This window comes from Miniopterus natalensis, chromosome 13 (genome assembly GCF_054644295.1).
Source record: "Miniopterus natalensis isolate mMinNat1 chromosome 13, mMinNat1.hap1, whole genome shotgun sequence".
Lineage (NCBI taxonomy): Eukaryota > Metazoa > Chordata > Mammalia > Chiroptera > Miniopteridae > Miniopterus > Miniopterus natalensis.
The window spans coordinates 10,265,306-10,403,721 of record NC_142093.1 but is presented as its reverse complement, the minus strand read 5'-3'; the positions used below and the strand labels follow the sequence as shown (position 1 = coordinate 10,403,721).

Here is a 138,416-nt window from a genome sequence, read left to right as displayed (position 1 = left end):
GCGTGGATGTAGGGCTTGCAGACATCACTGGGTCATGAGAACCAAGTGGGCTTCTTCAGGACAGCTTTGCTCGGAAGGGGGGGGGGCAACGAGCATATATTAAGTACCTACTGTGTGCCAGGTGTGTTTACATATGTGATCTCATTGTCATCTGATCAACAAAGCTGGGATGAGGGCATTACCGATTCACAGGGGAGCAAGGCTCTGAGAAATCGAGCACTTGCCCGAGATCACACACTTGGGGAGTGAGGTGCCATCTCATCTCCGTGTCACCGTGATGCAACCCTTCCCTGTGTGACACGGCTGACTTGCAGAGCTTCAGCAAAACTTCACGGGAAAGGAAGAGCAGTCCAAGTTTGCGGGGGTGGAGCAGGGAGACAGCTCATGGAGGGAAGTGGAGTGTTGGGCCCATTGATTTGAAACCTACTTCAGAAACCACCATGGAGAATGATCGCCCAGATTTACTGATTTTTTAAAAAATCTTGAAACAACCAAGAGAGCGTCTAATTCCTAATGCCACCTCCACCCCAGACATACCTTTCTCCTATGTCCCCTAGTCAGTGCAGAACCAACCTGTTCCTGTCACAGACACTTGTTTGTTTTCCCCCAAACATAGGCTCCGTTGAAGCAAACCCAGCACGGAGAGAAGGTAGGAGCAATAGTGTGAGGCAACACACATGTGGTGCACACACGTGCGGGCACCATCCTAAGCACATTGACTTCATCCCACAGTTTTTCCTAAAAGGAACTGCTAGAACCTTCATCCCTGTTGGCAGATGAGGCGTCTGGGACAACCAGAGTATTTTGCTCAGGGTCACAGGCAGCCGGTTGCAGTGATTTGATCCCAGGTAAACCATCTCCGAAGGCACCTCCTGACCACTCACCTATTCTGCCTCTGCAGCCAGCAGACACTGAGCAAGATCTCTGGGCCTGGTGCTGTGGTGTTCCTCCTACGTATCATCTGATGCTTGGAGGAAAGGAATGGCAGAGGCTCGGCCTTTGGTTAGGGTGGGTGGTCTCTCACTAGGCTCACTCTGCATTTTGGACGCCTTACTCACATGGACCAGTATTAATACCTGGGGCTCCTCAGCCTCCACCCTGAGTTTCCCATCCCACCTGTTGTATTCAGTCCTGACCAGGCCTCACACTAAAGAGCTTTGTAGGGGGCTCCACCCACAGCCCTGCGTGGCAGAGACCCCCCAGGAGATCAGGTAGAGGAGGGGCACCAACAGGAACTCAATCATGAGCCCCACTGCTGTTCCAGGCTTAGGATAAGTCAGAGAGCTTTAGTGGGTGAAACTGATGCCGAGGAAGTCAGATGGTCGGTGCATATAGGGAGGTGGTGGAGCAGCCCCTGGAGGGATGTGCTTGGTCCTCCAGGCTTCCTTCTGTTCATGTGTACCCAGGGAACTTGTCCTGCTGCGTAAGATCATCCTGAACCTTAAGCAGGGTATTTCAGGACACTCCTCCGTGAGAACGTATGAGATCACACGATGCTTCACTCGATATCTTGGTATTAGGCTAAATGAGCATCCAACCCGCTCTTGCTGCCTGAGCCACGTGACAGAGCATCTTCATCAACTGACAGTGATGCTGTCTAATCACCAGGCTTCCCCAGCCACGGGATGGAAGGCCCCCTCCGCACACAATATCCACCCTGCCAGAGAAGGTCGGCCTGGAGCTCTGCCATCCAGTGACTGACCTGAGCTAATCTGGCCAAACAGAGGGGACTGCCTCCTCTCTGCTTTAAGTCCCCTGTAAAATTAGATGAAACAGAGTGCTTCATTTGCCATCCACACTTGGTCCTGTGTGTAAAATGTCATTGCCCTCAAGAGGCTGCAGCCCAAGGCAGGAGGGCGTATATGTAGAAAGGCAATAATGCAAAGCAATGAGTGTTAATTATCAGACACAACATTCGGAAAAGCACTAGGGAATCGGAAGGAGGAAGAGTTCAACCACACGTAGCTGAAGTGATACAAATACGAAATAACTGGAAATATACCGTCGCTCATGCCATGGAGTTGCTCACATAGCCTGCCCAGGGCTGCTCTTATAGAGAGTTCCAGAGAGTTCTGTTACTGTTACACTTGTAAGGTCTTAAAAATGCCTGGTCAGCTCCTTGGGCATCTTCATTTTTTAAAAACACATACTAAAAACTATTTCTGAAGCAAAGCCTTCCTCCTCGAATAAAACTTCCCTTTGCTGGCTCTTGCTTTTGAAGCCACACATCCCCTTCTCCGAGCCAGCGCCGCCTCTGAGGTCTTTCTGTCTGGAGGCTGTTGGGGTGTCCATGTGCCTGGGCTGTTTTTAATTAAACCCCTCAAGTTCAGGCTGAGCAAACAGCTCTAACAAGTTGATTTCCCAAAGGTCAACCTCATTTTGAAACAACATGTCAAAACAAAATCAAGTCAACTAACTCATACAAAGCAAATAAGTGCATCGGTCCTTAGATTTACCTTCAAAATTGCAAGGGCAAAGCAAGATGCAGAGGGCCCATGGAGCTGGGGCGGGCTTCCCCACAACGGGGTGAAGAGTTTGAGGAGAGACCCCTCAGCGTCAAAGTCATGAAGTGAGCACCCACCCAGCCCAGACGCTCCCCTTCCTTACACGTCTGTTTAGTTTCTTTGTTCAGTTAACAGGACCCCGAGCCTTGGAGCTTTCTAGCACGGGCTCTTCGCACCTTCCTGACTGGACTGTGAGCTCGAGGGCAGGGATGGGAACACATTTCTCTAGGTCTCCTTACAACATGTCGTGAGTACTATGTTCTCCAACATTCCTGGTGACTAAAATGAGTGCTTATGGACAAACACCGAAAGTACAAGGATTTATTAAGTATAGACAGATATGCCACAGAAAAGAACATTTCTGCCCATCAGTTGACACCCCTGAAATGTGTCTGAACAAAGTTTACAAATAATATTGCCATTTTATTGCTTTTAAAAAACAAAACAAAAAACACCTACCTTTCAAGCCTCTGAAACATCAGGGTCTCACCCCCACCTTTTCTTGGGATAAAGAGGCTTGTTTGCTGCAGACTAGAGGGCGCTGCGCACACTCTGCCTTTAGACTGAGGGAGGTTTCTCTACAGGCCAAGAAGAATCTGCTGCATTCATTCATCTGACAAATATTTAGAGAGCACCTACAACGGGTCAGACATGTTCTAGGCCCCGGGGATATGGCAAAGCAGGACCAGGTGCCTGCCTTCAGGAAGTTGACATTGGAGACACAGGATTGTGTAACGTCAGGGGGTGGTAAATGCTCACGGGAGGGAGGGGGAGGCCTGGTAAAGGTTTAGAGAGTGAGTCACGGGGGTGAGGGTGCTGTGTGAGCTCTTCAGTATCTGCAGTCACTGGAAACTTTTTAGGTGAACAAAGAAAAATCACAATGATCCGCAGCAGGAAATCCCTCTGGTAGGTCTCCAGTTGAGTCTAAACTGTTTTGCCCTGGCAGTTTATGACCCTCTGGGCCATGTCACTGCCAGCCGCCTGGGCCAGACTTCCCCAGCAGCTAATCCAGCCTCAGGCTCACCCCCTCCTTTTCTCCTTCCCTCTCGAGTCCCCGCCGTGTTCGGGACTCCAGGCCTTTGGTTCACAGACTGGTGTGTTTTGGCTTATTTGTCTTGCCAGGCCGCCTTTGGCCATTTTCTCCAGTAGCAAAGTTTACAGTCCCTCTATCACATCCGATCCCAAAAGATGGTTTTCTGTCTGGAGCAAGAAAAGAATATTCTGGAAGTTACACCCTTTTTAGTGCTTTCCTCCACGCCAACCAGACAGGAGGCGGGGAGCCCAGGCTGGTTGCCCCAGGGTGTTCCCCTAATGTCTCGAATCTCCTGTGACGCAGCTTCCCCACCTTCACAAGGGAGCCCACCAGGTCCTGTGAGACCAATTTCACTTCAGTACTGTGATCCTTGGGAAAGTGGCGGTGCTGCCCCGCACTTACTCAAAACTCCCCGCTCCTCTCCCAAGCCAGCAGCCACTTCTCTTCCTCGCAGGGGCTTCTAAATTTGACAGGTGCGTGTTTGCTGATCCAAGCCTGGGAGCTCCTTGCGGGTAGGGCCAGGTCTGTTTTTGCTCACCACTGACTCCACCGAACCCTGCCCAACGCCTGGCAGAAATTGGAAGCTTAACAAACAGCTGTCAAATGTGCAAATAACATACACCCGCAGATTCAATTATATTGGTAATATACATATAACACTCAAGCAAAGGTCTGGCTGAGTGGTAGGCCCTAAACCTTAGCTCTAAACGATGTATCTGACCAAGGGTTTTTCCCCCTGGTGTGCAAATTTATGAGGTGTCTTATAAAGTTATAAAGAAATGGAAACTCAGTTTTTTAATTGCAAAGAAAATACACGCACACACACCCGGAGTGACTCGGCACGTTGACTGGGGACCTTAACACCTGCTCTGGATGCGGAAAGAAAGCGAGACAGAGCCCCACCAATCAGAAGACAGCATTTCTAAGGCCCCGCCCCTTCACATGGGTGACGGACAGCACTTTCCGGCCCCAACCCGGCGCCACCTAGAGGCGAGAAGTGCAGGCCCCGCGCCTGCTGGGAGCGTCCCCTGCCGGCGGAGTCGCTCGCCCGGGAGTGTCTGTGGCCGGTGGCCGTGCGTGCGGCCTCCTCACCCCGCACCAGTCAGACCTTATGGGGGCCGCCGTGGGGTCGTACAGGGCGGAGCCGCTGAGGAGCTGCCAACGACGATTTTTAACTTCTTTACTCAAGTGAGTTTTCCCACAACTTTCCCCTCATTTCTGTCGTAAATTATCCCTGTTTAACCAGAAGAATGGGTTTGACTAGGAAAAGTGGCTCTAAAAAGAGACCCAGTAGTGGCTATAAATGCTTCAGTAACATCCTCCATTAAGCAGATGGATGTAGAGAGGGCGTGGCTCCTTTCCCTGGTCCCCAGTCACTGGGACGGGGTGCAGGGGCTGCCCCCCACCTCCAACTGTGGCCCAGAGGTCCCAGGAGGGCCCTGCTGCTGCCACTGCGCCGACCTCCAGGTCTCACGGCCAAGGCGGCCTCGGCTCCCCCTCTCTTCGGACCCGACTGGGCGACCATCGGCCCTGTTCTTCCTCACCTGCGGGACACAGAACCGAAATAATCATTTCATGGTCCTTGTTCCTGATTTGCAAGGAAACCTGAGGAGAATCCCCGCTGAAGACCTGCTTGGCTCAAGGCGGATCTTTCCCTTGTGTCGCTGGCTCAGTGGCCCTCGGAGCCGGCCCGGGACACTGCCCGCCGGCCTCTGCAGTAGGGGTCCTTCAGGAGGAGGGGTCAGGGCTTTCGGTCAGGCTGGGTGCAGGGGTCAGGGCTTTCAGGCTGGGTGCAGGGGTCAGGGTTTTCAGTCAGGTGGGGGTGGAGGGGTCGGGGTTTTCAGTCAGGTGGGGGCGGGGGGGCGGGGTTTTCAGTCAGGTGGGGGTGGAGGGGTCGGGGTTTTCAGTCAGGTGGGGGGCGGGGTGGTGGGGTTTTCAGTCAGGTGGGGGTGGAGGGGTCGGGGTTTTCAGTCAGGTGGGGGTGGAGGGGTCGGGGTTTTCAGTCAGGTGGGGGTGGAGGGGTCGGGGTTTTCAGTCAGGTGGGGGCGGGGGGGCGGGGTTTTCAGTCAGGTGGGGGCGGGGGGGCGGGGTTTTCTGTCAGGTGGGGTGGCTGAGAGCAGCCGGGCATCCGGGAGTCCAGACGCCTTCTGCCCCCCACAGCGGGCGGGGGAGGGGCGCATTCCAGGAGGAGGAGTCTTCGTTTTATTGAGCACCTACCATGTGCCAACTACCAAGTTACATTTCTCACCAGGAAGTACCTTCCTCACAGAGGCCCAAGAAATATGGTTTTAAGAATATAGTTATGTATCATTTGGATGCCACGTCAATTTTATACAGAGGAGAATATCCCTTTAGGTTCTTTTCCTACCCCTTGGCCCTGCTTCTCTCCTCTGTGTCCAAAAAAAATGGAAGGGAGAAGAGATCCTGGTCTGATTAGCACCAGAGGAATTGTGAGAACTGGAAATACAGGTCCAGGCCTCTCCCTGGTGGGTGAGGAAAAAGCTCGAGATTTCTAAAAAACTGGCTCTGGAAATCCCGAGATAAGAGGAGGGGAATGGACAGGGCAACTCCATGGGCCCTGTTCCCAGCTGGTTGCTGGGAAGGGAAGGTCTAGGTCACCCACCAATTCAGGAAATCTGCTGAGTTATGGCTCAAGGGGGCTGGGGGGAGCCACGTTGTCCAAGACCATCATGGCGGTGAGAGAAGGCTGGCTTCTCAGTCACCCACATCCGCCCTGGTAAAGCCAGCAGCCACCCTAAGACCTAAGGCATGCTGCATACTCTTCCTGCCACTCCCCGAGCGAAAGCCCCCAAACCTTGGGGTCCCTGAGTGTCGAAGTAAAGTAGCCTGTTCTGGAGGTGAGCCGAGGAGTATCCTTTCCCTCTCTGGAATAGCCGAACACCTGGCCTCTATTTCCCCTCTTAGTTCCATTTACTCCTAGTTCCCTTGTCCCCAGGAACATGCAAACCCCAGTTTTGGTAAGGAAAATTGGCTCCCATGTCCCAGGCGCTCCCCGCCCCACCCCGACCTGTCCCTGTCCCAAGCCTGTCTTTCCCTCTCCACTGCTCTCCTGCCCTGTTCATGGCTCCCAGTATCCCCAGGGCTACAGGTCACATTCAGCTCCTGGGAATTCATTAATTGTGGAATAAAAGGCATGGTCTCTAAGTAAAGAAATTGCAAGATGTCTGTCTGGGGCAGGAGGGTTTCTAAATGTTCCTTGGATCCTGGGAACCTGCGATGCTGTGGAGGGAGGACATGGCAAAGGCAGGGCTAGGGTTAGACCTGCCCAGGGACAGAGCTGTGAGTCAAAGTCTCACACACTGCATGGCAACAGGTGAGCAGACAAGCCCGGGTCCACTGCCTCAGCCATTCTCAGCTCTGGCCCCTGGTCTGGGAAACTCCTTGTGGGCACAGAGTGGAGCTGGGAGTCCAGGTCAGGTCCTGCATGGCCTCGGAATTGCTAAGAGACCTTAAAAGTGACACAGTTGTCACTGGCCTTTGTGCCTTCAGGTTGGTGATTAGGACCTAATGAGAGCTCAGTCTGAAAGTCCACTGGAAGCATCATGCCCTACTGAGGGGGTTTTCCTCCCTCTTCTTTCCCTCTGTGAGACAAGGGATAGAGGGAAGTGAGGAGGTAATTCATAAAAGCACCAGTAGCTGACATTTGTGCAGTACGTGCTGCATGCCAGGCTCTCTACTAGGCACCAGCATTATCTCATTTAATTCTCCCAGCAACTGCATGGATCAGACGGGAACATCACTCCTGGAATCATTCCTCCCAAGCTCACGCCATCTGGTGAGTGGCCAGGCCGGCACTCAAATCCATATCTGTCTGAAGCAAGGATCCTGCCCTGCACCCCAACACCGTCCTGGGGCTAAAGTTTCCAAGGGAGACCCCCCTGGCCTGGGGAAATGCCTTGCCTGGAAGTCTGACCTGGGATTAGTGCTTTACCCCAGCTCACTGTGTAGACTTGAGCAACTTACTTAACTTCTCTGGTCCTCTGCCTCCTCTTTTGTTTAACAAGGGGTTTTGCCCTCTGAGTCCCCTGACAGGTCCTTGAGGGTCATTTCTATCATCCCTGGCCCTGATCCTATGTTGGGTTAGAAAAGAAAGAAAAGTGCAAAAAGGAGTCAGACCTGGAGGGGAGGCCTAAAGTGGGCCTTGGGATTTTCTCAGCCTTTGAGCATCCCTACATGTGGTTGAGAGTCAGCCACCCCAGGAGGGTGGCAGGGAGCCTGTTACCAAGCCTATGTTTCAGAAAGCTAAGTTCAAATGAGGTAAAATGACTCCTCAGGGTCAAAGAGGAAGTTAGAATTCAGATCTTCCAGCCCTTAGACCAGGCTGCTCGCAGGTCCCTGGGCTCAGGCTTCAGTGTGGAGCAGTGGGGGGAATAATGAGAAAAGGGGAGTATCCGCAGGACTGTGGTCCTTTCTGAAAGCCCTAAGGGAGAATCCATTTTCTTGCCTTTGCTGGCATCCAGAGGCTGCCCACATTCCTTGGCTCATGGCCCCTTCCTCTGTCTTCAAAGCCCATAAAGGCTGATCGAGTCCTTCTCATTGCATCACTCTGACGGCTATTCTGCCTCCCTCTTCTAGTTCTGAGGACCCTTGTGATTACATTGGACCCACCCCGATATTCCAAGGTACCTCTCCATCTCTAGGTCGGCTGATTAGCAACCTTAATTCCATCTGCAACCTCTATTCCCCTTGCCATGTGGCCTGGGTTCAAGGATTAGGATGTGGACATCATTGGGGGCCATTGTTCTGCCTACTACATGCCCCTTGTCCCAAAGGGGACTTTTAAAAATAGTTATATTTCCTGCACATCCAACATGTGGGTTGAGATGTATACCTGCTACTCTCTCCTATGCATCTCCCAAAAAGTCTGTGTTCAACCCCACCCTTATCCCTTGAGAATTTCCCTTTCATTCCATTTCCTGCCTCCCTGGTGCCTACCTTCTCAGCACCTCTCTGTCTCTTACACAAGTGGACCCATTACCTCTGAGCCAGACAGCCCCAAGCTGGAGTAGGGACAGGGAAACGGCTCAGGTTGCTGGCCAAGCTCAGCAGGGGAATGGGGATTGCTCTCCAGATGGGACAGGGAGCTGGTTGCTGCTGGCTGCGGCAGTTTGGACGGTGCCAGTCTTGGAGTGTGGGAAGGGCTATTGGCTCCCATCCTTCCAAGCCCTGGAAAGTTTCCTGTGCCTCGATGACAAGTGCTAGTTGGTGAAATGGAGACGGTGAGCCAGGCACTGCCTTCTGTGTGGCTCTGCTCTGCTAAGGGGGCGAGGGGTGGGTGGAGGAAGCAGGCCGAGGCACATGACTAAACTGGGATCTTCGGGAAACTGGTGGGGGCTCTGTCTACCTGAAGAGGGGTGCAGGCCCCGAGTTTGTCCTTGTCTCCCTGAAGTGCTGGGCAGCTAAGATTTGGGCATCGCCAATGTCTCCCTCTTTTCTGTCTTCTGCCTCTTGTACCCTCTTGACACTGTCCTTTCAGGGGCCATCTGGGGGAGACTTAGGTCAAATCTAGCCATCTTATCTTTGCACCCTGTAGCAGCAGCTTCTGAATGGCTTCCTGGTGTTCAGACCCTTATGAATAATTCTCTCCACTTGAGTTGCAGGCTGGTCCTAGCGACTTGCTGTTTACACAGAGAATAGGGCAAAAGCTTTTCAGATTTGGTTATACCCGTCTGCATCTCCCACCTTTCCCTAACACTCTCTCACTGTCTCCTGCTTGCTCCCTCTGATGAAGCCAGCTGCCATCTTGTGAGGTGCGGTATGGAGAGACCCACATGCCTAGGAGCTGAGAGCAGCCTCTGGCCAACAGTCATCATTGAATTGAAGCCCTAGTCCCATAAGGGACTGAAGCCTATAAACAACCACCACGTGAGTAAGCTTGGAAATGATCCTTTCCCCATGAAACCTTGAGATGACTGTAGCCAGACCCCCGGATTGCAGCCTGTGAAAGACCCTGAGAGAGAGAACCATACTAAGCAACCCACAGATTCCTGACACAGGTTCCTGAACCCCCTTCTCTCTGCATTGCCATCATCTCTTCCCTCCCCCAAACTGTGGCCTACCCCAGCATCTCTGGTCCCCATGCTCCTCAGAGAGAGAGCCCATCCGTTTGTGGCTTTAACAATTTGTCAGTACTGTGTTTATGGCGATATTCTTCCAGTAGTTTTCCCCATTCCACCAGCTCATCTGTGTGCAGCTCCACTTCTCTTCCGGCCCCTGAATATATATTTTATCTGGATGTTACTATAACAACCCAAATCAGTGAATGTGTTTCTCCTCGTCATCTCTGTTTTCAGTCAGCAATAGATGTTCCCTTTGGAAGGTGGCTTGTTGCTTCCCCAAACCCTATGCTGGAGCTGAACACAAACCTGCTCACCACTGAGCTGTCCCCCGTCTGCTTCAGACTTACCTTCTTTAAGCATGACTCTCAAGATGTCAGATTATCAGTGACTCTCAAGTCTCCATATTTGCCAATGAACCTGCCTGATGTTTCCCACCAATAGCCCCATGTGACTGTAGCAGACGGACCAGGGTTTGAATGCCAGGTTTATCATATGCTGCCTGAGTACCCTGGTGCAAGTTGGTTCAACCCCCTGACCTCAGGTTCCTGACAGAGGTTAAAGACTGGAAACACTCCAGATGTCCTTCAACAGATGAAGGTTAGTTCCATTGTTGTGGCTTTGATCACAAGCCCACCCCAAACCAGGTTCTACAGCTGGTGGGACAGCGTGGATCACATTGGATCACATGCTCAACCCCACACCTGGGTGCAGGAGGTGTCATCGGGACTGACAGATCCAGGGGCAGGGTTGTTCCCCAAAGCAAGGGGTGCTGGGCAAATGCATTACCTAGCTCCGATGGCCACTGGTACCCATGTGTGCCCTTTCCTATGTAGGCACTTTCCAAGTGCTTTTGCCACCTGATAGAGGTGGTGTTTGCACAACATTGCAAATGTACTAAAGGCCACTCAACTGTATATTTCTAAATGGTTAATATAATGTTATGTGAATTTCACCTCAATAAAAAAGATATTTTAAAAATGTTCCTACTAGAATAAAGAATACACTTTATCTATAACTAAAAATGCACTTACTCTTCCTCCCAAAGGAACATAATCCATGTCATAAGCAGTTCTAAGATCAGGGCCTCTGAGTAATGTGCATTCCTCTCAATGAGACCTAGATGCTCCTTCTTACTTTCTGTAACGGTGGCTGAATTATAAACGTAATCACCCCCAAACACCAAATCTATGATGGTGAAGAGAAAATAGATTATCCACAATGAAGACCGACCTTGGAAGCGGGGAGAAGGGAAGGAGCACACAGGGATTGTCAGTCCACAGCCTACATAATACCCTGCTGGCTGGCATGGTGGCCAGGGCTCACTTCTCCACAGTGGAGCCAGATCTTGGTCCAGCTTCCGGGAGAATCTCCCTGATTCATTGTCTCCATGGCTGTGCCTGAGGGCCTGCAGGGAAGAAGTCCCCTTTGGGGAGGGCCAACTTCCTGTTGGGATGGTCATGGCTCCTGGGGATTCCTTCAGAGTTTGAGCAATCCCTGGGTCTGGGGTAGGCAATTCCCAGACCCTGGAGTCCTTAAAGCCTCAGCCAGCTGCCAGTCAGCTCATTTCCCAGGAACTCCATGGGCTAATAACTAACTAGCCCTGCAAAGACACAGAGCTGCTAGTGGACGACTCTGTGTACCCACCACAGAAGTTGTGAGCATTAAAACAGAGTGGGTATGAGAGTGCTTTGTAACCCATGAAATGTAATTATCCTCATTCACAGAGAAAATCATAAAGACACAAATTCATTCTGCATAGTTTTATGTGTTCCAGAGCACAGCTCTTTTATTCAGTTCCTTTTTTTTACCCTCTTACTGGATTTCCCACAGCAACTCCTGTAAACTTCCCCCCATTCCTAGATACTGATTCAGCCCCTTCCCCTAGCAGATAACTCAGCCTCTGCCTCTCACTCTAGCATGAGCCTCATGTAATATTGACAGATGTGGAAGTAAATATAGATGTAAAAGGTATGTGTGTATATACACACATATAGTCCCTTTTTCTGTCCACTGAGAGCACCTGCCAGGAATGAAATCTCAATAGCAAGGAGTACACCTTGGCCAAAATCTTGGTTTCTAAATACCATCCTTTACTAAAGGAACTGGATTTTTTGGGAAAATGGCAGATTTCAGAGTTGGGTCAAGCAAGGAACAAGATGAGTCTGGAATAGGTCACACTTTAAAGGAAGGAAGTGCACAAAGAATGGTGGGGTTCAGAAAAGACTTCCTTTGGCAAAATATGGGAAATTTTGAGCATTAAAATAAATGATGACACCAGCAGATTATAACCCACTGAATAAAATAGGAAGCTGAGTCCACACTGTTAGAAATAAATATGATGAATCAATTGCAAGTTTAATGAGGAGTGGGATATTTACATAGTGTCAAAGAAGTTCCCCACAAAATAGTTACTAAGTACAAAGGGGAAAAGGGGGACTTTACAATGGAAAAGCCTGGCACACACCCTTTTAATCAAGCCATCAAAGTTATCATCAGTAACGGGCCAAATGGCAATGGCTCCCACCTAACAGGATGCAGTGAAACAACACAGCATCGTTTCTGTGACATTCCAGCCAGAGATGCATCACCTGAAGCTAATCTTAGATGTCAGACAAATCCTGGCATGGTCCTTTTGGGCCACTATAACAGAGTACCAGACTGGGTGGTTTATAAGCAGCAAACATTTATTTTTCACAGTTTGCAGCTGGAAAATTCAAAATCATGTTTGGGAACGGCGTCCTGGTTCGGAGACAGCCATCTTTTCTCTGTGTCCTCACATGGTAGAAGGAACAAACTAGCTCTCTCCAGTCTTTTTACTATGGGCACTCATCCTAATCATGAAGGTTCTGCATTTTGAAAGTGGGTACACTGGGAAAGGAGGTACACATGGATGCCGGGTGGCCATTGGGGGAAACCTAATGTGTTTGCCTAGCACCCCCTGCTTTGGGGAACAACCCTGCCCCTACTCCATGGGGTGCTGTCTGAATCTGTCAGTCCCAGTGCCACCTTCCATACCCAGGTATGAGGTTGGGCATGTGACCCACACACTACCACTGGCTGTAGAACCTGGTTTAGGGTGGGCTTGTGATCAAAGCCAGAACAATGGAAATAACCCTTAGGGCTTTTCTGCTGGGGACAGCACCTTGAGTGAGGGTGACACTGAAAAACAAAACAAGACAATTATGTGTCTCAGGGTTGGAGAGGGGGAGTGTTGTTAAAGGACACAGAACCTCATGTACTGGAAGCATTACAGGGCTTCCTGAGGGAAGGAAAGTGTTTTTCCACTGGGATTCTAAACTGGGAGATTGTAAGCCTGAGATTGCTGGCTGCCATCTTGGAGTTTGTTCGAGTTAGGAGGGCAAGCAGATGAGAGTGATGGAGAGCAAGCCCTGGAGCTGGCATTTGAGTCTCTAGATCTATCCATTCCTGAATCCCCTGGGCTTCCCAATCATCTACACTCTAAACTACTGAATCCCTCTGTTTGTAGTTTAGGCTGGGATTCTGTCACTTGCTTCTGAGAGAATCTGGACTAACCTAACCACTCTACCTGAAAGGTAGGTATAAGTATCGCCATTTGGTATAAATGGAGAACCTACATGGTCACTGGTCCAGGAGATAGCTCTCCTAGTGGGTGTGACAAGCAGTGCATATTAAGATGACCTGAGTGGTGAGTCACTGTGGGGTTGAGGTCACTAAGCACAGTGGTAGGTGAGCCAGGTCTGGAAGTCAGGGAGGAGGTATAAAGGCAAGTGGTCTGGTTTCAGAAGTGGACCGATGGAGAGGGCATAAAGTCCAGCAGGGTGCTGAGGCCAAGGGACGGTACACCACTAGTTCTCTCATCTCAGTCAGGAGTGTGGGTACCGAGTCTTCTGCTGGAGTCCCTGTGTGGAGGATGTTAGAGGAACATGTTTTTGGTGAAGAAGTGGGAAGGGCCCCTGTGGTAGTCACTGGTGCCGGGTGCTAAATATATCTGGTTCTCCCCACTTTGAGGGCTATGGTAGCATTCACTTCCTGGATCCTTATAGTTGAATGATGCTGTATGACTGGTTCCAGCCAATGAGTGACAAATGGCTGCTGTCAATGTGATACCCTCCAGTGCTCTCCTTGAGGCGGTGGCTCTTCTGCCAGCCAAAGTCCCAGAATATTCAATGAGCTCGACCCCTCTGCAGACCTGCCACAGACATGTAGCAGGAGCAAGAAAAGAAACTTTATGTTTTTAATAATATATTTAATAAATTTAATTTACAATTGTGCTATGCTCTATTTTTATTATGGTATAATATACATAATATAAAATGTACCATTTTAACCATTGTAAGTGTATAGTTCAGAGGCATTAAATACATTCACATGTTGTGCAACCATCACCACTGTTCATCTCTAGAATTTTTCATCTTCCTGAACTAAAACTCTACCCATTGAACACTAACTCCTCCCTCCTCCCTCCCCCAGTCCCTGGGAGCCACTCTTCTACTTTCTCTCTATGAATTTGACTTCTCTAGGTAACTCATACAGTATTTGTCCTTTTGTGTTTGACTTATTTCACTCAGCATGTCCTCAAGGTTCATCCATTTTGTAGTATGTAGAATTTCCTTCCTGTTTAAGGCTGTATAATATTCCATTGTTATATATATGGCACATTTTATTTATCCACTTAGCAGTTGGTGAGCATCTGGGTTGTCTTTACCTTTTGGCTGTTGTGACTGTTAGGAACCGGTGTCCAAGTGTCTATTCGAGTGTCTGATTTCAATTCTCTCAGGTATAAACCTGGGAGTGGAGTTGCTGGGTCATATGGTAATCCTGTGTTTCATTTTTGTGAGGAACCACCATACTGTTTTCCACAGAACCTTTGTAGTTTTACCTCACTGAGACTCAGGGTCGTCTGTTACCACAGGATAACCTAACCTGTTCTTCCTGATACTGCCCCTTACCCCAGATGATCTAGTCAACCAGGATTCTGGTCAGGCCATAGTGGGGCAGCCACAAATGAGGGAGGTATAGGCGCCTAAAGGCTAAACCAATGTAGGCTGGACCCAGTGTAATGCGCAGTGAGGAAGGTTCAGCAGGGTTAGCCAGCACTGATATGCCTTTTCTTGGGACCGCCTGGAGGGACCTCCTCATGCCAAAGACATCAGGGCCAGGCTCTGGAACCAACCCTGTTGCCACATGGTTGCTTCTTACTGGACACAAACCCCCTAACGTGGTCACCTTGGACTGCTTGGCCCCAGTAACATAGACATTCAAGGTCAAAAATCATTGGGCACCCAATGATTTCATCATAAATAGTTCTCCTGAATAGAAACCTACATTGTGCATCTTGAATCCCGGCTGTAGCACTTGCAAGCTGTGTGGCTTTGACTAAGCCTCAGTTTCTTCATCTGTAGAGTGAGGGTAATATAAACTACCTCACAGGGTTGGTAAGGACTAAGGGGGAAACGCCAACTCTGGTGTCTGGCACACAGAGATACTCAGTAAACAGTCGCTGCTATTTGGAGGCAGTATTATATTAGCCCTTGAGGAAGGGAGAGGAATGGCAGCCATCTTTCTAAACATGGTCGTCGCCTTAGCCAAGCTTTAGTGTTTGTGGATGCCCATCTTGATGTCAAAAGCAAGATGGCAAGGGGCCTGCAATGCACATATTCCTTTAATCAAGGTTTATTGAGAGCCTACTATGTGCTGAGTGCTGGGCTATAGAGATGACAGATGAGGTCCCTGTCCTCATGGAAGGAACATCATGAATCTCTGGAACTAGCCAGATGGAGACCATAGATAGCAGGGCTTATCATCAGTGGCATAGGGTGACTACCTGAGTGAAGGTGACACTGAAAAAGGCCAGAAAATTGTGTGGAGAGTGGCCTCTGACCTTGAGGTTCGGGAAGTGGAGCAGAATAAAGGACCTGGGAGCATCAGAGGGCTTCCAGAAGGAAAACCTCTTGGATGAAAGGTCAGCTCTGTGTCCCAAAGAGTTCGGTAACTCTGTTCCTGTGACCCTCGAAGGGGTGAGGCTGGTGGGGGCAAAAGAAAAAGCACTCTTTTCAGTGGTGATGGCCTAGATACCCTCTTCAGTTTTCCCTGCCCACAAGTCTGGTGGTGGGTGCCTGGGGAAGGGACACACCATGTCCTGGGTTAGGGAGCTCAGGGCACTTCCACGTAGCTGAAGCGCTGGGTGGAATGGGGGTGCACAGGGGGAAATGGCTGGTGGAGGTGAAAGCAGAAGCAGGGAGCCAGGCTGGGGGTCAAGGGGGCCCAGCACCAAGCCCCAAAGGTGGCACTTGGGAGAGTGATGATCAGAGGGTGGCTGTGCCGTTGGAAGTGGACAGAGATGCCCCAAATCAGAAACCTGGAGTTTGAGAACTCTAAGAGAAATAAAAACAACCCCCATGACACAGGGGTAAGTGTGAGGTTGAGTGTAAGTGTGCAGAGAATCTTAGAGCTGGAAGGGATCTTCAATGTCATTTAGTTCAACCTCCAACTCCATGAACTCTTCCAGTCTTCCACTGCCCAACTGAGGGAACTACTTGGACACCTCAAGGTACAGGGAGCTCACTCCCTTCAAGGGGGCTCATCCTATAGAGGCCCTCAAGCCTCCAGGACGGCCTGGATGGGCCTGGTGCCCTGACCTTGGCCCTGTTGAGTGGGCGGCCTCCACTGGGCCGCCGCACCTGGAGGGGGTGGCGGGTGGGGTGGGGATTGTGGGGCCGATGGGCCGGCGCTGCTGTCCCCAGCCCCAGTGCTGAGGCAGGCAGAGTGCAGTGGGCTCTGGTGGAGGTCGGGAGAACTGCAGGGCGAAGGCCGCCGGGGGCTTCGCGGGCTGCCGGGGAGGGAGGCACTTGACACCGGCCGGGGAGAGGAGGGGCCGCTGTCCCTGCGGCCAGTGCTGGATGCGGGGACCCAGCGCAGAGGCAGCGCCAGGTAGCCGAGCACCCCGCGGGTGGTGGTGGTGAGGGAGCTGCAGCAAGGGCCCCCCGGTGGAGTGGCCGGAGCGCGGCCGAGGCGTGATGCCCAGGCCCAGCGCAGGGTCGGGGTGCTGCGGGGTCCAGCCCTCGGTCTATCAGAGTGCGGGGATCCCCAGCGCAGCGGCTGAGGCCGGGAAGTCGGACCGAGGGCGCTAGGACCGGCCGCGCGCCCAGGCCGCTCGCGCCGAGGCGCCCCGGGGCCCCCCAGTCGGCGCTGCCTCCCGGCCCGGCTCCGCAGCGCCGGGGCCCGGGCCAGCTCGGCCGCGGGGGGCGAGCAGCGGGCGGAGGCCTGGGCCCGCGGGCGGCCGGAGGGAGGGAAGGAGGAAGGCGGAGAGAAGGGGTGGGAGGGGGGGACCCGGCGGAGGAGGCGGAGAGAGGGAGCGCGACAGCGAGCGGAGGGAGGGAGGGAGGGCGCGCGGGCGGCGGCGTCGAGACCAGAGGCGAGCCGGGACTCGGCGCCGCGACACCAGGGCGCGCAGCCGGGCCGGCCCGACCCCACCGGCCACACGGTAATGAGCGCTGCTACTGGCGGTCCCGGCGGACGGCCCGGAGGCGGGCGAGGAGGAGGGGAGGCCGGGCGGGGGGCACGGTGGCGGGCAGTGCCCGGCTCGGAGCACGCTCCCAGACCCCTGCAACTCGGCGCCGTGCGCTCGCGGGGCCAGGGCTGCGGGCGGAGACGGCGGGCTGGGTTGGCCGGGGCGGCGCGGGGCATTTGAGGGTTTGTTTATGTCACTGTGGGCTCGGCAGGCGCCCCCTCCTGTCCCGCCTGCTCCCTGCGCGGAGCCCCCTCCCCGCCCCCGCCCCGCTCCGGGCTCAAGTTCAAGTCTATACAATGCCGCGGGGGGGCCCCCCTCCTACGTTGGCCGCTGCCGCGGTGCCGGGCTTTGCGCTGCCGCAGGGTCTCCGGACCGGCCACCCCCGCCTTCCGGCCCTGTCCCCGCCCTGGAGCCCCGCCTGGGGCCTGCGGCCGGAGCACTGGAGGGCGCGGACCCCGACCCGGAATAATCGGCTCCCGCCGCGGCCCGCAGGGAGCAGAGGAAGGTGGCGGGGGCCTGGCCCCGCGCAGGCAACGCCGCAAAAGAAAATGGCAGCCTCGACCCTCCCCTCCCCCCGGTTCCCGGTCCTCCACGGCCCGGCAGGGCGGGGGACACTCGAGGCCCCCGGGGGCGGTCCGAGGGGTAATCGGGGGGCCGGGCCGGGGAACATTGCGCAGCGATCCTCCTTCGGCCACCTGTGGCTGGGGGTGCGGGGTGCCAGTGGATCTGGGAGGGGCGACGGGGGTGGGGAGAGTGGCACTTGGGGGGCACACCTCCCCGCTGAAGGCAGGGCAGTGCGCGGGGCGGGGGGGGCACGTCGTGCCTGGCTCCTCCCTGCCCCCGCCGCGGGCCGTGGGAGCCGGGCGGCGGCGGCGGCGGCGGCGGCTGTGGCGGCGGCGCCGCAGTGTGGGGGCGGGGCGGGGGCGGGCGAATATCCCGAGCCCGGGCCGCGGGGGCCGGAAAACGGGCGGGTGGGGGCTGAGGGGCGGGCCGGGAGGCTCGCGGGTGGGGGCCTCCTGGGCCGCCCCCTGCAGCAGAAACACCCCCTCCGCACACACTTAACACTCACGCGGACACACGCACCCCCGCTGGGCCGGTGCAGACGTGTCCTTGAAATTTAGCATCTGCACAGTGAAGGACGAGGCCTCGCCGAGGCTGCAGATCGGGGTCTTCGGGCCCAAGTCCCTGCGCCCCGGGAGTCCCGGAGCTTCGGAGCCGCGGGCGCCCCGGTCCGTGTCCCGCCCTCACCCCGGCTCCCCTCCCCCAGGCCGCCCGGACCTCCCTCCCCCTCGGCGCGGACCGGGCTGGCGTGGGTCCAGGGCCCGCCCCCGGCCTCCCCCAGTCCCCCGTCGCTGGGGCCCGCCGCCCTCCGGCTGCCAAACTTCGCTTTGCTTTCCTGGAGCCTCCCTTCTTGGGGGAACCCACTCCCTTCCCACCCCACCTCTGCTTTCCCCCTTTTCTCTTCGTCCCCTCCGTCCTTCCGCCTCCTCTCTGCACTGCAAAGCCAGCTGAGTAGGTGTTGGCGCCTTGGGTGGGGTGCGGGGGCCCGCCGGTTCTCAGGGGCCCCCTCCCCCAGCCCCCGAGGGGAGCCCCCTGTGGCTGCACCTTGACCCAAGATGGCGTCCCGCACCCAGCTGGGCAGCCTGGGCTGCGTCGGGCCGGAGGGAGGGCCGGGCCCAGAACCACACAATTCGCCCCCTCCCAGGCCGGCGGGGACAGGAGCCTGCCTGAGAAGCGCCCTCTGCCCTGTGACCCAACTTGCCCCTCACTGCTGTGCCCAGAGACTGCCACCAGCATCCCTGGGGGACTGTTGAGTCTTCATGTTTCACCCCGGGCTGCCAGCGGCTGGACTGGCCTCCCGCGCTGGCCCCTGCGAAGGGATCCTGGGATCAGGTGCTGCGCCGCTGTGCCTCCTCCCTCCCCGGCAGATGTGACAGCTGCAGCCGGGGAAGCTTTTCTCCTTGAGCGTTGCTGGAGTGTGAGGACTGGCCTGTGGGATTCGGGGAACCCAGCTGTCAGGCGGACCCTCTTTGAGCTGTCCCCTCTGTTGGCAGAGGCAGTTCCTGGTGGTTTGCTGGAACTGCCTGGGCTTGGAAGCTTCGGTTGTCAGAGTTCCTGCTAGGTTTCTGGGGCAAGGTGGTCCCCCTCTACCTCCAGGTCACACGGAGACCCTGGCTGGGTTGATTGACAGGCAGCTCTGTGGAAGTGTGAGTCTGTGTGCATGTGTGTGCATGTGTGCACATGTGCTGCACCCAGGCAGGGGCCCCAGGCAAACTTGCACAGCGGGTCTGGCACCTGCCTGCTTCCCTTCCAGGCCTCACTTTTCTGAGCCCTGGCTCCCTCTCTAGCCTCTTGTCCAGTTCCTGGGTGCTTGTCTTCAGCTCATCAAAGGCAGAGCTCCAGGCTCAGGTGGACTGAGGCTCTCTTTGCTCTCCTTCCCAGGCACGTGGGCCTGTAAATAGGAGGCCGACCTTAGAAAAAGTGAATTCCTTCTAGATTCAAGGAGTGAGTGCACAGTGCAAGGACTGCTCCCCAAGCACTGGAGAAGCATAGGAGAGGATGACCGATTGACCATCTGTCAGGGTGTCTGTGGACAAGATTCCTCTGTGGGATGGGAGTTGGACTGGAGCTTGAAGGTCCATTCCAGCTTTTAAACTGTATGGTTCATGGTAGAATTTCCAGCCCAGGAATGGGGAAGGGGTGGTCTTTTTTTCCCCACCACACAGCAGTAATCAGGAAAGTCTCCCAAGGAGAGGAGGTCTGAGAGAGAGCTGCCCCCCTCCCTGGGGGATGGACCTTTGAAAGCAGAGGTGGTGTGAGGGGTGGGGACCCTGCAGGAGACAGGTTGCCACATCTGACTCTACAGAGGGTGTAAAAGTTCAGCTTCTGATTAAGCCTTCACATGTATGTGTCCTTGTGTAGGTTTACTTGTCATTCTGTGTATGCATAATTCCTGAGGTTTCTTCCCCAGGTTCTGTCATCCTGTGTATGCATAATTCCTGAGGTTTCTTCCCCAGGTTCAGTTTAGAGTAAGCACTTGAATCCCTTATGGATGTTTTACTATCATAGTCACACATCAGTGCCATTGTCTTCTGTAAAAGCCTGCAAGGAAGACAGGACAAGCTGGAAAATACTTGCCCAGGGTGATCTGACCGAGAAGAAGGGAGCGAGGCCTACCCTCTAGGGAACTTAGACTGTGCTCTGCACAGCTCTCCTGAGCTGCTGCTATGCATGTTTGTTTTCTCTCCTATCAGTTTGTGGTGTCCATGGGACCATGGACCTTGCCTCAGCTACCTCTGGGTTCCCCCACTGGACATTTCATGGGGCCACCATGGGTGTCTGCTGAATGGTGAGGAAGCTTGCTGCACACCTGTGTGCTTTGTCCCTGTCCTGTCTCTAGTGGCAGAGGATTTGGTGGCCATGCTCTTCTGCTTGCTGTTGCTCTGCTGTCCCCGAATGGCCATCACCTGCTTTTAGGTTAGTTCCTTAGGCTCAAGCTTCCCCATAACACCCAAGTTCTTCCCCAGCAAGAGCCCAGACTCCCTCAAAGCTCCTTTTTTGGGAAACCAAATAGAAAGAGAACTCTGAGAGCAGTCTAATGGGGGTGAAAGTAGACCACCCTCTGCCCCATCCTTGGGCCTGAAATGTTACCATTAAAATCCAAGCCTTTGAATTTAGGGTTGAAAGAGAACTTTGAGCCCTGAGAATACTTGGAGCTGGGTTGGGGGCTGTTTGCGCATGGGGCCGGGCCCCTTTTCTCCCAGAGTTGAAAGTGCTACCCTGAGCTTGAGGCCAGAAGGCCAGTTGTGTGCCTGTCACATGCTCCTCTCCCTCTGCACTTCCTGCTGCCTTCTCCTTGTGTGGGCTGGGGTCCCTGACTTGGTGCCCATGTCCCCATTACCCACTCCATGCCCCACTGATAGTGTGTCTCTGGTCTCTAGCTTGGGAACAGGCACGGCCTGTGGGAATCTATTCTGCTTACATTTGAGTATGTAATACACACTGGAGCCTGTCAGGAACCTGCTTGCCCTTTGAGGCCGGGTGTTTCCGTGGGCCTGTGTGCTTTGCTGCTCCTGCACAGGGCTTTCGTAGTAAACTAAGGGTGCCAGATTCCTCTCCACTCAAATCCTGAGGGTTCGTTTTCAGCATTTCTCTCCTTGACTATCCCCCCCCCCAAAAAAAAAGCTACAAAACCTGAGATCCATGCAGTATCAGGGATGTGAGTGTGTCCAGGCCTGCCTCCATTTGGCTAAGTGTGTGGGCAGGACAGGGTGTGGTGCATGTGGTCCTCTGTGCATATTTTTGTGTACACATCTTTCTGTATACACTGTGTGCAGCTATGTGGGGATAGATACAACTTGCTTAGACGTAAGTCTGTTTCAAGGCCATGGAGTCAAGTCTGTTTCAGTGAGGGCCACGGAGTCAGAAGGAGCTGCGTCCTGACACTTCCCAGCTGTGGGATCTGGGGCAGCTGACTTAATCTTTCTGAGCCTCAGCTTCCTCACCTGTACAGGGGAGTAAAACCAGGCTGTGCTCAGGTGGTTGTGAGGATTAAAAGAGATAATGTGCCCACTGTTAGCCAGCTGTGATTACTTTCGTCATATGGGCAGCTTACGTGGACCGGCACTGCAGGAAGTGCCCTGAGAAGTCTTGTCCACCTTCCTGCCTCTTTTGCAAAATCTTGGACGGATGACGAAAGTGCTGTTTCTGATTGAAAAATCTTCCGAGGTGGGCTGCTCTTCAGCGCCACTTAGCAGTCTGTTCCAGAATTTAACAAGTTGCATTGTCAACAGGTTGTCTTTGTATCCACCTTAAATCCCTCACAGTGCAGTTTCGGCTCTTTATTATGATTCTGTTCTGAGCGCAGTATATTTGCTTCCAGAGACTTACTGAGCATTTCCTGTGGGCAAGGCCATGTGCTAGGCTTTAAGGGCACAGAGTGAGTTTAAGGTGTGCCCAACTAATGACCGCAGACTAAGGTCACAGGACAGGAAGAAATAAAGTGCTCAAATGACAAGTCACAACCAACTGGGGGGACTTCTTTGAGGAGGTGGCATGTAAAATAGGCTTTAACATGCAGAGATAGGGCTTCCAGACTGAGAGGAGGAAGCCAAGTAGTCGGAGATGAGGTGACTGAAGTGTGGGGGAGCCACTAGAGAGACAGAACAGGGCCTCAGGTGTGCTAGGGGCCAGGCTGAGGCCCCGTGTTGATTGGGGGAGAGTGGGCCCCTGTGCTCTGCAACGCCTGTGTGGCCATCGGAGAATCACTCTGAATGGCTCTGCTTGTTACTTTGGGGGATAGGGTAGGGACAGGACAGAAGGAGGAAAGGGAGAGAGGGAAAGGGTCCAGTGAGCTCATTTGGTATAGGATCTTGATGATTCCTTTATATTCTGAATTTAAAAGCTCAGACTTGGAGAGAAACAGAGCAGGGTTTAAATTTCACCAACCCCAGGGGTTGTGGCCATTAAGGGGAGCACCAGCTAGGGTCAGGTCTGTGTGCCAGTGATGGCATTATGGTGGGAATAGGGGGTGGGGGGAGGGTCCCTTACCTGGCCTCCCAGAGGTCTCTGTGTCGTCCCACTTTACATCCCCTCCCCAGGCTGAGGTGCCCCAGCTTCCAGAACATTCTCGCAGGGGGCTGTGATGGGGGTGCAGAACCTGACTCTGCCCTGCTCTCCCTCTCCCTCTTTTACATGCAACAGAACTGAGCCCCCAACTCGGAGGGGATGTGCCCCCGCCTGGCAGCTGTGCCCCCAGGTGCCTGGCAGCCCGGAACAAGGACAGCCAGTGGTCAGGGCCCGCCAGGCCACATCTCCCTTGCTGGATACATCGCAGACCTGTCTGGAGGACAGCGACAGGGGGAGGAGGTGCAGAGCCTGGGGCTTTCCTAGCCAAATCCCAGTGGGGAGTGGAATTTTTTTCAGCTGTAACTGAGCATTGCCCACTCCCATCCTGCTGTGCTGCCCTCTGACCCTTACAGCTTCCCAGCCTTATTTGTATCTATAACCAGGTTCCTATTTTCTCTGTGCGGTCATGGCCCTGCTCCTTGTCATCCCTATTGATCTTCCCTCTGTGTTTCTGTTTCAAATGTCAAGGTCATTTTCAATTCTGAGCCCGTTGTTAGCTGTCCTGTCCGGGTGCTCAGAGGGGACAGAGGACTATCTGAAACAGCTAGTAACCAGAGGGCTGGGACTTGGGTGTCCTGACTCTGAGCCTGGTGCTCTTCCTGCTGTGTTACTATGTGGGTGAATCTGGGGGTCGGTGCAGAAGATGTTCTGACCTAATAGATCAGCTAGATCCCAGTGTTCCAGTGGTCCTTACTTGAAAAGGTTAACAGATGCTTAGAGGGGACATTATGGGATGGTGGGGTCAGATCTGTGGTTTACTGAACTGTGGGTTGCATGTGGGCTGAGTCATAGTGAATGTCTTGCAGTGGGAGGCTGGGGATCTGGGGGACCTGGGAACAAGCGTCCCCTTAGAGGTTCCCCGGAGGATCCAGGGAGGAGCAGGTGAGGATGCTCGGGGGGCGGGGGATCCTCCAACGCTCCAGCAAGTGGAGACTGTTGGGAGAGGGCCTCTTGAAGGAATGGTGCTGTGTGATTATTATTATAGATTCTGAAAGGAGAAATAAATTTATGGATAAAGGGGGATGTTTAGAGTCCCCAAAGCCTTTGAAATGGGGTAGTAAGCATGTCTATTCTGACATGTAGATGTCCATCATATGGGATTATAATTTTGTTTTTGTAAAATTTCTAAAAAATATATACAAATGTACACATTTATAGGCTGTACATGCATAGAAAAAGTCACAGCAAACCTGTCAGCAAAGACTGCCTTTTTACTTTATACACTTTATGTACTTTGTACCTTTGAAAAAATGCAAATGCACACATGCTACTTTGTTCATGACAACTAAAATAAATCCACACTTTTTAAAGCTTCTGGATAAGAACATGAAAAAAATTTGAGTCACCCTAGGCCTGGAAGGATGGGCTCTTTTTATGATGGATAAGAAACTGGCTTGGAGACTGACAGCAAAGGGTAGGGCTACTCAGGAACTCCTCTTCTCTGGGAAGGTTGCAGGGAAGAATATTGCAGACACTGAGGCCTCCAAGCAAAGGCCTGTGCTTGGAGGGGCTGGGGCAAGAGTGGCAAACAGGCAGCCGGCTATACCCAGGTATACCAGGGGCAGTGGACCAAGTTAGTTTTATAGGACTGTGATTTGAAACTCTCAGTTCTGACTCAGGATGGGAAACGGATCATCGAGGATCTTCCCAAAGGGCTTCAATCTATGTTTCCCTGGGAACTGGAGGTATGGCTAGGGCCCGAGCCAGGTATGGAGCATAGGGTGACGCATAGAAGGCCAAGTGGTGTTTCAGGGGGCCCCACCAGGGAGTGGAAGGGATGCCTGGGGAACTTGTCGGGCGTGTGGGCTCAAGCTGTACCCAGCTCTGTGATCTGAAGGCCATGAGCAGGTGGCAGTGACCCAGGTGACAGGGTGGAGAGGTGAGGAGGGACAGATAGGAATCCCTCTGCCTGTTGCTTGGCAACAGCACCCATCTCCCCCTTCCACAGTTCCCTCCCCCAACCCCAGCCTCCACCCTTGAGTACTCTCTTGGAGCTTGCTTTCCCCTCTGAGGCTGCCCCTGTTGAATAGGACATGAGGAAGGGTTTATAATTCTTTGACCCTGCCCTGTTCTGCCCTGGAATAAGGCAGGAAGATAAATAAAGAACAGTAGCATGGAGGCAAGCTAGAGCTGCCCTCTGTGTCCCTCTGTGGACCTCCCCTCCACCCCAGGCTGGTAGGGGACAACCCCAGGCTGGTAGGGGTCAGGCGTGCAGGGCAAAGAAGAGACCGCCAGGGCAGGCAGGCCTTGATTAGTGTCTCAGCCCCACTACTACTCAGTTACTTCGAGACATAAACATCTTTGAGCTGCAGGTTTTCCATCAGAGATAAGAGGATCCACATCTTACATGAATCAAATGGAGTATGTTAGGAAAGCAGCCAGCACTTTGCCGGCACGTAGTAGGTGCTAGGAGACTTGAGTTCCTTTTCTTTAAGTGGGGTCATGTCAGGGCTGCATGAGGGTGACTTTCAGGACTGTGTGTGATGACCCCCATGGAGGCCCCTGTGCACTATAAGACCCTACAAATGTTGCCTATGGTTTTTCTCACTCTTTAGGGGTCTTAGGGCCTCTGTTCCTGCCTCTGTAAAGCCAGGATTTGGCTGGTTGATCTCCGAGTCCCCCAGCCCTGGCCATTTGATCTCTGGAACTTTAATCTTGATGTACTTCATCAGTCTCTTAAAGTCTGTGCTCACTGGTGACCCAGCAGGTCCCCCAAGCCCTGAGCCCTCTCCCTCCTTGCCCTCTGGTCTCTTTGGGCCCAGAGCCAGCAGTGGCTTCTCTTCTGGGTTCTGGGCCTGCTGGCAGGGTTGGCTCTGCCCCCTGACCTAGAGGCATGGGAGGGTCCAGACCACAGCCGGGCCTGGCAGCTGGCACACAGCACCGGTTCCTAATAGTTTTATTACCAGCAACAATGTGGTGCTTGTTGCCATCCTCAAGCAGGCTGGTGGTTCCCAGCCCAACTGGTGGTGGCCTGCGGGCCTGCCTGGTACTGGAAGCTCAGCTGGGAGGCCCAGTGGGGCTGGGCAGTTGCCTCTGCATTTTCTTCTGTCAGCATCCTCCACGCAGCCTAGACACAGAGAGCTGGGGTTCAGGTGGTGAGATGTCAGGGCCCCAAGTTGGCAGGCCTGGCAGCTGTCAGGTTCTCTCTCTTTGGAGGTCCCTTGCTTCAGACCCACAAATAAAGTTTGTCTCTTTTTTTACTAAAGACTTACTATGTGCCAGGCACTGGCTACAAAGATGAAAGGGACTAGTTGGTTCTCAGGGAGCCCAAAGCAGAGGTGAGAGTCCGGAGAGGGCAACCGTTACATTATAGGTGGATGGAGAGAGCCCTGGCAGCATGTGCCTGGGGCATCACGAGGGCTGGGGGAAGGGACATCTCATTCAGGGGGAGGGAAGATCAGGAAAGGCTTTCTAAAGGAGGTGATGCTTGAGCTGAGTCTTGAAGGGTGGGGAGCAGTTAGCCAGGTGGTCAAGGGCATATTCTGACCTGATGTGGCCAGAGTGATGGCATATGAGGAATGATGAGATGTGAGGCTTGAGGGCTGGGCCAGAGCTAGACCATGGAAAGCTGGGATATTACCCATTGATAGGTGTTGGGCTTGGAGTAACATGCCCATATTTATATCTGAGGAAGATCATCCTGAGGCATCAAGGAAGAGAAATTGGACAGGTGAGGATGGGAGCAGGGAGCCCAGGCAGAAGGCTGGTGCAGAAATCAGGGAGCAGGAGTGTGGGCGAGGAGGAGGAGTGCTTTGCGAGGCATTTAGGAAGCAGAGCTGGTAGGAACAGCTGGGCAACGGAGGGGGTAAGGGAAGCCAGGGGGAACCCTTTGGTTTCTGGCTCAGCCAGCTGTGTGGGTGGAGAAGACATTCACTGTGAGGGTACAGGTTGGGGGGGGAGTCTCGATAAACCCCGGAATGCTTCACGTGGGAGGAGGGAGTGGAGTGGGGACTTGAGGGTGGTTAGAATTTGCCCAGGTGGAGCCTTGGTTGGGCCAGCTGGCAGAAGGAGAGAGCCTGTGTCACCAGGCCTGGAGGTGGGGGCCCAGGAGGGGCAGGGGCCAGTGTGATGGATTAGAAAGACAGGCACATTTTGTTCCATAACTGGTCATAATACGTGGATATTTTTGAGCAGGGAAGTGACTTAAGCAGGCATTCATTCCACATGTATCAGGGGTGCTGATGTTTGGGGCCCTAAGCTGGGGCCTGTGCTTCTCAGAAGCTCCCCACAATGATGAGCTGCAAGGCCCAGACCTCCAGCTGCACGACCTGGGGTATGTCCTGTCACCCTCTGAGATGGGTATGTGAATTACCAAATTGACATCCACCCTCCATTGAGAAGCAGGTCTGCTAAGTTAGGTGGGGATAAGCGGAGGGCAGCAGTTTGAGTAAGCAAACAGAAAAGAAGCAACCAAAACTGTTTCTCTAAAAGAGAAATGAGTCTTTTGAGTGTCAAAGGAAGGGCAGTTGAGAAAGAATTTCTAGAAAAATGTCATGAGCCATGTCAGCATCACTGGTGCAAGAGGCAGCATGGCCCCTCTACCCTGCCACCTCCTAACTGTAACCTTGGGCAGATCATGTAACTTTTCTTAACCTCCGTTTTGCCATCTGCAAAGTGGGGATAATCTCACAGGCTTGTGTTTTTGCTTGTTTGCTTGTTTCAAACACTGCTGCTTGCACTAAACCTGGATATTTTATGTCACTCGTTTAAAAAAATCCTATGCAGTTGGCCTCACAGGTGTTTGAGGATTACAGTTCAGCCATGCGTTTTCCTGCCTGGCACCCAGGAGGCGCATGCGCATATGCACACGCCCCTTTCTCACTGAGCTTCTGGCCCGCCTGGCCCCTCGGTCAGTAAGTTCCACTTTCCCTGGAAGGTCCATTTGTCATGTTCCATTGACTCTCTTATTCCCCAAATCTGGATAACCCCAGTGTATTTGAAGAATATCTGCTGAGCTAAATGGGAATTAGGGGGGTCAGAGCTGCCTATCCATGGCTGTGGAGAGCAGAGGGAGAGGCAGGAAGAGGCTCTGAACCCTGCAGGGCCTGGGCAGACCACAGCTGGGACCTTGCCTGCTAGCTGGCTCGGTTTGCTGGGGAAAGGGGAGCAGGGCCCTAGAGGTGTCTGGGAAATGAGCTTGGGGAGACGTTGGTCTGGTTGGTGAGGCCAGCTTCCTCTGTGAGCCCGCATACGTGGTGGCTATTGGGCTGTATGGTTGCCCCCGTGGCATGCAGCCACACCCATGGGGAGACCTTTGAAGTGTCACTGCCTTCCAGAGGAGGCCTAGGGGAAGGTGGCTTCTCAGCAGGGGCTCCTCTGGTGGTGATGTTGGCAAGAAGGCCTGGGACAGAGTCAGGCAGTCTGCCTGGGGGTGGGGTGGGAGGGACCACTGTCGACTTGAGTGTAGAAACCAACATTTCTCTGGTTTGCACATACCTGTCACAGGGCCAGCCCTCTGGAAGTTGGGCATATATGGACTGAGGGCGTGGGGGTGTAATCAAATGAAACATACAGTTTAATTAATCTGGCATACCCTTAATGGTATACATAATTGTGCTGCATGGTAATTAAGTATAAATGGTAAGCAGTTCACATAAATGTTTTTGTAATTGGTATTAATTTTGCAAAGGCAAACTGAGTTTATGCGGTTTCTCTCTTCTTGCTCTGTTAGTTTCCTAGCACAGGCGATTCCTAGCTCTTAGAGGAATTCTGTTGCAAATGTTTGTTTATAGGGCAATGTTTTGTATTTTCTCTCAGAACAATGTTATGAATGGTTATGAGGTTCCCAAGCTGGTTTCCAAATGCCTCTTTGGCCCGTGCTGTAGGTGAAATGTGCGACGCATGTGCGGGGAGGCCCTGCCTGGAATCCTCCTGAAGCCCGGAGCCCTGAGCAGGAGAGGAGTGTGTGTGTGTGTGTGTGTGTGTGTGTGTGTGTGTGTGTGTGTGTGTGTGTGTCGGGGTGTGTGTCTATGTGTCTGTGTGTGTCTGTATGTGCCTCTGTGTCTGTCTTTGTCTGTGTGTGTTTGTATGTGTGTGTTTGTCTGTGTATGTGGCTCTGAGAAGCCCCTAAGGCCATGATGGCAGGTTAAGGGCTCTGCGAAAGGGGTTACCCATTCTGGTGGCAAGGGGCCTTAGGCTGGGGTGTCAGGGGGAGACTTGGGGCATTAGCTAAGAGAGAGGACTCTGGGTGAGGCCACAGCAGCTGTTCCCAGGAGTGAGCAAGAGCCACTCCTGGGTGTGGTCTTAGCCGGAGTCTAGGTTTCCTAAGGACACTTGACTGGCCTTCTGCCCTGATTAATCACATAATACTTTTTTAAAAAACTAACATTTATGGAGTGTACCAGGCACTGTGCTTAACACTCCATTCAGATTCTCTCATAGCTTAACATAGACTTCTGAAGTAGGGACCCAGTACCCCATTGCACAGATTGGGAAAGTGAGGTCTGCATCTCTGAGTCACAGGGCCAGGGTTGGAGGTGGGTTCCAGCTGAACCTCCTTAGGCCTAAAGGAATAGATGAACTGTACCAGGGCCTCTGGGCCAGGGGCTCGTGATTCTAGGATGTGCTGCCCAGCACCCTGGGGCTCATCTTCCTTCCCTGACCCTCCACAAATGGTTTGGTTTTCATTGGGGCAGAAGGTGAGGAAAAGCCAACCAAAAACCAGTGGGTGATTCTGCTAGCAGCAGACTCTTTCCTTCTTTCATGGGTGGGGAGGGGCTATGCTCGAACAGCAGCTCCCAAGTCCTGAAGACTCTTTGGGGACCTCCTAGTTCTGGCCTGGGAGGGGTCAGCTGAGTAGTCACTTGGTCAGGCAAGAGGGTGAAAAGGTGCAGGTGGGGAAAGCATATGCATGGATGTGTGGACAAGAGCGGTCACAGGCTAGCCACGGACTCGGCCCCCAAGGGCCTGGAGGGGTGGGGGCCAGCCTCCTTGCTTCCTGTGGTCCACTGGCACCCTGACCTAGGACCCTCACGACCCCCTTCATGCTGGGGCATCTGGGCGTTAGTGGGGCCTGCACACCCCACAGCAGGTGTACGTCCTGGCCCAGGAAAGGTGAAGCTGGAGCCTAGGAGCTCCTGCAGAGCCCTTCCATTGGCACAGTGCCTTGGGGAACTCTGCCAAGCGACCCCTAGAATGGGGGTTGTGGGCAGTCACTCTAGGCACCGCAGCACTGTGCTGGGGATGTTGCAGCTGCCTGGGAGTGATTTCACACAGTCCTCTCTGCCTCCAGGGTCACCCGGAACAAGGTGGGGCAGGAGGGGGAGAAGCACTGAGCTCTGGGGGGCAGCAAGGTGCAAGACATGAACTCTGACCTCATCTCTTTGGGGAAACAGACACATCTATATATACAAACGAAAAGCTAAATGACCACAAGAGAAACTGATTAAAGACTCCTGGGTGGGTGGTTGAGGAGAAGTGATAGAGGAGGTTGGGAGGGTTACTAAGGGATTGGGGAGAAGTGGGGTGGATGAGTCCTCTGGAGGAGAGAATGGTGTGAGTGTAGACACAGTGTAGACATAGGGGATGTAAGCTGGGGGACAATGACTGGCCCTGGAATGATGGGGTCAGCTGGGAGAGCTGGGGGGCAAGATCTGAGCAATCCATAAATAGGGGTGTAGGACCAGACCAGAGTTTAGATTTTACTGTGTGTGAACATCATTGGCATCACAGGCTGTTTTTCTTTTTTTAAAAACAACAGCTTTATTGAAATACAGTTTACATACCATACAATTCATCCATTTAAAGTATGCAGTATGATGGTTCTAGTGCTTTCCCAGAGCTGTGGAACCATCACCACAGTCAATTTTAGAACATTTTCATCAGCATTACAGGTTTTGGTTGAGGAAGCCCTGCGTCGGAAATCTTTGCCGAGAGGCTTGGGTGCAGGTAGAGACACCAGGGTCAGGGAAACCAATGCGGAACAACAACCAAGGTCTAGACCTACGGTCCAAAGGGCCTGGGGAGCTGAGAGGATAGACGCCCGAGGATCAGGCATCCCATGGAGGGTGGGGACTGAGGGGAAGGCGAGACCTTCTCTCTGGGGTTTTGGGCTTTGGCAGCTGAGGGGAGGGTGGTGCCGCCTCCATGTAGAGAGAAGCCCAAGGAGACCTGAGGCTTCTGGCTCTAGAAGAGTAGAATTTTAGGGGACTGCAAGTTGTCCAGGTGGGGATGCCCAGAAACTAAAGATGGAGGTTGCAGAAGGAGGTCTGTGCTAATTTAGCCCAGATGTCTCAGCAGAGGAGAACTTAGAGTACAGCTGAAGGTAGAGTGCGACGCGTGACGGGCACCCGCTGTGTAGTCGTGGGAGCAAGATCGCAGCCAGTCCAGGAGACAGAGCAGAGAAGCCCCAGGGGTGGGAGAGAACCAAGAGCATGGAGCCAAGTGGAGTCCTGGATGGGGGAGAGAGCCAGAGACTCCACTTGCTTGTGAACTTCCAGAAGCAGGGGTCTCTTCACCCCAGTGCCCTGCTCTGCAATGGCACTCAGTGCATGATTGTGCAGTGAGTGCTTGAAGCAGGCAGTGATTAGCTGGCAAGGATGCTGAATTGAGCTCAAGGACCTTGAGAATGGAAAAAGGCCCTTTGAAGCTGTGGGTGACTATCAGTCAGGGTGCATTCAGGAGACGGAAACCACATAGTGATTTGAACAGGAAAAGTTTAGTGTAAAGGCCTATTAACTATAATAGGTGATTGGTGTAATAAGAGATTGGCTAGTAAGAAGTGAAAAGAACTGCAAAGAATGTAAAAATGGCATATATGAGAATAGCCACTACCCCCAGGGTTACCATGGAGTGCCCAAGGAAGAGGCCCCAAGGGCTGAGATCCTGATCTTAATGGAGAGGGCATGGCCATGGCTGCCTGGATGACAGGAAAGTGCCATGTTGGCAGAACTTGCTGGATACCTGTCCTCTGGAACTCACTGGAAATCCATCCTTTTGGGTCCCAAGGAAAGTTGTTCATGAGGAAGTGTGTCACTGGAGCACACTGCTACGAAACTACCCAAGGGGAGTGTTGGGTGAAGTGCTGCCTGCTGCTGACTGTCACACTGGGAGAGCCAGGCACTGGTGAAGCTGTGTGTGGCTCAGGAGCCTGGCACTGAAGAAGCTGGGACAGGACAGGACTGGGCACTGGGGAAGCCACCGAGGCAGCAGGAGCTGGCTCCTCAAGATGTATACAGCGAAGGACCCCTCCAAGAGAACACACTGGATCTGAAGAAAAGAGACGTCTTTCAGTGTCTCTCTAGTTCCCTCTACTGCCAGTCTCATGTGCCCACTGCAGAGGAGGAATCTGTGAAGGGCCCATCTGTTCTCACAGAGCAGGCTATGAAGGGTGAATAGGTATACTGGCACAGGTTCCTGCTTTGGCTACAAAGCTTTCATTGCACCCTTTACACACACCTGAACTCCCCTGTAACAACAAAGTAGCCCTATTTCTACCTATTGAGACAAGCTATCCTTACTGAAGGGTACTTTAACTACTTTTCCCCAAATGAGGCGTCTCACCAATAATTATGTCAATCTCTGTCTACATGGATAACCTCAAATTCAGTCACAGTCCCACCGAATATTCTGTTACCCAAAGACTCAATTATTGGCTTAAGTTCCAATAACTTGTATATAAAATAATGGGAAGAAAGAGGAAAAGGAGGACAGTTACCATGTACACATATATATCAAGTAAATAGAAAATACACAAAACTACTACAGTTCTCATTTCTATTTTTGTTCACAAGGCCACATTCGGTCGCCGCTTCCTTCTCCCATTACCCATCCTGTGTTTCCTCTGTGCTCAGCTAGGACTTCAGCAGGTCAGGCTGCTTTCACCTGGTGGTGACCCGGACCTTGATTCTTGAAGGATCTAAATCCTCAGTGGTACCCCCCCCACCTCCTTTTTTGGCTTCTGTAGTTTTCCATTAACCCTTACTTTTGGGCATGGAAGCTCTAAGAGGGACCTGAGAGAATCTCCTGGGTTCTAGACAGTCTTCCCAGCCACACAGTTTCTCCTTAGAAACTAGGATCAATTACTCCAGCCAGTGGAGTAAGTCTCTCTCTCTCTTTTTTTTTTTTTGGTCTGTTGGTTCAGTGGCGTAAGGGATCCTGAAAAGGCTGGCGGATGACTTATCTTCCAGAGGAACCATTGTGGTGCCCCCTTTGGGGATTACAGCATTCAGTGCCCCTAGAGGGTTCAGAGATATGGGATGGGGTGGGGACCAGGTGCAGGGGTCAAGGGGCCGGTAAGTAAAGAGGCTCCGCAGCTGGCAGGTGTGGGCCATTCTTTAGAAATGCTGGAAAGGCAGAGAAACACGCAGATGTAGACCATGAGCCACCTCTAGGGAAGGACGGAGTCAGACCCGTGCTCATGGCTGTCTGCCCCCGACAGCAGGCCCATCAGGGTCCACGTGGCTGGTTCTCACATGGGCTTCCAGCCTGGCCACCCTGTGCGCCTGACTCCCAGGGCGTGGGAAGTCCATCTGACAGCCGCAGCACACATGGCAGGGCTTCTGACTCGCCACCCTCAGAAGTGTGTGCTCCTTTGTGTAAGGCTGTATTGGCTCATTTTGGCTCCCAAGAACAACTTCAGCTCACAGTGTCTATTTTGGGTATAAACCTTTTTTCCCTTCTCTGCTTTTGGGGCTGTGTCATGGTAACCATTAGGATGAGCAGAAGCGTCTGATTCTACTCATCTCTGGTTTGGTGTGACCATAAATACTCATGCTGGTGGTGCCCTGGCCTCGAGGGTGGTGGAAGAGCCACACATCATCCTGCTATGACTCCAGAGTGAGACACATAGGCTTTAAAGTGGGGAATAGGATGGCAGGATCCTTGGCCTGTTACCGGTGACTTTTGGTGTTCTACGGGCAGCTGGTGGTTTGGGTGAAAGTCAGTAACCGTAGGGTGGTGAGCATCTCGCTCGTGTTGTGAGGGAATGAATAGTGGGAAGGTGGCACTGAGACCTCTCCCTCCTTATCCGGCCCCAGTCTTGTCACTGAGAGAGGCTGTGGCAGGTAGAAATCTCTCTCTAGGAGGCCCCGATGTCTCCCCTCTACTTTCTGCTGACCCCCAGCTCACCAGGCCTGGAGCTTATCACCACCCTGGCAGATGATTGGATAACGTGGGTACCAGATACTCTCCTACCTTCTGTCACCCACAGGACTCATTTGTACCTGCCCCCAAGCTCAAATAGGAAATTCAGCCATGAGGCTGTTATCTGTGGCTGGTGTTACATCAGGGGCACAGATACGATCTGGGGTCTGTGTTCAGCATGCTTACACATGACTGAGTGCTGCCAGGTGCATAAAAACTCCGGAGTTAGACAGACCTGGATTTGTCGTCCTGCCCTGGGACTTTCTACCGGGGCTATGTTGGAGAGGTAATAAACCTCTTTAAGCCTTAGTTTCTCCTATGAAATAAAAATAGAACCTAACTTCATAAACTTTATAGGATCGTTAGAGGGTGAAATAGGACAATGCATGTCCCTTAGCACAGTGCCTGGCACCTGGTAGGCGCTCAATAAACAGGTGAATGAATAATGAATGAATGGCTCCTGCCTTGGGCAGGGCACTGATCATAAGGTTGTGTGCCTATCACCACCCCTGCTCCTGCCCCACGGCAGACAGACCTAACCAGGAAAGGGAGACTAACTGGAAATTTTGTTTTCTGACCAATCTGTGCCCAAAGTTAATACAGCAGTTACATGCTAATTGTAAGAGATCATGATGGAGGAGAAAACTGGGCTGTGGGTGGGACAGATCTGGCTTTATATCTGGCTCTGCCACTTACTAACTGTCCTTCGGCAGCTTCGTTAACCTCTCTATACTTCATTTTTCTCACCTGGAAAATGGGGATAAAAATAGTACCCACTACAGAGGGTTGGCTGGAGGTGAGGATGAGGGAGATATTGACATTGTAAGACTCTTCACAGGACCCGGCTTGTCACAGGAGCGTGATATATGCGACTCCTGTTTGAGCAGCGTGCACTCACGGCACTCCCGGGATTTCAAAACGAAGGGAAAGCCGTGGGCTGAATTAGTCAGGAACAACTAATTGTTAAAATTTATGGAGTATGTTTTCTGTGTCAGGCTCTCTTGTAAGCATTTTTAATGCATTTCATTTTAATTCTCACAACAGCCCCGTGAAGTGGTTACTATTTTCCCCATTTTACAGCTGAGAAAACTGAGGCACAGTTTTGCCTCAGGTCACAAAGATGATAAGTAATCATCACACAACTGCCAGGACTTGAACCCACTTACCAGGCCTCCTAGGGAAGATTTACAGGCTGGAGATTAGCATATGAGTCAGGACTGTCATCTGCAAGGCACAGACCCACTCACATTATGAGAGGTTGGCAGATGCCCTGCCTCCAGGTACAGCTAGATCCAGGGGCCCAGACAATGACTTGAGTGTTCCAGCCCTTGGTCTTCAACCCTTTGTTCTCAGGTGAGCTCCCGCCCCCCCAACCAGCAGCTCCTGACTCACATCCTATGATATTAGCATCTTTCCACTGTGCCAAAGCCTTCCTGGGAGGCCTCTGATTGGCCCTGCCTTGTCACATGCTCCCTCTAACTGAAGTGTGTGTGTGGGGGGGGGTCAGCACAAACAAACAACACCCCCTGGGAAGGGGGGGAAGGTAACTAGATAGACTTAAGCAAAGTCCACTGCAAGAAAAGTAGACCTCAGGTAAGAAGAAGGACCCACTAAGAGATGGTAAGTATTTTTCAGCAGTTTGGATAGAGACTTGAGATGGGGCGGGAGGAGCTCTTATGGTGATAATACAAGGACTGTTTTTGATGGAGCAAGGATTCAGGTTGTGGGCAATTATGGTTTTGTTTCTGGAAGAAGATATTTCTCTGCAGGCCCTTGTTGAGGTGAGACTGTGAGGTGACAATCTAGTTGTTGCTGGTTGAAGTATGCTTGGAGTTGAGACTCGGGGTGATGAGCTTGGGGGATGCTGATGGTGTCGGTGTTGGTGAGGAAGGTGGGAATGGCGCTAGGGACAGTGTAATGGTGAGGGTGGGAGGGGACATGGCAGGGGGCCGTCTAGAGGCTACAGGAGATGGTTGAATTGTGGGCCTTTGGTCTGAGGTGGGCTAACGAGTGAGCCAGGGTCGTGGTTAGGGGTATAGGCAATGGCATGCACAGGTGCAGTTTGGGAGGGATGTGAGGGAGGTGCACCATGCTGCGCGTAGTCTGGACTGGGTGGAAATGACGTATTGCAAGAATTAAGTATTTTGCGAGGGGGGTGTGGAGGGGCGGGGAGAGAAGTACAACTTTTATAGCTTGCGAAGGAGCTCTGTGGGTGTAAGGAGCTGATATGATTACTCTGTAGGGTGCGATGGTTTCATAGAGCAGCAGAGGTGGTGGGGCCTGAGCTGTACTCTTACGGAGGAGGGTGGGGGCCACGCCCAAACAATGGTTGCAATTGGGCGGAGGCCTCAGTCTCATCCCCATCCTCTCTTTTAAAAAATCACTTTTATTTCCTCACAGTAGTACATGCATATAATTTGAGACATCAAATGGCACTAACGCCTCTTCACCAAATGCAGTTGTTCCTGGCCTGCTCCCACCCTTGTCCTCAGAGGCAACCGCTTTTAACTATTTCTTCTAGCAATTTTATACTTACATTTCTGAGTAATGTGCCTATCTTTTGACTCTTCCATTTTAGACATTTTTCATCAATTTCCTGTTTAGTAAATAAGAATTTAGTTCTCATAGATGGCCACCCTTTCCACTCTCCAACCATCCTCCTACATAGTTCTCACAGGCATACTATTAACAGTGACCTAGCAGCATTCCTTCAGAAATGTTTTATCCATATATTAATATATAGGTAAGCATGTTGTAGGCAGGAGAAGAGCCCCCCTAAAGACAGCCACATCCTAATCCTCTGAACCTGTGGATATACTGCCTTACATGGAAAAAGGGACTTTGCAAATGTGATTAAGTTAAGGATCTTGAGATGGGAGATTATCCTGGATTTTTTGGGTGGGCCCAACGTAATCAACAAGGGTCCTTAGAAGTGAAAGACAGGCAGGAGAGTCAGAGAAAGAGATGTGAGTCAAGGAAACAGGGTCAGAGTAATGCAGCAGAAGGAAGACTGGCCATTGCTGGCTTTGAGGATGTAAGGAGGCCATGAGCCAAGGAATGTGAGCAACCTCTAGAAAGTAGATTTTCCCCAGAGCCCCCAGAAAAGAATGCAGCCCTGCCAACACCTTGATTTTAGCCCAGTGATGAGAACCATTTTGGACTTCTGACTTCCAGAGCTGCAAGATAACAAATTTGTGTTGTTTTAAGCCATTAATTTTGTGCTAATTTGTAACAGCAGCAAATAAGAAATTAATATACTATGTAGTATCACCCACATACGTACATACATATGTGTGTGTGTATATACATGTACTTGTTAAATCAGCTAATGCAACAACTGAGCCTTATAGTGTACTACAAAAGTTAACTTTCTTTTTGTTTTGAAGTTAATAATTACCTTGTGTTTTCCTCTGCCTTATTTTCTTTGTCCCTTTTGCTAATTCCTGCTACACCTTCTAATAGCTGTCAGTATGGCTTTCACAAGGCCGGTCATGTCACGTATTACATGTTTCAGTGCCATTTTTTTGGTTACCCATTCTCTTGCTCTCTGCATGTGTGGCATGTTGTAGCTGCTGTCCTGTAACTTTCTTTGTGGTCATCCTTTGTGGTCATCCTTTGCATCCCTTTTGCCCTTCGTCTGGTTGGAGTTTCTCTTTTCTGGGTGTCGTGTCTTCCTCTTGCTCGGTTTACCCCTCAACTTGGAGCACATCATTCAGGACAGATGTCTGTCAGTATCCAAATCCATTCAGTTTCTGAATTCAGGTAGTAGAGTAGGAACAGTGAGTGACACCTGTGGTTCTGTCAGGTTGAAAAGAGGTTCAGTGGGAGAGGGGACTGACCATGCCTGAGTCTTGAGGGTACTGCTTAGACTGAACAGCGGCCTTCCATGGCTTCACCTGCCTCTTTCATCTTAGTGCCTTTTCTTTTCTCCTATGTCTAGAGGACATCTCTCCATGCTTCCTGAGAAAGGAGTGTTTGAATATACCTTTATTCTACTCTCACACTTAAACAATAATTAGGCTGGATAAAGAGTTTTAATTAGAGAATTATTTTCAGAATTTCAAGAGTATCGGTCCTTTGTCTTCTCGCTTTTCATATTAATGTTGAGCAATGTGAAGCCATTCTGATTCCCGAACCCTTATATGTCGCTGTTTCCTCCCTTTCTAGAAATGTGTGGGCTCTCTGTGTGGCCGTGTTCTGAAATTCACAGGGATGTGCCTTGGTGGGGATCTGCTTTCATCCATTGTGCGGGACATTCAGTGGGCTCTTTCAATCAGGCAACGCATGTCTTTCAGTTTGGGGAAATTCTCTCAAGTTATTTCATTGGTAATTTTCTCCTCTTTTTATTTTCTTTCATAACTCCTATTTTTCAGATCTGGAAACCTCTGTACCAGTTTTCAAATTCTCTTTTCCATCCTCTGCTATTTTCTATTTTTCTTTTTTATAATTAAATAAATAAATAAATATATTTATTTATTTATTTTTAGAGTCTCTTCACATTTTTTATTTATTTATTTTAAATATTACCAATGTCCCTTTATCTCCCCAATGACCTGTTCCACCCCATCCCACCCCCCTCTCCAGTCCCCCTCCCCACCATTGTCTGTGTCCTTGGGTTGTGCATATATGCATGTAAATTCTTTGGTTACTCTCCCCTCCTCTACCCACCCGACCTCCTCCATCCCTCTGACATTCGTCAGTCTGATCCATGCTTCCATGTCATTGAATCTGTTCTGTTCATCAGTTTATTGAGTTCTTTAGATTCCACATCTAAGTGAGGTCATATTATGTTTGTCTTTCTCTGCCTGGCTTATTTCACTTAGCATAATTTTCTCCATCCATACTGTCCCAAAGGATAAAAGAGCCTTTTCTTTATAGCTGCATAGTATTCCATGGTAAAATGTCCCACAGCTTTTTTATCCACTCATCTACTGATGGGCACTTGGGCTGTTTCCAGATCTTAGCTATTGTAAATTGTGCTGCTATGAACATAGGGGTGCATATATTCTTTCTGATTAGTGTTTCAGGATTCTTAGGATAAAATAAAATTATTTATTGATCTGAGAGAGGGGAGAGAGAGAGAGAGAGAGGAAGAGACAGAGACATCAGTTTATTATTCCATTTACTTACACATTCATTTGTTGCATCTTGTATGTGTCCTGAACGGGAATCGAACCTACAACCTTGGCGCTCTAACCAACTGAGCTACCTGTCCAGGCTTATTTTTCCTTTTAATATACTCCTTCTGTTGAGTTTTGTATTTCTGCTAACACGATTTTTATTTCTAGAGTTCTTTTATGTTCTCTGAATGTTCTTTTTTAGTAGCATCAGGTTCTTTTTTCATGAATGTAGTATCGCCTCTGTGCATAAAATGTGCTTCCTCCAAGTTGTGTTTGGTTTTGTGTTGGGTGTTTTTGGTTTTTTTTGGTTTATTTGTCCTGGTCTCTCTCTTCCAAGTTAGAGACTTTCCTTAGATGTTTAGTTGCCCTTGGTTGTCCTTTTAAGGTTATGAACAGGGGTCTAAAAAGCTGATTGGAATATACAAGCATGATGGTTGGGCTTGTTGACTTGCAGATCCACTGGTTGACCTACAGAAGTCAAGTGGACACCATTTGGGTTCTGGTGTCAGTGTCTGTATCCTTAGGCCTTTCCTCTTAGACTGAAAAGAAGATACGGGTTTGGCTGCCAGTGTTCTAGGACCCCAGTGGGGGAGTAGCTGGTAGCTCACAACATCACATTTATAATAACCTTCATGTTTTTGGTTTTGGTATAATACCTTTGCTCTCAATTGGCTAGTCAACTCTTTGTGCAAAGACCCTCTGTTTTGTGCTCTCCATGGAATGACCCTTCTGACTTCTGGGGGAGGTGGATCTAGGGGTTTTGCTTCTTTTATGCCATCCTCTTTGTTTTCACACATCCATCCTCTTCACCCCTGTTCCTGGAGGTACCTGGTGCTGTCATATCAAGTGTCTTTTAAGGACTCTGTTGTAAATCAGTTTCCACGTGCCGCCTGAAATTGGCCTGTCACAAGTCTGCATTCCAGACTCCGAAATGTCACTGGTGGTGTCTCCCCTCTGTTCAGCCCAATCTGTGACTTTACATCTTATTTAAAAACTCTTTCCACTAAGTTGGATTTAGAAGATCCTGAAATTTGGTGTGTATATTCAAAATCCCAATTCCTTTTCCACAACAGATTTGTCATTGAATAGTAATGACGGTGACCATGTCCATTGTGATACCAGGATGATGGGATTCCTTTAAAAAAGAGTTTTTAAGTTGTTGTTATAAACATTATTCATGGCCACTGTGGACATTAGAAATATAAGGAAGGAATAAAAGCTGCTTCTCCTGGTGGTAGGGTCTTGGCAAGGATTTTCCTCTGGTGGTGTGTTTGGGTGCAGTCTTTGGTGTGGGTGTGGAGGAGCAGCAGGGCCATGCCTTGCAAGAACTGTCATGGTGGACGCATGCCTCTGTGTTTGGACTGTGGGACCAGGAGCAGGTCACTTCCCTTGGCAGGGACACTTCAGGGAAAAAGGGAAGCTTCTAAAGGCCAAGTGGGAAGTACTGTGCCTAGGCCTGGACCTTGGCTACTGCAGTGGGTCCCTGGAGTGGTGCAGGGCATGGCCTGCCTGGCCACGTGCTAGATGGTTTTAGATGGTGCTGGATGATTATGCAGGACACTTACTGATAGGCAAGTTCCATTGAGTAACATAGAGGAACCTAAAGATTGACCCATGTCAGCTGTATTTGCTGTGAGGACAGTGTATGCAGCTCAGATGTTGGGGTGCATGTGGAGGGAGGGGAAGAGAAAAGCATTTCCTTCCCTTTCCTTTCCAGGGTGTCTGTTGTCAGGTTAGTGCCTTACTGTCTTCTGCCTTTTCCTCCTGCGTCCTTTCTCTTCTCACTGACAGCCAGAGTTTTGCTGAAAGTGTTGTTTTCTTACAGAAGCTCCCTGGATGTTTCTAGGCCTCAGGGCAACATTATTTGCCTTTTTACTTTGGGCCTGGGTCTCCTTGGATTCCATTCTGGGGCTCTTGGGCTCTCTTTTGCCCTTGGGGCCTCCAGCAGTTTGGCTGGGCTGAGGTAGAAGACAGTCTTGTAGATCATCTAGCGCAACTGTCCAATCTGCGGATGAGGAAACGGCCAGAGAAACCTGAGTCAGGACTAGGACACAGCCTGCTGACTCCGGGCTCTGTTTTCTCACCAGACTCTGCCTCTCTTAGCTTCCACATCCTTTTGAAGGTTTTGATGTGGGGGTGGTTGGGGGTGTTTGTGCTAACAGACGGAGTGGGTTTGAGGGGGACTTGCTGGTTTATAATGGATGGAAGCCTCGTGGAGTGGAGTTCTGGGTTGGACCAGTTCTCGAGTTGGCTTGCAGGAGTTGTTTCTGTAGGTGGTGTAAGTTGTGGGGACAGATGTCATGGAGACCCCTCAGAGCTTTGGAGAGAGAGAGCTCTGGATCTGAGCCTCTGCTTTGACACTGAATATGGACAAATCCTAACCTTTCCAAGCCCAGATTCACCTGTAAATGAGGGACAGTAATAATACTAGTAGCTGCCCAAGGGAGGAAGACCTGTCATGTGCTTAGCATAGTGTCTGACACATGGAGCTCTCATCATCGCCATCTCCCCCCTCCTGTGATTGGGGCAGTGGACATTCACTGAGCCAGCACTGTGCTAAACTTGGAAGCATGCATTGCACCTCAGGCTTCCTAGGGCTCACCTGTGGGGCGTGGAGCACCTGCAGCCTCTCTGGGTTTTAACTGTCCTGGTCCTAAGGAGGCCCCCCCAGCTTCAGCTTCCCCCTCCACATCCTGGGCAGAGCCAGGACTGGGGCACCCACCTCCCAGCCAAGTGCCTGTCCCTGGGGAAGGAGCTGTGCCCCAGGGAGACCCAAGCCTGTGCTTTCTCTGCTTCCTGGTTTTCCAGGGAGCCTGGCTGGAGGGGGATGGGAGGAGAAGCCCTGGAGGGAGGGGGAGCCCAGGGAAGCAGAACAGGAACTGGAAGGGGAAGGGTGTGGGTGGGCTCAGATCCAGCCTGCCTCCCACTTTCCTCCCCCTGCCAATCCCCTCCCCGGCCCTGGCTGGCGCTCTGGAGGCAGGGGTTTGGCCCACATCTCCTGTGTCTAAGTGCAGAGGGTTGAAGCCCGCAGCACTCCAACCCCCAGCTGAGGCCTGCGGCTTTGTTATTTCACTGGCATGAGGCCCACACCTGAGGCAGGGAGGGTGAAAATCCCCTAAAATTCAGCTGTGTGGGTTCGAGGGCCCCCCTCAAGCCTACCAGTTTCTGAAAGCAAATGGGGTGGCAGAGAGTGGGCCTCGCATCCTCTCTCTGCGTGGCCGTGGCTTCTCCAGCATACCGGGGTGTTCTCACCCCAAAGCACTACAGACCTAGGCCCTTAGCCTGGCCGCAGCCAGAGTTCACTCTTAGATTTCTCTGAGCCCAAGCGCTGGTCCTAAAGTAAGGTGACATTCATTTCGCTACATCCTGTATACTGCCGTGCTCATTCACTTCCTCCACATGGGGTGCGAGCGGTGTGGGGGTGGCGCTTGGAGATCAGGAGGAAAATGTAGCTGGGCTGGGGACCTCTGGGATTTCCCAGGGGGTGGTTGGGGTGGGAGGGTTATGGGAACCTTTCAAAGGAAAGAATAGAAGTGAATGAAGTGAAGGGAGGAGGCGGAAGGCAGCTGAAGTCCCAGAAGTGGCTCCCACTGAGCCACAGCAACGTGGACACCCGGGGAGACTGTTGCTGCTGCCTCAGAGGCAGGAGGTGGCCCTGAAGGAAGCCAGGCAGTGCCGTGCCTCTGTTTCCCCCGCTCCCTGGAGGGCTAGGCTGGCCTGCGCTGCTGGTGAGACTGGGAAGAGGCGTGAGGTCAGAGGAACAGTCCTTGCAGGCCAGCACGGCCCTGGGGCTGAGGGCCTAGCCTTGAGGAGGGGTGGGGTCAGGCGGGCCGGGTTGGGGGTGTCCTACCCTGCTGACCCCTCTTCTCTCCCCCAACAGGTGGAGCCATCAGAACCCCAAACCCAGGCAGCCTGAGGCAGAGTTTCACCTGCCTTTTCCACTCAGCACTCGGATCTATGTCTAAGTTTTAACTCTTGCTTACAAAGACTACGAGAATTCCTTCCGCAAAACCAAGCAGCCCTCCAGCCCCGCGCAGCCCCAGCCTGCCTCCCACCACCCAGCTGCCCGCAATGCCCTCCAGCGGCCCCGGGGACACCAGCAGCTCCACTCTGGAGCGGGAGGAGGACCGCAAGGTGAGCAGCTGGCTCTGCTGGGGACCTTCTAGCCAGAGCCCAGGTGGGGGAGGGCCTCTTCCCAAGTCACAACAGCTCAGGTGTGCTGAGCGCTGGACCGCGCCACTCAGTCTTCACACAGGGCACAGCCAGGACTGGTAGCCCTATTTTGGTGACGAGGAAACCGGCTTGGAGAGGTCAGTCAGATCCTGGTGGTAGAGTGGGGATTTGAGCCAGGTAGTCAGGCTTCAGGACCCAGACTCCCCCTCCCACCCCCATGCCCCGTGGTGTGTGAGCAGAGGTTCAAACCCTAGGTCTGTGCAGTTGTTGGGTCGGCCTTGCAGAGTCCCCAAACCTGGATTCCTTTTACTAGCTGTGTCCTCAGGTGAGTCACTTTACCTGTTTTAGCTGCCTCTGTTTCTCCAAGGGATCCACTAGCTTCTGGAAGGCCAAAGACAAGTTCAGAGGGGCTCGGTAGATGTGAAGTCATTGAGGGCACCCCCTCCTGCACAGACAGTCAGGCACAGGGCTGCGTTGTGCTGTGCTCGGTGATACCAGTCACCATGGAGATGGTGATTTCCTATCCCCCACCCCCACCCCAGGCTGCCCGTGGAGCTAGTGACTTCCTTGTTTTTAGAGCTCCACGAGGGGTGACCTCTTGGCCCTTCTGCTGAACTTCCGGGTGGGCCTAAGTCAGATAGACAGGCTCAAAACTGGTGGGAGGGAGTGCTGCTGGGTCTCTACAGGCTGCCTTAGGACCTCACGAAACTGTGCCACCTACAGGCAAAGCCCACTGCACCCCCCTCAGGCAGTGGAATAGTAAACCCCACCCCCAACCTTCTGGGGAAGCTGTGCCAGCCACTGGCCTTCCTGGGGTGTCTTATCTGCCATGCCCTTGTCCCCACAGTTCTCTCTGCCTGCTACTCTTTCCCTGAGCAGGGGTGAGGGGTGGTGGTTTTTGGTGGTACCAGGGAGTAGTAGGGCGTGTTCGTGGGGCACAGTTTGTCTTTCTGGAATCAGGGTGGATACCTAGTACCAGGTGCGGGGCCCTGAGCACTCTGAGGAGTGGCAGGTGAGACCTGCTCCCTGCTCACCTTCTTCCTGGGCTTGCTCCTTTTTTAGAGTGTGTTTCTGTTTTCTGGGTAGTTTCCATCAATTTGGTCCTTTAGGGACAACCCTTGTAACAAGTGGGGCAAGGACAGATGGCCCTAGTTTGCAGATGAGGAAGCTGAGCCCAGCTACTCAGTGGTGGGTCCAGATGGGAGCCTGGTCTCCCTCCTCCCGGATCAGAGCCTTTCCCACAGAGCCTGCCTGTGTGGGTCCTGGTATGGACACACACACACACGCACGCACACACACACACACACAAACACACACACATGGGTGCGTGGGAGCATGAAACCCAGACACCTGCCTTCCCAGCCTGGAAACCTACTGGGTGCCATGGAGGAGCGCATACCCAACAAGCTGGAAAGAAAGTGCCTGGTGCAGCCCTCTGGGCAGAGCTTCTAGGGGCTACAGGTCCTGCCGCCATAGAGTTGGGGCCATCTGTGGCCACCTGTGCTCTTGAATGGCAGCTGTGGCCGTGGATAACTCCATTCCTCCTTGAGCCTGGCTTCGCTCCTCTGTTGGATTAGGTGACCCTGACCCTCCTCCCCTGGTCCAATGTCCTGACTGGTGCTGACACAGCTTTGTGTCCATGCACCTGCAGTTGGTGATCAGCTGTCCCCCACAGGTGGGGAAGGTGGGAACAGCCGAACCAAATTCTTCCTGGTACTAGACTATGCTGCCCTGGGCAGCAGAGCCCCTGCCCTTCCAGGAGGAGCAATAGATGGGGCTCTCTATTATGACAGTTCAGAATAGAGAAAGAGCACTGGGTAAAGAGTCAGTAGTCCCAGGTCTCAGCCCTGCACATGCCACTTTCCGAAGATGTAACTTCAGGCCATCTGGGCTTGCGTTTGCTCAGCTGTGAAGTGGGGATAGTAACTCTAGCTGTGCCTGTTCTACAGGGTAGTTGTGGAAGTCAGATGAGGTCATGGGCATGGAAGTGCCCTGCAGACAGCAAAGTCTGGTCCAATTATGAGGGATTACGATTGCTATTATTATCTACCCATAGTAACTGCTCTGGCTCAAGTGGCAACAAACACATACCCAGCCCCAGATCCCGGTGCAGATAGAACGAGCTGGTAGACAGGGGCTGGGGCACGGCACGCCCACAGCACACATGCTGGCTCACCTGGAACACCTCCCTGGCACCTCTGGGCTGGCTCCCAAAGCTCCAGGGAGTCACCCAGGAAGGGTGGGCAGAGATACTGACAGCTGCCCACTGCTGCCTATGAAAGGCAGGCCTAGGGTGCCTTGTTGCTACAGAGGAGGAAGATGGGCTTGGAGCCCAAGGAGCCTGGCAGAGTTGCCAGGGGTACCTGGCACAAAGCAACTACTTGGGAGCCAGAGGGAAGGGGTGTGGCCACCCACTGGCCCCTTCACTGCCTGGCCCCACGTGCCCTTCCAGCCACCCTCCAGACCACGCCTCCATGCACCTTTCACTCCTGTACTTCCTGGAGCTGCCAGGCCTTTGTTTATGCTGTTTCCTCTGCTTGCAATGCCCTTTCCCTAATTTTCTCTCTCCTCTGGTCAAAGCCCTTGCTTCAGTCTGCCTTGAATTACAGTTAGTTGTAAACCAGTGGTTCTCAGGATGTGATTCCAATCCATTCTCCCATAGATGAATACTTAGGTTGTTTCTTAGCCATTGTACGTAATGTTGCAATGAACTAGGGGTGTATGAGGGCATAATGCTAAGGGAAGTAAGTCAGAAAGGGAAAGACAAAACCGTATGAATCCACTCATGTGGAATCTTAAAAAAAACTGAACAAACAAACCAAAACCAAAACAAACTCAGAGAACCAGAGGATAAAAAGCTTGAGGGGTAGGCAAAGGGGGAGGGGTTAATTATATGGTGATGTGTAGTAACTAGACTTTTGGGGGTGATCACTTTGTAATGTATACAGGTGTCAAATTACAATGTTGTACACTTGAAACTTACATAATAATTTTAAAAATGTAATTCCTAAACCAGCAGCACCTGGAAAGGTTAGAAATGCAAAAGCTCAGGCCCCACCCCAGACCTGCTGAATCAGAGGCTCTGGGGAAAAGGCCCAGGATTCTATGTTGTAACCAGCCCTCTAGGGAATTGGAGAAATACTGGTGTGGATAGTAACCAGCCCCGTGGAGGGCAGGGCCCCAGGCCTAACTAACACAGAGTAGGTGCTCAGGAAATATTTTGCAGATAAAATAGAAAAGAAAATGAGAGTGGGTAAGGCCCCTTCACAGGAGAGCAATCCTAGAGCCCAGGATCAGGCGGGCGGGGTGCAGAGCTGTGGGTGATGGGCTGAGGTGGCTACGCTGTGGCTGGGCATGCACAGAGAGGTCTGTATATGTGGTATCCGCCTGGCACCTGCCCACCATCCCTTTTCCCTGCAGCCCCGCCAGCCATATGGGGGGCTTCTTGGGGAAGCTGGGAGGAGGCAAGCTTTGGGGATATGAGCTCCTATGCTCTGGCCAGGGTGGGTCAGCTGAGTAAATGTGGGCCACAGCAGAGGGAACAGGAGCTGGCTTTATGGGAGATGGGTGGGAGGTGAGCAGCAGGGAAGCCAGGAGTCTTGGTGCTGGCTTAGAGGGGATTATTGAGGAGGGTTCTAGGTCCTGTGTGGAGGGGAAAGAGAGGGGCAGAGGGGACCAAGAGCATTCCAAGCCCTGGGGCTGGAAGGACCTCCTCAGATACCCAAATATGAATCGGTGACTGGCCAGGAATCCAAGCCTCTGGCTAGGTCCCTATCTTCTGCTTCCCAGTTTCTTTTGGCCAAGATACATTCAGTGCTGATTATCTGCCAGGTGCTCTTTTAAGCTCTGTACTTGCATTCTCTTGTTTTATTCCTAGAATTGCTTTATAAAGTAGGTGCTATTTTCATCACTTAATCTTATTAAAGACTAAACTGTTGCTCAGAGAGGTTATTTTGCTTGCCTAAGGCCACACAGCTAGTAAGTGGTGGTGCTGGGATTGGAACCCAGGCAGCCTGTGCTGTTGGCTTCTGTGCTCTTCAGACTCCCTTCTGCATTAAGGGAGATAAAGTAAATGGCGCCTCCTAGCTGTGATGCTTCATAGTCCCACCCACATTTCTTCTGCTGCAAGTTCAAGTGTGTTTGTTTGCGACTGAAAGGGTGGTCAGAGAATGCTTTGGTCTGTGTAACAGTATTCTTTCCCTGGGGTGGATGTCAGAGGCATTTTCATCTCCAGCAGGAACTCACATACACAGGCTAGCATGCATGATTGTGGGTTCATATGTATGTGTGTGTGCACGCACCCCCCCACACACATATACCTACTCTTCAATGAGTACACTGTTATGCACACATTGCTTCTCTTCTTCCCCCCCTCCCTCTTTGTCTTTCTTCAGTCTTAGGTACCTTTCCAGGTCCCTGGTAGGGCTTCACAAGTCTGTTGCAAAAACTGAGTTAACATTCCTGGAGGACCCAGTAAAGGGAAGAAGACAGGAAGATACTTGCCTGCTGGGTGATAGAAACTGCAGCAAGGGGAGCACACTGGCGCTGGGGGAGCACAGCAAGTGTGTGCGTCTGTGTATGCATGCATGTGTACTCTCATATAGGGCCATTGCTGTGGCCAGTGCTCCTCCCTCCTCACCTAAGTCCAACCCATAGGCCTGTTGAGTACTGATTTCTTTTGGACACCAACCACTTTCAGTGCTCTGGTACGAAAGCTTAGGGGCATCTTTGGGTGGGGTTTCCCCCAGCCCCACTCTCAGTTGTTCTTGCTGACCCACAGGTCTGTTGTCTGCCCCTGGGCAGCTCTGCCTTTATTATACTCAGATGCCCACACATTTCACTTGGGGCAGGCTCTTTGCTTTATAAGAGTCACTTTAGGGGTCGCTTAAATAGCATTCCTCTTAGTACATTTAAACAGTTATAGAAAAGGCAGCTTTACATTTACCTCTTCAGGAACACAGCTAATAATGGCACATCCATTTTTAGCTCAGGGGAGTCATTAGGTGCTTGGGCATGTAGAGCAGACATGTGATGTCAACTGTGTCCACCGCTAAGCTGACCAGGACCTACATTTTAGGCTGCAGGTTCTCTAAAATTCTCTAAGTTAGATATTATCACATGTCAAGTTTAGCTAACCTTGCAATCAATAGTCTTGAGTGAGGGTCAGTTGAGCCCTGGAGAGAGACCTGTGTTTGAACCTGGATTCTGCTGTGTGACTCAGTGATGTGACCTCCAAGCAGGGAAACAGGAGGTTTACATGAAATGATGTGTGAGTGCTTAACACAGGCCCTGGCACATATTAAACTAGTCTTATGATTTATTTTGGATATCTACCTATCTGCCTACTTCTCTGTCTGTCTGCACATTTGCAGTATAGGTCTACCAAAGCCTGAAGGATTGCCATGGGAGAATGCAGAAAACGCAGATAGGAGTGGGAATGGTGTGGGCTTAAAGTCTGCAGAGAACCCAGCATGTGGGCAGAAGGCTATTTCTTTCTGGATCTGCAGGCACAGGCAGGCCTGAGGTCCCTTCTCCCTTCACCCATTGAACAGAAGCAAAACTGAGGCAAGTGGCAGGAGACCTAACTTCTGATGGGCAGGGCTGTGGTTCAGAGGCCCAGGTGAGGAGCCACAGCTGGGACCAATGTCCCTTGGATCCCTCCTGCCCTAAGTGATCTGGCAGGAGATGGAATCCATCCCTGCCAAGAAGTGGGCCCCATGGGGCCAGGGCGGAGTTGGGCAGGGGAGCTGAGCTCAGCTCTGCAGAAGGGAAGAGGGCAGGCGGTGAAGTGAGCTGCAGTGGGGTGTCCTAGGACGATTGGGAAATGGGGGAATGCCCTTTCTGGCACCTAGACAGGGCACAGGGCCTGGTCATGCCCAGCAGCTGCCTCTCTGGAGAGCCACAGGGCAATTAGGGATATTGCTTGTAATCATCCCACTTAACATTTGCACAGGGTAGAAGGGCATGTAAAAGAATTTTCTTTGCCCAGCAATCAACTCACTTGATCCTCACAATAAGTCAGGAGGCACCTACTGTCATTATCCCATTTTACAGATGAGGTTAAGAAATTTGGCAAAGGTCACATGGCTGTGAAGTGGTTTTATCTGGATTCTTTACCTCCATAAAGCAAGGGTGCCTGGTGGGGTGGAGAGGAGGTGGTGGGCTGTGCAGAGCCTGGGTGGGCTGCTGAGGGAGTAAATGTGAGTGGTCTGGGGGTGCACAGGGCTGCTGGCAGGGAGTGGGCACGCTCCACATTGACCCTCAGCACAGTGTCAGGTACTTATCTGTTTACATGTTGTCTTTCCCTCTAAATTGAGCACCCTATTTGCTTATCTTTATATCCAGTACCCAGTAGGTACACAATAAATGTTTTTGAGCACACCTGTGGTCCTGGCCTCCCAGCTGCCCAGGGACCACAGAGGTGAGCACTGTGGGGCTGCAGTCTGCTGGGTATGTGCTTGGTGGGTTCTCATTCTGGAAGACAGTGAGGCCCCAGCATGGTACACAGGGTGCAGAGGAGGGCCTGGAAAACCCACAGGCATGGTCATCTTCAGCCATATAGCATTTACAGAGCACCAGCAGTATGCAGGGACTGAGAACCTGTAGGAGACTCAGAGGGGCCAACAGGACATGGCTGCTGCCCTCTAGGAGCCTGGTGTTTTGGGAGGGATGGGAGGCTTTCATCAATCATTATTATGAGGTCCGCTAGGCAGCCAATGAATATTTGTTGAATACTGTTGAATAATTGAAATAAAGGGGTGATAAGCTTTGGGAGGTGACTGAGATGGGGAAAAGCAGGGGCTTTGGAGGGCTGTGTGGAAGTGTGATCACCTACAGTGATTCTAGTGGCACTGTGTGGAATGTGGCCATTCACACCGTCAGCCTTTGTCCCTGCCCATCCTCCAGCAGCACACCCTGCCGCTTATCTGTCTGCAGGCCCAACCTGGGCCGGCCATGTATGTGAATGTGTGTGTACGTGAGTGCATGTGCACAGTGTGCCATGCGGGGTCCTGTGGCTGCAGCTCTGCAGACCTGGTACTCAGGCCGCCCAGAATGGGGTCTGCCGGCCGGAGGAGCCAGTTCGCTTCACTGAATTTCACAATCACAGACAGGCCCTGGGACACCAGCCAGCCAGCTGGCAAAGGCTGTACGTGCTTCTTGTCCCAGGGGGCCCGGGCAAGTGTCTGGCTAGATCCGGCAAGTTCATCCCCTCTACTCAAACACCAACTTGAGACATCTGCTCAGCGGATGCTGGGTCAGTAGCATCCGGTGTACATTCTGAAGGGAGCACCAGGGAGCACGTACATCTGGGTGGCTGTCTCTGGGGGAGGCCTCGTGGGATGTATCTCTCTTGGAGAGATTGGTACTGTGTCCAGGTGTGAGGCCCCTGGGACAGCTGTGTGTGATGTGTGCACGTGAATGCTGGTGTATGCCTTTACCTTGGTTTGCCTGCATGCTTGTAGTTTCACTGTGTGCACACACTCGTACTCAGGTGCGTCAGTAGCACACTGCATAGTAGGGTATAGTGGCATGTTGCAGTGGAAAGACCCAGGGGCTGGGAATAAAAAGATATAAATTTTGATTCTAAAGGCCTCACTTCCTGGCTCTCTGATCTCTGCTGGTTAGATAACCTCTCTGAGCTTCAGATTTCCCACCTGTCTAATGGGAAAAAAATAGTACCAGCTCTGCTCTCTGTAAAGTGTAAGAATAAAAATGAGGTAACATATGTGAAAATGCTTTGTTAATTACCACATACTGTACAAATGCAAGAGATTATTATCGTCGTAGCCCAGCTCATCAGAATGAGAAGTTGTGTGGCTTAAAATAATCTATCCAGTGAACTGAGTTAAAATGTAGGTCAAAGCATAGCCTCAGACATTGAGAGGGGCTGACGGTAGCTACATAATCTAACAGGCCACCAAATGTGGAGGTGCTTTGAAAGCTGTAAAGAGTTACATAAATGTAAAGTGACATGATTATGTTTAAGCCCAGAGAGTACATTTTAGTCACCCTGTTTCCTGATTTGGGGTCATAATGATCAGAGCGGCACGGGAACCTTGTGCATGGTTGTACTTGTACAGGTTTGTGGATTTGTGTGTGTGCCTCTGTGTGTGTGTGGACTCACTTATTGAGCACCTACTACGTGACAGTCACACATCAGGTAATTTTGAGTGCCTTCCCTGTGTCAGGTGCATCGGTCTAGACACATACCAGTGGAGGTATCAAGGTGAATAAGACAGGCCCCTACCTCAAGGAGTTGGTGGCCTGGCCAGGACAGTAGCTGGCAGTTGCAGTGCTAGGTAGTGGGAACTATAGGAGGACTAGGAACTCATTGTAGATGGGAGATGGGAGGAGAGCCCAGGGGAAGGGGATTGAGGAAGTAAGCTGGAAAATTGAGGATTTACTGATCAACCTGAGGGAAAGGTAGTTGGGATAGAAGGAAAGGTCTGTGCCAAGGTGCTGGGGAGGGACGCGGCCCTCTTTTGCACCTGGCGCCGTCTGTTTGCACACAGGTGAGAGGAAGGCAGTGGACATACGAGTCCAGGGCTGCAGACCAGACTCTGAGGGGCCTTCCTTCACACAGACTAAGGAGCTTGGCTTGGTCCTGCAGGCTCCTGGGAGCTCCTCAGCAAGGGCTTAAGCTCTGCAGAGTGACATAATCGGCTTTGCATTTTGGAAAGATCACGGAGCCCCAGTGTTCTGAGTATCTCTGCCACAGCACCAGCCAGATGTTGGGGTGTGTCTGTACAATGAGTGATGCCTGCATCTGCAGGGCAGTGAGCTGGGATCTGCACGGGCAGGAGGGAAGATGGGGTAGGAGGGAGGGATGCACTTTTGTGAATAGTTCTGGTCAGGATGTGCTGTGGGAGTGGAGGAGGTTAGCAATTCTTGAGTATCACATGTCAACTTCCCATATATTACCTCATTTAATTGTAGCATCGCTATGAGGTAGATATTATTATCCCCATTTTGAAGGCGAGAAAAGCAAGACCCGGAGAGGTTAAATATTCTTGAAGTTATTTGTGAATAAAGAGCAGACCACAAAGTCCAGCCCGCCTCTGCCCTCCCAAAGCCCACCTACATAGAAGTTCAGCCCCTCCTGCTACTTCCCACTGAAAGGATTGACTAATTAGTTCCCTTACTTGACAGATGAGGAAACCAATCTGGGCTCAGATCTGTTCTGCTAAACTTGTTACTAGTTTCCAGCTGCTCTGAGTCCCTGTGGGTCAGATTCTCCCCTTTCAGAGTATTAGCGACGCCCCCTGATTCAGTGCTACTTGCAGATTTGATAAGCGTATTTTAAATTCCTTTGCTCAATGCATCGGCAAAGATATTGAATGAAACAGGTCCCATGACAGATGCGAGAATGAACCCCTTGCTACGCCTCGCCTCCTAGAGGGATGGAGCCACCTGCTCACCCTTCTCAGTGTGTTAGCCCCCTAACTGGTCGTGTGAACTCAGGCCTGGAGCAGAAGATATTGCCTTCCTCTTTGCCCTGTGACTTGTGACTACATCGAGGAAGAATGATATGTTGACCAGGAGTAACATGCTTTTCCCAAAGCCATGCTTCAGGGCCTGATGGAAAGGGCATGGGGTCACTCAGGCCTGGGTGCGAGTCCTAACCCAGTCTCTTATGGACTTTTGGTTCCTCAAGCACAGCCCAGGGGTGCCTGAATGCTGGGCCAGGCATAAAGCACCTTGCCCCACATGGTCTGAGGCATAGGCTCAGTACAAGGCAGCCTCCCTGGAGATCCCACACTCTAAACAGATCAGGACCTGGACAGGTGGTGTGGCATCAGGGCATTCCACTCCTTCCTCCTGGGCTGTGTTGTACTGAATTGAATTCAACAGGGGGAAAAATGTGCTGAGCACGTGTGGTGTAAGGTGAGGAATAACAGTAAGGCTGCAGATGGCATGGGGATTGCCTATCAGAGGCCCCCAAAGGCTTTCTCCACATGCTAATGGAAGCTGGGGCTTGCAAGTCCTGAAATGTGAAGTGCCTTTGTTTTGGGGGCATTTCTGCGTGGTAATCGTGGTTCTTTTTTGCTGATCAGAGGCTCTGATTGGCTTTCACGTCTCTGATTCGTTCAGAATAAAAGTGATAAAAATCAAATGAACCCTCATAAGAAGTGCAGTTTGTTATAAAGAAATGGTTCAGAGCCAGGATTGCTGGGCAGAAGGAGTCTTTCTGGATCCCATGCTGCCCAGGCTGATCCTGGTCCACTTTGGCACTGCCTCTTGTCTTCTGTCCTGTGCATTCCAGTCCCATGGGCCTGGCCACTAGGAATGGCCAGAGGCTGTACTGGGTCTTGCCTAGTGCTCTCCAGGCAAGTACGGGGGCTGGGCAGGCCTTCGGCTGCCCAGGAATATGTAAGCCCTTTCATCTGGGGGCCATGTGGAACACCAGCTCAGTGCTAGGCCTGTTCTAGGCTCTGGGGATCCAGCAGTAAACAAAATAGACAAGAGACAAATCATTTGTTCATCTGTCCTTAAAAATCTGAGAAATAGGCAGAATGGACACCCATTTTATGGATGAGGAAACTAAGGCTCAGAGAGGATGGTCCTGTAACTAGCATATGGGCTCATGTGCACTGTGGTTTGCTGTAGGCCCTATCCCTTCCATGACTTCACATTGACTTTGATTGTTTAGTAAGTGCTGAGTTACCTGGTCAGAAGGATCAAGAGTGCGCCCATTCGGCAGTGGTGGAACCACACCAGAAACACCACCTCAGCTTGGCATTCATTATAGTTTTATAGATCCAATTGAAAACCTTACAAATATTAAGCTGCATTGGTAACATTTCCTCTCTTTGAGATCTAAGCGATCTTTTCTTAAGCAAGAGTGTCTGTGGGGTCTCAGAAGACAGCTCGGAACCAGCAGGCCTGGCCTACCTTGGGGCATATACCCTTGGACCCCATCAGCCTGGGCCTCCCAGAGTTCTCACAGACTCCCAGAGCTCACCATTTGGCCTGGTGCCCTCCCCTCTTACCCACAGACAGGCACCAAGCTCCCTGGCTTCTCTTTCAGACCTTTCTTAGCTGGGCTCCTTAAATTGTCTCTTTGGCCCCTGTCCAGCCCCTCAGTCCTCATTGCACAGCTTATGGACAGCATTCTCTGTAAGGTTGACCATGCCTACCCCTAGCCATATTGCTTTGTCCTTGAATTCTTTGCATCTGGTCACTTTGACCTCTTGGGCTGGCAGCTCTCTCCTTCCTTGCATTCATAATACCCCAGTGTCCTCTTTTTGCTCCTCTGAACACTCCATCTCCTTTATGTACTCTGCCCTCCCTCCAACTTGAATGCAGCCTCCACTAGGTGCTAAGGCCTGGCACCTCTATTCATTTTCCACATGAATCTCTTTGAAGGACTCCTGGGACCTCAGCTACGACATCCCCAGATCTTCCTCCGGGAGGGTCTGTCCCGCTACATGCCTTGAATGCATTGATGGTCCAGTAGGTTTCTGCATATCCCACCATCACCTGAAAATTAATATCGCAAACGACAAGCTGTTTTGAAATCACAGGAAATGGAAGTTGAGTAGGACATGGAGGGCCATCTCGATCAATTCCTCAGGGAACCTGTGTACCTGCCCTCTCTTCTCCCTGGCACCAGCACTGCTCCTGAGTTGGTGCCCTCTCCAGGGAGACCCTGAAGCCATCTTTGCCTCCTTGCATACAGAGGGCATCAGGGTCCCTTTCTCTGTCCTTCCTCAACATCGATTCCCTCCTGATTAGTCATGCTGGAGTGGCTGAGTCAGAACTGAGTGACTCGAGTGGGTGATTGTGGCCAGGCTGAGCAGTAAAGCAGGAGGACTTTCTATGTTTATGTCTCTGTACCCCAGACCTAGACCTGGCAGGTGCTGAGTGAGGTATGGGTAACCAAACCAAACTTCTGGTCCTGAACTTGGTGAATGAGGGGATCAAGGTGAACCAAGACACCCACCCTGAGATGCTCCTGTGAGGTGACAGGCACATGCAATGCCAGTGCCAAATGGCAGGCCCTTCAGGATATATTTTCTATTTACAGGGGCTGTAAAAGTCTCCATTGCCTATACTAGTCCTCATTCCAAGTGTTGCATGTAGTTCCAATATTCATTACTAAGTCCAATATTGCTTTTCTTGTGATGTCATTCTTTTCAATAAAGATTCATTAAATGCATATCTAATTTAATTTTTGTACTGTGTAAGATTCCCCCCCCCCCCCTATAAATAAATGCATACCCAGAAACAAATTCTTCGTCAGTGCCTGTCATGATTCCGCAGTTCAGAAATGTGGCCACCGGGAGGGAGAGCGGCATTTGCTGGGGCATCAGAGTCTGGTCCTGAGTCCCCCAAGGGTATATTTAAATGAGGCTGTAAGGTGGCTCAAGCTTCTCCAGGCCAAAGGGGGTAAAGTTCATCCCTGCCGTGGGGACCACATGGCACAGGCTAGGGAGTGTGGCTGTGGTGGGGGTGGGATGGGGAAGAGGCCTGTTGGATCCAGCCGTGGCTTCACAGGCTGTGTCTGTGCCCGCAGGAGGGAGAGGAGCAGGAGGAGGCACGTGGCAAGGAGGAGCGTCAGGAGCCCAGCACAACTGCCCGGAAGGTGGGGCGGCCTGGGAGGAAACGCAAGCACCCCCTGGTAAGTGTCTTGGCAACCCCGCAGCACACACGCATGCACACACGCAGTGATGTGTGTCTTGCAGAGCCCTGGGTATGTTGAGATGTGGCGTGGCCGCTTCCCCATTCTTTGAGCCCCTCAACCACTCTTACGATTTCCCTTTTCTACATCGAATTGTGGAGTTCGGGCAGAGCAAGCCCTTGAACCAGGCCCCTGACTCCCGCCTTCCTTCTGAAAGGGCAGCAAGAATCCTGACAGGGCAGAACTTGCTTCTGCCTAACCTGCCTGCACAGGCCCCTCCTCCTCTCCCCATCCACACACCCACCCTGGGCCTCAGCCCCATCTGGAGAACCTGGAGGAAGGGAACTGAGGTCTAGGAGTCCGATCAAAATGAGTAGGGAAGAGATGCAGGCTGAGGAGTCCCTTGGTAAAAGGAGAGCTGGGCTCTGTTTAAGTCCCTTAAAAGTGTGGGCCACAGGCGGCTCGCAAGACCCATGCAGCTGGGTGCCATTGCCTCTGAGTCTAGGGGGAGCTCTGGGGTTGCCCCAGATGAGGAGTGCTCTGCAGGGCAAGGCCTGCAGTCTGTAGGAGCCTGCCTTCCTATGCCTTAAATTCAGAAGCAGAGCAATAGCTATCTGCCAGCACCAAAGACAGCTGGCTCCTTTCTTTTAGCCCCTTCCAGCTGAGAATGGGAAACTTGAAGCATGAAGGTAAGGAGAGGAGCCAGGAGCTCTGGATTTGTAACTGTGCCCTTCAAGGAAATGTTCTCAGTGGGGCAGGGTTTTTCTCCCTTGGGCGGTCAGGGTGAATGGTGAAAAGGAGACAGCTGAGGGAGAGAGGGCTGCAACAGCTGGACCTGAGGGGGTGGCTCTCAGAGCCAGGGGCTTTGGGAGCCTCCGGGTACTAACGTGCACCACTCCCAATTCTGCTTGAAGATTTGGAGGGGAAGGGGAGGGGTGGGGCAGAAGGGAAGTCATTTAACTGGTAAGTAATTTTCGGTATTTTAATACTAAAGCAAACATGGATATTTTATGGCCTGGAATGAAAAATTCACATGAAGTGAAAGATAAAACAGGGGACTTCAAAGGAATGTCCAACTTGCAGCAGACTCCAGGCTGCACCCCAGGGTGCAGATTCCCAGGGTGCCCCTCCACTCTCCTCCCCCATAAGGCACCTAGTGTGAGAAGGTGGGGGTACAGTGCAGGCTGGAGTGGGTGGGGGAGCCAGGCTGAGTCAGGGACCACTATTAATTCCACATCTGCATGTGTGCCCATGACCCACCTTCCCTGATCTGGGTGCAGGGGACAAAAGCTCCCACCTTCAGCAAATAAAAATGTTGCAATCCTTTGACCCCTCCTTGTGAGTCCCTGGAAGGAGCAGGAAGGTATGTCACCAAAAGGCCGGGTGAAGCCCCAGGGCAGAGGGTGCTAGGAAATCAGAGCAGGTCTGTGGAAATGTGTCTGGAGATGTACAAAGGAGAGGTGAAAGGGGCACAGCTGAGTGGGGGAAGGAAGAGCTCTGTCTTTGGAGTCCAGCAGACCTGGGTTTAAATCCCGCCTCCACCACTGACCACCTGTGTAACCTGGAACCTTGGGTTCCCTTCTGAAAAATAGAGATGATAAGCATCTCTAGGGTTCTTCCTAGACTCCTGTGAGAATTAAACGGGCTCAGTCACCAAAGAGCTAGTGCTCAGCGAAGGTTGGCCCTGTCCTTGGCTGGCCAAACCTCTCCTCTTCAGGAGGCCACAGCAACCTCAGTTTGACAGAAGAAACAGCACTGGATTGACAGCTTCCCAGCTGTGTGATCTTGAGCAAGTTACCGAACCTCTCTGAACTTCTGCATATTGTAAAATATGGCCATCAGTAATACCTGCCCTGGCCACTCCAGTGATGCTTTGCAAACAGCAAAGTGGAGTCCAAATGCACAGGGCTGACAGTATACTATCCCTGTTCCCCTGCAGGGGCCGGTGAGGCCAGTGTCTGCAGGGCCTTTCAGGCGGGAGCCTAGCACGGGCTTCTCAACAGCCCTAGGAGGCTCTGCAGGTCAGTCTGCATGTGGTCCAGGATAGGAGAGAGAGCGTGGGTAAGGCAAGGCTGATTGGGGAGGAAGGGGCCTGAGGCAGCCGTCATGAAAGGACCCCTTGCAATTGGGGGGACAGGAAGACTGACCCAGAGAAAACTGCTAGCAGAGCCCTTCCTGGGCAGCAGGCCCGGGGGTGGGGGGTGGGGCAGTGTGTGTGCAGAGGAGGAAATTCGTGCTGCAGCTAGAGGTCAGTCAACCCATGGTCCCCTGGCCCACAGGCATCTGGCTCACTTGTGGAACAAGTACTTGCCCTGGCCTCCTGCCTTCCCTGGCAGAGGAGCACAGCAGGGAGGCTTTCTTGGGGACCTGGTGCAGCTGTGGCCCTGAGAAGGATTGGCCAGGGAGCTTTAGGCTGAGGAGTGTGTGTTATCCAGCTAAGCCTGGAAAGGAGAGGGAGCTTGGCTCAGTTCCCAACAGGTGGAATAGAGGGATAGAGGGAGAAGTGCTGGGAAGCAAGAGAGGAAAACCTGGCTGCAGGCTGGGCTCCTTATTTGTGCAAAGGTTGCATGAGATGCATCTACTAGTGTCCTCACCATCCCCCCTGGCCCCAAGGTTAGAAAATCTTTGCTCCCAAGGCCTCTCTGTCCTTAGGTGCCTTCCACTCATTCCTGCTCCTGCACCTGCCTCTGGCTGCACCCTCACCCAGACCAGACCCCACCTTCCCCAGGATGGTTTCCCAACCCCCAGCCCTTTCTCCCTCAAGGACAATACTTTATACCTACTGAGCACCTACCAGGGCGGGGGAGGCCACACAGATCAATAAGACTTACCTTTCAACCTAGTAAGCTAGAAAGGAGGCCACATGTAATTCTACTAAGTACAATCCGTGGCAAATCTCTGCTCAAGACTCTCTACGGACTCTCTTTCGTATGGAACAAGATCTGGAATACTCCATCCAGCTCCTCACCGTGGGGTCTTTCCTGCCCCTGTACTGGTGCTTGGTATCCACCTCTTGCCACAGAAACACGGAAACCCTTTCTTCTTGCTGCTCCCTGAACACATCAGGCATGTTTCACAGCCTTCTCTTTCCTCTGCCTGCCCCAGAGCCACAGCCCATCAATGCCTGTCTTACAGCCAACACGACCCACACTGACTCTCCCTTTTGAACTGTTTGTAAAAGTAAGCAAAATGAACACCAAGAAATAAAAGACAAACTATAAGCACCCCCCCCCCCCCATCATGTGCTTGGATGACAGTAGTCTGTAGATCTCACATCGGTCTGCAAACTGTCACCTGTCTGTAAAGAATTTGAGAATAAGCATTTAGAAACTTTTATATCAATTTGATACTGTGGCTACATCCAAATACATCATTTTATATTTCACAAAAGTAACATTTCTTCATGGATTGGGAATTAAAACAAAAACAAAAACCTAGCCTTTTACCCGAGACAGTTGGAAAAGCAGGTGGAAAGAGCCTGTCACTTCCACGAGATTTGATGTTTAGTGCCCCCAGCATTGCAGTCGCTGACTGAGCCATAGTGCGCTGTGGACCCACCTCACTGAGGGCAGAGATGATGAATGAATGCTCAGAGCTGTGCAGCACTTTATGGCCTACAAGGCCTTTACAACAATGACTTCATGTGATGCTGACAACAGACCTGTGAGAGGTAGGTGGGGGCCCCTGTTACTACCCTCCTCACATTCAGATAAAGAGACTGAGGTTCAGTGAGGATGGACTCCACACCCCCAACTGCAAAGCCCACAGTGCTCAGCTCTCCTCACCCCTCCAGTCACGCGATCCAGAAAACGGGGTATCCAAAATTTTAATTGTTAAGATATGATCACAGGGCTGTTTGAAAAAGTGTGTAGACCTGGTCCAAAAAGTGTACAGAGGAAATATAACTGAGGAGGGTGATTGACCCAAATACCCATGGGGAAGTGGGTAAGGCTGTGGTGGTCTGAGGAGTGAGAGGTGGGCCCATTAAAACTGGGCACTGCTTGGTCTGCGGCACTGGTCTCAGAGCCAAGATGCTTGAGATCTGAGCAGGGGACAGGAAACAGGAAGCTGCTGGGCTGGGCGGGGCTTAGGAAGGGAGCTGGCACCTGGACTCAGGGCCTGCGGGCAGGCAGAGCTGGCTGGTGCCTACGATAGGGAGGAGGGGACAGTGGCAGCCTGGGCTGGTCTCTGCTGGCCAAGAGTGTCAGCCTGCGTGTGGGTGTGAGCGTTGGGGGTGGGCGGAAGAGGCATCTTCCTGTTCACCAGCTCCCAAGGACGTCACGGAGTGAGGGTGTCCGAAGCTGGTTCCTGTCTGGTCACAAGCCCAGACAAGCCCTGCGACTGCCTTTGTCCTTCGTGCTGGTTACAGCTGGGGTATTAGGCAGGATAGTTTCTGCCCTTGCCCACCACATCCTAGGGGATGACCAGCCAGCCGTTCGGGGCTCCATGCCCTATTTACTAGCTGTATGTATTTATTCATTGAAGATTTATACCCACCAACTTCCTCCAGGGTTAATTTTGCTCAGTGGGAGCACTCTGAGGTCACCTCTTGCTAAGAATAACCCAGAAAGGGAGGGCAGGGGAGGGGAAGGGGGAGGAGGAGGGGAAGGAGGGGGCTGGAAGCAGGCGCCGAGCTCAGCCAGGCCGGCCCAAAGCCAGCAGTTACTCCACATTGAAACAGAACCTCCCACACAATGCCTGAGTGAGTCCCAGAGGGCAAAACTGCCCCACTTCAGAGCCAAAGACTGGGGTACAGACTTGGGGAGTTGGGGAACCACTCTGCAGTGGAAGCCAGCCGGGTATAGTTTAACTCAGCTATTGGGAGTCTGCAGTACTGGCTCTTCTTCCAACCTGACACGACCTTTTGATTCGTCTCCAAGTTAAGACAGCTCAAATCCCCTCTCTGTGTCCAGGTCAGAACAGTTCCTCTGCTCACCCCTGGAACCCTGACTCGGTGACTTGGAACCCTCTTGTTTTTATGGACAAAAACTCCTGAAAGAGTGCTCGCTTTGGCAGCACACACACTAAAATTGGAAGGATACAGAGATTAACATGGCCCCTACGCAACGATGCCACGCACATTTGTGCAGTGCCCGGTGGGCATCCTCCCACCTTTTGATGAGCCTGGAAGAAATATGAGTCAAAGCACGATGCGTGGCACTCCATAGCAAAATCGTGACTTTTCACTACAAAAATATTTGCGTAAGGCAACCTGTGAAATGAAAACGAAGCTGAGTTATACCTGGGGTATTTGTGCTGATATGTTAACTTACATTTCCTTCATAAACCTTAAAAAAAACACACATACTCAAAATCCAACTTCCTGAAAGAGTCTCTCTCCTTCCTGGGCCCCAGCTCTTGGCCAGCCCCTCAGGGGGCTTTCCTGCCTCTGAGCCCTTGTCAGCACCCTACTGCCCACTCCCCGTCTCACCATGTTTTTGGAGGTGTGAAGAAAACAGGGCTGCCGTATTTCTCACCAGGTTAGAGGCTTTTCTTGTGACTGTGCCCTGCAGGTTCACCTGCTCATTTCCCACCTGACTGGTCAGATCAGCACCCATTAATGACATCCAGTCCCATGGGCTGGACATCAAGTATGAAGACATGTTGGAGGTGGGGCTGGACTTGGGCCTTAGAAGGGAAGTGACATTTAGTAATCAAGGGAAAAATGGGTTACTGTCCTACCTTGGGACCTTCCTGAGTGCAGGTGTGAGGGGAATGAGCCCACGGGCCCGACATGTGGGGAGGCCCGAAGGCCGAGTGAAGAAGGGTTTCATTTGAGAACAACAGTCTCCACTGCAGTCACAGAGGCAGTTTGCAGGCAGCCTGAATAGTTTACACTTTACCCTCTCCAAAACATGTTGTGTTTGTCTGGCAGGTTTTGGGGGGTGGGGGGCGTGAAGTGATGGGAGTCATGTTTGGGAAGCTGGCTCTGGCACCCGTGAGCATGATGGGTTGAGCACAGAAGAATGCAGGGAGATAGGAGGGGAGCTGGAGTGATGCCAGGAAACACCCCCAGAGCCCGCTGCAGGGAGGCAATGTGGGACAGAATTGGCAGGGCCAGCGCCTCTGGCTGCTCCAGAGGGGGGAGAGGAAGGGGCGAGAACAGATGTTTCCAGACCTGAGACATGGCGTCAGGGTTATTGTCAGAGACCGAGACTTCTGGAAGGGAGCAGATTTGTCAGGAGCCCTTTCAAAGGTCATTCAAGATTGCCAGTCTTATTGGGGAAGCAACTCAGTGAAATCCCAAAATCTCTGTTTCATTGTTTCAGAAACCCCTGTTTATTTTCATCCCTTCCTTGCCCCTTCCTCAGAGTCATACATTCCAGGGCCACCTCCAGCCAGTCTGTCATTCCCTCTGGTCGCAGCCCCCCTGGCCGCTCTGGAGCTACTGCTGCACCTGCACCCCTCATGCTTCGGCAGGTACTCGCAGGCACACGCATCTGGGCAGAGTTGTTGACACTGGTTTTCTTTCATCATCCTCACCTAGGGAATTTTGTGTTTCGGTTCTGCCACCTCAAGAAAGATATAACCAAGCTGGAAAAGCTCCAGAGAAGGGCAGCTAAATTGATCAAGGGGGAGGCAAGGCTGCCAAGCGAGGACAGACTAAAGAGATTATGCCTCTCGAGTCTGGAGAGACAAAGGCCAAGAGGGGATGTGATTAAAGCTATGAAATCATGTCACAGGGTAGGGCAGGATGAGCACACCTCAGTGCTGAGGTGGGGGTGGGGGTACTCATTAGAAACTTTAGAAAGGTACATGAAGCACAGAAAAGAATGCTGTTTCCCATGGTGCGTTCCCTTCTTACCAAACCTGTCACCCTAGGCATGGATAGTAGAGGTTGAAAATAGAGAACTTCAAAAGCGATTTACTTAAATACATGGATCTTCTATACATAATGGCTTTTGCAAGGGAGCCTTCAGCTCACCCTGAAATCCTTTGAGGTTGACTTCAAAGAGCACAGCCAGGCCCTCTTCCAGGTAGACAGGTGTCCCTGCTGGAAGCGGAACCCCGAGTGTGCTGGCAACTCTCTAGGCATGTTCATTCTTGCATCTGTTTGCCGTGACCCACAGGGACTGAGTGACTGACCTCAAAGGCTCTGCTGAGCCCTGAAATTCTCAACTGAGTCTCACACATACACACACACACACATGCATGTATGCACACACGCAGGAACACACATGGTGGAGACATCTCTGGGGGAGGGTGGGAAGGCAGCTCCCAGCCTCACTCGTGAGAGAAATGGAACCTAGAGGTGGGTGCCCAGGCTGGGGCCAAACTCTCCAGAGTTGGCCCTCTTTGATCTCTGGTCTTTGGTCCCTTGACTCTACTGGTGGCCCTTTTAGTAGCTCCACTAGGGAGAAGGAAATTGGAGGGGTCAGACTCCTAGCTCCACAGTATTGGAGCCTGGAGCCATTTGCCCCAGGGAGGCTGAGTAGGGAGGTGTTTGGGACCTCTCTTGGGAATAGGCATGGGGTGGACCACTCTGGCTCTCCCTGTCTCAAGGCCACTTCTGGCCAATCCGATCAGAGGGCTGCCAGGGAAGGGGCTGCAGGAAGGCCTGGAGCAGAGGGTGGAGGAGCTAAGGCCCAGTGCCAACACTCGTGGGGCAGGGCTACGCTGCTTAAGTGGACTGTGTGGCTGTTTCCTGAAACTGAGTCAACCTGGGAAAATCCAAGGTTTAGTCGTGGGGGCTGATGGGCCTGCAGGAGCCAAGGAACTGGAGTCAGCTGCAGGTGTGAGTGGAAGGGGACTGTGATTTTGTTGCATCACTTTGCGGCATCTTGGTCCTGTGGGGTAGGCAGGAATCTCTGGGTGGTGGTGCACAACCGTGTGTGTGTGTGCGTGTGTGTGTCTTTAATCAAGAGGCCAATGCTGGCCTGACACCAGAGTTCCCGGCTGGCACAGAGCTGAGCACTGCCAAAGGCCTTAAAGGTACAATGGCAGTAACATGGGGAAGGCCAGGGAGGGTGAGGTGATGCCAAGGATGGCAGGAGAAGGGCGATTCCCTACAACTGCTGGCCTTTGGACCTCCCTCCCCAGGGCTCCCCAGGGTTCAGAGGGAGAAGGCCCCTTTCAGCCACTGCCACAGGGCCTAGCACAGATCCCTCCCAGGTTTGTGTGTGTGAGAGACAGACAGGCTTCTATCTCCAGGGGCTTTGGGCCTGAGGCCCCTCCACACCTGGGCCCAGGTGAATGGGCTCCTACACCCATAGATGCCTGGGTCCCATTTCCCTTGTATTGTTTCCCTTATGTCTTATTTGCCAGGCTTTAATTTTTTATGTGTAAATATTATAACTATAGTAAAGGGCCTCTCAAAAATCACTACCCTTTGTGGAGCCTTCACACTCTGTCTACCTTGGGAGACAAGGCCTTACCTGTGAGGGAGGGGTGGGAGTCCTGGGTTTCAGACTAGACTTCCAGCAAATAGGGAGGACAAGCCTGGGGGGCAGTGCTGAGGAATTGGCTTTGGCCTGGACAGGTATACTGCAGAAGGCTCCTACTTGCTTTGCCTTGTTTGGCCGCTGGCTTTTCCTTGCAGTGGCTGCTGCCAGGGAAACAGCCGGCAGCCTTCCCCCAGCCTTCCCCAGGCCCTGCTTAGGCCCGTCAAAGCCTCCTTTCCTCCTTGGAACCTTTGGGATTTGAGGTTGGGCTTTTCCGGAGACTCAACCCAGAGCAGGAGCTGGCTTTCAACTGCCTCTCCTGTACCTGGGTCATTCTGGAAGCTTTACCACTTAGAAGGTGTGTGACCTGAGGTGAGCCTTGGAGCCTTCGTCCTTGGGAAAGTGAGGGTAACACTACCCATCAGGATAATTGTGATAATTAAATTTATTAATCGTATAAGCATATTTATGCTGGGTTCTGTGCTTAGTACTGGTCAGAAGGGAGAGAAATGAAAAGATAAATGAGGCAATGCTCACAGCCTAGGAGAGAGACACAGTAAACAATTAGGTAAACAGTGTGAGGAGGGCTATAATGAGAGGATGTGAGAGTACTCTGTAAACAAACGAGACAAGCAGTGGGCTGGGGGACAGAGGGAACACTGGAGTGGACTTTAACCCACTCCTGGGGCCCAGCGGAAACCAGCAGCCTGCCAACTCTGCTGTTGGGAGCTGAGGGTGGGGGTGAGGCTGAGGTCTCCAAAGACCAGGGCCTAGCACAGATCCAGGTTTGTGTGTATGAGAGACAGACAGGCAGGCGACTTTAAAATGTTCCTTAGAAGATGGAAAGTAAAATAGTGGTTACCAGGGTCTGGGGCAGGGGGAATGGGGAGTTGTTTAATGGGTTCAAAGTTTCTGTTTGGGTTGATGAAAAGCTCTGAAGATGGATGGTCATGATGGTTGGTCAACAATTTATACTTGAAAATGGTGAAAATGGTAAATTTCAGGTTATGTATATTTTACCACAATGTTGTTTTAAAAGCTTTTTTAAAGTTGTTGTTTTATTTTAAATCCTCACCAGAGGACATGCTGAGAGAGAGAGAGAGAGAAACTTCGATGTGAGAGAGATACATCAATCAGTTGCCCTCTGTACACTCCCTCACTGGGGATCAAACCCACAACCCAGGTATGTGCCCTGACTGGGAATTGAACCTGCAACCTTTCAGTGCATAAAACTCAACCGAGCCAGTCCAGCCAGGATAAAACTGTTTGTTTTTTTAAAAATAGTCCTTAGAAAAAATGCAGCCCCTGGTCAGTGCCCCTACCTTCAGCCAAGGTTTTCAACAACAGCACATTTTGACATTGACCTTTTGGGCTGAATAAATAATTCTTTGTTGTGCGCACTGTCCTGTATCTTGGAGTGCTTAGCAGTACCCCTGACCCCTACCCACAAGAAGCCAGCAGTCCACCCTACCCTAGTGTGACCACTGAAAATGTCTCAGACACATTGCCAGATGCCCTCTGGGGCAAAATTGCACCCCTCTCCCCGCATATACAACCACTGCCTTCACAGGAGAAGCCCAAGGATTGGGTAGTAGGCAACCGAGAAGCAGGAGGCAGTTGTCCCAGGGTGGAGGGGTCTTGCCAGGAAGGAAAGCATCAGTCAACAAATTCTGAGGGCCCCCAGGAGATGGCTCCAACTTGAGGTGTCTGTAGGGCAGCAAGTGGCTCGAGTAAAGGAGAACACTGCCATGGTAAGGAACTGGTTGTGACCTAAACTTCTCAGCCCAAGTGGGCCAGCAGGAACCCCACACCCACCTCCCTGCGAGTGCCGCATTGGAGGCTCTGGGGCGGCTGTGGGCGCCCAGGCTTGCCCCACTCTCCAGGCTGCCCAGGCCAGCTGGCTTGCTCACACACATGAGGGAGCCTTGGAGGTGAGAGGATTTACCCCAGGGTGGGGCCTTCTAGGCCAGGGAGCCCTGTTGCTTTGAGCTGGGAGATGGGAAAGACCGTCTGAGTCCCGGACAGAGTGTGTGGGTCCCGACATGTGGGGATGGCAGCTGAGGGGAGAGACAGGGCCTCTTGCTCGACTCGCATTCCTGTGTCTGACCTCCTGGCTCTGCTGGCCTTGGCCCTCAGTGCCCAGGCCTGGTGGAAGAATTCTCGGTTCCGCTTCCCCTTCCGCTGGAGGCCTCCTCTTCCTCTTGCTGCAGCCTCCCGCCCCCACTGCTGAGGACTGCACACATTTGCAGCTTTCCATGGGAGCTCTCTTCCTGGAAGCAGGCCTGTCCCAGGCTGCCACACAGCCAGGAGAGCAGCTTGGCAAGGGGCCTGGAGTTCCCTCTGCTCGCGCTCATGCTGCGCCATGTGCCTGCAGCCTCGTCCCAAGGAGGACTCTGGTTTAGTTCTGGTTTTTATTTTTATTTTTATGTTTTCTCCAATGCCCTTGTCTCTATTTGCCACCTCTGGGGGTTTCTCACCAAATAGTAGCAGGCTTAGAGTGGAGGTCATAGATCCTTAAAGCGGAAGCCGCCTTGGAGATTGCAGGGCTTGCAGGGCAGGCCTGGGGAAACGAGGTCTCTCTCAGGCTTTCAGGGTGCACTTGAGTGGTACAGCTCTTTGGAGGGTTGGCCATTTCTACTTACGTTTAGATGGGCAGGCCCTCCCTCCAGCCAGTCTACTTCTGGGACTCGGGCCTGTAGAGATCCGCAGGTGCACAGAGCTCTAAGTGCAAGGGTTCGCTATAGCAAAAAGCAAATCAGCCCAAAGGCCCACCATGAGGGAACTGAGGGAATAACTTGGGCATCCACTCAGTAGAGTGCTGAGCAGCCGTGACGTAGAACAAGACAGATCCGTGTGCACAGGGATGGAGAGGTGCCCACTCTGCATGTTAAGTGCAGAGCAAGCTGCAGAACAGTATGGGAAGTGTGATATTCTTTTAGAAAAAAACAATTCTGGACCAGTGTGTGAATACATATGTATAAACATGTACCTGACACATGGTGGTAGGTGCATATGAAAAACAAGTCTAGGAAAGATACTTACCAAACTGTTAGTAATGGTTTACGTGTAGGGAGGCTGATTTTGAAGGTAGGGATGGGAGTTTTATTTTAATGCTATTCGTTTTTGTATGGTTTGAATTTTTGTAACATGTGTCTGACTTTTATAAATAAAGACTTAAAAAGAAGGTAAATACCTCCATTGGTCTAGCCCAGCGATTTTCAACCTTTTTTATCTCCTAGCACACATGAACTAATTCCTAAAATTCTGTGGCACACCGAAAAAAATGTATCTTTTGCTGATCTGACAAAAAATATGTAATTTTTTTTTAGGATTTAATCTTTTTAAAATTTATCTTTATTGTTGCAAGTATTATAGATGTCCCCCTTTTCCTCCCATTGGCCCCCAAAATAGATATAATTTTGATTCCTTCACACCTAATGGCTATTGTTGTGTTGTCTGTTGTCCTTTTTATTTGACAATGTAAGGGAAAAGAAGTCAATGCCCCTAAATAGTTAGGTGGTGCATGTTTTAAAAATTCTTGGGGCACACTGGTTGAAAATCGCTGGTCTAGCCTAGGCATCTCATGATACAGGTGGGGAAACTGAGGCCCCTCTTGGGCGGTACCTTACCTGAGGTCGCAGGCCAGCAGTGTGTTTGCTGAGCCCATACCACCTGGCCTTCTCAGGGCAGACATTCTGCAGACGAAGCCACCAGCAGGCAGGGTCACAGAGGGCATCCTGGTAGCCGAGGGCATGACAGAGCGCTGAGCACAGGGGACACTTGCCTCTTCGGCCCCAAGGATACCTCCGTTCCTTCTGAGATATCCAGGCCTACTTGCCCCCAGATGACCAAGAACAGAGTGCTCTCCAGGCTCTCCTGTGCTTGCTCTGTCCTCACACCATGCTCTCATTCTGTCCTCACAAAGTGTGTGACCTCAAGCAAATCACAAAATTCTCTTAGAGCCTCCCAGGGAGGTTGAGTGGCTCTAAAGGTGTAATGGATGAGTTTTACTCACCAAGCAGTGCCATTTAAAAGGGACATTTATGGCCTGGCCAGTGTGGGTCAGTGGTTGAGCATCGACCCATGATCCAAGAGGTCACCTGTTTGATTCCCGATCAGGACACATGCCAAGGTTGTGGGCTCGATCCCCAGTAGGGGGTCATGCAGGAGGCAGCCAATCAATGTTTCTCTCTCATCGTTGTTTCTTCCTCTCTCTTCCTTTCTCTCTAAAATCAATAAAAACATATTTTTAAAAAGGACAGTTATGATTACTCTTGATGTGATTCTTGTAGCAAGTTCAATTCTTAGACTCTTGGGGACTCTTGGAGGGGTACCTGGGACCACGTGCTTGGGAGGGTGCACTGTACAGACTGCATATTGCTTGCTGGGGGCTTGGTTCTCCTGGGGTCTAAGCACCTGGGAGAACCCATGGGGGCCAAAGCTGAGGGAAAGAATGTGCTGGGCTTTGGGGCTCAGAGGAATGCTTCATTGGGAACCCCCTTTGACCCTCCCACTCTGGAAGCTCCTCACCGGGTTTAGAGACCAAGAAGAAAGCTGGGAGGGTCTATCACAGAAGTAAGATCAGCCCAGGCTGGTCTCAGGAAGGGTCCTGGTTAGAAGTAGGGATACCCCAAGGAGCATTTGTTTTTAATGGGGGCTGCAAAAGACTGGGGAGCCCTGTGCCACCTCAGTGAGGGTATGTGTGGGGAGTGCAACTTGGGCTTTGGAACCAGGCTGGCAAACCTGGCTGGACTCCTCCCATTTCTTAAGCTGGAGTCCACAGACCCCTTGACTTCAGGGGGTCAAACCCATGAACCCCTTGAAACTGAGAGCAAGATTGTGAGTGTATGAACGTCATGCAAAATTGCATGAACGTTTATGTGAACAAAATTATCTGGACAGAGAATTTATAATCACCAGAATTTCAGAGGGGTGAGTGATCCAAAGGAGGCTAGACCACAGGTCTAACTCTCTCCTGTGTTTCTTTATCTTTCCAGGTGGAGAGCAGTGATACACCCAAGGACCCTGCGGTGACCTCTAAGTCCTTGTCCATGGCCCAGGACTCAGGCCCCTCAGAGCTGTTACCCAATGGGGACTTGGAGAAGCGGAGTGAGCCCCAGCCAGAGGAAGGGAGCCCTGCTGGGGGACAGAAGGGTGGTGCCCCAGCAGAGGGAGAGGGTGCGGCTGAGACCCCACCTGAAGCCTCCCGAGCTGTGGAGAATGGCTGCTGCACCCCCAAGGATGGCCGAGGAGCCGCTGCAGAAGGTGAGTCCCTGGCTCAAGGGGCAGCCTCTTTTGGGCTCGCCTGAGGGTTGGAGACTTGGGGCCTAGCGGGTCCCTGGAAGCGTGGACTGGGCATGGTAGCTGAAGGTCTCCTTGCCCAGGTTGTGCCCTGGAGGCTACTAGCTGGATGCAGCCCACGTAATATTTTAAACATTAAAAAAAATTAGTTGTCAATATTTTAAAATCAAGACATTTCACATAAAAATCTGGAGTTTTGGCTTCTCGTGAAAAAATTTAAAAGCCAGACCTGGCAACAGTGGGTTTGCAGAATGCCAATGGTTACCCGACTGGGGTGATGGCGGACCCCATCCTCCCATAGGTCCCCCCCCATCAGACTGGCTGTGCACCTGTTTCCCTCAGCCCCCACCTGGCCTGCTTGCGATCCCATAAGACCTGCAGCTCTTAGGGATCGCTGTGTTTGTAGCCCCTGGGCTGGGTGCTCCAGGGCAGTAATGCCCTTGTGGGCGTTAAAAGCCCAGTGAGCCTTCCCCAGAGCAGATGTCCCGAGCCCACCACAGTTTGGATAACTGGACTAAACTCCGGTTGTGGCAGACTGGGTGGGGAGGGGCAGGTAGCTGGTACACAACCCAGCCCAGGCCTCTTCTTCCTCTGGGGATTTCTTGGCCTAGCCCTGGAGTCTTGGCAAGTTGCCCACTTTTCTCTTTCAGGTTAAGCCAGCAATTTCAGGGCCAACTGAGCTGTAAGCATGTTAGCAATGAGCACACTAGTGTTTGTACCAGGTTTCACAGTTTACTAGGCGCTTCTCATCATTACCACATTTGACCCTCCCAGGGCCCTGCTGGTCGTTTCGCATATGTGCATTTCAGTTTCAAAAGTTCTTCCTTCCAAGTGTATATGATGGAATGAGCAAGTTGATTAATTGGCATAACTCATTTTGCTCGGATCCAAACCTAATATTCATGCAGGGTTGAGAGCATCTCCAAAAAAGAGATCTCCAGATTTACTAAAAGATATCTTTCATGCGTCTGTTACTCAACTGATATCTGTGATGTTCCTGCTACGTGCAAAGCGTTTTCTGAGGTACTCTGTGTTCATTGTTTTACTCCTCCAATCTTCTTCAAGAGGAATTATTATCCCTATTTTAAGATGGAAAAATTGAGGCTTAGCGAGATGAAGTGACTTGCTCAGGGACCCCAAACCCATAAGTGGCAGGTCCAGGATTTAGTCTGTCCTAGTCTCTGCCCTTCCGCTGTCCCCTCTATTTTGCAGTGTGGCTTGGGAGGCCTGGCCCTGACCTGGCCAGGGCCCCTAGCCTCTCCTGGGACGTGTCCTGGCACTTGGTGAGAGTGGTCAAGGGGCCTGAGTGGAGTAAAACAGAGGAGGAAAGGGAGGAGCTATCATCCTCCTGTTAAAAAAGGCCAGCTGTGCAAGAACAGAGCCTGTCAGCCTTTCCCACCAAGTATGCTGGTCCCAGGGGCAGATCTTGGCTCACTCTCAGGTTCCTGCGACCCCACCACCACTGGAGCCCAGCTGCTGCCCAGGGCCCAGGCAGCCCTTTCTGACTGGCTGAATGGAACCATGGCTCCAAGGCTGCTTTTCACCTTAAGGGTTTGCTTTCGGTTTGGGATTTTCCTGTCTCCATTTCTGCTTGTTCTCAGGAGCTCCTTCAGTCAGTCAACGGGTATTTATTAATACCCCTTTGGTCTGTGCCAGGATCTGGGAAAATCCTCTTGAACAAAAGTCTGGTTCTTGCCCTTAACGACCTCACAGTCTTGTTGGAGAGAGTCACTAATGAGAAATCTGCATTGAAAAGGGTGTGATTATACGCAGAGATGAGTTCCCTAGGGGAAAATATACATGGTTCTAGGAGGGACTATAACAGAGCAACCCAGATGGCCTGGGCTGTTACACCAGGTGAGGGGTGGTGCAGGGAGGGAGTGAGAACAGGTATAAGGGCTCCCAGGTGGGCAGGAGCAGGTCACTGAGGGACCTGATGGAAACCCACAAGGCTGGAGTGAAGAGAGCAAGGGAGAAGGGCGTGAGATGAGGGGAGAGCAGACAGGGCCAGGGCAGCCTTTGAGGCCACCCTTCCAGGGGCTGACATAATGTGCTTTACATTTGGAAAGATCAGTTTGCCATCTGGATCGTGGAATGGAATGAACAAAGCGGCTGGGAGGCAGGATGAGGGCTTAGGAGCTGCTGCAAACAGGGGGGAGGGGTGTCGCTCTGAAGAGGGAGGTGGCAGCAGAGATGGATGGAGGTGGACAAGTGCCAGGGATGTGAGAGGAAAGGGGGGAGATGGCTCAAGGGTGACTCCTGCAGTAGGTGGATCTTTCTCAGAACCTTAGTGCTGAGCATGGTGGGCAAAAATGCTCCAAGTTTCCTTGGTCTCCAAAATTTGGCCTCAGAGCACTCCTGTGTGGCTGCAGCAGTCCAGGCAGTGGAGATGCTGGCGGGGTTAGAGCTGGTGGGATCCCTGGAGGCCACTGTGAAATGTCTGATGCAGAGGCTGGTGAGGGGTTACCCAGAGGGGTGGGCAATGGCCACCATGCCAGCATCAGCCACATAGAATACATACTCAGCTGCTTGGTTCTGAGGAGGAAGGAGACTAAGGCCCCAGGGAGGAAGGGACTGGGCTGTGGTCTCCTTTCAGTTCATTTCATTCTAGGTCTCTTTTCAGGGGACCCCATCTGCCTCTCATTAGGTCCTATACAGGAGAAATGGAGGGCTCTAAGGCAGAGTTCCTGTGAACTGGGTACCCTCCTGTGTGTACTGAGGGAACAGCCAGGAGAAACAAGGAGGAACAGGGGAGATGATGAGTAATCAGGACAGGAGCCACCTGGACAGGCAGGTGGTGGCCTTACGGAGGCTCCTGACCTCCCAGCACTGATGCTGTCATGATGCTGACAGTAACGATGCTAGAGTGGCTTTCTTTTACTGAACGTGTTGCGTGTGTTATAGCCTCACTCCTCCAAGTGGTCCACCCATCACCCAGCATCACCTGAGAAGTTAGGAATGCAGACTCCCAGTCTACACCCTAGACCTACTGAATCAGAATCTGCATTAAAGAGAGCCTCATGATTTCAATGCAAATTAAAGCTTGAGAAGTCCTGCTCTTCATGTATTCTTTAATTTTTGTTATCATTTAAGGAAGACTGTTTTATTCCACCTTTTTAAAAATCCTCACCTGAGGATGTTTGTTTTTTAAATTGATTTTAGAGAGAGAGGAAGGGAGAGAGAGAAACATCAATGTAAGAGAGAAACATCAATCAGTTGCCTTCCATATGCACCCTGACCAGGGATTGAATTGCAACCTCGGGTATGTGCCCTGATCGGGATTAGAACCCCCCACCTTTTGGTGCACCAGATGACGCTCCAACCAGCTGAACCACCCGGCCTGATTATCCCCATTTTTCAGATGGGGAGATTGAGGATTTAGAGAGTTCAGTTACCTACCCAAGATTATACAACTAATAAAGGACCAGATTAGGGTCAGCACAGACCTCCTCTCTCAGAATGAGCGCTCAGTGTTGGGCTGGTGAGTGTCCTCTGGGGCAAGCCTGGCCTCAGCTCTGTCACTGAGATTTAGGTTCATTTTAAAGAGAATTTTGGGTGGCCCCCTGCTGAGCATAGTCCTAGACTAACAGGTAAGTGTTAGAAGCACCCTGGCCTCCAGCTGCCTCTAGGACCTGAGATGCCCTAAGGTCATGCCCAAGCCTGCCAGGGCCACCCTGGAAGGCACGCAGCCACCTGGCCCAGCCTGTGACCCTGGGTCGAGGCCAGGAACAGATGGACTGCTGGGGAGTGTTGAGAGAGCAGCTGACCCTCCTTGACTCCGGACAAGTGCAAGATTCTGAGGCAGCCTAGTTTGTTGTTTTGCTTGCTCAAGTGTGTGCGATATCACTTAACTGGGCATGCGCAGAGTCCATCTGGGAGAAAATTCCAGAAAGGCGGCGATTAGAAACTACATAAGGAAAAGTAATTCTGTTTGGGGAAGTATGGGCCAGGGATTACGAGAGGGGGAACATCGGGGAAGGTGGTGCAGTATACAGTGAGCTGTCCAGGCCTCAGTTTCCCCATCGGCAAAATCTAGGGGCTGGAGGATTACTCCACCGTCCTTTATAGTTCCTTTCTTTCAGCGGCTGATTTTCTTTCACTTGAATGAATAATGATTTCCCATAGATCAGATGGCACGGAGGGTCCCTGGTAGGAAACCCCTGAGGTCCTGAGGGTGCAGTCAGATCTGAGGGCGCCCTTCTGACAGCGCCAAGCCTCGTGGAGCGGAGTGCGCGGGTTGGAGAGGACGCGGGGAGGGGGGCGGGGGAGCGGGGCTCCGGCTGGCAGGATAGGGAGCCCAGCCCCTGACACCGGAGGAAATGTTGGGGAGCGGGCAATGGTGAGGCGAGAGGGGCTAAAGGAAACAAGTTGAAAGAGACAAAAGTCCGGTGAGACGAACTTTAACCCGCCAGTCCTGTGCAAAGCGTCAGCGAGTACATGCGCGCACCCACGCCCCCGCGACGGCGGCGGGCGTACGTGCTTCCTCCCTCTGGCCCCGGGCGCCTCCGCCCCTCCGCAGCCAGCTAGTCCGTGCTGGGGCGACACGCCCACGCGTAGTCCCGGTGGCCACGCCTGCAGGGCGCCCCCGCCCCCGCCCCTGCAGGTGCTGGCAGTGCCCGCCGGCGCAGCCGAGCCGCCCAGGTCTTCTCCGGTGAGCGGGAGGGAAAGAGGCAGCCTCTCGGGGGCTGAGCATTCAGCAGCCTGCAGTGCCCCGGCTGGTTTCCGCTTCTGAGCCGGGAGATGAAATAGGGGCTGTTTTTTCCGTTTTTGGCTCTTTGTGTCCCCCTTCGCCGCTGCCCTCCCCCCAGCTACCATGAACCAGCCTTAATGACCTTCCTGCCTTTGGGTCCACACTCAATACTCTTGGCTTCAGAGAAAGGAGTTCTGGGGCTCAAGAAGGAGGAGGGCGCACTCCCCCTGACCTCCGGTAGGAAGCTCAGAAAGGCACAATGACCCAGCCCCACGGCCAGGGCCCGCCCTCTGCGGGTTGTGCTGGGCCTGGGACCTGGCATCTGGGAGGTGAGGACCCTGAGAGGACCAGGGTGGGAGGGCTGGGATACTTTGAAGGCATGTGGCTGCCCTCCTGCTTGGGGCCGGGCGCAGGAAGGTTGAGGAGAAGGCTCTCCCAAGGACAGCCCTGCTGGGACTTCTGCCCGCAGTGGAACCTTCCCTTCCAGAAGCTGGAGTCAGGCTCCAGTTGAGTTGCAGCGAAGAGGAGCCCGGAACTGCTGCCTCAGGGAAGGGGAACCAAACTTAACTTTTATTGAGCCTTACTGTATGCCAAGCCCTGCTCTAGGCATTTAATGTTCCCAATAGCCTAAAGATTTTAGAAGGGTTAGCTACCTTAATTCAGCGAGGAACAGGCTAGGAGAGGTTACAGAGATATCATTGAGACAGTTGGAATCCAAGTCTTCTAGAATAAAGGCTGGGCTTAGGAACCTGAGAATGGGGAGGGGAATGGGGTACAGAGGAAGATATTAATAATAGAACCATGATGTTGAAGACTGCAAGAGGACCTTAGAAATTATCTCCAGCATCTTTATTTTCCAGATGAGGAAACTGAGTCTCATAGAAATGAATTTGATTCACTGGAGTCTTGCTCCAGTGGCTCTGTACCCCACCACTCTCCCACCCAGGGCCCCACGCATAGAAGCAAATGTTCCATTCCAGGGCTAGGGGAGACTGTGCAGTCTGGCCCCCTCCTCTGGGAAGAGAGCTCTGTTGACTGGGAGGAACTGAGTGGGGCTACTTTTAGATGACTCCTTCTGTGTGCCTAGGACAGAGTCAGTGGGCCAGAAACTACAGCCCTGGCTTTTGTTGTCTGGATTTGGGCCTCCAACCCTGCCCCCAGTCCCTTCTCTGGCCTGGTCATGCTCTGAGTCCTCAAGGTCAGCATGGTGCTGGGCACATGATGGGCCATCAGGTTTGACACATGAACAACTAAGTAGTTGGAGGACTCCTGTCTCCATGACAGGCACCCCAGATGCAAGGTGGGGCCTCTGAGCCACTCCTGTAACTCTGCCGACAGTCCCTTTGTTCTTCCCTCTCCACAGGCAAAGAACAGAAGGAGACCAACATCGAATCTATGAAAATGGAGGCAAGTGTTTTCCTCAACCCCCAGGGGCTCTGTGGATCCTGATTCTAGAAGAAGGCCACTGCTCTGACCAACTTTGGCGAGTGTGTGTGAGGGGAGCCTGAGGTGGCCCCTGTCCCCTTCTTTACACATCCCTCTGTGAGGAGGAGAGGAAGTGGGTGTGGAGGTTGGAAGTCCCCCAGGCAGTCATCTAGTCCCTTTCTGAGACCAAGAACCTCCCCTCCTGGTTTATGTCCGTGTGTCCCCACACCCCAGTCCCTCAATCTCCAGCCCACATGGGGCTTGCCTAGCACTCGCAGGGTTGACATCTCTGGCCAGGAGCTAGAGCCTCTATGTTCTGTTCGAGGTGAGTGCCTCCTCAGTTTCCCCTCCATGAGGAACAAACCCTGCAGTGGGGCTGTCAGTGCCCATCTTAATGCCAGTCTATCTCTCTGTTGTCTCTCTGTCCTAGGGCTCCCGGGGCCGGCTCCGGGGTGGCTTGGGCTGGGAGTCCAGCCTCCGCCAGCGGCCCATGCCGCGGCTCACCTTCCAGGCGGGGGACCCTTACTACATCAGCAAGCGCAAGCGGGACGAGTGGCTGGCACGCTGGAAAAGGGAGGTGAGGTGCCTTCTGTCCTGGGCCCCAACCAGTCCCACAGTATTGGAAAACCAGAAGTTAGCTTCAGCCACTCCCTGAGGCTGTTGTCGGGTCCTGGCTGAGGCACAGTTTCCCCTGCAGTTTAACCTCTTGTACTTTCAGGGAACTGCTTAATCCCTAGGCAGTGACTGGTTCCTTTGTTCTTTCAACAAATGTTTATTGAACACTTACCAAGTATCAGGCAGTGTACTAGGCTCCGTGCATATGTAATTCCTGTCTTCATGGAGTTGACATTCTGATGGGGGAGATGGACAGGAAAAAAATAAGCAGGGGCTGAAATAGAGGTTAACAGAGGCCTGCTCTGGGTGGGGTGATCAGGAGAGGCTTCTTGGAGGAAATGACATTTGAGGCCTAAAGAAATGGAAGAGGTGGTTCTGTGAGGAGCAGGGTGGGAGAGAATGTTCTAGGCAGAGGAAACAGCACAAGCAAGGCCCTGACTTGCTTGCCCAAATGAAAGACCAGTATGCCCAGAGTGAAATGAGCAAGGGAGAAAGTGGGGCCAGATGAGGCTGGGAGCTAGCAGGAGGCCCAGTCATACAGGGCCTCGTAGGTGCCAGCCAAAAAACTGGTTTAATTCTGAGTACACTGGGCTGCCTTTGAAGGTTTCTATGCAGAGGAATGATTTGAAGTGGATTTAAGGGCAGCAGTGGAGACAGAGGACAGATCTAGAAAGGATGCTGGAGATGGAATCAGTAGGATGTGCTGATGGATGGGAAGGGTGCAGGGGAGGGAACAGAAGGACTCAAGGACGACCCCAGGGGTCTAGCCTGAATGCTGGGGATGGTTGTGTTATGTCCTTGGATAGGGAAGACTAGGGAGCAACAGGTTTTGGAATCAAGAGTTCTGGTTGAGATGCTGAGGTGCCTGGAGCCTGGGTGGAGGAAGGTCTGGGCTGTGGATACAAAGGTAGGAAGGGAGTCAAGAGCAGAACCTGGTGTTTTAAGTCCATGGAAACTGCTGTGCGCACCGCAGGGGGGGCGGGGGGGTGCACGGAAACCAAGTTCCGTGAATTTTGTCCATAGAAATCCCTACAGTTATGGTCCTCATAGAGAGGAGGAAGGGCGGGCAGTGGGAACTGAGCAGGGGCCTGGGAGGAAGCCAAGGGAAGATAGTGGGGTCTCAGGGTTTTCCAGCAAGAGTGGCCACCAGCCCTGAATTCATTGCGTCTGAGGAATGAACTGGAGGTGGCTGGTGACTTTTCTAAGAGAAGTTTCCATGGGGGTCATGAGGTGGGTGGGAGCCAGCCCGTGGAGGGCTTCAGCAGTGAGAGGAGGGGAGGCACCATTGCTGAGGCTGCTCTCTTGTACTTTGGATTAGTTGAGAGAAAGCGTGTTGACCAACCAACACCGGGAAGGGAGCGGAAATGTGAAATGCTGTGAATTGCCACCACCTGGGGCATTTCACCTTCACTCTCACTAGTCTTTACCCCAGGCCTGCAAGAGGAAGGCGTTTATCCTGTTATCCTCAGTACCTTTTCGAGGGTTTGCTCTAGAGAAAGTGCAAAACACGGTGGGGGGTTAGCGACTTGATTGTTTCCAGTGTTTTCAGGATCCAGGAAGGCAGAGATTACTTTCCCTGGAAGAGCCCAGAAAGGGGGCTGCCAGTCCAAATCTAGGAGGAGAGAGGGACCGTGACCCTGAGCATTAAGTGTGATCTTTAGGATGGAAATTGGAAACTGGGTCTATTCTCCCCCTCAGGTCAATTGCCCCACTCCTGGCCCCCTGGGACCATGGGAGGGTCTTTGCTTTTTAACCCCTTGTTATGCATGCTGCTTTTTCTGCCTTCCGTTAGCCTTGGGGACAGAAGCTTAGACATAACAGATGCATCTGTAGTCCTCCAACTGTGCTCTCTTGTAGAAGCAGTAAGGAGACTTGCTCTCAGTTGCAATAAAAAAAAGGGGGGATCTTTTCTCAACTTGCTGGAAAAATTAAGATAATATATTTCCTCAATTTTAAGTTTTCTATTTTTTTTCTTTTTCTTTTACTAAAATTAAAAAGATTTGTTTATCGTGAACCTTTTCTAACCCCCACAGAAGTAGAGAGAGCAGTATAATGAACCCCCACGAGCCTACCACCCAGCTTCAGCAGTCATCAAAAGCTTTTCTAGAAAATCTTTTGCTAGAAAAGTTCCTGCAGGGCACAGTTACTGAGCTGACCCCAGAGCCCTCCACATCTGAGTGCTGTGTAAGATACCAGGGGCTAACAAAGCCTAGAGGAGTCTTAGTTGTCCCATGATAGGAGGAGGTTTCAGGGCACCTCAGGAGGAGCATCACCTCGAGGGCCTTAGACGTACTCTGCTGTGGGTCATCCATACATCAGCAAGAGGTGGCTTTTGGCTTTCAGGGGATAAACTGGAATTTAGGGAAGGGCATTGCAGGAAGAAATGTACAGCATGTGCAGAGGTTCCGAGGCACAGGAATGGAAGATTGTGGTGGTGGAACACGGGACAGGGGGCTGAGAGCAGCAGGAAGGTGGCTGGGGCCAAGGCTGGTCGGGCTTGTGTGCTCTGCTGTGGGGCTCCCACCACACTCTAGCCTGCACTTGCCCCTTCCCTGTGGGGTCTTCTTCCCCCCAAACTCCTCCTCTGCTTAATTCCCTTTTCCAATGACCACCCTTGTCAGTTAGTCCACAGTTATTAAGTGAGGGCTACTCTTTACTTTTCTGACCATACCAGATTACCTGTCTCCCCAGACTTTCCTGCCCCCCCCACCAACAAAGCAATTTAAGAAGACGTAGAATATGACGAAATGAATGAAGTTTAAAATAAGTGGCCAAGAAAAAGGGGCTTTTCTTCCTTCCCTGAGGCTGAAGTGGGAATTCCTGCTGGAGCTGGGCAGCTATTGTTTTCTTTCTGCTGCCAGCTCCTATTCTCTGCACCTCTTTACTAAGCCTTTTAAGGATCAGACTGCTTTAATCAAGACCAGGCCCTGATGTAGAACTTACAGTGGCTCCCTATTGTCTCCCCTTTCACATCAGAAATCCTCCGGCTGTTTCTCTAGGCTTCACCCCTCATTGTGATCTCCACAATCATCCCATCCCACTTCACTGCCATTCTCTAATATGGGGCACCAGTCTCCCCGTTATACTTGCCATGCTCCTGCCCTCCTCCTTGCCTTTCTTCCTGCTGTGCTTTTCCCTAGCCATTCTTCAGGGTTGAGTCCAAAAGCTGCTGCCGCCTCCAGGAAGCTCTGCAGGATTTCTCTAGTCTACAGTGACCTCTGCCCTTCTCTACACTCTTGTAGCTTTACTGATAATATTGTTGGATTTAGCACTCAACTTCATAGAGTATTTTTTCAATACTTTTCATGTGTTAATCATGTCTTATCCCATTGTACCCAACCTGGTATATTGGGCAGGGAGAATAGGCTCAACGAGCACCTGTTGGTTGCTAAGCAGTTGGGAGGTTAGTGAATGTGGGATGCCTTCTCAGGCAGCTCGGCCCTGGAATTTCCACCTGAGGGTCCAGACCCTTGGTTTCCAGGGATGCTGGCAGGTATACTGGAGAATAGCATGGGGCCGGGGAACCAATATGGGCAGACTCCCACAGGGAAGGTGGTGCCTCCACTTTCCACCCTGTGCTCTTGCTGTTCCCACTGGGCCTTCGCTGTGCTTGAGCCCAGGAGAGCCTTCCCTGGCCTGGGAGAACTGTCCCAGGCTCCAGCAATTGGGGGGGGGGGGGCGGGCAGAGGTGAGGCAATTCCTCCTCCCAGAGGAAGGCAAGTCCTGGGATCCTTTTTCTAGTAATTATCAGAACCAAAGGACCCAAGGGTGTGCTTTGGGTTTAGGAAGGGCTTCTCCCATATATTACTTCATTGGTCCTCAACATTGTGAGGAAGAGCAGAGCAGAGGCCTAACCTAGCCGAGCAGCGGACTGGCCATCCAGCCAGAGGGGAGGGGCTGGGGACTCCATTTGTTGATTTAAGATTTTAGGACTCAGCTATAGCCCTGCGAGGTTATCGCTCCCTCAGTGATCTCTTCACCCCAACCCGATTCTAAATTACTTCAAGGCAAGGATACCATGCCCTGCAGATCTAGGATCTGGTCTCTTCCCTGGCTCCCAGCCTGAAGGGAGGAACTCATGCATTCTTACACTTATTAGATGCTTAATACATATTAAATAGTGATGATAACAAATAATCTGTGATCCAAATATCACACTCTCCTCCCCTCCCCCAACATTCAGACCCAACTTCCCTTTCCTCCTGCCCAGCAGGTAGCCCTTCACATTCCAGAAGGGAAGGGTGCCTTTGGAGGTGCTGACTCAGTCTCTTTCCAGGTGTGGGATCTTAGGCATCACTTAACCTTGCCAAACTGAGACCTCTCCACTGTGGCTAGACCTGGCTGTACTCTGCTCTCCCAGGCATGTCTCATCTCCATGAGAGTAGCACTCACCAGTTTATTTTCTGCCTCTACCCACCCCTGGCTTGTTCTGTGCAGGCACTCTGAACACCTCTGCCCCTGGGGCTGGCATTCAGAGGGACTAGGTAAAGATTTGCTGAACAAATAAATAATTCGGATCTCAGAGTTGTGTGGGTTAATCAGGTAACAGACAACATTTAAAACTCCTAGCATAGGACTAGCATATAATAGCAGCTTGATAATTTTTAAAAATAATTTTAAGTTATATCAGTTTTACACAGATACATTCTTATTGTAAAAACCCCTCCCCTCCCATTTTAATTCCTCCTTCACAGGTACCTGATGCTATCAGTTTGGCGTATATATAACATGATTTTTTCTATCCGTCTATGTGTGTGTGTAAATATATAATTTTGCTTCACAGTTGTTGTTTTTTCTTTTCCTTTTTTATTTAAGTGGAATCACACCGTAGTTTCAAACCACAGCTTGTTTTTTCACTTACAATAAGTCTGGGCAATCTAGCCACGTAATTACTGTTATACTCCACCATATGGATTGGCATGATTTTATTTAACCATCCTCTTCTTGGGGATTTGTGTTGTTTACAATATTTTTCTGCATAGGCATTGCAATAGTAAACATCCTTGGTCATGCTTCTTTGTGCATCTGTGTTTCTCTAGAAAGAAAAATGCTGGGTCCAAGGGAACATGTATTTTGCATTTTACAAAATCTGCCAAATTGCCCTCCAAAAAGGGCAGCACCAGTTTATGTTCCTATAAACAGGGTATGAGAAGACTCCCACCTTTGCCAACATCAATATTTTGCTAATCTAATGGGTAGGAAATGGTATTTTGTTATGATTTTAATTGGCATTTCCCAGATAATAAGTGAGGTTGGACATCTTTTCATATGTTTATTGGCCATTTGCGCTGCTGCTTCTGTGAGCTGAGCAAATGTTGCTTCCTCTTGCTTTATAACCCTGCAGTCTCAACAGACTGCTTCCTGTCTGCCCTGGGAAGAACAGCCTGTGAATGTCCAGAGGGTCATCTCCTGCTGCGCTATATTCCATTTAATAAGCCATCACTACTCGCCTACTGAGTAGGGGGCATAGTGCTGGGGGCTTTGGGAATAGATGAATTAAGTGTGATATCCTGGGCTTTAGTATAGGAGACATGAAAATTGGCAACACAAAGTAGACTATTAAGGACTAAAACCAAATTATTAGCAAAATATGTAAAGTAGTAGCTTTAGGGTATTCTGATTGGCGGACATTCCTCACTTTTTCACCATACATAAACTAATGAAAACCTGAACTTATATAGCATCAGCTTTCAAAGAGATGATGCCATTTGGAGCAGACATGACAGTGTACTTTACTGAACATGTTTTAAAGGTGCGCCTGTGACAGGCTGTAATCAGTAGTGGCTTCCAGGGCTGCGGGCCTTTCCGATAGGCTGTGAAATTGTCATCATAGAGGGGCCCCATTGTCTCTTAAGTGGATGGGCTGTTTGCACACCGGAGTGATCACTTCATCTAAGAGAAAAGCTCTTAGAACAACCCCCACTTTTTGGTGGTGAGAAAACAAGAGGCGGGAGGGTGGTAGTAACTCACCCGGGATCCGGCAGCTGGCCACAGCAAAGCCTGAACTAGGCCAAAGGGGAAGGACTTTACTGAGCACCTACGGCATGCCAGGCACTGTGCCAAGAGCACTACTTTCACCGTAATCCTAAATTAAGATAAAGTTAATTTGTATTTCGGGACCCACGAAATGGAGGCCTCCCCAGTGGCCCAGCCCACGGCCCACATCACAATCTAAACCCCTTAGCCTGCACTTACGGGAAACACCTGACAAGGAAACCTAACATACACCAATCAACCCTCCAACTCAGCTTCAGCTAGCTTACCTTACTCTAGAAAATAAGACCTGCTGGCCTTGTAAGGAAGTCCCTGACTTCCCAGCCAATCCTGCCCTGTTTCCGCATTGCCTCTTCTGATACTTCCTAAGTTCCCTAAACTCCCTCTTGCCCAAGATCCCTCAGGAAGAAAGTTGCATGAGGTACTGTTGTCCCCCCACCCATGGATTAGTTCTCTCTTGGATAAAGGCCATTAGGCATATTATTAAATTGCATAATTCTTGTCATTTGACAGATACTGGATTTTGAGCTACTACAAAAACTATTTTTATCCGTTTAGTATTAGGAAACTAAGGTTCCCCTAGGCAAGTAGGTAAGAGCCCCACAGATATCCTTGTGCAGAGGTCGCATGGACAGAACTGGACTCCAGATCTCATGCTTTAGTTTTGCACCCAGATCACGCAACTAGAGCCTTGTCTTCTTGATTTGCTGTCTTGGCTTCTTCTGAAACAAGTATAAGGTTAAAAGAAAGGGGTGGAGCTGGCCCCTCCCTCCCACCAGCTGCCTGCCTCTCCCTGCAGCTGCCTTCTCTTTAGCCGCAGGTGTTCTGGCCGCTCCTTCTGTGCCAGGTTTGAGTCCTTAAAAACCCTTGGGACAGTCCCCCTGCTCCACTCTTCGGTCCTGAGCCCTTGCCCTTGAATTGCTGTTTTCTCATGATTGTATGTTTGCTGTTGTGAGTCTGGAGTAAAAGAGTATTGGAATGAGATTCAGGAGGCCTGGGTTCTGGTCTCGGTTTCTGCTCCTGATCAGTTCCAGGGGGGTCTTTCTCCTCTCTACACTTCAGTTTTCTTATTAGCAATTTGACAGAAATAGACTATAAGACCCCAGAGATTCTAGAATTTCATAAACTGGGGGGAAGAGGACTGGAACCGTGATCTGTAGCTCCCCTTGCTTCCTTACTGCCTTGTCATAAATTCTGAATTATTTGAGTGCATTCTCAGACCTCACATAAATGCATCTTCCAGAGGCACATACATAAAGTATCCTTATAAGGATTCTTTAAAAAAAAAAAAACTTCCATAAAATACACATTTGGTGCTCAAGTCTAGCGCTCCTTTCCTCTTCACTACTGTCCCCATTTCCTCCTGTCATTTTTTGCCTGGATCAGAAAGGTGGAACACGATGCTCATGTTTAGACACTAGGTCTAGGCATGAGGGAGAGGCTCGAATTCATCACTAAAAAAGTGATACAGAGAACACCCACCCTCTGACACACACAGCTTTCCATGGCATTTTCTTAGCTCAGGAATTCACAGCTTGCCTCTAGCTTTGGCCACCAAAGTTCTGCCTAGATCTGCTCCTTACTGTTAGTTTTCTTTTCATTAATCACACTTTTTGTCCATTATCTCAAAGAGTTCTTGAACTTTAACTCAGACAATACTGTGTGCTCAGGCTTTAAGATAACACCAGAAGTGTCTGGGTATCTACTGTGTCCCAACATTTTCTAGACACTAAGGATACAAATTTAAAGGGAAGTCAGAATCCCACCCTGGGATGCCATCCTCCCCTGGGAGAGGTAGACAGGTAAGTGAATAAATTATGCTGCTGAAACCCAGTAAGGGCTATTATAGAAATACAAGGAATGGGGCCATGGGAGCTGCTGACTAGCCCTGCCCAGGACCTTGGAGAAGTTTGCCAAAGAAGGGACATCATGCAGGCTCTTCACTGAAACAGGAGTTTGCCTGAGAGAGACTATAGGGAAGGACACTGAGGGGGCTCCTAAGGTAGGTGGTCAAAGAAATCGGCTAGGAGTTTGGAGTCTAGAGCGCCTCAAGATTTCTTGCATATTTAGTTCAACTTTTAGAAGCATTCTCATAGCACTTTTTAGGAGGCAGACAATGGAAAAGAATGGTAATGTTTTCTCTTCTTTGCTTTCAAAACCAGACCATTTGTCAAGGAGTTCCCTGAGGTATTCAAGCATCGAGTGGTAGGCTGTACTCTGTGACTCTATAAGGAGCCAATACACTAGATGAAGGAGGTAACAGACTTGAATTCAGTACTTACTAAACACATGCAGCCTGTGTTGGCGCTGGAGGAGATGCCTGGACACTGTGCTAGAGGCACACATTGCCTAGTGGAGGAGGTGGGAGTGTTCTTAATGTTCACCATGAGCTCCACTGTCAGGTGGAGTATCGTGAGCACAAAGGAAGGCCAGAGAACTTCTGGGGAACTCCCCGAAAGCTTCCTGGAGGAGGTGTGCTTTGAGAATTCCAATAGGGATAAATAAAGCATTTCAGGGAAAGGAACCACCAAGGACAAAAAGAAGGAGGCATGAAGCTTCTGGGTTGCTTAGGGAACAGCAAGAGATCTGTTAACTAGGATGTGGGAGCTGGGGAGGAAATGTAAAAAGAGATAAAACTACAAAGGAAGATGGTCAGATTGTCAAAGGCCTTGTCATATTGAGAAATTTAGGCTTCATTGTGCAGTAGGGAGCTGGAATGTGAGAACACTGGGTGTGTATATTAGGAAGATTACCCTGGCAGCACTGTAAGGGGCCCGGAGAGAGGAAGTTTGGAAGCAAGACCAGTTAGGAGGGCATTACTTTTGGCTTTGAGGGTCCAGGTAACGGGAATCAGGCTTGATAGAAGTGATAGAGCTTGTCTCTGGTTGGAGGGAAGGAAGAAACCTGCCTGGTATTTGGAGAGGGGGGAGGGTATCATTACCTGAACTAGAGAATAGTGGAGGAAAAGCAGATTTGGGGGATGGACTTTGTGACATGGACTTTCCATTCTCTTAAGGATGTATTTTAATGAGCCAAAGCTTTTAATTTTAATAAAGCTTACACTGGTTAGTGTGTGTGTGTCTATAAGAATTCTCTGCCTACCTCAACGTCATGAAGATGTTCTCTTGGGTGGGGGGGAGGGGGGAGGCTTTTGAGTTTAGTTTTGGACAAGCTGCTTTGGAGAAGCCAGCAGGGTGGCTCTCCAAGGGGAGAGGGTTTGCAGGCAGCTCAAAAGGTGTCATCTATGGGGAGGGCAAGTGTAGGCTGGAGAGCAGGGAGGGAACTGCTAAAACAGACAGCAGCCCTGCATTGGGAGGACCAGGATAGGAGGGACAAGATTTGGGGTGTCTGAGAGCAGCTGGCAACCAGGACAGACTCCAAAAGAAGTTCCGGAACCAATTAGAGGCCCACTAAAGCCCCCCTCTCGTCAATCTGTAGAGCCCTTTCTAACCCCCCCACCCCCACCCTAGTCAAGCCTCTGTGGCCATCCGGGTCCCTCACCTCTCAGTTTACACTCTCCCTGTCAACTGAGTGTGTGTGTGTGAATTTTACCACTTTCCCACTTGCCATTCTTTCATAACCCTTCACAGATGCCCTATGTGACTCTTGCCCCATTCCTCTTTAGTCAGTGAATGGTGGGCAGTATAAATATTCTCATTTTTCATTCCAACTCAGTTGGATTAAGCAAAAATAGGGATAGAACAGTTCAGTTGCTTGTATATTTGAATCTAGATGCTATTTGAAAGGCAACTTTGTGGGGGGAAAAACCACCCCAAAACCGAAATTGAGTTGGACATGTTTTATACATACCAAAGATCCTATCAGAATTCAGTATTTAAAGGGTGGGTCTGTGTCTTACTCCATCACACATCCCCAGGCCCCATTCTGAACCAATGGGGGCAGAATCTGTGGGTAGGTTCCTGAGAAATCTGATTTTCTAAATAGGTGCCCAGACAGTTCTGGGGCTTGTGAAAGTTTGAGAACACTCAAGCTTCAGATAATTCGACCCCCACCCTACTCCCTACCCAAAACCTAACTCAAAAGTCTCCCCCCACCCCCCACCCCCGCCCAAGAGAACATCTTCAGGACATTGAGGTAGGCAGAGAATTCTTCTGCGCCAGATAATAAACCAAATCTGGCCCAGAAGAGAGTTACCCGAAGGTGCATTTATTGTATCACCTACCACCCTGTCACCCACACCCAGGGTCTCGCTGCACATTGGAATCACCTGGGAGCTTTGTTGTAATTGCGACTGCCTGGGCTGCTGCTCGGGCATCATTAGGTCTGGAATTTAGTGAAGGGCTATAGCCAGGTGTTTCCCCAGGTGATTGATTCTAAGGTTCAATACTGAGTCAAGGAGGACAGGCTCTCAGGCAGGCAGAGCTGGGGAACCATTTCCAAACTTGGGTGGGGCAAGAGGTCGGAAGAGACTTGGTACAGGAATTCAAATTTTTCCTTTGGGATGGAGATGATAGGTGTTCTGCTGCAACGGCCAAGCTCTCCAAGCTCTCAGACTGAGTTCCTCCTGAACCTTCTCTCTGGACCCTGAATCTGAATGGTAGTTCCTGAGGCCCCTCCCTTTGACCCCTGGAGCCAGGCAACTGGGTGGAGGAGGGGAGGAGAGAGCTGCCGAGCCTTTGGGGTTTACAGGGTTTACTGGGTTCCTTTTGACCAGCATCCCGCTCTTCCCACCGCCCCCAAGCAGGTATGAAATGAACACTTCTCTCCAGGGTCCAGTTTCTAAAGCAAAGTGACAACATCCACGCGTCCTCATGCGAACTTGTCATAAGGTTCTTTCCACCTCTCAAATGTTCCGCCCTCCTGACTTCCTTTGATCTTATCTGTAATATTCAGCAGATATTTGTGGTCCCATTAGACTGATCCAAAGAAGCTAGGCACTTCTTGAAGGTTTCGTCATCAGCTGTGATCCCGGGATCACATCCGATGCTTCTGTTGATTTTCCTGGTCAGAAGCAAGTGAGATCTGGGGACATGCAGCACCCGCACCCCCACTCCCTGCCCAGCCTGCACCCTTCTCACTCACAAGTGGGCCTGTGCACACCCAGCAGCTTCTGGCTGGGCGATGAAAATGAGGGCAGAGTGGGGCTTGTGGAGAAGTCTTCTCCATGTGGAGCAGGCCTGGAGCTGTAGGGAAAGAGAAGGCAGATGAGTGCAGTGAGGGAGGAGGTAGCAGCTGGAGCTCCAAAGCCTAGGGCAGGCCTGGCAAATTCGGGCTTCCAAGTGAGCGCACACACCATTAGGAAATGCAGCAGTGATGGGGAGAGAATGGGGGAGCTGGTGGGGGGGAGGGCTGTTTGGGGTAGAGGTGGGGAGAGAGGAAGTAAAGGGTCAGTGGGGAGGTGGTTCCCCAACCCCTCATTTTGCTCTCTGGATCAGAATTTATCTGTGTGGATCCTACAACAGGTGCCAGGCAGCTCCCCTCCCGAACAGACAGGCAGACAGCTGTGCCTGTACTTCTCATACTCCAAGTACCAGGAAGCAGATGCAATTGCAGGTACCCCGAGATCTGGCCATTCCTGTCTGAGAGACCTGGGAGGTTGCACCCGTCCTTGTTCACCGTCTCCCTCCCTTGAGTCTCACTGCCTTTGCTGAGCCTGGCCTCCAGAATTCCTTCCACACGTGGAGAAAGCATCTCAGCCACATCATTTACTATCCGATTGCATGCTGTCTTGAACGAGGGCTGGTTCCATGTGTGATGGGTCTTGGGCACACAGGCTGTGAGCAACAGAAAAGTGGAGGCCCATCTCCTCCACCATGTCCTGCACCTCCTCAGTGTCCTCCCCGAGCCCGGCTGTTTCAGGTGCTCCTGAATCCTAGTGCTCCTGGATCCTAGTGTTGAGGTGCATTTCAGGCAGGCTCAGAGGTGCGCTCCAAGGTAGAACACAGCCTCTTAGGGTTCTAAAGTTTGACTGGCAAGGTGAGTGGGGTCCCCCTGCCCCATGGTGTTTGCCTATGTGCTGCACCTCTCCTGGGCCTGAGTTTGGGATGATGGCACAGAGCCCGACGAGGCTAACCCACTGCAGTTTGCCATGGTGACCTTTTGCTTTCCCTGCGAGAGAGGATGGATTTCCCTTTCAGCCCAGATCATCTGCCTGGGCTGCCACAATTCAGCCCCTCTACCTTCTTTCTGCCACAGGGGACAGCTTGTTGAGAGGCTTGGTTTTAAATCACAATCCAGTATCAAGACAACAGCATGTTCTGGCTTGAAGGGGGAGCAGGAGGGAAAGGACCAGGGGATGGGGCCTCACCTTGGACATGTGCACAGAGGGAGCTTCCCTCTGCATATCCTTCTGCCTACACCTCCTCTCCCCAGACCACTTCCTCTTTGATGAATGGCTCTGCCCCTTTGGGTGAGCTCAATCCCTCTAGGCCTGTTTCCTCATGATAACAGAGACAGCCAGGACCATTAGTGGTTTCCACACCTGGCCAGTATGAGAATTACCTAGGGAGGTTTTTTACCAAGCCTGCTGATCTCCATAGGAGAGCCCAGGCATCTGTATTTTAAAAAAAACCTCCAGATACATTTAAACCCGAGTGAGTTTGGAATTCTCTTGGCAAGATGATCTATGAGGCCCTTATGGAAAGAAAAGGAAGCTCTGCCCTGTGCTGAGGACTGACTGACCTTCCTGGGTTCCCAGGAGCTTCTGAAGAGCCCCTTGCAGGTTACTCTTGTCAGAAAGCAGGTATTTCCTGTTCATGCTGGTTAAGCCCAGCCTAAGCTCCCACCGTTTCCCCACAGGAGAAGCCAGAAGGGAATGACAGAAAGGGGGGGATGTTGCCATAACAACCAGCTCTAGGCAGAGGCCTTCTTTTGAGGGGCTGGTACTTTACCCCAGTCATGGTGTTTTCCATGGAGATGGATTACTGTGGGACTGGGGAAAACATTTTCCCATAGAGCATTAGTCAGAAGGTGGATCATCTCTAGGTGGGAGCCTTGGCCCCCCGTCAACTTCAAGCCCCCCCCCAACCATGGCCTCTGCTTTCTGGGCGCAGGTCTGACACTTTTCCCCGCTCAGTTGCTTTCCCTGCCACTGGTCTCCCTAGCAACAAGTCCGCTAACTCCTTGCTGTTGGCTCCGTGTCTATTTTTAGCTTCACCAGGAGCAGCCCAGTCCTGGTCATTTGCTCGCAACCTCCGTGTAGACTGCAGGGGAATAGAAAAACAAAGATCCCTGCCTCTTTGGGGATCCCTAGACCTGGACATCTTAGCCCCTTTAGAATTTTGCTATGGAAAAGTATCTGTCCCCCAGTGGGAACGTGGGCAGTAGATTCCGGATGATCCTCTACAGTGTGCGAGGAGCTCTGGTCCACACTGCTTCCTTATGAGGCTGAGTAAGATCCAGTCCATGCCCTTTAGATTCGAATTTGTAATCTTGTGGAGGAGAAAGATGAGTACACAGTCACCTAGCAGAGGCAGAGACTGGCAGGTGCAAAGAATTACAGAGTGCTACGGGAGCATGGAGGAGGAAGAGAGGCAGGATGATTTTTCAGGGGGGGATAGGGTGAGGGGCCAGAGCAGCAATGTCCAGTGGAACTCTCTGCAGTGATAGAAATGTTCTAAAACCTGTGCCATCCAGTACAGGAGCCTGTCCCCAAGTGGCTTTTGGATACTTGGAATGCAACTGAGGAACTGAATTATTTTTATTTAATTTAAATAGCACATGCAGCCAGTGGCTACCTTATTGGACAGCTCACGTCTAGAGAAGTTTTCATGGTGGAGGTAATCGGTGAAGTGGGCGAGAAGGATAGGTAGGATCTGGGCTGGTGGGAGTTGAAGAGGAGGGGCAAGGAAAGCATGAGCAAAGGCACAAAACCCCCCACACATTTGGGGACTAGCAAGTAGGCAGGCAGAGTGTGGGTTGCATGACGTAAGTGCTGTGGATTGCGGGGGCCTTGAGTGCCATGCAGACTGTTGACGTAATCAGCAGGTAGTCAGAGGTCTAGTGTGTAGCTTTGAGGCTCCTTAGCTGTAGGTGGGAGGACAGGATCAAAATAGACATCCATATTTATCTCATGGTCTTTTGTCTGGTAAGGTCTCCCTGGCCTTGGGGTCAGTGGGGATGTTTGTGTAGCAGAAAGTATACAGTGTCTTCCCAATGTGTAGCTTTGCAGGTGGCTTCCTAGGGATTGTGGCTTCTCTGATTTCGAGTCAAGGGGCTCAGGTGGTAAATGTCCTGTTTGATGGAAGCAAGATAACCTGCCCACATCCTGTGAGCCTGGATTTTATGACAGAGCATGAACTGAAAGCTAAACTTTGAGTTAAAGCCAGTCAGGTAGGCGTGGCATTCCCACCTGGGCCTGGGGGAATTACAGCCCTTTGGTGGGGGGTGGGAGGGGATCATTGCCTTGTGTCTCTTCGAAGTTCTGTGAGTTGGAAAGTCAAGTAAACAGCACTTATTTTGATTATGCTCTTCAGAGACACGGGACAGTGACATATACCAGAATGTTAAATTTACCATGTCCTTGCCACACAGATCCTTGTACTTGTCCTGCAGTTTTCTGGCAACTTACCTGTATCAGAGTCACTGGAAAATGTAATAAAATTAGAAGTTTGCTTGATGAATACAGGATCAGGGCTAAGAGAGTCAGGTGTCCTTAAGAGATATTTTCATCAGGCCTGTTGAATCACTGGTCTCTGCCTGCCAAATAGGAAACGTGCCCTCTCTTTCAGGTCACTCTCTCTTTTAGACCATGCTGGATACTTCCTCTCTAAACATTTCTCTTAGGCTCTTGACATCCACCAGATCTTCTTTCCATCCAGGAGTTCCTCCTTTCAACATACTTCTTATAACATTTCCAAAAACCTGGCTGTTTTACATGCATGACCCTGCTTTTTTTAGGTTGACTATCTTTATCTCAATCAAAAGACCTATCCCAGTAATCACCCTGGGAGGCTTACTCTGGAAGGTTGAAGACAAATGTTACCTGAGCATCCTAGAAGGCTGCCTGTTTTTTTCCTGATCTTTGACTAAAGTCACTCTTGCCCTAGATCTTGGCATCTTTTCCACTTTGGGGTCTCTGCCCAGTGAGCACAAAGGCACATATCTCTGATAGAATAGAAAAAGGTAACTACTTCTGTCCACTAGTTACAGGAGAGGGACAGTGCTGCATGTTATTGGCAAGGGGACACCTTTGAGTTTGGGCTTCCTTTTGCTAAAGATAGAAACCATGTAGAAGACGCAAGATTTGAGCTTAATTTTCAAGAATGAGAATGAGGAAGTTTGGCAGCTGGAGGGAGATGCTACTTTTTAAGTCAGCCAAGAGAAAGTGAAACTGATGGTTGTGGTGTTCTGGCACTTTAGTTCTGGCTGAAGAAGTCCCAGTACTAACAGAGTATAGAAGTTAAGATGTTAGCTGTATAATAATGGAAAAGGGTACGCCATAGGTAAGATAGAGTGTTATTAAAAAGAGCCAGCCAGGCCAGATCAGGCTTCACTTTGAGAGGAGCCTGGGGTGACTTCTTAAGTGGCCTGTTGACAGGGCCTGGATCGGAGGAGGCATCAGTGAGAGAAGCCTCTAAGCAAGTCATATTACATTCCATAAAGGGTGGGAGTAGGCAAGAGGTATAAATTCAGGGCTTCTCATCTCTGCTTGGGGATCTCCTGAAAAACTGTACCAGGCAGATACCTTGACTGGATTGAAAGATGTGTTGGAACAGAGAAGGGCCTGTGTTTTGTCGAATGGCTCCTTCTTGCTGTACGGATTCTGGGTCTCAGCTGGGGATGGGAGAGGGAAGTCTGTACTTCCCAAGCATTTGGAGAACACACTCTGATTTGGAGTCCTCCTCCCTCAGCAGGGCCTGCTTGCTCAGAAAGGTACTGAGCCCCAGGAGAGATGGTGGGCTCTCCTTCACAGCACATCTCTTGACTTCATCCTACCAGCACCCGTTATAGCTAGTATGTTCCAGCTGACTGTGACTGGAAGCCAGGCATCCAGGGTATTAAGTGATCCTAAGAGATACTGGTATTCCAGGGCCTGGGAGGGCAGGTGCCATCACTCCTGTTTTGCAAATGAGAAAACAGACTTCTTGGGGTTAAGTGGCTTGTTCAAGGTCATGATGATGGAACCAGATCCCAAGTCCAGATCTTCTGACAAGTGCCACCGGCCAGACAGCCTTCCCACTGGGAGCATTCACCTTAAGCTCCTCTGCTCTTTCTAATTCATCTTGCAAACTGAAACAAGGCTAATCTTTCCAAACTACCCATTCATCTCCTCTTGTCAGAAAACCTGGCAGTAATTCTTCACTGCTCTAGGACCTAGTTATTGACACTTTTCTCGCCACCCTTTAGCTTTAGTGGTATTGGAGGTGGGGTGTGGACAACAGGTCCCCCCCAAGGCTAACATCTCTTACTCCCCACCTGTCCTGTCTCATTCTAAATTGGATTCCTCCTCCAGGTCCAGTCTGTGCTCCACACTAACCTCTTTAACCTCATCATCCATACTACCCATTTTTTGTTCACTTCTAAGCCATCCTGGCCCATTGGGCTTGGTACTTATGATAGTTATCTTTACAGATGTTTGCTTTTCAATGGCTTTTTCCTGTCTCTCCAAGTCTAGTCGAATCTGTCAATTCCTCCTGTGTCCTCCTTGGGGCCTCTGCTGAGGTGGGAGCTTGAAATGGTTGAGGCTGTACCTTGAGGCTCCACCTAGAGGCTCCAGAGAAGAGGAATGTAATCTTGAGCTGCAGATACTTGGGAATGAAGGAATTGCTATGCAGTAGTTCCCCCCTTATCTGGGGTTTGGCTTTCTGCATTTCAGTTACCCAAGGTCAACCACAGTCCAAAAATAATAAATTTCCGCGACCATCCACATTGCCATAGCTCCATGATCGAGGATCATCCAAAGCAGATGATCCTTCTGACATATGATCAGAAGGTCAGCACTAGGTCACGATACCTAGCCATTCACCTCACTTCATCTCATTATGGAAGCATTTTATTATCTCATGTCATCACAAGAAAAAGGGTAAGTACGGTGATATTTCGAGAGAGATCCCATTCACAAGTATATTGGTGTAATCAGTCTATTAGTTCATCCCTTACTGTGCCTAATTTATAAACTTCATCACTGGTGTGCACCTATAGAAAAAAGAAACAGTGCTTGTAGGACTGGATACTATCCACAGTTTCAGGCACCTACTGGGGGGCAATCTTGGACAGTATTCTACTTTTGAACTAGCGCCCCCTCTCCCCAAACTTGCAAACAGGGAAGTGAGAAGACCCAAAGTGACCTATGGGACGCAGGGACTTGGCCAGGAAGATGTTTTCAAAGCCTGAACTGGTCAGCCAGCTTTTTAAGGCACCCCTCTACCCCTCTCTACCCACCTGTAGTGTGAAGGGAGCCCCCGGCCCCCAGTCCTGGTTCTGGAGCGCTCTCAGTTCTGTGCGGGCCCTTCTGTCCATCTCTGTGAGCTTGGAGTTTCCCTACAGCTTCTTGGGTTTCTTCGCTCATCTGTAAGCTTTTTTTTTTTTTTTGGTGTGCTTCTGTGACTCACTTTTAACAACTTTCTCCTGGTTCCCCCAGACCGTCCGGAACCTCATCTCTCCTTTTCGCCTCCGCTCCCACCTTACCTCCCCGCTACCCTCCTTCCCTTGCAGCGCTGCCTGAGGGCTCCTCGCCCCCCCAGCCCCGAGCGGAGCTCCTGCAGAGTTGGGGGGAAGAGGGGGCGGGGACGGCTGGCCCGGGAGGAGGGGGCGGGCACCGCCTCCAGCCTGGCCCGGATGGGCCCTGAGAACCCGGGGAGGCCCAGCCGCGCCCCCAGGCCCCCGCGCCCCTCGGCCGGGAGAAGAGGGGCTGGCCCACTGCCAGCGTCTGAGAGCCGGCCCCCTCCCCCGGCCCTCTCGCAGCCAACCAAGCACTCCAGTGGGGCCCACGTGACCTGGAGTTCTAGACAAAGAAAATGTTCAAGCCCTCCCCCCCCACCTACCCCCTCCCCCTATCTCTGGCCCCCTCCGCCCCCAGCCCCATCGCCCCCTTCCCCTCCCCCCAGACGGGCAGCTACTTACAGAGCTCCAGGGCCGAGGCTCACACCTGAGCCGGACCACAGAGGGGCTGCACCTGGCCTTATGGGTAGGTTCCTGGACGGAGCCCTGGGGAGGCTGGGGGCGGGAAGGCTGCAGGCCGGTGGGAGGATCTCTGGGCCGCTGCAGCCCTCTGGGCTGGGAAGAGTCAAGTATGTTTCTTTGGCCCGCACGAGCTGGCTCCCCTGCCTGGCCTGAGTTCTGGAGATGCTGAGTTACTGCTGTCCCACCCATTCCCTCCTCCGGGGTCCCAAGCCCCACTACTGCCTGCGCTCAGGTGGGACCTGGCGGTTCAGGGGCCAGGAAAAGCAGCCCAGCTGTGAGCCCTGGGCAGTGGTCAGTGAGGACCGGGAGCAGGCCCTAGCCAGGGGTGCTGGGAGCCTAGGAGTTGGGCTGGAAGAAGTGCTTTTGCTGAGGTGGCTGGCAGATGGGTTGTTGGCATTTCCTTGCTGTCCTGTGTTCCTGGCTGGTGGACCATGCTGTCCTCAGGCCGTGCCAACCTTGCGGCCTCTTGAGAGAAGGGATAGTTTCCTCTCCTGCGTGTCCCTGGGAGCTACGGGGCAGCCGCCTGGAAGAAGTGGTGCTGGGGATGGAGGGAGCAGTGCAACCCTGACAGGGGCTGTGGCACTTCAGAGGGTGCCATTGGGGGGCAGCCTGATGCCTGTCTGTGATGTGAAGAGGCGCCTGGGACAGCCCAGGATCTGCTCACCAGCGGGGCGTCCGCGTGGACGCCCAGACCTCTGACCTTTGAAACAGGAAGCAGCCCGAGTGCAGAGGGAGGTGGAAGTGGGACAGCTGCCGGAGGAGATAGGACTGGACGGGGAGGTCCTGCTCCACCAGAGTGGAGTTACCAGTGGCTTTCCAGGCTGCACAAACTCCAGGCAAAGTGGCTTCCTTGAGCCTCAGTGGTGGGGGGTGTAGTGTCTCCCTGGTCTTACCCAATCTCTCAACCACCCTAAAGTGGGGTCTTCTGATCTGAGGGTGGGAGACTTGCCAAGGCTCAGTTAACCCTTCTTTCTCCTATTGTTTGCCCTGGGGAGATGGGTTGGCGTGAACATGGGAAAAAGCATTCGCTCACTACCCTAGGCAGACTCCTCAAATGAGGCCCCTCCCCCACCCAGCCTCGTCTCTGCCCTTCTTCCCCTTTTCTCTTGCCTCCTGCTGCTAACCCACCCCTTCTTCCTTCCCCTGCCCCTGCTGGCCAAGTCACGATGGAGGCCCCCTTCCTCCTCCTCCGTCTGCCGAAAACTGTTTTGGGTGCATGTTCTCGTGCACCTAGTGGGTTGGGGGTGCTTCATAGCCGTCAGCAGCAGCATCTGACAAGCTGGGGGAAGTTGTGGGGGAAGAATAATGTTCAGGAACTGGCTGTGGGGGGTGGAGAAGAGAGACAAAGGGGCTGTGGGGGAGGATGGAGGGGGTGTCAGGCACGACTCCATTCTAGACCTGGGGAGCCCGGCACCCACCCACCGCTGCTTGCTGTGGAGGTGACTTCATCTCCTTTCTTCAGAAGGCCCCTCTCTCCCTCTGCCACCTGCACACCTTGTTCTGGCTGAGGGGCCTTGCCACCCCTGGAAACCTGGTCTTTGGGTCATCTAGGGCGGCATCCTGGTTTAGATCAGTCATCCTGACGGAGTTGGAGGAGGCAGAGGAAAGGGAGCAGAAACAGCTAGTCATGGCGCTCATCCGAAGAGGCCTGGTTCTGGGTTAGGGCTGCCCCAGCTGATGGTTCTAGAAGAGAATCCTCCTCCCCCTAGGGGTGAGTGTGTATCCAGGCGTACCTTTTTGTGGGGGAGCAGGTAGGGGATAATTGACGGCAGGAAGGAGAGGACAGAGTGCTGCTGCTGCTGCCTGGTGGGAGCTCCAGGTGAGAGTGGGGCTAGGGCAGTGTGAGCTATTACTCTGCATTCTTCCTGCTCCTTCTCCCAGCTGGCTGGGGGCTGGGGGCTAGGAATGAATTAGCCCATTTTAGAATTCGTCGAGTCAGAGAAAGTACTAGGACTTCTATCATTAGTCTTTTAGGAATCACTACAGGAAGCCGATTGGGCCAGAAACAAAGACTTGAAGATTGAATGAAATGAAACAAAATGAATCTACAAGAGACAATTGTGTTTAAAACCAAGGTTCTTAACCTGGAACCCAGGAATCTGGGGGTCCGATGACAGGTTTTGGAGCATCCTTGGAATTCTTGATACATACATACATCAGATTATTATATGAGTCAGAAAAGGTTAACAAATCCTTCGATTCAAATGCCCTTTTAGGTTGGAGCAACTTAGAAGAGAAGGGGCTGCTCCAAAGTCAGCTGTTCATGAGTTGCAAGGCTAAGAAAGAGATATAGATGCTCTGACTTCCAGCCTAGAGCTTTTGTACTCTATGTTGCTTTCTATGCTCTTTTTTTCATTTTGAGGACGTGTTTGCATTTGCAGCTCTAAGCTCTGGGGGAAAGCTTCATGTTGAAAGGCATGTTGAAAATGGGATTTTTCTCTCTCTGAGTAGTGTCGTGGAAACGAGTGCAGAGCCTTGAGTTTGAGGGCCACATGTTCTAGATTTAGTAGCTAGGGTGAGATGAGGTTGAACAGCCCTCAGAGCTAAGTATCAAGGATTTTGTGGTCTTCTGTAGGGTGATGGGAATCCTGGAGCAGGTTGTGAAAAGGAACGGGCCTCTGGGACAGAGCCTGAAAGACGAAGTGTGGGGATAATGGAAGGATGGAGGCTGTCCAGATAGGACAGTGATTGGGTTTGGATGCGTTTGTCATTTGGTTGGCAGAGAGGATGCCTGTGCTCAGTAAATAATTGTTGAAAGAATAAGTGTATTTATGTATGGATCTGAAAGGTATACCGAGAAGGAAGGGGTGAATTTGGTAACAGAACATACAGTGGATTTAATCCTGAGAACTCCAGAATGGTGTGTGCGCGTGGAAACAGGCGGGCTCTTACGGGGCTCTTACAGGGTGTTTGAGCAGGTGGGGGAAGGAGACAGGCTCTAAACACAGAGCAGTGATTTTCATCATTAGTATACATCACAACAAAACTAGAATTGTGGTCTAGAAGCCACACAGATTTTCCTGATTGCCCAAGGAGATTGTGGAGAAAAGGACGGGAAGATCCAATTCTTGATTGGGAAATATGATAGGAGAGGCTGGAGCCAAGGTCTGTGCCTAAAGGAAGGTGCGCGTTTTGTATCTGAATAGAATTAACCTTTCCATGTCAGAGGGTGGGCAAATGATAATGGTGACGGGCTGGGAAAGATTAGACCAGGGAGGAAGATTTCCTAAGAGGCAGAAGAGAAGGTGGAATTGAGCCAAATGATCGGAGTTCACCTCTCAACTTCAAGTCTCTCTGTTTTCCATGACAGGCCAGTTGAGTTGATGAGAAAAGAACTCTCTCCAGCCCTTTACCTCCCATCACTGTCTCCAGACCAGAAAGAGGTTGAGAAGAGCACCCTAAGTATGAGGTGGCCTTGCTGATTCCTGGAGAGGTCAAGGTAACTTCTGTTCCTTGTTTCCCCAGGCTGAGAAGAAAGCCAAGGTGATTGCAGTAATGAATGCTGTGGAAGAAAACCAGGGGTCCGGCGAGTCTCAGAAAGTGGAGGAGGCCAGCCCTCCTGCAGTCCAGCAGCCCACTGACCCCGCATCTCCCACTGTGGCCACCACACCTGAGCCTGTGGGGGCTGACGCTGGGGACAAGAACGCCACCAAAGCAGGCGATGACGAACCTGAGTACGAGGTGAGCGGCTCGCTTCTTCATCTGCCTCGTCCAGCTTTGTCGTGGGTCCTTCCATTGCCAGCTCCTCCCATCCTGCTCTCCTCTCTCCACCTGATCCCAGGCCTCCTCGTCTCCCCAATTTTGCTCTGTTTTGGTCCATTCAGATGGAGCACCCTCCTGGCTGTCCTGACCCTCAGATGCCCAGGGCTGGGGTTGCCGTGGGGGGATCAGGGTGTCAGGGCTTCGTGACCGCTGTTTAATGACTTCTGCTCCTTGGGGCTCCAGGACGGCCGGGGCTTTGGCATTGGGGAGCTGGTGTGGGGGAAACTGCGGGGCTTCTCCTGGTGGCCAGGCCGCATTGTGTCTTGGTGGATGACTGGCCGGAGTCGAGCAGCTGAAGGCACCCGCTGGGTCATGTGGTTCGGAGACGGCAAGTTCTCAGTGGTGAGTTATGGGGTTTGGCAATAGCCTGGGGGAGAAAGGGGTCTTGGTCCCAGGGCCTATGGTTTTGGCTGAGGGCATGGTCTGGACTTGGGGTGGTAGAAGTGGGCTTTGCTTGCCCCCACTATGTATGTGTGTGAATAGAAGAAGCCCGGGAGATAAGTAGGTGTACTGATGGCTCAGAGAGCTAGGGTGCCTGCTGAGTTTTTGCCTTCAGGAACCCTTTCCCCAGAATTCCTTTCCCACTTGCATTCAGGTCCTTAGCATCATGTAATTATTTATTGATGCATCTGGTCTCCTCAAGGACAGGGGCCAAATCTTCATGCCTCCAACTTCTGCCAGTTGCCAGGCACCTGGTGGGTTCTTGATGACTGTGGAAGGAGGAATAACCTGGGTGGTGGTTGTCCCTTCAGGTATGTGTTGAAAAGCTGATGCCACTGAGCTCCTTCTGTAGTGCTTTCCACCAGGCCACCTACAACAAGCAGCCCATGTACCGCAAAGCCATCTATGAAGTCCTGCAGGTGAGCGCCCTCTGACGGACCGCTAGTTGGCCTAAAAGCCGGAGTGTAGACATTAAACCTGAATAGAGGGTCTGCCTGCCAGGCCCTGTGGACTCCTTTTGTCCCCACCTTACTTGCCTTTCTGCACACTTCAGACGTTCTCTTGCCGTCCTCCCCTTCCCTGTACCTTCTCCCACCTTCGCTGCTGAGAGTCTGCCCTCCAGCTGTCCTGACACCCCATGCACACATGTTGCCTTGCCCTCCAGGTGGCCAGCAGCCGTGCTGGGAAGCTGTTCCCAGCATGCCATGACAGCGATGAGAGCGACACTGCCAAGGCCGTGGAGGTGCAGAACAAGCAGATGATCGAGTGGGCCCTTGGAGGGTTCCAGCCCTCTGGCCCCAAGGGCCTGGAACCACCAGAAGGTAAACACAGGTGCCTGGCTTAGCCCTCTGGGACCCCTGCCAGCTAGCCTGGGAAAGCCATGCTTAGGGAGAGCTGCAAGGCCTCCATCGAGGGACCACAATCTTCCTTTCTTGAGGTCAACAGGTCAGCATAACCTGTTCCCCATTGGCCTGCTGGCACCAGAGAGTTGGGAGCAAGGAACAAGTGGGGTACCAGGCTGCACCCCATTGTACCGTTGTAGGTAGAATGGGGGAGGAGAAGGGATTGGAAATCCTTGTTAGCAGGTAACCATGACCTCATTGCCTGCTTTCCCCGTTCAGAGGAGAAGAACCCCTACAAAGAAGTTTACACAGACATGTGGGTTGAACCTGAGGCAGCTGCCTATGCACCACCCCCACCAGCCAAAAAGCCCCGAAAGAGCACAACTGAGAAGCCCAAGGTCAAGGAGATTATTGATGAACGCACAAGAGGTAGTTGGCCTGGCTCTGGAGAGAGTGGCATGGCGAGGCTAGCATTCAGAGGAGTGGGTGAGGCCCTCTCGGCCTCCTCTGATGCTGGGCTTCCCTCCCTCTGCAGAGCGGCTGGTGTACGAGGTGCGGCAGAAGTGCCGGAACATCGAGGGTAAGTGCTGACGGGGCAGCTGGACGCTGACTCCCTGGGATGGGCAGGTGGGCTGGCTCCTAGTGGGCTCCCCGGTGCAGAGACATAGCTACTGAGAAAGGTTTGAATGACATGGGACATCAGTACTCAGTGATAGGGTCTGTTCTGCATGAACCACCACCTCCAGCCTGCTTCACACACATATCTGTCTTCTGGTGCCATAATCTTACTGACTCACAGAAGGCAGCCCCTCTTGGATTTGATTGAATTTGCCTGAACCTGACCTTTTGCCTCTGATCACCTTCACCCATCCAGCGGTCATTAGCATCCCATGTCTGTCTCCTGTGGCCTAGTGATGGTGTGTCCAGCTTAGGGCCCTCAGGACTGGGAAGATGGGGGCAGGGGCCCAGGGCTTAAGGACTACCCAAGGACAACTTCCATAGTAACCCAGGGGCAGGGCCCTATTCTCGTTCATGGGTGCCTTGCCCTGTATGGTGCCACTCCTGGATGGTGGCGTTGATCCTTTGAGAGATCACGGGCACCTGAGATTGGGACCACAGCACACCCCCTTTTTGAGGCTTTTCTAGAGCTGGCTTTGGTCTGAGGTGAGAGGGGGGCCCTGCAGTGTCGCTTACTCCACTTTCTCTGCTTTCCAGACATTTGCATCTCTTGTGGGAGCCTCAATGTCACCCTGGAACACCCTCTCTTCATCGGAGGAATGTGCCAAAACTGCAAGGTAGTGTTGTTGAAGGCACCTCTTGGCCTCTGGCTGAGCCCACCTCCTGACCTGTGGCCTGTAGGAAGCAGCACTTGGGGTAGCCTGATGGTGACCCCAAGGTTAGCTGTGGAAGCAGAAAGTCCTGATAAAACAGACTTTGAGCCCTAGCTGGTTTGGCTCAGTGGTTAGAGTGTCAGCCTGCAGACTGAAGGGTCTCGGGTTCGATTCCAGCCAGGGACACATGCCTCAGTGGCAAGCTCGATCCCCTGGCACGTGCGGGAGGCAACCAATTGATGTGTCTCAATCACATCGACTTTTTTTTTCCTCTCTCTCTCCCTCTTCCACTCTCTCTTAAAAGCAATGGAAAAAATATCCTCAGGTGAGGATTAAAAAATAATAATTTAAAAAACACACACAAAAAAAACAGACTTTGGGCTTTAAGCTTTTGACTTGCCATTGTTTTTCCTCCTGAAGGTTTTTTCCCCTGTAAAGCCCATTCTGGTCCCCAGATGTGAACTCACAGCATCACAGTCACTAGGTGAAGTGAGAGGACAGGCTGACTGACAGAGGTGGGGGTGGGGGTGTGGTGTCCTCAAGACCCAGGAGAAAAGCCCAGGGCTGCAGCAAGGGACAAAGGGTGCAGCTCCCTCCCTGGCCCTCTCTCAGGCCGCCTTGATACAGTCCATTCCTGGGACCAGGAGACCGGCCATCCCCTTCCCTGATCTGTGGTTCAGGCCGGGCCCTGGTTGCATGGTGGCGGGGTCATTCTCCAGGGCTGAGTCAGGGTTCCAAGCTGAGGCCGGCTTCAATGCCTGCCTTCACCCTGGCTGCCCAGGGTCCCGAGGGGGTGGGGGTCTGACCCACCACCTCCCTCTAGAACTGCTTCCTGGAGTGCGCGTACCAGTATGATGACGACGGCTACCAGTCCTACTGCACGATCTGCTGTGGGGGGCGTGAGGTGCTCATGTGTGGGAACAACAACTGCTGCAGGTGAGGGTCCCCCCTTGGCCCTCCCTCCTTGGCTGGAACTGGGGCTCTCGCTGCCTGCCCTGCCCAGCCATGCTCTAGCCAGGACTGGCCTGGGGCTGGGAGTCTTGCTGCTACACTGGGCTTCCTTCCAGGTGCTTCTGCGTGGAGTGTGTGGATCTCTTGGTGGGGCCAGGGGCTGCCCAGGCAGCCATTAAGGAAGACCCTTGGAACTGCTACATGTGCGGGCACAAGGGCACCTACGGGCTGCTGCGGCGACGGGAAGACTGGCCCTCTCGGCTGCAGATGTTCTTCGCCAATAACCACGACCAGGAGTTTGTGAGTGCGGGGCCGGGTCTGCTCCAGAACTCTTTACCACCCCCTGCCTGCTGGAGCTAGAGGGCAGTCTCGGTAGCGGGGCTGCGCCATGGGCAGAGGTGCCTGTGCTGCACCCCTGCTGTGCAGGGTTAGAAAGCCGAACACGCTCACAGTTGGCTGGGAGGGCAGCCCTGCGTGGGGAGCTGGAGAACACTCCTGGGTGCTCACCTGGCCTGTTGTGCTCACTGCCTAGGACCCTCCGAAGGTTTACCCACCTGTCCCAGCCGAGAAGAGGAAGCCTATCCGGGTGCTGTCTCTATTTGACGGAATTGCTACAGGTGAGAGTGGCGCAGGTCCGGAGAGGTGCTGCCCCCTCGTCCTGGGACATGCAACTCTGCTTAGGACTTTAACTCTGGCAAAACAAAACAGTAGTGAGCATTACAACTGTTAAAGCATTACCCTAAAGGGGAAACTGTGTTCAATGGAAAGTAAAATAAGTGGTAAACCAGCATGTCCAGTGGGCACTTTTCTTAACGGGGAAGCTTTCCATTGGACAGAGTGACTGGTAGAGATTATTGATGGTTTTCACAAATCCTCAAAGGACAGATGGGGGGACCAAAACAAAAACAGGGGCACTTGCATTGTGCTTTGATGTTTAAGTCGCAGTAAAAAACAAACTATAAGCAAAAGAGCAAAGAATACTTAAATTGCTCATAATCCTATAATTAGTGTTTCGGTGTATGTCGTTTTAGCTTTTTGTGTGTGTCCATTTACATGTGTGTTTATATAATCACACAGATAAAACAAAAGGGTAGTAAAATGCGTAGTGTTGTAACTTGCCTTTTTATTTGATATTATGATTACTTTTTCATGTCAATCAGTATAGAACTACATTCCTTATTGTAAATGCTGGGTAGGATTCCGTCAAGTGAAAGCACCATAATTAATTTACTCCTCTGTTGGGTTGTTTACTGTTTTTGTCACTGTTACGAGCAGTGCTGTGGTAAGCCTCCCTGTACATACGTCGTTATATACTTAAGGCATTATCTGTTAGGAAATGCTGGGTCACTGTGTAGTACTGTTTTTTCCATGTGGTTCTTGACCTTGCCAGAAGCCCTCATGAAGGGTGGTATTGCCATTATCTACCCCTCAGGCCTGCTCCCAGACTGAGGGCTTCAGTTCAGAAAGGAAGCGCCCTCAGAACTTGCTTTCATGTGACTAGAGGAAGATAGACAGTCTAAGCTCAGGGACCTTGGCCAAAGGGCCAGCATGGGGATGGCACCCCGGGCTTGATGGTTATCTTCGTTTTTAGCTCAGGGCTGATGTTCTGTAAACCTAGAGAGGCTAGAACCTTGATGCCTTCTTAAACCATGCCACGACTCAAGAGGCTGTAAAAGCTTTTGGGTGCGGGTCTGTTGGGATCATTGGAAAGGGTTTCCACAGTAGCCTCTTTCTCCTGAAGCTCTCAGGGTCTGTGCTCATTGTTTCCTTGCCTCAATTCAGCAAGCGTTTGTGGAGGGATCATGATAAGGAGTGAGTGTAGTTAGGTCAGGAGGGAAAACATGAATGAGACCTCCTACTCCGTCTTGAAGACCATTTGTAGCTGAAGAGAAAGGCTGAATTAGGAATACATGCTGCTCTAATGAGATGGAGAGGGACGCCATGTGCTGGCAGCTTACAGAGGAGGGGAGGCGATTCAGGGATGGGGGTGGGGAACGGACATTGATGAAACATTTTTAGAGCAGGTGGCATTTATGTTCAGTCTTGAAGGATGGGCAGAATTGCAGCAGGACATATTTTGGGGAAAGGAGCAGTAAGGAAGGACCAATGTATGCAAGACAGAGAAATAGCAAAGAAGAGGCCACCCAGAACTCAGCTGCTGTTCTCCCTGGATCCTAAACTTCCTACTGTCTGGTAGTTCTTTCCTGGCCTTGACCTCCTTTGAAGTAGATCAGCATAGACCTGAAACAGCCTTGTTGTCTTTGTCATTGATATTCCAGTTGGTCCAGAAGGACTTAAGATTTAAGGCAGCTTATTGGGCAGGGTGGGCTTGGGCCTGTCGTTGACCCATATGTCCAGCTGGCCAGAGGGCTCCCCTGCAAAGACCAGGGTGCTGGAGGTGACTCAGTGACCGTGCTTTTTGCTGGCTGGTACAGGGCTTCTGGTGCTGAAGGACTTGGGCATTCAGGTGGATCGCTACATTGCCTCGGAGGTGTGCGAGGACTCCATCACTGTGGGCATGGTGCGGCACCAGGGGAAGATCATGTACGTCGGGGACGTCCGCAGCGTCACACAGAAGCATGTATGTCAGTACTGGGGGACCCGTCCTGCCTTCTCTACGTCTCGTACTCAGCTCCTGGGGGCAGCAGCAGCCCCTTTCATTTTGTTCATTTATTCTTTGCCTTTCCCCGTCTCCCCCCAGCCTCTCTTTGCCTCTTCTTCCATTTTCCTCCTTGTGTCAAGGCCAATGGGCAGAGTGAAGTGGGAACTGGGGAGCTGACCGTTTGGGGCTCAGGCTGCTCCCTGGCTAGTTTCAGGGCCTGTTTTTAGTTGAGCATGTGGGATTGCAGGGAGGTGCCTGTCCACCTGATACTTCTAATGACAGCGCTACCAGCCTCCGTTTCTCAGGGTCTCTGGCGGGGTCTTGACTAGGTGGCCCTTTGCCCTTCCAGTTGTTTATGTCTACCCCTGAGATCACAGACCCTCAGGAATTCTGAAGGGTGTTTGAAGGGCATTCAGATGGCCCAGACACTCTACCCAAAGTACGCAGAGCACAAAGTGCCTTCACCTTCAGCTGTGCGGCTGGGGTCACCTTCCCTCTGAGTAGCTGCTTTTCATGCTGGGAACATGCTGGTTTCCCTGCTGGCCTCAGATTCTCCAGTTCAGTCCCTTTACTTTGTTGTTTAGGAAGCAGCCCAGAGGGCCTCAGTGACTGCCCTGTGGCTGCACAGTGCGTGTGTATTTATGTACACAGTACGTATGTACGAGTGCGTTTGGAGTGAGCGTGCAGAGCAGCCAGGCCTCCTCTCCCCATGTCAAAGTACTTCTGCCAAGGTCACAGGTAGTCCCTCTCTTCCTTTCTGCCTCTGCCCCGGCATCAGGCCCATCACATTGCCTTTGTCCTCCCAGATCCAGGAGTGGGGCCCATTCGACCTGGTGATTGGGGGCAGCCCATGCAATGATCTCTCCATCGTCAACCCTGCCCGCAAGGGACTCTACGGTAGGTGCTGCGCTCGCCCTGCCACCTTCTCAGCCGGTGCTTTTGCACGTAGGTTTCCTACTCGGTTATTTCTGCCCTGGGACGGCTGCTCCCAGTGACCCTGCCCTCCCTTCCCCTCCCCTCCCCTCCCTGTGCCCGAGCCCTACCACTGTCTCTGCAGACAGCCCAGCTAATGGCTTTTTCTTCCGCCTCTCAGAGGGCACTGGCCGGCTCTTCTTTGAGTTCTACCGCCTCCTGCATGATGCGCGGCCCAAGGAGGGAGATGACCGCCCCTTCTTCTGGCTCTTTGAGAATGTGGTGGCCATGGGCGTTAGTGACAAGAGGGACATCTCGCGATTTCTCGAGGTATAGCCAGCACCCTTGGTTTGGCCAGCTCACTAATGGCTTCTACCTTGGACGGCTGCTTTATCCCTGTCTCATCTGCATTGCGGAGCTGGGGACCGGGGACTGGGGACTTCTGCTTTGCAAGGGGCCCGTTTGGGAAGCTCAGGGCTTCCCAGTTAGGGAGAAAGCATTGTTAGAGGCCCACCCCAAAAGAACTAATCATCTCACTCTCGGGAGGTACGTGGGCCTCAGGACTTGAAGGACCTGACTGTTAAAGCGGGCAGGGTGCCCCACTCCCGGAGCTGGGGTTCTGTGTGGCATTTCACGGGGGGAACCTAGGAGATGCCAAAATCGGTGGCTCATCCTCGCTCCTTGGCAGCTGAGACAGATGCTTTATGATATCTGGAAAGGAAACGGCTTATCTCACAGTGTAGGACCCAGCTTGGGTCTGAGCTGGGGGTGAGCTATGCACAGAGAGTTTCTGCAGCCAGATACATCCTTAGGGTGGGTGGTCCAGGAGCTCAAGCCCACGCTCCCAAGTCTTGGGATCAGTAACAGCTGCTGTTCTTACTATAACTGCGAGTTGGTGTCTATCTGGCTCATAATCTGGATGTACAGTGAACATGGGCACACTGGCTGGAACTTTCTTTCACAAAGCCTCTGGGTGAAGTAGAGCTGTGTGGTCCATAATGGTAGCTGTTGGCCACATGTGGTATTTAAATACACATTAAATTCCTCAATCACAGTAGCCTCATTTCAGGTGCTCATGAGCCACCTGCAGTGGGTGGGATGGTGGCTACCGTAGGGATTGGTGCAGATAGAGAACATTTCCATTGCTGTAGAATGTTCCATTGGTCTGTGCTCTTGAAGTTTCCAGTAAGAGCATGTGGAATGTGGCTAGGTTTCATTCTGGCTTTTCCTGGAGGCTTCAGGCCGTCCCAGTGTGTGGCCTCCTCGGAGAGAAGTCGGAGCCTTTGAGGCTTCGGGGCTCTGAACTAGCGGAATTTCCTGGCACTCTTTCATAGTTCTCTCTCGCTCATCGTTAATCTCTCTCCTGTTTTATATAGTCCAACCCTGTGATGATTGATGCCAAAGAAGTGTCAGCTGCACACAGGGCCCGCTACTTCTGGGGGAACCTTCCTGGTATGAACAGGTTGGTGAGAGCTCCCAGGCCTGGGGTGGCTATGGGTTGGGGTCTGCAGCCAGGACGGCCCAGGGAGGGGGCATGAGTGGGCCCTTTTGGGCCAGCCTTCCCCGCTGACCAGCTTGAGGCTCTGCCATGTTCTTGAGGAAGAAGGGGAGTCAGGGTAGAGAAAATACTTGCTGAGAGACCAACAACTAGCAATCGAAATTAGGACCTTTAAAAGTGCTCCCTTTATACAAAGGAAGAATCAGTGTGCTGCTGAGTTATACAGTTGGTTCTCCTATGCTGGTGATGTCTTTAGAGTCAACTGGCCCTTGGTCTCCTGAAGTCAAGCCCTGGAGAAAGGGGTTGGGGGTGGGAAGGAGGTGCCCACGCCCACCCACGTGCTGGTCCCGGATAAAGAACCTTGAAGCAGCCCTGTGCAGGTTCGAGGCCCTACCTCACTTTTCCACACTCAGTTGGCCTCAGGTCTTTTTGCTCTTCATTAGGTTATACAGATAGAGACTTTAATATCCAGCAATGGAGAAAATTTCATTTCTTCAGTGTAATAATTACACTATAAAAAAGGCCTATGAGGACAGAGGAATTCTGGCTGAAAGTGAGCAGTTGAAAAGCAGCATGAGTCCACCCACTCTAGATATCTATTGTGAAGGGAAATTATTTCCAGAATGTTTTGAGCATGGATTTTAAACCTCCTAGGTAATACCTGTAAATTGGAAACATCATTTGATCTGGCCTCAGTTATCTAATCTCCCCCTCTGCCGTTAGCTTAAAATCTAGGAACTTCCCTGGTCTCGTACCTGTTCGCTCAGCAAGACTGCTGTCTTTTGCGAGAGCTTGTTGATGGGAAGGAGGTGGGTCAGTGGGGCAGCTGACCTGAAAACTTTTAAGTGTCCCCCATAAAGTTCCCAAGATGGATGCATGCATTGGAAAAAAGGACTGGCGTATATAGTCCAGCATTTTCATGAAGCCACTAACTCAGTGTCTCCAAACTGACCTCGATCCTAGGGAATTATTCCCACCTGCTTCTCCCAACTCTAAAATTCTAGAACTCTGAGCTTCCGGAAGGGGCAGGGGTACCAGGTCGTACCAAGTAGAGTCGTGTGTGTGTGCCCAAGCATGTGCATAAACAGAGAGGAGTCTGGAGGCACAGTTGGATTGGGGTCCCTGTGGTTCCCATGCTGAGATGGCGAACCTCTCTGTGAAACTTTCATTAAGTATTTCTAAATGTGAGAAAAGGCCTGTGCCAGATGTGATGTTTAGTGATCTGGTCTGCCCTCTGGGAAGTGACACATTCAGTGCCACAGAATTTTAGTCTTCAGGGGACTGTGCAGAATTTGTCTTTTTAACTTTACATTTAACTGCACAGTTTGATGAATTTCATTCAGTGTACCCACCCATGTAACTGTTGCCATAGTCGAGATACACAATATTCTGTTACTCCCAAAGCTTTTAAAACTCATTTAAAATAACTGATATAAAAGTATTTGGGTTTTTCCCCTTCTAGGCAGGTATTAACTGCTTATTTGTAGTTTGAGACCACTTTTGAATTTACCTTTAAGGGTTAATGCTTGGTGGATTTGTGTATGTGCACATATTCTGGGGGAGTTTGAAGGGCTTACACATGGGTGGGAGATAGGATCCTCTTTGCTTACCTGTGTGAGTCATGGCTGCTATGTCACCTTTCTGTGGTCACCTTCTCTTTTCTGCCTCCTAGGCCGTTGGCATCCACTGTGAATGATAAGCTGGAGCTGCAGGAGTGTCTGGAGCATGGCAGAATAGCCAAGGTTAGCCCCAGACTCGGAGCCCTCTGCTGGGTGGTGGAGAGAAAGACAGAGGGCGGGATGAGGTAGAGCAGACACCTGGGCTGTGTGCCCGCCCTCTAGGGCTCTGGGTGCAGCTCGTGTGAGGGGTGTAATCTATGAGGTGATATGGGGTCATTCACGCAGTTGGCCTGAGGGGAGGATTCAGAGGAAGGTCTGGAGGACAGGGAGGGAGATCAAAAGTCCTTGCTGGCTTTCTGCTGCCCTTCTCTCTAAACATCACTTGGTGTCCCATGGGAGGGAGACACTGAGAAACCTAGGTCTGCTAGGGTATTTACATTTTTTGGCCAGGACCTATTGCACAAGCCTCCAGAGCAGAGATTCTCGTGATGTGGAAGCTCCATTTCTCTCTGGAGAAATCTCCTTGAGTGAGTGCACCGGGCATCAGGTTCCTTGAGAGAAGGCGCCAGCATTTGTGTGTCTCTAAGCCTGAGTAACTTGGCATCTTTTTGCCTGCAAGTCACTGCACTTTTGAAAGAAGCAATTATTAGAGGACTCAGGAAGGACAGTGGCTCAAGCTGCCATATCTCAGGTCCTTGGCCAGTGGGATTAGACTAAGGATGGCTGGGTGACTTCAGAGCAGGAAGAAGAGCAAGACGGGGGGTCTGCGGAGGCCCATTGGGAGCCTTCCCCGGCCCCCTGGATAGACCAGGCCTTGTCAGGGTTTGACTCACCAGTCCCTGGCAAGCACCTGGCACACAGCGTAGATGCATGACCAGTCAATGCTCATTCCTCTTTCCTCATCTTCTAGTTCAGCAAAGTGAGGACCATTACTACAAGGTCGAACTCCATAAAGCAGGGCAAAGACCAGCATTTCCCCGTCTTCATGAATGAGAAAGAGGACATCTTATGGTGCACTGAAATGGAAAGGTATCTAAGGCCATGGGCTGTGTGATGTGTTCTGATTGCTGTCCTTGCAGGAGGGGTCTCTGTCTCTCTGGCCAGGCTGGCATCTTCCACAGATGCCACGTGAGCAGTGGGTTTTCCCGGGCATTTCCCAACATGTCCAGTTCATGGGGATGGTCCCACAGTAAGAAGCATCTGGGAATCAGTCGTGGTGCCTTGGGTCCCAGAGCTCCTGCTAGACTCCAGGGAAACACGGTAGCTTCAGGAGCTTCCTTAACTCATGCTGCCCATTTTAGGTACTTTACAAACCAGAAGAGCACAGGACCAGGCAGGCCTTGCATCCTGAGCACCCTGATTTGGTGCAAACTGGGCTCACAGGCTAGATTACCTTCTCATTGTCAGTGTAACTGCGATTTAGCCAGATGAAGAGGCTGTTTACACAAACAGCCCAAGCAGACAGGAACTGGGAACATGTGAAGTCGGGCAAGAGTTTGGCCCCTTTGCAGGGTTTCCTCCTTGTGGGGAAGGTATTAGGGATGTGTAGTTATTGCTTACAGACTTCAGATACCCACTGTGGATCTAAATCTCAGGTGGGGCCTGTCCTGGAGGCGTTTTTCACAAACACTAACTTTGCTTCTACTGTTCGTAAATCTCTAGTCCGCAATTATCTTACTTACCTTCAAATCCACAGAAGGTAGGGGAGTGCCCGAGTCTTGATGACCAAGGACTACAGCTTGCGCAGAACCCCGCGTGCCCGCGCTCACCCCGCCTCTCTGCCTTTTCTCCCCAGGGTGTTTGGCTTCCCTGTCCACTATACCGACGTCTCCAACATGAGCCGCTTGGCGAGGCAGAGACTGCTGGGCCGGTCGTGGAGCGTGCCGGTCATCCGCCACCTCTTCGCTCCACTGAAGGAATATTTTGCTTGTGTGTAAGGGACATGAGGGCAAACTGAGGTAGTGAAAAAACGTTAAACAAACAAACAAAAAACACAAAACACAACAAAACACCAAGAACATGAGGATGGAGAGAAGTATCAGCACCCAGAAGAGAAAAAGGAATTTAAAACAAAAACCAGAGGCGGAAATACCGGAGGGCTTTGCCTTGCGAAAAGGGTTGGACGTCATCTCCTTGATTTTCCAATGTTAATCTTTAGTCCTATTTAAAAACAACACCAAGTTCCCTCTCCCCCCTCCCCCCCTTTTTTTTGGTCAAACCTTTTGTTTTCTACTCTTTTCAGAGGGGTTTTCTGTTTGTTTGGGTTTTTGTTTCTTGCTGTGACGGAAACAGAGGGTTTATTGCAGCAGAAATCATGGTAACAAAAAAATAGTAACAATACCTTGCAGAGGAAAGATAAGAGAGGAGGAAAGAAGGAAATTCTATAGAAATCTATATATTGGTATTGGATTTTTTTTTTTTTTTTTTTTACTATATATCTTTTTGTTGTTGTCTCTAGCCTGATCAGATAGGAGCACAAGCAGGGGACAGAAACTAGAGAGACACTCAGGAGGCAGAGTTCCCTCCCAGCCACTGAGCTGTCTTGCCAGCACCATTCCTGGTCATGCAAAACAGAACCCAACTAGCAGCAGGGAGGCGAGGACACCACACAAGACCCTTTTATACAGTATTTCAGGTGCCTACCACACAGGAAACCTTGAAGAAAATCAGTTTCTAGAAGCCGCTGTTACCTCTTGTTTACAGTTTATATATATATGATAGATATGAGCTATATATATAAAAGGTACTGTTAACTACTGTACAACCTGACTTCATAATGGTGCTTTCAAACAGCGAGATGAGTAAAAACATCAGCTTCCACGTTGCCTTATGTGCAAAGGGTTCTAACCAAGGATGGAGAGAGGGAGATAGCTTGGAGGTGAATTGTCATCAAGGCGGGCTTTTTCCCCTTGGTGTTCAACGAGGTGAAGGAGAATTTGGGAACAGCGTTTCCCTGCTTCTCCCTGCCAAAAAGGGGGTGAGATGAGGTGGTCGGGACCGTGGACAGCTGAGAGCGGGATTCATCCAGGATCACGCAATAACCTTTTGACTTTTTTTTTTTCAAAAAGGAGACTCCCTCAACAAGATGTCAGGATGAGGGGTCTTCATTCCAAGTTTCTCACATTAGCCGATTTGAGGGCTCCTCGTGGTGGGATCAGAAATAATCCAGAGTGTGGGAAAGTGACAGTTCAAACCCCACCTGGAGCAAATAAAAAAACATACAAAACGTACTGGTGCTTTCCTGTCTAAAGTCGCCTTTTGTGTGTTCTTTTATGAGGCCCCACCATCCACCCTCTGTGCACAAGGTGGCTTCCGGCCCTGGAATGTGATGTTTTTGGTCATCTCCAAAGGCTGCAGTTTTATACTGGGAGGCTGACGACACCTTTTGTTATAATTATTCTTATGGTTCTGGTTATAATTATGTTTGTTTTCAGATTTTTTGTTAAGAACACAAAAACCCAACCCCCATTCCCTTTAGGTTTCAAACCAAGGTGCGGGGAGCAGGGTGCTTCTAAGTTAGCGGTGGCCCTGGTGCCCTGGCTCCCTACCCCTCGGGCCAGGTGGGCCACCAGGCGCAACGACAGCTGGGCGATCCGGGAATCTGTCCCCAAGGCCCGCCTTCCGGTGCGTCCCTCTTCTCTTCTACTTCCCCTCCTCTGGAGTCATGTGTGTCAGGGCTGGAGGGAGGACTGGCCGTCTCTCCGTGTGTGTGATTGGAGTGGTGTGTATTTCTTTTTAGTGCTTTGGTCTGATGATAGCTGTGCTCTTACCTCGAGTCAGCAGCACCTGGAGCCCCAAGTGCACAACACTTGGTTTCACTTCCTACCGAGGCAAGCAGCCTGGTGTTGGCGGTAGGCGGGAACGGCATTGGCGGCTCCAGGGTGAGGGCCCAATGGGCAGATACTTGCCTGGATAGATGGAGTGTAGATATGTGGCATATAGAGATATATATTTTATAATGGGAGGGGGGATAGCACCTCCTGGGACCGGCAGTGCCGGGAGGTGTGCTGTCAAGCACATAGTCCCGAGTTCGCATCCCTAGAAACAGGGCCTATGGTGATAGGCGCTATATAAATAGATAGGGTCATGTATAAGAAATATTATGTAGTGGGGAGCGGGGGAAGGGGGCTCAGGATGCTGAGCCTCGGGTCCCGCCGCAGACATAAGCCCCACATCAATCAATCAATCCCACACGCATACGCAGGAACATTTCTATCCCGATGCATAGTGAATGCACACACAGCCGGGGAGCGCCGCTTGCGACTCTTCCCAGGATTCAGGACTTTGTGGAGTCGGCCCTGCAGCTCTTTACCTCTGTTGCCCTGATTGCAGGTAGACTGTCAGTCCCAGAAGTTGCTAGGTGCTGAAGGCAGGAAGAGGAGGAGGATTATTTAGCAGGTGCTCTCCTCTAGCAGGTAGCGTTCTCTCTCTTTTGCCCCTGGTGATGTCAAAAGATTCTTCTGTTAGCAACTGTGATACTGACCTGCAACTCTAGGCACCAGTCAAGTCAGCCCTCAACTCCCCCTACCTATTCTCCCCCCACCAAAATACAGTTCACATCCGGGTCTGTCTTGGCCAAGGGGCTTCCATTTAAAAAAAAAAAAAAAAATGGGACAGTGACCCTCATGTTTTGAATAAAGCAAATTAGTAATTGGTGACAAAATTAAACCGAGGCTTTGAATCCCTTGCTCATTGCTCTGGCTAAGCTCGCAGCCAGTAGCCAGTGTCCTCCTTTTAGGGGTGCTTAGTTCTGGACCCTAATCTACTCATTTCCTTGTCAGATTGGCCCTGAAGATCACACCCAGTTGCTTCCTGCCAGCTCTGTGACATGGTGGCAGGTGGTAATGGTGGGCCCCCAGGGGGCTGGAGTGGCCAGGAGGGGGGGATGCCTTTGCCCCTCCCTCTCTGGAGTCCCTGTACCTGACTGGTGCTCACCCTGTCCCCTTGTGCTCCAGCTGGCTCCATCTCCCTGGCCTGGAGACCACCAGCACCACTCTAGGAGGGCTGGGGGGAGGAGGGCTGTCTCAGGTAGCCCAAGGTGCTCCCTCCCCCACTGGCCAGTGCGCTAAGGTCTTCCCAGCCCCCAGTGTCAGGACAGCCTGGGCCTTCCTCTGCAAACACTCAGCATTTGGGGCTCTCCTAGGCCTTTGTCCACTGCTCATGTGAAGTTTTCCTTTCCCAATGGCTCAAGCCCCACCCCAAGGGGTGGTGTGGGGAAGAGGCTTGGCAGCCAAGGATGTGGCAAGCCTGAGGATTAGCAGGCCAGCCTGCTTGCTCAGAGAAGGTTCACTGGGGCTGATTCTTAAGAGCACTTGTTCCAGCCTAGCAACCTGACGAGGCCCTAGAATGGACTAGGTGCCCCTCGCAGAGATGAGAGTTAACGATCACCAACCAACCTGTGGGGTCAGTCCCACAATAGAACTTGGTGGGTGCAGGGGACCTTGGGAACATGCCCACTTGGCCTTGCCAGGGTGCTCTTAATCTACTCCCAACCATAGGGGCACTTCTGGGGACAGGTCATCTAAAGGGGAGCTGTGCTCCGACAGGCAGAACCATTCAAGGAGTAAGGTGGGGGTGATTGCGCTAGCTGTGGATGAGGCTGAGGGTGGAACAGTGGAACAGGAGAAACCAAAAAGGCCCAGGGAAGATTTTGGGGTATGTTCCCAGTGGGATTTTCTTTCTAAAGAGCAGGCCTGTTTACCCCTGAAAGCGAGGGCTTCTAGAGACTGAGGATGATGCCTCCTTAATTACTGCAGGTGCCAAGTGGACTGTGGTGCCAAAGAGGTCTGGGGGAGGTAGCTGGGGCTCATGCCAGGGTGGCGGAGCCCTTGGTTGCCTGTCTGAGGAGGAAGCTAGTCTCCAACAGGCAGCTGCTGAGCCCGTGGGCCTCAGGCTGGCTGGTGCTAACGCCTTTCCCCGTGGAACCTGCTGGAAAACAGTAAGCTGGGGGAGCAGCATTGGAGGATTTGCTGTTGGCAGATGACATTAGTGTGTTACTATCAGTTTTTTTCTCCAGACCCCAGAACCTTCTTGCTGTTGGACATTCTGTTAGCAGACTTCTCAGGAGAGCATCCAGGACTTCTTAGCTTTTGGGACAGGCTTGGGAGTGGTTGGCTGGTGGAGATGCCTGTGTGATTTTTGGCCGATCATTAAGGTGCAGATGGGGACAGGCAGACCCAGTGGGCAGGAAGACTGTTGGACTTTGAACTAGTCTAACGAAGACAGGCTCCCCGCTCTTCCTGCTTAGCTGGCAATTCTGGGGAAGCCTGGATGGGAGGGAGGCACCATCTCCAACACAGGAAGGTCTGTAACTGGAGCAGAGAGGAACCATCTGGGAAAAATACAGGAAAACTGGAACCGGTAGTCTCCATACCTTTGATTGTATATGTGAAGTGGATCCTAGAGACGTTTTGAACTGTCGCTGTCCTGCTTGGTGCAGAGTTGCTGTGGCACTGGTATCTCTTAGAGGTGTCGTTTTCAGGAAACTTACAGGAGCCCCTTGAGCTGTGGGCTCGGGCCTGGGGCCTGACTGGCACTGAGGTCTGAAGAGGGCAGGGCTCTTTCCCTTGTCAGGGCAGTAGCAGAGCCACGGTTCTGCTGAGAACTGAGTTTCTAGCCACGCCCCATTTTGATCCAAGAGGTAAGGAATCTGAATTTATCATCTGTTGTCCAATCTAGTTGCTCCCAGTCCTTGTGATTAGAGGGGACCCTGGAGCTGTCCTGCCCTCTGGCTGGAAGCAGCTGAAGCCCCTCCTACCCCAGGATGGGACAGGTGTGATGGAGGGCTGGCCATTTCCTGCTGACAAGTGTTTGGAGGCTCTGGGAAGAAAGCATAGGTGAGGATGGACTCCACTGTTCTAGCAGAAGGTCTCAAATCTTTACATCTTGGTAAAGAAAGGCCGGGGTCTTTGGGAAGCGAGGGCAGCCCATCCTGCACCTGTGTGTTGCAGAGACCCAGTGAGGTGGCCTTTGGTTGGTGACCTCTTGCTTCTCGCTGACTCTAGGCAGTGGAGTTTGGGGGAGGGCCGCATACCAGGTCAAACGCAGTGAAGACAAGGATGGAGGGTCCCTTTTCTAGTCTTGACTGGCCAAATTGCCCGGAGGCCCAAGGACTCCTGAAACTGGAAAACTCCCCCCATGCGCTCCCTCGAGGGACGCAGGAGGGCGGCTTTCTCAAACCCCGGTCTAGCGGCCTCCAGCCCGAGCCTGAGGAAATGAGCAGGGATCGAAAGCCTCACCTTAGTCCCATTTCACTTCGCAGACTGATTGGGTTGCACAGCCCTAGAATCCAACAACAACCACCCCAAAAAGAAAATGCCGAAATTCCTTAGAATACGCAGAGGGAGGAGGTGACTCAACAAGGTGCTAAAACATTTTATTAAAAATATATATTGTTAAATTAAGTCTGCTGTCTGGACAATGACTGTTTGTTTTGTTTTCTTGTAGTGGAGTTTAAAAGAGACTATTATTTTACTCTGATATATTATTATTAAAAAGGCATTTTAACTTTGTACTTGAAAACTAAATGAGCGATTTCATGTGTTTTAGCTGAGGCATTGAAGTAGCGGGTGCTTACTTATTTGTGGGAAATCATGTATTCATGCTGAAGAATAAACTCCGTAGCCGATTTGGGAATAACTTTTACTGTTACAGACGATTTCGCTTTGACCCCGTTGGCAGAGCACTTTCACTCCACATTCCACGCAGCTAAACGCAGGACTTCCTCCCCGACCCGACCCTCCCCAGCCCCCTCCTTCCCTTTCTCTTCAGTTCCTCTTTGTTTCTTTCATATTTTTTTTTCCTGGTTCCAGCATCCTTTCACCACTGTATTTTTTTTTAGGGTTGCTTCTCTATTTATTGACAATAATAATGTACATTTCACAGTCTGGTTCTGGGGCATCCGGGCGGGGCACGTGCGAGGGGCCCGAGCGGGTCCCCAGCCCAGCCCCCGGTGTTCTGTTGTATCTCTGTGTGTGATGCTCGTGACATAGCTGTTTATGAAATAATTAAAGAGGTCAATGCGTACAGCAGATGTAGAAAGTCTGTCAGTTCCGCCTTCATCACATTTTTTGTGCCCAGAAGAATATAATAAAGCTCCTTTCTAATGTACTTGTGCTGGAGAACACTTGAATAAATGGACTGTTTTTGTGCAAAAAGAAAAATGGAAAAAGCACCGCGATAATGTCCTTTTGTCTTGCGTCTCCTTTCCCCTGACATGACTGTTCGCAGCCTTCTCCGGAGGGTTAAACACCAGTCCTGGGTCCAGACAGTGCAGTTCCTCTTTAAAATATCGCCTGTCTGAGCGTTAAATAGGGCCTGTAAACTGGGTGGAAAAAAGGACAGTGTGATTGACTTGAGGCTCAAAGATGAGTTATAGTGAGACAGGTTTGCTGGAAAAGCAAATTCTGTCCTGTGCTGAACGATCGAAGTTTTCAGACTGGAGCAGGGAGAGGAGAGGGCTTCATGCCCGTGTCTTGGTCAGAGGAGCCAGAGGGCTTTGGTTTCTCCAACACACAAGGGTGGTCAAGAGGAGACCAGCCGGGGTGGTTAGACAGTCTGGACTGTGTGTGCAAGGGACCCTGGAACGAACCGAGGCGTTTGGCCTAAAGGAAGAGTCAAAAGGTGTTGGCACTGACGGGCAGCCCAGGACGTGTTATTCGGGGTGGGTGCGTGAGGTGGCGGGCCAGCGGGAATGGGCCTATTCAGCCCTGCGTTGGGAAGGCTCCTCACCCCTGGCCAAGGGGGCAAGGGGCCGCCTGGAGTGCAGTGAGCCCTAGCGGGCTAAGAGGTGCTAGACCGCCATTAGGGGTACTGCTGGCCTCCCTTGAGGCCTCAAGTTTGGGTTCCTCTCGCTGCCTGGCCCTGGGAACTGTCTGGCAAGTGCACGGCACCTTGTGGTTTCAAGAGCCCTTTCACACGCAATATCTCCTTCGTCCCCATGACCCTGCCTGACAGTCACTAGTTCGCTGTCCCCACCGTCTATGAGACTGAATTCAAACTTCCCACCACACCTCTGCTGTAAGACCCAAGGCATTCCGTGCTGTTTTTCTGTCCGCTAGTGCCAAGCAGGACCTGCCAATGGTTTCTTCCCCTAACAGAGGGTTATTCGAGTTCTTTCCCACGTTAGACTTGGGGAGAGGTGTAGGACTACACCACTTTGCTGGCAGCTTTGAAAGACATTAAAAGGGGAAATTTTGAGAAAAAGAAAATAGGCTTTTTTCATGGGCACTTTTCTTTACAAAATTGTAAATGTACATTTAACTTTTATCTGACCCTTTTTTCAATATTTTTCAGTGTCGATGTAGAATTTTTTTTAAATGTCTGCATGGCATTTTCTTGTTGGATGTTTGTTTCTATATATATATAATGTGCATTTTATTTTAGCTATAAAGAGAGCTGCAATAAATATCTTTGTGTTGGCGTTTCCCCCTAAATTTTGTATTTTTTCCTTAAGATACAGTCCCAGAAATGAGACTTATTGGGGCAAAGTAGATGAACATTTTGGTCGGTTTCTGACACATTTGCCTGACTTCTTCCAGTGGTCAAAATACATAGTTTATCTTCAACTCTGAAACTCTCAGTTCAGAAAAAAGCAAATATAGTCTTTAGTTTGATCCAATTCAGAAACCTGTGTTAATCCCAGTGGGGAAATAAAGACTTAAGACTTTTGGGGGGAGCAAGTGGTGGAAGGAACACAATTTGGTCACTAAACTTTGAAAATCAGCTCACCTGGCTTGCCTGCCTGGGGAAGACTGGTAAGGGATGGAACTCAGACCGAATCTTAGCGAGACTCTAACTGAAGGTTAAGGAGAAGTGGATGCCCTTTGGCTTTGACAGTCGTGAGTCATCTGAGCTGGGTGTGGGAGGTCTGGTCAGAGCATATAAGAGAGAGCTGCTGAGACTATTTTTGTTAATAAAGACCATCCTGTGAACTTCCTGCATTTAAACAAGGTATCATTTGATGGTGGAGGGAGAGGAAGAGACAGGGAAGGGTCAGGGCTGGGAGGAGTCAAGGCAGTTGTGAAGTGACAGGGTCCACAGCCCACTGAGACTGCCCGGGTGGGTAGTCCCAGGCCCCAGTATGCCCTGGTGGGGAAGAGATCCCACGCAGCACCAGGGCCAGGCTTGTGGGTTCAAGAGAAACTTCCTTGTGTTTGGCAAGGTTGACTCTGGGGTGGAATCGAGGAGGGAGGGAGACAAAAGCCTACTGGGGGCTGGTGGGTGGTGAGGCCAAAACCATACATAGCAGGGCCAGAGGTGGCAGGCATGGGCAGTGGGTGTCATTCCCGGGGGATGGGGGTCAGGGGAGTGGCTGCAGAGAGGGAAAGAAAGTGCATGTTGGAATGGGGCCACAAAGAAGTCATACCCAAGGGTGTTGGGGCTCCCCTGGGACAGTGTCCTGGCTCCAGCCCAAAGAGCCCTTTCTCCTCTCTAGTACACTTTATTTTTTTATTTTTTAAAAATATATCTTTATTGACCTCAGAGGGAGGAAGGGAGAGGGAGCGAGAGAGATATATCAATGATGAGAGAGTCGTCATTGATCGACTGCCTCCTGCACACTCCCCACTGGGGATCGAGCCCGCAACCCGGGCATGTGCCCCAACCGGGAATTGAACCGCATCTCCCGGATCTTAGGTTGATGCTCAACCGCTGAGCCACGCCTGGCTGGGCCTCTCCAGTATGCTTTAAAAGGCCACAGCCATTCACCCCAGTGGCACCTCTTCCTGCTCTCAGCTGGGATCCTATAAGGGGGTGCAGCTGGGTTGGAAGGAAAGTACCTGAAGATTTGGGGTGTTATGGCCCAAGACCTCTTAGAAGCAGACAACCAAAACAGCAGTTTTCACAGCTGGATTCAAGCCTCAGCCAGTCCCTCATGTTCAACCCTGACGTCCCAGGTGCCTGGACTGTGTTGGAAGGAACTACAGCATTTAGAAGTGGTGAATCCGAATCCTCTGCAACCTGGGGCAGGTTCTAGCTACTGGTCTTGAGCCTCTGCCCTCTCACTAGAAACCTGGGTTTTACTTTCTTGTCATGCATGTGGCCTCTGGTGCTCCCAACCCCTGCACGCGTGTGGGGATAGTGGCTGGGTCTGGGGAGGGAAGGAGCCCTGCCTGCAGAGACACTGCCCTGCAGCCCTTGCCGAGATCAGGGCTTTGACCAAAGTTGGTGAGTCTTTAGGGTTTTCTAAATACAGAATTATATCATCTGTAAAAAGTGACACTTCTACTTATTCATTCCCAATTTGGATGCCTTTTATTTCTTTCTCCGGCCTGATTGCTCTGGTTAGAGCTTGCAGTACTATGTTGAGTAAGTGTGGCAATAGTGGGCATCCTTCTCGTTCCTGAGCTTAGAGGAAAAACTTCCAGTTTTCACCATTGAGTGTGATATTAGCTGCGGGTTTGTCATATATGGCCTTTATTATTTTGGGGTACTTTCCTTCTAATACCCATTTTATTGAGCGTTTTAATCATAAATGGATGCTGTATCTTATCAAATGCTTTTTCAACATTATTGATAAGATCATATGATTTTTATATTTTGTTAATGTGGGATAGTACACCAATTGGTTTGCTCATGTCGAAACTTCCTTGTGCCTCTGGAATGAACCCCACTTGATCCTGATGTACTATCTTTTTAATGTATTATTGTATTTCGTTTGCAGGTATTACATTTAGGGTTTTTGCCATCTGTATTTATCAGAGATGTTGGCCTGTGTTTTTCTTTTTGGGGGGTTATCTTTGCCAGGTTTTGAAATGGCATCTTTATTGTCATCTTTTCTAACGTGCAGAATCATGTCATCTGCAAAAAGTGACACTTTTTGTGCAGGCAGGCTTTTTCCCAAGCCGGCAGAACTCCGCTGTGCCTCGCTGCACTCAGATTTGTAGGGAAAAAACAAGAAAACCCCACCCTTTCTACCTACACAGTGTCACCTGAGATTTGAATGGCAGAAAGCTGGGGCAGCAAAGTTCAGCTAGAGGAGCTGTCACCCTGCCACGGGGCCTCTGCGGGCCTCCTGGGACCTACTCCCTGGCGAGGCACGACCCAGCCCGGCGGAGGCGGAGGGGGGCGGGGGCTGGGTGGCGACTTTCCCAAAAAGAGAGTGTTCACTCACTCGGCGGGGGTGCTCCTTTCCGAGCCCCAGAAAGCTGTTTGTGGAACACACGGTTCCATTGAAACATGATTGATAAAGCGCTGCAGTCCTTTGGGCACCTGGCGGTGGTGGGCGCTGGGGGTAGGCTCCCATTTCTTGAGGGCGATGGCCATCTGGGAGGCACAGCAGGGTCTGAGGGCCTCTGCGTCACTCTCGTCACTCTCCCGATGAGTCGCCTGCGGTCACTCTCATCACTCCCCCCCATGAGTCACAGGCCGCAGAGAAGGGCTTGAAGCTCGGGGTAGGGTGGCCTGGCAGACGCCACCGCCAAGGTGCCTGCGCTGGCACAGGCATTCTCCCGCTGGCGGTGTGATTTTAAGATTTGATTTTTATACTTCATTGAATATTATTTTAAATCGTATCTTATACTCTATTTTTATTTTATTATTTTTGTTTAGCTTTGTTTTTATTATATTTTTAAATTAAATTGAAATTTTTTTTGCAGTTAAGATTGACAGATAAAATACCAGATATCCACTTAAATTTGAATTTTAGAGAAGCAACAGAAAATTTTCAGCACAAGTATATCTTATTTAGAAGGTCCTATTTGCTATAAGCATGTCCCAAATATTCTGTCGTGTGTTTTTATTTAAATCTGGCAACTCGATTTGTGCAGAACTCCTTCTTAGGAGGAAATCTGAGAGCCCTGATCCCCAACACAGAGAAAGTGAGGCAGCTTGTGTCAAACGGGAATGGGGCAGGAGAAGGAATGTCCCCCAGTGTCCCCCAAGCCCACCCAGGAGCCCCGCTGAGCAGAACCCACATACCCAACCTCTCCTTCAGGGGCTAGCTTCCCCAGGGCAATACAGGAGTAACAGCAGTAGCCAGCCTGCAGTCAGTGTCCTGGTCCCCAGATATTAGAAGGGAACCAACTGGCACCAGCAGAAGAAGCCGTGACCTCTGCACGTTGGAGTTTTTCCCAACCATACCTGGCCCATATCCTTTGAAAATGTCCCTCAGGCGCATATCCTGTGAGCAGAGCAGAAAGCTGAGGGTGGGGCCCATGTAGGCCTCTGTGGAATCTGGGAAAGCCACTGACATCTTGGTTTCTCCATCTGTGAAATGGGCTGTTGCAGGTTTACACAAGATGAGTGACGTAAAAAGTGCCTGGTGAACGGCAAAGCACTAATACTCTATTGTGTGCATATATGTCCTATCAGCTTCACTGCGGCATAATTCACAAACAATAACATTCACCCATTTTAAATTGAAAGCCACTGAGTTTGGACCTATGTCTATGATTATGTGACCACGATGACAAATAGGCCTTGTTTTTTCAAAGGTCAACAAATATTTGTCGTCTTAGGGTGTGCCATCACTTCAGGCACAGGGATGAAAGCTGCGGCCCTTCCTTGGGGAACTCAGAGCCTGGTAGAGAAGACAGACCACGTGAATGCCTGTGTGAGAAGCAGCAGGTGGAGGGAGCACACCAGGGCACAGGGGGTGCAGCGTGGGATGAGGTCACCCTTATAAGTCTCTACAGCACTTCACAGTCCAGCTGCCTCTGAGCCAACCCTGTCAGGCCCTAGGTCCCACCCCATAGGAAGTCTGCTGGGTCCCCAATTCCCTGTGACACCTAGATCCTCTTTTTTCCTTAAAAAAAAAATCTGGCAGAAGCTCACTCCACTTCATGCTTCAAGGCCCAACTCAGACAGACGTTGCCTCCTCTGAGAAGCCATCCCCTTCCCGGCTGTCCTGGGACCATCTGTGGCTCCCTGCTCTGTGGGTTGGAGGCCTGCAGGTGCTGAGGGTTAGAGGAAGGTCACTTCCTGTAAGCTGCAGGTGCAAAGGGCAGCGCGGTGGCCAGGCCTAGGGATGCAGGGGCGGTCTGAGCCGCCCTCCTCGTGGACCAGGTCCACCCAGCCAGAAGAATCTGCTGTGTTTCCTGCTGACCAGGGGCCGGGCAGGGGAGAGAATGGCGGAGGAGGTAGGTAGTGCACCTGCCGGGAGGGGCCCTGGCCACATACCCTTCGGGATCTGGGGGAGGTGGTGCCCATTCAAACACTCGTTCAGCAGATGCCAGGCGCGAGCAGGCTCCTACCTGGTGCTGAGGCCATCCCTGTGAGAGTGTGCAGTCGGGACAGGTGGACAGAGCTGGCTCAAGCCCTGCTGTCATCCCTGGGCCCCCCATGCTCTATGCCTTTCCTTGCATTCACCTCACGGGGAGTCTCCCACTCTGAGCATCTGAGCTCTTTGATCCAGTGCTGACACCTGCCAGCCTCCCGGGGTCCTCCAGGCTCTGTTCCGAGCAGTGGAGAACAAAACAGATGTAGTGTCTGTCCTCACGGACCTTATAGTCTAGTGGCACATGGGATGCATTTGCCATGGGGCAGAAAGGTGGGGGGTGGCTGTGAGGGCCCAGAGCCTTCCCCCTGCTTCCTGGTACTGCTGCCTTTTAAGTAAAATTGGAATCCATTTCTCTTCAGCTGCACAGACACCAGCTCAGCGGTGATGTCCTATCCGGACGGCCAATGTCTCTCCACAAGCACTCCCAGCCCCATGTTCAGTTCCCTCCACGGCAGCCTGAGTGATCACCAACGACAGCAGCAGCAAGGGCACGTTTGGGTACAATTACAAAAGCGATGTATGCTCATGGTAGAAATTCAAATAGGGAAGGAGACTATAAGGTGAAAAGTCAAAGGCAGAACCCTCTCTCCCTAACCCCCAACCCACAGGCCTACTTCCCAGAGGCAATCAGCATCTCCTGTATCCTTCCAAAATTTTTCAAAGCGTTTACATATTTTTATATATGTGTGTATACATAATCATATATATTGTATGTGTACAATGATTCCTGTGCGTATATACCGTATGTAACCTTGAAAAACAGCGCAGACTTCTCTCAGTGCATTTTTCACTTGAAGATGTGCGCTGGAGCTCTTTTCCTGTCACCATATCCAAGGACCGCCACACTGGTGTTCCCAGTGATTTGCTCTTATCAATAATGCTGCGAAATCAATGCCTAGACGAAGTGCTGGCTCACCTGGGATGCGCGAGGAAATTGTGGGCAGCTATGGCTCGGTGGCCTCGCACAGTGACTCCCCTGATCTCCATTCCCACAGTCCGACATTTCTCCCCACCCTTACCAACACGTCCCCAGATCTTTGTCACTCTGACAGGTAAAAAGTGGTAACTTACTTAAAAAATTGTGAGTGAGGCTGAGCTTTTAACGATCTGTTATCCACGCCAGTCTGTTTTTCTGCCGAGTACTGTCTTGCCTCTTCTTTCTACTGAGTTCTTTGTCTTTGATGCTGAGGAGTTGAGGAAATGTGCACATCGTCTCTCATATTGTTGCAAACATTTCTCCCAGTTTCCTGTTGGTCTTTTGACTTCCTGTATTTTTTTTACATTAAATTGTTCTATTTTATTTCATTTCGTGAGCTGTTAATTGCACAGATAATTCCTTGATTTGAGTGATGACTCACCCCATTATCTACCTTGGGTTGCTACAGAAGTTGTCATTATTAAAAGACATACAGTCAAAAAGGAAAGCTGTTTACACCCTAGCTGGTGTTGCTTAGTGGTTAGAGCATCAGCCTGTGCACCGAAGGGTTGAAGGTTCGGCTCCCGGTCAAGGGCAGGTTACCTCGGTTGTGGGTTCACACCCCACCCCTGCTCAAGAGGGAGGCAACCACTGGATGTGTCTCTCTCACATCGATTTTTTTTTTCTCTCTCTCTCTCTCCTCCCCCTTCCTCCCTTCCACTCTCTCTGAAAGAGCAATGGAAAAAATATCCTCAGGTGAGGATTTAAAAAAACAGAAATCAAGGAAACTCCATCGAGTGGCAAAAACCATGTCCTCCGACTAGAAACTTGCCGGCGCATAAATGCGGGTTACACGGCTGACTGGCTTTCTTGTAATCAGCTCAAGAAAAGCGAAACACTGGCTTTCTAGGAGCGCTCCTCGGCCCTGCGGCATCTGCACACCTCGCGCGGGCCGATCCCCCTTAAGGAGCCCTGTGAAAAAGCGAGACCGAGCAGTGACAAAGAAACAGTCCAGGGGCCCTGCCGGTGGCCCGGCGACGGGGAGGCCGGCACCGCGCGGAGAGCTGCGGCCTCGGCTCGGGTCCGAGCACACGCTGCGCTGCGGGTTCGCCCGGGTCTGGGCGCCCGTGGGCGCAACTGACCCTCGCTTCTCTCTCACATGGGCGTTTCTCTCTCCCCTGTCCCCCCCTGTCTTCCTCTTTCTCTGAAATTAGTGAAAAAACATATCCTCCGGGGAGAACTGAAAAAAACACTCAAGGGATCTCAGCCAGCCGAGTGCAGCTGCCGCCGCCGCGGAGGCAGCCCGGCTCCCCGCCGCTTCCTGTGAAACCAGAGGTGGGGCTCCCGCGGCGCTGGGGGGCGAGGGAGGGGCGGCGGGCGCGGCTGCCGGCCCGCGGGGGGCACCCTGCGGGGCCCCGGCCGAAAGGACGGCGCGACGGCCCGGAGTTTGGGAACCTGCAAGCTCCGGGAGCTGAGCTGCGGGGCGGAGGCCGAGGCTCAGGGCCAGCCCTAGAGAAAGTATAAGTTAGTGGCAAGGTAATGGGGTTGCCCCGCTGATTCTGGGCATTGGGGGGGAGAAGGGGGGCTGCGGGTGCAGAAGGGGGCAGGTGGGCAGAAGGGAAGCTGGGGAGAGGCAGGCTCGCGGCTCCCGCGGAGGCGGCGGCGGCGGAGGGGGCGGGGCGCCGCGGGGAGGGCGCGGTCGGAGCCGTCGGGGGCCGGCCGCCGGGAGGGGGCGGAGGGAAGAGCCCGGGGAAGGCCGGGCGAGGGGAGTTCGGGATCCGGAGCTGGAAAGGCCCGCTGCCGAGGGGGCTTCGGCCGCGGAGGCAGGAGTGGGGGAGGAGGGGAGAGCTGGGCAGGGGGAGGGAGGCGGGGAGGGGGGGCAGCTGGGGCGCGCACTAGGCGGGGCTGCGTCTCCGGCCGCGGGAGGAAGCTGAAGCTGAAGACCGGGTTCATCTTAGGCAGTGTGCTGGTGGTGGGGAGCTTCCTGGGACCTGGGGTCCTCTGCTCTTCCCCGTACCCGTGGCTGGAGCAGCCGAGGCCGCGGAGCAGGATGAGGGTGAGTGGCCCGCCCGCCCGGTCCAGCAGCCGTGACCTGCAACTTGTTTTGTTTGCGGGCCAATCTGGGGCGCTGAGACCCGCGCACTCTGTCCCCGCTGCCTGCCCTCGGCCTGCTCCCCCCTCCCCCTTAGCAACTTTAAAATACACCTATAGTCGCCACGCAGAACTTAGTCATCTTATAATTGGAAGTTTGCATCATTTCACCACCTTCCCCATTCCACCATCCCCAGCGACCACAAGTCTGATCTCTTTTTCTATGAGGTTGTTTTGTTTTTTAATTTTAGATTTCACATATAAGTAGGTTCATATAGTATTTGTCTGTCTCTGTCTGGCTTCCTTTATTTAGCAGAATGCCCTCAAAGACCATCCATGTTGTTGCAAACGACAAGACTTCCTTTTTAAGGGCTGAAGAATATTATCTAGGTGTTTTTTTCAAACCTCTGCGATCCTGTGTGTGTGTGTGTCTGAATGTCCATTAGTATCTGTGGGGTGGGGCCTACATAAGCCACCTGGGACTTGAGGAGACCGGCTTCTGATATCCGTGAGGGGTCCTGGACCCGCCTGGGTCCTGCGTGTCCCTGTCTTGATGTGTGTGTGTCCCCAGCGCCGCGTCTGCGCGCGTGGGTCAGCTCCCTGCCGTGCAAGTGCTGCCCCCTGGTGGTCGCAGCCTCCTGACTTAAATTTTCTCTCCAGTCTGAAAAACTCGCTGGCTGGCGACTTCTGAGTCTCCACGCTGCCTGCTCAGAGAATTATCCACACTTCTGCCTTCATTCACTCACACCTGCTGGGCTCCACGTCCCACAGCAGCCCCACTTCCATCTCCTCCAGTCTTCTGGCTCTCTTCGGGCCTAAATCCAGTGGGCACTTTTCAGTCTCACCTCTACTAGGTACCTCTGACCACAGCCGCCTTGAAATCATTCTTCCCATGATGCCGCATGCTCCCCCTTTTCTGCCCACTCCTTCTCGCTCTGGAGTCCTGACTTGGCTCATCTTTCTCTGCCTGACCTTTTCTTTTTTAAAATCCTCACCTGAGGGCATTTTTCCATTGCTTCAGAGAAGAGAGAGAGGGAGAAACATCAATGTGAAAGAGACACATCGACTAGGGATGGAGCCTGCAGCCGAGGTACATGCCCTTGGCTGGAATCCAGCCCTGGACCCTTTAGTCTGCGGGCGGACACTCTAACCACTGCACCAAACCAGCCAGGGCTCTGGCTGATCTTTAAACTGTGTTCCCAGGGCTCCATCCTTGATAACTTCCTGCTCTCCCCACTGGCCCTGGTGATCCCCACTGCATCTTCCTTATGACTTCAGCCATGCTAGGATGAATAGGTGACCCCCAAATCTTTTACTCACAGAGAGAATAAACACACACACACTGTATACACTAACACCTGTGGGCAATGGCAGACACACACACAAATAGGCACACACACACTTGCATATAATTATATGGAACCAGCAAGCCACATACTCAGAAATCCAGAGAACAGCTCACAGAAATTTTTAAAAATCACCTCCTCTGCTCTGCTCTGCTCCAGGTTCGAATTCCTCATCTCCAACCACATGCCTTTCCATAGATGCCTCTTGGATCCCCAGACTCCGGGTGGAGAGCAGATACAAGAACTTCAGGAACATCTAGGGCTGTGAGAAGCCAGGAGGGACCTCCATCAAACCGATGGCACCCGCGGCAGGGACCCAGAACCAGGAAAACAGTTAGTTTAGAGCAGTTGCCAATAGAGGCTTGTGGAAAATCTTACTTTAAAAATACAACAGGAATACATATTTCTAACAATGGCAGGCGAGCTTATGGTAGAAAGACATAAAACACACATTCTCTACACCAACACCCAACATACTCTTTAGCTGTGTGGACAGCTTAAAAAGAACAGCTTAAAAAGCTGGACAAAATTGGAAGGAAAAATACCCCACCCTCCATTGGAAGGCATTGGCAGTAGGGTTTGAGCGCTCAGGATCGGGGAAGGAGGGTGAGATGAAGTGGGGATAATGCAGTGCTTTTTTCCTCACAAGCAGTTTGTCGATATGGATGCTTAAAGTTAAGTGACCGGGAAACACACCAGAGGGAAACAGAAGGAGGTCCAAGGATGTGGCTGTCACCTTTCAGTTCTCTTCCTATTTTTCTATTTTCTTTTTCTAAAATATGTTTTTATTGATTTTAGAGAGAGAGGAAGGGAGAGGGGGAGATAGAAAGAAACATCAATGAGAGAAACATCAACATCAGTCGGCTGCCTCTGGACGGGGAATCGAGCCAGCAAGATGACTCTCAACCAACTGAGCCACACCAGCCAGGGCTAGACGTGGAATTTCACATCAAAGAGACACTTGTTCAAATGAGATGAGTGAGCTTCATGAAGTCCTTGCTGTGTTGGCCACATCTTTCTCTGCTTACCTCCGACCCTGGGCCATGGCAGCCGGGCAGTATGCAGACCCCTGCCCTCTGCTTCATCAGCCCTCCTCCTCTACACTCTCCCTCTGCTGAGAGGGTCGGGTGGCCACCTAGTCAGGAGGGTGAACAGCTGAGCATCCTCCACAGGGATCAGTATTTATTCATAAGAGATCATGCCTTATCCTAAATAAGTCAGTATTCACGGTGGGATTTCAGGCCAGTAGGAGCCAGTGTTGTGGGACCCCTTCCTATAGGGTCCTCCCCCATGCTCCTTGCCCCAGGCTTGGAGAACAACAAGTCCTGAGCTCTGGGCCTCCGCTCAGCACCACTCCTTTCCCACAGAGACCACAGACACACCTGCTTCTCCTGTGAAGGCTTCTCAAGAGCTAGCTCCAGACCCTTCAAGCTTATCACCCTTTTTATGGTTAAAAGACTCCTAATTTTGGTTAATAAAAAGCAAATCTAGAGGAGAGTAACTACAAAGTAAATTAAAATACATGTTTTCACCTTCACACCCTTAGGGACACAGCATTTGAGACACAGGGGACCCTGGCATCAAGTCCCCACTTCACCTCTTCCTAGTTATTCTGCACACAGGAGAAACTGCCTGCTCTCACCTGTCTCTGGACACAGATACTGACTCAATGAGAATGTCCCTCCTGGGAATTAAGGCCAGGACAGATGACCCAGAGATCTGAGAGAGACACATCGGTTGGTTGCTTTCCCCATGTTCCTGGACCACCAGGGCCGGGGATTGAGCCTGCAACCGAGGTACCTGCCCTTGGTCGGAATCAAACCCGGGACCCTTTAGTCTGTGGGCTGACACTCTGACCACTGAGCAAAACCCACTCGGGCAATAACACACATTTTAGCTTGTCGTTTGCATCAGAGTGTGACACTGAATATTCCTGCATGTTTAGGCTGTTGAAGAAGAGAACCCCCACCTCCGTGGTACATGCTGGGGCTGAGCTGTGGGGCTGGGGTTGGCTCTGTCGGGCTGGGATCCCTGAATTAAGGACACTTCCGCAGTCACAGCTTGGACATTGTACGTGATGATGGGAAAACCAGTGACCTAATGAGAAATTCTGGCTCTGTAACAGACTTGGCCAAAATGCAGAAGTGTCCTGTGGATAAGGCCCAGGTGCTGCCATTTTAAGAGGCTATGAGGCTGATAATAGGGCCAGTGGGAACATATGGAATGTGTCACACCCATTTTCTTCTTTGTCCAAAACTATTATCCCATTAGACAAATGCAAAGCTAACAGAACAGATGCCTAAGAGACCAGATTTCAGAGTCCCCATACTGACGGACTCCTTTACTCAAAATGACTTTATTCATTTAAGTAGAAATGGCCCCTGTCCTTAAGGAGATTACAATTTAAAACCAGGTTCCTAATTGTGATATTTCCTTCTCTGGGCCTCAGTTTTCTGATAGCTAAAACTGGAATGGTCTTCTAGGGTGCATCCAGCTCTGATGCCATAGGATTTTATCTTTCTTACACAACAGCCATGTAGTAAACACATAGGTCAGTTTTATCTGTTGCCCGGGTCCTCACAACCCACATTCCCAGGACTCTGGGATTCCTGACCTTTACACATGACCTGCAAATGGGTGCCTGTGTCTGAGCACATGATCCCATATTCCCATCTGTTTAACTAATTCTAGACAAAGTTCAAGGGGAAGAGTGCACCCCCAGGACTGTGTACACTACTGAACTGACTGCAGCAAAAAATGCCTCCTCAGATAAAACATCAGATAAGGGTGGTCTCCTTACCCCAAGTTCACAGTTTTCCTTCCATAGGAAATTTTTATTAGTCTTCTAGCATTTCTTATGCAAATATAGTTATATTTGCATATATGTACACATATAGTCTTCTTTTTCCACTTACACCAAAAATATCGTTATTACATAGGCTACACCTTGCATTTCCTTCTTGAAAATATTCCCTGGACATCGTTCCATATCAGTCTATGGAGAACTGCCTCACCTTTTTTTACAGCACATAGTATAGTTGATTTAATCACTTCCCTACTGATAAACACTTATGGCTTCCATCTTTCGCTATTACCACAAATGCAGGACAGAGGTTTTTATGATGAGCCCCCCAGTCTTGAAGTCTTTCTGCACGGAGTAGACCGTCATTAAACAACAGTGGGAAGCGGAATTAACCAACGCTTGCGAGCAAAGGGGGGCCTGGTAGAAAGGAGCGCAGGGGCGCCCATGGGCAGCGGTACTGCGCACAGGCCCCAGCAGGTGGCGCTGCAGGCGGCGGACGCGGGTGGCCCGCCGGCCTCGCCGATCTTGCCGGGACGCCGGCGCCTGCGCGGAACGGGGGCGGGGCGGGGCAAGTCTAAGGCCCACGAGCCTGCTCGGCTCCAGCCGCAGTGTCCTGCGCGCCTCCGGCCCGCGTCCCGGCCGCTCTCCCGCCGGCGCGCTCCCGCCGGCCTGACTGGCTCCGCGCGCTCGTCTGGAAGGAGGCGGCGGCGCCCGCGTTTGTGGGCGACCACCTTCGTCAGGCCGTGGCGGTGAGTGCCCTCGGGTCACCCGCCCGGGCCGCGGCCGCCACTGCCGCCGCCGCGCGCCCGGGAGGCGGGGGGCGGGGCCCGCGCGCCTGTCCCTCCCGGGTTGGGACTTGGAGTGTCCGCGTCTGTGACTGTGGTCGTCCTGGGCGCGGCCGGGGCTCGGGAATGGTGAACTTGGGCTTGTCACGCGTTTAAAGCGCTTGGGGGACTGGGGTTTTCCTGAGGTTAACCCCAGCCTGCCCCTGCCGAGCCGGAGGATGGACGGCTCCGCCCAGCGGCCCCTCGGGACGAGGAGCCCGGGCCCGGGCGTCTTCCGGGTCCCCGTCGTTCGCGGGCCGGTTGCCCTCGTTCCCCCGCCGAGATCAGTGGGTGGCTGCTGCGCTGACCGGTAGAAGCTGGGGACAGAGTCTTAGGCTTAAAAAGGAAAAGTATGACGTTTACTGAGGTCTCTCTCTTTTCTTTTCAGCATCTTGGCTAATAGTCAATTATAGTCCAGTTTTTTTGGTTTTTTTCCCCCCTTAACGGAACCTACTCACATCTTCATAATTCAAAAAGAATAGTCTAATGTTAAAATAATAGTGGAACCACTGGTTCACTTTGAGTTCAACAGCTTTCCAGAAGTTTTGTTGTTAAAAATAATCTAATTTTTAAAAAAATGTGTTTGGGGAGGGTGTGTAATTACTTACCTGTCCATAAATCCACCGCTGCAGCCCACAGTTGGCTCCATACAGAGATTCAAAGAAGGAGGTGACCCCAGCTAATTCCCTTCTCAGTATTTTTTAAAACAATGTTTCTGCGTTAAAGGAGTGCGCCCACTACGAACTGTGCCAATAGTTGCCATTTACCTAGTCCCTCCGTGGGCAGGCATGGTGCGCGTCACTTTACATGTCATTTCATTTACTCATCAGAGAAACTCTAAGAAACATATCGTCTCCACTTAATAGGTGAGAAAGCAGAGACCGAAGGAAGCGGAGGCAGAGCCCGAAGGCCCAGCCGGTGGCAGAGGAGGTTTGGTTAAAAGACGGCTGACGGACGGTCCCCCAGAGACCCCTCCGCCTGCACCGCGGGGTCCGCGCCGGGTTAGATTGAAGGCTCACCTGCCCTCGTCGCGCGGGGCTCCGCCGCCCGCCAGGCGGAAGCAGCTGCCTCATGAACCCTTTGCTCACCCACGTTCCGGCTCAGACTTTGGAGTTGGACTCCTCTGGGCCCGCCGGCGTGAAACAAAATCTCCCGAGCCTCCGAGTTCCGCTTGGTCTTTCCGAAAGGCGAACGTGTCCGGTTCCGCAACACCGGGGCTGCTTGACTTCCACGTTCATGCTCGTTCAAGTTCAAGCTACACTTTTCAGTTCCTGAAAGATTTACTAAAGTTTAGGTTTCCCAAGAATAACCACTTTTCTGCAACAAATACAATTGATTGTAGTAATTCGCCTATCTACACTATAAATTAATTCAGTCTTGTCAGAAGGATAGGATTTACAAGAAGACCAGAGGAGGCAGGAGGAGGTAGGGCAGGGGTACAGGAGAGTCTCCATGGAGGTGACATGGCAGGGGGTACAGGGGATTATGCTTCAGGGGGATCAGCTCAGCTTAGCCCAGGGACCCTTTCTGCTTTGTAAGCCCCGCATCCGTATTTCACAGGTAAGTCTTCTCTCAACCTTCAGAAGGTTTTAGCGACCAAGGAGCACCCAGCCTGCTGCTTGGCTGGTAGAGGGCACAGGAAGGTTGCTTGGAGGAAGCCACCTGCCGGCAGGAACCGTGGGGTGAGGGCCACAGCAGGCGCTCAGGAATTGTTCTGCATCTAAGATGCGTCTGCAATAAACTTCCCTTAATTCTTGAGTTCAGTGTCTGTGATAATTAAGAAACCACACCACCATGTATTGACAGTTTTAAAAATGTGTTTTCCCCAGAGGCTAAGACAGATACAATAAAAATAAATGGCTGCCTTACTGAGTGCCCCTCAGTTCACTCGGTCTTTCTCTAACTTAGTGTGTGCGTCCTTTGGTTGGGTACCCTTAAAGTCCTCACCCACACTAAAAATCATTCCTCGCCTCTAGTTGTAGCCCTAGTTCATACAGATAAATGGTAAATTCTCTTGAGTGTTAATTTACATGACCTCCATTTATTTAGAGAAATCACAGCAGGTGTTGGATTGAGTGGTTAAAGGCCCCATGTGCATGTGGGGGTGGAGAACGGGGTGGGGTAGGGGGAAGAGAGGCTCAGGTTTATAGGGTGCTCTAATTTGTTTTTAAAAGGACGTTCCCCTCACCCTTCACAGCCACTGAGCATTTAGAACAGTGCTTGGGACATGGTAGGCTCTCTGTAGATACATGATTGAATTAGGTATAAATTAGGTATAAAATAGGCATAAGACTGGAAGCTCAAGTAGCGGCAAGGGTATTCAGGTGAAGTGGTTACTTTTTATCTTTTGTGTCTTTCCAGTTGTCTACAATGGCGTCAGGCAACTTATATAATGAAAAATATTTTTTTCCTAAATTGTTAAGCTTTTCCTTGATGGCACTGCACTGGGTGGCCACCAGAGGGCAGGACTGCACTACTGTCAGGGATTGTAACCACCGACTAAGTTTCTTGTAAAGCCTTAAGTAATGCAGAGGTTTAGTTCATGCCTGGAACCTTCCTGGTGACAGAAATCAACCCCATTTCTCTCTTACCTAGATGTCAGCTCCCTAGATAGGGGGCAAAAGCATCTCTGGTTTGCTCTTTGTGAAGACCCAGCACTTATCGAGTGCTCAGCCTCTTCTGAGCGCTTTCTCTGGAATCAGCAGGAATAGGACTCGTCCTCTCACGAAGCTTGTCCCAGACTTGCTAACCTTCAGATTCACACACTTATTTTAGGAGCCTATCTTATTTATTCCGGTGTCCATTCAGAAAGCATGGGGGACTGACTCGTGTGAAGGGCTTGTAGGAGAATTCATTCATTCTCCCCAAATATACACCAGGTGCCTCTTCTGCGCAGGCACTGCTGGGCATGGGAGAAGCAGCAGGACCTACTCTCACGAAGCTCAGTTTGGCGGCAGTGGGAGAACAGGCAAAGGACACAATGTGAAGGTGGGGGTGAGGGGGTTGAGAGGAATGGGCCAGGGGTGCTGTTTTGTATAAAGAGGTCAGGGAAACCTCACTTGAGGCTAGTTTTGAGTGGACACTTTAATAAAGTGAGGGAGCAGGACTAGTGGCCATCTGGGAGAAGGCAGAGGGAACCAGATGTGCAAAGGCCCTGAGGCAGGGGTGTGCTCAAGTGGGAATGGGTGTGTGAGGTAGGGTGCAGGTCCTGTAAGAGTGCAAGATCCCACACATGGTGTGGGCTGTTGTTGATTTTGCCTTTTGCTCAGATTGAATTGCTGCATTGAGGATAGTCTGTAGAGTGCAAGGTGGTAGCAGCAGCAGGGAAGTTGTTCATCCATACGAGAAAATGGGGGTGGCTTTGCACCTGGGACACTCAGTAAACATTTTGTGAATTGAACTGAGCTGTTCCGGTCAGAGCTTGGTTGAAACCATGACCTCCTGACCCCCAACAGAGAATGGAAAAACCACCACAGGAACAAAACCTCCAAAGGAAAAACTGCCCCAATTTTGGCATTTGGGGGTTAAAAGAAAGATGTGCAAACAGGAACCACATAGGTCTGATGAGGAAAGGACCCTAGCCAGTACTCAAATTTGACAGATGAGCTGACTGAAGCCCAGAGTGGTGAGGTCACTTATCCAAGGTCACACAGTGGCTTAGTGGCCACCTGACATTCCAAAGTGAGGACTTGCCCTGCAGTCTATGTCTCTCACAGCTTTGTTCCTTTTCCCAGGCTCTCAGATGGGCCCCTCTCTGTTCCCACAGTAGGAATTGCCTCAGCCCTGGAGTTCTGCCAAGATCTGCTGGTTACTCTGGCTCCTTGCCGGCTCGGGTGGTCATGCCCAGCAACCTAAACCTGGCCTGTTCTCCTGGGACCCTGAGCCACTCTGGTCCTCTCTCCACTTGGCAGGCTTCTGGGTCCTCTCATTCCCAATCCAGAACAGAAATAGATTTTATCTGTTACTGATGCTTTCATGCTGTGTCGAGAGAATTTGCAGGACCTGTCAGAATTGTAAGTGCCGTGCCCTTTGACCTAGAATTTCTGCCTCTAGGATTTATCCTATAGAAACACATGGAGATCCATGCCCAGGAATCACTGCTCCTAATGCCCCGCATTTGAAACAGCAGGATCTGAGGTGAGGCCTGCAGCTGGTGACTCCACACACCCCTCATTCCTTCCTCCTCTGGCCTCTCCTTCTCTGTGCCCCTCGTGGGCCCCTCCTCTGCCTCCCATGCTCTAAATGTGGCCATCTCTCTGGGCCACTAGGCTCCCACTGTTTCCCCCTCTGTGTGCTACCTTGGTGTGACTCTCCGTTCCCTTGGTTTTATTTATTTTTATTTTTTTAAAATACATCTTTATTGATTTCAGAGAGAGGAAAGGAGAGGGAGAGAGATAGAAACATCAATGATGAGAGAGTCATTGATCGGCTGGCCTGCACCCGGGCATGTGCCCTGACCAGGAATCGAACCCCAATTGCCTGGATCCTAGGTCAACGCTCAACCGCTGAGCCACGCCCGGCCAGGGGCCGTTCCCTTGGTTTTAAATGTCATCTCTGTGCTGACTCTCCCTTGGTTAAGTCTCTGGTCCTGACCACTCAATGGCTCCAGACTCATTCAGCCAACTGCCTTTTTGTTTTTTTGAGATATAATACACATACCATAAAATTCTCCATTTTAAGTGTGTATCTCAGTGGCTTTAGTATAGTCACAAGGTTGTGCAACTGTCACCACTGTATAATCCAGAGCATCATCATCTTGCACAGAAACCCTGTGCCCATGGGTAGTCACCCCCCATTCCCCCTCCCCTCAGACCTAAAGAATTGCTACTCTCTTTTCTGTTCATGGATTTTTCTATTCTGTACATTTCCTATAACTGGGATCATACCACAGAGAGCCTTTTATGCCTGACTTTTCACTTAGCACAATGTTTCTGAGGTTCATCCATGTTGTAGCATGTGTCAGTACCTCATTCCTTTGTGTCCAAATAAAACCTTATTGTATACCATAAATATAAACCATATTTTGTCTCTCCATCAGTGGATGGACATTTGGGTTATTTCCATTTTGGGGGCTATTATGAATGACGCTGCTGTGAACATTTGTGTACAAGCTTTTGTGTGAATGTGTTTTCAGTTCTGCGTGTACACATAGGAGTGGACTTGCTGGGTCATTCGGTAATTCTATGCTTCACTCTGTGAGGACCTCACTTTGCTTCCCATCTGTCTCCAGCAACTTAGAATTTCACTCTCCTGTAGGGCTGAGTCATCTATACCCTTGAAGGGCAGATGCCCTTGGCACCCTCTCTTCAAGGTCATCTATGGAACTGTTTCAAAGGACCAGTCCTTGCACAGACCTGAGAGTTCTGAGATTTCCTCCATTTACGATGTCTCAAGGCAGAGGTGTCCCTACAGATGCCAAGCCCTTCCGTCGGGGTCATGCAGTCTCCTGCTCACGACCACACTCGCCTCCTCATGATGGGACACACGTTCACTGAAGTGCCCCTGATGGAGAAGCTACATGTCAAAACCCAAAAGCCTGATGAGAGGGGATGGGGGACCTCACCTGCACGGCACGGTTCCCTCAAGCCTCGTCCTTCGCTCTGTAGGACAGGCCTTGACCTAAAGTTTTGTTTTCAGACCAGAAGTTTCAGCTACCACATTGAGATCCAAAAGATGAAGGTTTGTATTCATTTAAACATTTATTACTAGTAAAAGAGTTGGGTTTTTTTTCTTGCAAAAGGACTATGTACTTATTTTCAAAAATTTGGAGAATGGGGACAAGCGGAAAGAAGAGGAACAGCCCCAGGGACCCCTGGCTGAGCATCGTTAGCACGGGGAGTGTTTCCTCCAGAGCTCCCCATTCTCTTAGGTATCTCTTTTAAAACAGCAAAAATGGGCCCTGGCCAGTGTGGCTCAGTGGTTAGAGTGTTGGCCCCTCCAGTTCGATTCCCGGTCAAGGGCACACACCTGGGATGCAGGTTTGATCGCTGTGCCGGGCACTGCAGAGGCAACCAATCGATGTGTCTCTCTCACATCGATGTTTCTCTCTCCCTCTCCCCCTCTCTCTCCTCCCTTCCATTCTCTCAAAAAATCAATGGAAAAAATATCCTCAGGTGAGGATTAACAGCAAATAATCATAACAAAACAGCAAAGTGAGATATAGATTTACGACCTGGTGTCTGTCAGTAACAGTGCGAACGCATTTCCACGTCCTTCCACATTTTGCACAGGAACTTAATCTGAGGGAGAGACTCTGGGTGCCCCTGTTGGCAGCAACCCTCTCGTGCATGTGTCGGCTGTGTTTGCTGGCCCTGCCTTGTCCCCTGGGGGTGGGGGGTGGATAAGAGAACCCCCTCTTGCCCTGGTCCTGGCTGACCCCTCTAGGCCACATACTCTGTCCAGATCAGGACTGAGGGATGGGGTGTGTCCTTGACCCTCCCCAGACTATGAAGGGTGCAACGCTGCCAACCATGTGAGAGCCTTAGGGTTCTGAGTCTCATTTCAGATGGCCAAGTAGGTCCCTCAGGTCCCCCGAGAGGGCAGCAGGGGAGGCTGGTTGTGAAGGAGAGACCCCAGGTCCCCTGAGAACGTCCGAGAGGCACCCCCACCTCCAGCCTCCCTCCCTCCTTCCTCCATCCCCGGGTGACCTCACGTCCATCGCCTGGTCCGGCCATCATTAGTGTCTAAACATGTGGGGCCGGGGCCTTTGTTCCCATCCACTCCATCCACTTCACTTGGGGAGCAGCGGCCGAAGGCCAGGCAAATGGCTCCCCCGCCCGCGATGTGGCCGCTGTGCTCTGCCGAGAGCTTCGCCCTCCCCAGTCATCTTCCCGCCGCTCCGGCTGGGAAATCTACCTCTTCAGCCCGGTGCCGAGCAGGCCACTTCCCCATCTGCTCCTTGGGCTTTTTCAAAGCAGATCAAGGAGATGGAGGCGTGACCACCCCCTTTTGTTTCGCACCACCTCTTGTCCCCTTCCCCAGTGAGGCCTGTGGAATGGAGGCAGCAACTGCCCGACACAGGCCATGGCTGCGTTAGGGAAAGACCTGTCTCCCACGGGCTTCTGCTGGAAAGGTGGGGCCTTCTGAGGACATCTGTCCTCTCAGTGACTATCTCAGGCCAGGTCACCAGCAGCCCTGGGGTCCCACCTCCACAGACGAAAGGTGGGTGCTGCTTGGGTAGCTGGGTGTGGTGTGCAGCTGTCCTCTGCTGGGGCTGACTCGGAGGGCAAATGTGGCCACCCTTCCCCTCTTTAACACTGGGCTGTGGGCTGTACACATGATAAGGACACTTTTGTTGGCTTTTGACAAAGGCATTCACCTGAGTAACCCATACCCCATCTAGATACAGAATATATTCTGAACCCCAGAAAGTTCCTCATATCTCTTCCCAGGCAGCTCCCTCACCAGCGCCAGGAGCAGCCGCTCCCCCGACTTCTCACCATAGGTGGATTTTGCCTGCGCAAGGACCTGAGATAAATGGAACCACATGGTATGGACTCTGACTCCTTCCACTCCGTAAAATGTGCTGTTGCATGTATCATGCCTTCTTACTGCTCAGTGGTGCTCCCCAGCAGGCGCAGAGACGTGGGTCTTCGTGAGGACCCTGCCTGGCAAGACCACGGCCCTAGAGGCCGAGCCCAGTGACACCGCTGAGAATGTGAAATCCGAGACAAGGCGGGCACCCGCGTGACCAGCAGGGTCTGACTTTTGCGGGCGAGCAACTGGAGGATGGCTGCACTCTCCTAGACGGCAGTATTCAGAAAGCGCCCACCCCGCACCCGGCGCGTCCTCTGTGGGGAGGCATCACGAGCCCCCCTCCGCCAGCTCACCCAGAGGTACAGCTGCGGCAAGATGATCTGCCACTAGTGTTACTGCAGCCTGCGCCCCCCACCTACACGCAGAGGCGTCTAATAAGGGCTGGAGCCCCCCCCACGGACATCAGGGACGACTGTCCAGGGGATGTCTTGAAGGGTTTTGGCCAGTTTATTAAAAACCAAACCATGGAAGGGGTCAATGGGGGAAAAATGCTTTCAACA

The 138,416-nt window shown here is 51.6% G+C and overlaps 1 protein-coding gene and 1 non-coding gene across 3 annotated transcripts; both read left to right on the top strand.

Moving 5' to 3' along the window:
- The first annotated feature begins 17,026 nt into the window (after nt 1-17,026).
- On the top strand, nt 17,027-116,352 carry DNMT3A (DNA methyltransferase 3 alpha). 2 transcript variants are annotated; one of them, XM_087823406.1, is made up of 23 exons: nt 17,027-17,082; nt 42,820-43,073; nt 55,630-55,734; nt 69,113-69,380; nt 75,470-75,513; nt 75,962-76,108; nt 97,690-97,905; nt 98,170-98,328; nt 98,739-98,846; nt 99,092-99,248; nt 99,549-99,698; nt 99,805-99,849; nt 100,485-100,564; nt 101,424-101,536; nt 101,668-101,851; nt 102,084-102,168; nt 103,987-104,132; nt 104,960-105,050; nt 105,247-105,395; nt 106,442-106,527; nt 108,236-108,305; nt 109,093-109,211; nt 109,978-116,352. In XM_087823406.1, the coding sequence occupies exons 2-23, from the start codon at nt 43,011-43,013 to the stop codon at nt 110,117-110,119; spliced, it is 2,727 nt and encodes a 908-aa protein (XP_087679532.1). In that variant the 5' UTR covers nt 17,027-17,082; nt 42,820-43,010; the 3' UTR covers nt 110,120-116,352. The 2 variants fall into 2 exon arrangements, with proteins under 2 accessions (XP_087679532.1, XP_087679533.1); XM_087823407.1 differs by lacking the exons at nt 17,027-17,082; nt 42,820-43,073; nt 55,630-55,734; ... (1 more) ...; nt 75,470-75,513; nt 75,962-76,108 and adding an exon at nt 94,148-94,228.
- Nucleotides 60,735-60,838, top strand: LOC148091603 (U6 spliceosomal RNA). The gene has a single exon (XR_015715594.1). It is a non-coding gene; the product is annotated as a U6 spliceosomal RNA (small nuclear RNA).
- Nucleotides 116,353-138,416: the final 22,064 nt, after the last annotated feature.

Bases quoted from the DNA above. Each gene is read 5' to 3' on its own strand.
- DNMT3A (XM_087823406.1), top strand. From the start codon at position 43,011: ATGCCCTCCAGCGGCCCCGGGGACACCAGCAGCTCCACTCTGGAGCGG. The intron at 99,699-99,804 runs GTAGTTGGCCTG...CTCCCTCTGCAG, and splicing joins TATTGATGAACGCACAAGAG to AGCGGCTGGTGTACGAGGTG. The intron at 100,565-101,423 runs GTAGTGTTGTTG...ACCTCCCTCTAG, and splicing joins GAATGTGCCAAAACTGCAAG to AACTGCTTCCTGGAGTGCGC.